The 121896-nt window shown below is 37.1% G+C and overlaps 1 protein-coding gene across 1 annotated transcript; it reads left to right on the forward strand.

Annotated features, from left to right (window-relative positions):
• The first annotated feature begins 22026 nt into the window (after positions 1 to 22026).
• On the forward strand, positions 22027 to 101316 carry pdgfd (platelet derived growth factor d). The gene is made up of 7 exons (XM_038267902.1): positions 22027 to 22598; positions 70108 to 70297; positions 75042 to 75219; positions 83828 to 83866; positions 88897 to 89104; positions 96113 to 96330; positions 100736 to 101316. Exons 1-7 carry the CDS (start codon positions 22481 to 22483, stop codon positions 100871 to 100873), a joined length of 1089 nt encoding a protein of 362 aa, XP_038123830.1. The 5' UTR covers positions 22027 to 22480; the 3' UTR covers positions 100874 to 101316.
• The last annotated feature ends 20580 nt before the right edge of the window (positions 101317 to 121896 follow it).

Raw genomic sequence — 121896 nt, forward strand, 5'->3', positions numbered from 1 at the left:
TAACAAATAACATACATATAATTAATATATTAAATTTATGTCAGTAAATCCCTGTAATTATAACGCACTTTACCTTTAAAGAACATTACGCCTAGAGCCCTGTTATAATTTTTGTCCAGCAATCTCCTCAACTCTTCACAGTTATTTGAATATCTGGAATTTCTGGGGTCTGTTCACTTAATTTTTTTATTCTATCATTAATGGAATGTATTTGGAATATATTTAAGCAGAATAGTGATAATTTTTCCTGTCTGTTGCTCACAGTCTATTCTGTCTTATCTTTATTCAAGGCCTTATATCGTCTTCTTTTGTTCCTCAACACTCTTTCTACAGGTCTATTGTTTTTCAGAGGCTCAAAATGTACACTTTATTTAGCTGTTACTGTTTTAATTATAGTAGTGTATACGTGTCAGTGTTGCAATAACTTGGAAGTGCAATTCTCTTCCTAGCTGCACCTTTGGCAGGGCTCTCCTAAAAAAGTGGAAACAAACTATAACTTAACATGAAGTGGACAGAATAATATTAAGAAAATAAAAAATATAGGAAATTTGTTTATATTTTCCAAGGGCAATTAAAGCTACAGTGTGTAACTTTTAGCGACATCTAGCGGTCACACTGCAGACTGCAGCAACATGAACATCTCACCCCCACCTCTTCTCCCCCCCAACAGTACGGCGAGCGTTACGGGACAAAATGTCTTCCACGACGTCCGCATCACCTACCTTCTCAAGTGATGAGGTTTGTTTACATAGATAATTTTACAGATAGTATTTCATTAGTCTGTGTAGGGTATAGATTTCATGTAGACTTAAGATAATAAATATACCCGTTATTTTTTCTACATCGTTGTGACGTTTTGGCGATCTCGCAATCGCTAGTTTGTTGGCTCTGCGCTGCCGTAGCGCAAAGATGTCTGCCTCCATGGCTGCGAGACCCGCTCCTATGTAATTATAAATAACGGATTCTAAGGCAACGCAAATATTAAGGTTAAGAGGCTGAGCTCGTAGATGATGATAAATAACATAGTTATGTATAATATATTACATTTCTGACTGTATATCCCTGTAATTATTACACACTCTAGCTTAAAAAAAAAAAGCCATATTCTGCTCAGTAGAAATTTCTACAATTAATTATAGATTTTGCATGCTATTGTGTCAGCCTTGTAAATTTTTATAAAAATAATGCTTAGAGTGAAAGAGAGACTGTTTTTTCCCGCTGGAGCTTCACTTTTCTGTCTCTTGAATCACTGTATATACACATGAATAATTTTAATTCTAAATTAAGCATTCAGTTCATCTTACAGACAAAAGAAAAAGGAAAACAATATAAAAAAGTTAATTAAACAGAAAAAAAAACTTTCCTGAAAGAACTGACCACACAGGATTAACTAGAACAGAAAATGAATGATATAGCCGGATAGCTTCTCCACAGTATTTCAGTGTGCATCTTTTATATATCATGTGAGCTTGTTTAGTTCTGCAGTGTTTGTAATGTATCATGATATCAGCACTGATGCCTGGTCTGATAACTCATTTCACTCTCCTGTTTAACTCTGCCCGGTTCTCATCACCACTCCTCCGATCCACCTGTATTAGTCTCTATTTAACCAGCCTTCAGAGCAGTCATAAATGGCAGATTATTTTGACCAAATTGCTGAGAATTATTAGAACATAATTGTATTCTGATTGCCTGATCCTTACCTGTTCTGTTCTCGACCTCAGAACCTGCCTGTCTCCATCTGATCTGTTTGCCTGACCTGTCTATGGACTCCTGCCAGATCTCTGCCTGTTTGTGTACTGTACCTAGAACTGTGACCCAACTCCATCCTGGATTCTCCCTTGGGACCTCACTAGAGCTCTGACAACCGAGCATTTCACCAGCATTGGCTTTGTCCACCTCTGTGACCTCAGCCCTAGTGGGGTCACCTATTAAGCCCTTACTCAATGGAAGAGGTGTTGGTGGGATTAACAAGGTCTTCGAAGTACTCCACCCACCGACACACGACGTCCCGATTTGAGGTCAGCAGCACACCACCCCCACTGTAAATAGTGTTGGTACTGCAATGCTTCCCCCCTCCTGAGACACTGGCTTGTGAACAAGAAGTATCAGAGATGGGATATATCCTGCCAAACTATGATTTTATTAAAATTATTATTATTTCTTATGGATATAAAGATGAAGAAAATTACAGTTGAATATAATCATGTTTTTTTTTTTTTTTGTTACCACAAAGCCTTTCAAGGTTTCAAATGGGAGCAATGCTTTGGAAGTACATAAAAGTGTTGGATTAGAAGTCAAATGTCTTTTCAGCCTAGCTACACTGTGGATTACAAGTGGCTTATTTTCTACCCACATTCTCTTTTTCAAAGATAACAAGCAAGCTGATTTTAGATACCAAAAGATTTCAAGTCTCAGCTGGTGTTATTTGCTGTTTGTGTTATGCCACAAACTGCTCATGAACTAACTCGGCACCCAGGAAAAAAAGAAGCCACAAGTTACAGCTTAGACAGATTTTAAAACATTACAGTCACATCTAACAGATGTAATTTATTCCCAAAATAAACTACATATTTATTCACGCAGGTCAACATGTTCCTGTTTTGTAGCCAGCTACAGTAGTATAGATGCTTTCACTTTAACTGATTTATCCAATAGATACATAGGTCTAAGGCCTTTTCTCTTTTAATTTCCTTTGTCTTTCCTTTATGTATGGATACTGAACTAAAATGCATTCTGGGCTCTGAATAAAAAAATACTGTATGGTCTCTAATAAAAATAGTCTAATGCTATTCAAAAGACTGTTTTCAAAGATGGTGCTACACTGTTTCGTATCTTCTAAGGAATGTTTTCTTGATTGAAAAGGCTTTTGCCAGGGTCCAACTTATGAGGAAATAAAGCAAATTTTAGGATGCCTTCCATTATGAAACTTTTATATTTTTAAACATTCTATGAGTTCCCCCAAGTGTTGAAATAATTATGAGCTAAATTTAAGTAAATATTAGGGTTATATCTCTTGCAACGGTTGGCATGACGAGGTGTGGGAATCTTTCCCAATGTATCCACATTATTTTTACAGCATACCCTGGATTTTTTTGTTTTTGCTTAAGCAATCTACTCTAGTGTTAAGTCAGGATTACACTGTTAAATTTTTTTTTGCCCTTTTCGGGACGACTTTCCAGTTTAGCGACAATTTTTCAATTGGGTTGACTTTCAGCCTGATCGTGCATCGTGTAGTGTACATGGGGTAACCACCGCCTGCCGATCAGGAATTGTGAGGGGAGAAAATAAAACATGTTTGATTTTCAGTCGGCCACCGTGAGAAAATCGCTCAATGGGCATGCACAAGCAAGGATTCTTCTTCTTCTTTTCAGATGAAAACACAAAAGCATGGTGGGAGTGCGAGTGAAATGGAGTTCTTTCTGTAAAATTGACAGGTCATAGTAACCACGTTTGCTCAGCTATGTCTTTGTCAAAATATGTTAACGCCTTTTTTTTTTTTTTTAGGGCTTTCAGCACACAAAATAGCGCAAATTGCCAAGGCAGTGCATTTCACTCTATTGAGCTTCATATTCCTCTTCTACTCATTTGGCTTCCGGACAGACAAGTCTGAGTAGCTCCATCTCACTGTGAGCCAAGTCTGACATGGTTTTTAGATGTTCGGTGTGAGCAGGTAGATCGCATCAGAGCATTGGGCCGCACAGTGTGAGAGCATACATTGTAAGCTGTGAACTCATACTGTAGACGAAACCGCATGGTTTCGTCGTACAGTGTAAGCTGTAGCTGTGGGCAACGGTTGAAAAAAATCGCACAGTGTACAGTAAGCCTGGCTTTATGGATCAGGACTAAAACTTCCTGTTTCAGAGCTAATACTTCCCAACTCTGTACTATAACTCCCATATTAAAGAGAATCAGATTTCAGATGTGTTATGACACATCCTAAACCCTGTCCTGTGGCGCCTTTAAATCTACAGAAAATAAAGCCTTTTTCTCTCTCTTGCCCTGGACCTCAGTCTGGATGCAGCGGAGAGACCTGAAATTCTGGACATCACGTTAGACTTGGTGAAATCTCTGGATCCATAGTCTGTTTTTTCAATTCAATTCAGTTTATTTATATAGCGCCAATTCACAACACATGTAATCTCAAGGCACTTTACAGTTCACCAGATCATCTAGTCAAATTGATTCAAAGTTTTCTATCTAAGGAAAACCAGTTGATTGCATCGACTCATTGACTCGAATGCAATCCCTCACACTAAGCATGCTTGTAGCGAAAGGGGAGAGGAAAAACTCCCTTTTAGCAGGAAGAAACCTCCAGCAGAACCAGACTCTGTGTGAGCGGCCATCTGCCGAGACTGACTGGGGTTCAAGGAGACAGAAGCAGAGATACAAAAAGCAACTGTAATAGGCGGCCCCTTCCAGGACACACAGCCAGGCAGACAAGCTCTGAGCCAGCTCCCATGTCAGAGGATGAAGAGAACACTTCCAGCCAGTCACAGTCAGAGAAACAGGACACTGGAAAAGCAGGCTGATCTCCAACATCTATAAACAAAGGTGTTGATGGCAGCAGCACAGCTGATATTTCTCTCCAGGGTGGTGTCACGGACCAGATGACATGAGAAAAGGCAGAGGGATAAACTAACAGATTCTGCAGAGTGGAAGAATAGAGATAGAATGAAGCAGAATGATGAAATAGGGGTCCCTATGTCCTCCAGCAGTCTAAGCCTATAGCAGCATAACTATAGAGATAGCTCAGGATAACCTGAGCCTCTCTAACTATAAGCTTTATCAAAAAGGAAAGTTTTAAGCCTAGCCTTAAAAGTAGACAGGGTGTCTGCCTCATGGACTAAAACTGGTAGTTGGTTCCACTGGAGATGAGCCTGATAACTAAAAGATCTGCCTATCTTCTACATTTAGAAATTCTACGAATCACTAGTAAACCTGCAGATTGAGAGCAAAGTAATCTGTTAGGGACATAAAGAACAATCATATCTCTGATATAAGATGGAGTTTAGCCATTTAAGGCTTTATATGTGAGAAGGAGGATTTTAATGTAGTCTTGTATTGAAAGAGCTCTGAGCTGAAAATCCTGCACAGCTTGCTGGTGACACCGGTTGATATAACAGATGAGGAGTTTTTACTTTTCTACCATCTCTGAACATTATCAGACTCTACCTAAACTGCTACTTTAGGACTATTTTATGTTTACTGATTCTTTCATGTATTCTGTTAACTCCAATTTCTGAGTAACCACTTGAAAGATCCCTTGTCAAAGTTTACAGTAGTATATTTTGTTCATCCCTTTAAATATAGCACATTCTTAATTTCTGCATTCCAGAAACATATGAAGGTCAGCATGCTACTTTTTAAATATTGGAAAATAGAACATGGTGGTAATTAAATAAAGTCATTTGTTAGACCTTTTTTACACACAGGTTAACTCAAGAGATGATATCTAAGTAAAAATCCATTATTGGTGTATCTTTTCATATTATTTTTAGACACAGTATACACTGAATGATAAAAACAGAAAGATTTACCCAGTCACTCTGGCTAAGTACTCAAGCAGGGAGAAAGATTACTAATGGACAAATCATGTTGCTATTTTGAATACAAGTACATTTGGCTGGGATTCCTCTTACTAATACATCTAATATGTCATAATGAATATCTTGGAAGTAGGGTGTATCAAGAGAGCATAGCATGGTAAAAGCATTTGATGTCTGAGAATGAAATGTATGAGGCAGATGGTACAAAGATTCCAAGGTGACAGCAAAAATGCCGTCCAAGATAAAATGCTACCAAAACCCTTCGTCTGATCCAGCAAGGCTAAATGTAGACTCATTAAAAATCTAAACATTGCAGTGAGGCAGAAGGGGTGTTATGGTGCGCACCAGAGAGTGAGAAAGAAAGTAGAAAATTGGACAGGAGAAATGTATTCAACGGGTAACAAGAATTAGAAAAGGTACAAAGAAGTATAGATTTGTATGTAATAAAAGAGAAATACAGAGGAGGCTATATAGGACATTTCTGTTTTGTGCTACAGCGCCAAGAGGTGAAACATATCTTCATCTCATAGACAGCCACCAGATTACCCTGTGCTTCTTCGGTGCTCTGATCTCATCCAGCATTAAATAGTCTTTGCTGTTAGCCAAGAAATACAGATAAAAGCCTCTTTGTGTTTACCTCCCATTTCATCCTTAATAAAAATGTAAAGTGCAGAAAAGCAAAAGAATGAAAGGATAATTTTATACATCTAAAATTTCAATCATTTGACACAAATAAATGAGTGGCAGGAGAAGAATTGAGAAAGTTTACAAAGTAAGCAGGTCATGTTGATAAATACAAAGAAGAGAAACGAGACAATAAAGAAGATTGTTGATCTTTTCCATCCTGAACCAATGATTTTACAATTTGTTTAAAATATGAATTTGACCACAACTGCAGGCATGTTGCTGCAAAAAACACAACCAGGGGTTAGTAGAGTAACCAAATATTTTACTCAAGTATAATTAGCACTTCTTTGATGAACCAAGATATCATGTATTCACTCAAGTAAAATAGTACTAAATAAAAAGGCTACTCAGGTATTGAGCATTTGCTTTCTCATAACATTTGGTACAATATTTAAAATTATGCAATCAGACATGAATATATCAATGTCCGTGATATACTGAAGAAAAGTTCTATAATATATGTATATATATGAATCCAAAAGCTTAAAATTGATCCTAAATCTTGAATCTAAATGAGTATCCTAAATCTGAATCTTAAATCTAAGACTTAAATTTTAATTTGAAAAAAAAAAAAAAAAAAAAGACAGAATAGCTATTAGACTTCTCCAGGGCTGCATGTATTAATGTATATGGGACTCTTTATAGATTATTCCAAGAACATAAAGGTGCTACCTAGCAAGCAATCTGGAGGTTTTACTAATTTGCTAATAGTCAAAGGGTGCCATTGATTGCTGAACTGCTGGAATAGGGAATAGTTGCAAACACGTTAGAAGAATCTTCAGAGGAAATGAAATAAGCTGTAAGAAAAGAGGAAAGTGAATCAGACATAAACAGTGTCTTCAGAGGAATGGGAGCAGAACACAAGCGAATGCCTTCAAGGAGAGAGCAGCTGTTCAGTGAAAGGGCCACAGGGCAAAATTCAAAATCCATGACAAGTGGAACCTCTGAGGTCTGGATGCATTCACTAGCACACAAACATCTGAAAAGTGTGATGATCCCAGTGGGTTATGTATGCATGTGTACATATACATGCTCCTCTGCCACTCTGGGTAGACATTTGTACAGTATATAAGTAATTGCTACTCAACAGTATGCATTAACGTAGTTATTTATATTATGTACAATGTTTTGGATAAAAACTGAGATACTTCCATAAATGGAATAATTTAATAATGTATAATATTATGAAAGATGAATTTATTTCCATAACTCAGTTTCCAAAGTTAGTTTTACAAAGATGATTTGCAAACACACCAATGTTTGTAAATCATACCAAAGTCTGGAATAAATCTAAATAATAATAACCTGTGTTAATGATAACAATTTATATTTATATTCCTGCATATCATTACACATTTTTCAAAAACAATTTTGATAAAGAGGTATAAAACCTTTCACATTTTTATTTATTTAAGCAAATTTATAATCTGACACACAAGACTCCTTGGAACACATTTATTCATTATGATGCTAAATGTATAACCAGAAGGTTTTGGATAGGACAATTGGAAAAATTCTCCAGCCAATGAAGTACAGACTATTAATAATTATATATTAATATAATTTTGTTCAGTAAAATGCATTTTCTCTCTTTCCACGTTCTTATTTCTTTTGAATATTTTCTATACATGTTTCAGAACATTAAACCTATTTAAATAATAGGCTAGGTCGTAGTTTTAGTCTGTTTTAGCCGACTAAACCTCAAAAAGATTTTAGTCTAGTTTTAGTCAGTTTTATGTTGCAAAAAAAAGTTAACCTTTACAATTTCGAACAACAACCAGATTCTTTATCAGACTGACAGCTCTTACCTAGATACTACAATAGCTGGAGATGCAATGGTGCCATGCAGTTCATCATTGCTGTTAGGCAGAAAACTAATTTCTAGAATTCAAATAAACTTTTTTATGAATGAATGCCCTACTTTAGACAAAAGTAGCAGATCTAGCTCAACACATATTGGTTAATATAGCTGTGAACATTGCAATACTATGAATTATGCATTATGCACAGATAAAAAAAATATATATATATATTCATTACTCCAAAAAAGCAAAGAACCTTCTACTTCTACAATTTTGGCTTTATTTCTTCAATTTGCCTCTCTGTGACTGCTCCTTAGGTGTCAGAGTAGATTTAAATTCACAGCATTTTGAGGAAAAAAATACAGAGAGGACCTACATAATTGCCTTGTAATACCATGGCAATCCAGACCTAAATTGAATGAATGTGCTAACTAAAATGTTGAAATATTAAAAGGAAAGAGAAAATGTTTTAATGACAATTCAATGAAACATTTACATCATATTTTAACAGATAGAAAAGAGAATAATAAGAGAGAAATATCCAAAGAACTATTTACTTTTTCACTTGGCTCTTTATCCAAAAATAAAAAGAATGTAATGAAATATTTTCTTTGGATATAATTTAGGGATTCCTTTTGGTAGAAGTTTAAAAATGTTTAGTATCACCTCTTGTGAGCTGGAAGAAATAAAATCCTGATAGCTAGACAAAGGGATTTTTTATGCTTGGCAGAGAATGATCAGCCACATATTGTTTAAATAGCGAGAGCAGGAAGAGCCAAACTGCTGAGAGCGAACCATCACTGTAGAGCAAGTGCAGACTCTGAGCTAAGCCACGAAAAGACGCATTTCTGCAAAGCACAGCTGGAAAACCAGTTTGTTAGAGTTCAGTGTGCAGTACCAGTGTTCTGTCAGACACCCGGACCATTCTGGATTATTTTCAACGCGCCACTGCTGCCATGATCCATTTGTGTTCATGTAGAACCTGCATGGCAGGTGGGCTTCATGACAAACAGGACGTAGCAGCAAGGTTGGTACTGCTTTGCAGATTACAGCTCAATTATGCATTTTAAATCTCTGATCGAATATCCGGTAATATTTATTTAGTCCCGTTTCACTTTGTTGACTAAAACTCACACCCATAATTCTCAAGTTTTCGTCAAAAAAGATCCATGTTTAGCTTGTCAGTTCTCAATATCGTCATGTAAGAAAAGGAGCATCAATTAAAATAATTTCTTCATCCTCATTGTTGACGAAAACAACACTGGTCTTAGGAGAAAAAGCAGAATGATTAGGATGGAGTTGGCTGATGACAACTCATGACTGATACTGTTAGTTGAGAGATCAAGGGCCGTAGGCATGGATCTGTAGGGGTTTGATTCATTGGGCTTGGCACTGTACCCCAGAGGTCCAGGAGAATGCAAGTGAGATGAGAAAGTGTGCGTACTTTTAAGAGACGTCAATACTGGAGAGCGTTTAGCAGGTGATGAAGACAGAACTGCTGCACAAAGGTAAGAACATTTCCATAAATATCGAAGATTAACTGAATTTCGTTGTATGTCTGGAACAACTACACATTATGAGAGAATTTCTTAAAAGACAAATTTCAACAGGAACGAGATTCCTGGTTTAGGTCTTTGGAATACTATCAGGGGTAATAATCCGGCAAAGACAGATTATCCTTCACTTCCTTATATACACACTAGTCATCTTGAGTGAGAAGTGCTCTCAGGTGTGCAGCAACATGGGTCTACCCAGCCACCAGCAACAATCTCTGTGACAGGAAGCTCACACACACCAGAAAATCAGCAAAACCCTAAAGACCCTAACATTTAACAATGCAATTAAAGTATATATCAATGTAAAGCTCTCTTTACCTGTTTTTAGATCTGACAATTAAACATCACTTTAGTAACATTATGCGTCAATGTAAGCCAAAACTAGGAAAACTAAATGCATTTACAAGCCTCTTGCTCAGGGTCCAAACCCAGAGGAGACAAACAGCATGTACATTCTAAAAAGAAACTTTTTTGGCTCCAAAAGTAAGGTTTAAGAGTAAACTCTCTTTAGCGGAATTGTTTCTGAATAAAAATATTTGTTTTAAAATGTTCTGAATCAGTGGATGTTGCATGTGGGTCTAATATTAGCTGGGTAGAGAGTGTCCTTCTTAATCTGCTTTCTTCTAATTAAAAGCCTGTGACTAAAAGGACCAGTACTGAAGCGGTCTGCCAGAGAAAAAAACCCCCAGATGATTAGGGGACAGTGGAAAGACGGGAGGTGGCATGAAGGGAAAAGAATGAAAGGCACAGAGGATGGGCTGTTGAGAAGTAGAATAAGGAGGTAAGGAATTTTCAGAGGTAGAGAGATGGTGAGAGTCAAATCAGTCAAAGGCAGATAAGAGGAGGCATATAGAGACATAATAGCGAATTAGAAAAAAAAATTATTTTGAAAGTAAGTAAATGGTAAGTACATATAGGGCACATAATTAAGTCACATTCAAAAATTATTAATAGGTTGTGTCTCAAACAACTTTCAGCACCAAACATCTCTTTACAGTATATATTGTACTGAATATACTATAATTTTTAATAATGAACATGTGTCATTTAACAGCCATCTAATCCATACTGCCACATCTTTTTTGGACATGTTAAAGAAATTTACAGCATGGATATCAGAACATGTTCAGAGACAGCATACACTAAGTATTAAAAGAATCCTATAGTCATGTTTTTGGAGAAAGTATTTTTACTTTTGCAGCATGAAAACAACATAGGTTAAAGACCACACTTGTATCTAATACAACATGAAATAAATTAATAAATGAAAGACGTTTGTAATGTGAAGTAACTTTTATAAGTGCTGGGAAGTGCAAGCAACTTTCTACATACCTCTGAGTATTTGACCACTCAGACAACACGTAAAGTTTTTGTATAGGCTAGATAGATAGATATATATTTTACATAGTTATACATATTTTGTTGAATGGAGACAAAATTAGATGAAGAAAAAGATGCCGATTAGTCAGTCCCTCTGGATGGTATTAAATTGATCTTAGATATTAACATGAAAAACCTATGTGTTTTTTTTTAACACCTTTTGTTTCAATTCCATATCAAAGAAGTTTTGAGATTTGTGTTCTTTCATCTCCAAATATTGCAAAAATTAGAAATATCCTGTCAAGGAGTGATATTGAGAAACCAGTCCATGCAAGTGTTACTTCAAGGCTGGATTATTGTAATTCTTTGCTGTCAGGAAGTCCACAAAAATGTAGTTTTAAGCATTCATTTGATTCAAAATGTTGCAGCCAGAGTTTAGATGAAAATTTAAAAAGAGATTATATTTCTCCTATTGTAGTTTCTGTTCATAGGCTTCCTTTTAGACCTAAAATAGAATTTAAAATCTTCTTCTCACATATAAAGCCCTAAATAGCAAAGCTCTATCTTCTATCAGAGATTTGATCATTCATTATGTTCCTAACAGAGCAAATGCTCTCAATCAGGCTGCTGGAGGACATAAGGACCACTTTTCATCATGCTGCTTCATTCTGTTTCTATTATCCTATTCTCCAGTATTGTTTTTGTTTGTTTGTTTAACCCCTAACTTTATTTTCTCTCTGCTTTTCTTATCATAGAAGCTTTATCTGGTCTTTTCCTTTTTGTCTGTGATCACTGATTTCTATTTATCTGCTGGATTGCTGGTAGCCCAAAAAAAAGGGAAGTCACCTGCTGCCATCTTGGTACTCCCCACTCTCAAGGAGACGTGCCATAATAATGCTGTGTGTAGCATTTGACTGCAAAAACAAGACATTGACAAGACAAGACATTGAACGAGTTAGCCATCAACATTGTGTCTAACGTTAAAAAATAGAAATTTGAGTAAATAGAAAGTAATTCACTCTGAAATGTCAATGTAGAAATGTTTGATTAAATGTATGATGATGTTGTTTTTCTAGTGTTTGGTATCATTTGATAATAATATTCAAGGTATTCAATCACTGGATAGTGTATGTGGGTATTTGTGTGTGCATGCATACTTGTATGTGTAATGTATGCAAATTATCAGATTCTTGTAACTATGACCAAAAAGCAAAATATTAATTTGATGTTGCCTGTTATTTTTCCAATTTAGATTATGGTAGTGTAGAACCTGAAGCTCTGTAGAGTTATTAAATTGGTTCATTAATTTAGCTCTGTATGTTAAATCTGTCAGATTTAGAGGCTAATGCAGAGACACAGAATAAAAGTGTAGTTTTATGCATCATACATTAACAATTTGCAAATAGAAAAATCCTACAGCATTAACAGACGTACTTGTAATTCCATCTTGATGTAATATCTTGAAATTATATGTAATATGTAATTACCATAACAATGTAATCAATACATGTATATTACATGTACATAATAAATTTAGCACTTTTGGCACTTCTGTATTGTAATGCTGCATTGAAACATTAATTTTGTTGTGATAGATATGTATAATATGTTATTATTACATGATTTATAGACTTCATTGACTTCATACTGACTATGCAATGTGATGGGCCTATTTATTTCTCATAAATTATGGTATTCCAGTTATGCTATGAAACGGCAAGTGTGTGTCAAAGGGATGAATTTATCTTTATTTTCAAACTCTTAAGCCCCCCTGAAAATGAGAAAATCATCGTTGTTCAATTCTGTTGCGCACGTATTGTTTATTAATGACTGGTCTAACTAGAGAGTACCAATATGGCGGCCGGTGACTTCACCTCAGCCTGTAAAACCAACGGGTTATCAGCAAACCAGTGAATAGAGATCAGTGGCTTTGACACCATTCTGGAGAGAAATATTAGCTGGACTTTGTGCTGTCAACACCTTAGATTATAGAAAAGGCATGTCCAAAATCAGTCCTCGAAGGCCACTGTCCTTTCTTGACTTCAACACAGCTCATTCTGATTATTAGAATTCAGCAATAGCCTGTGCTGAAGCAGTGAAATCTTTAAAACCTGCAGGACAGTGGACCTTGACTTTGGACAGGAAGAGTAGTTGATGTTATTAAACCAGTGACACCCGCAATTCTTCCTTGGACAGCGAAACAACCCACGTCTACATCAAACAGCATCTAATGCTTTTTTTTTCATTGTACCTATAAAACAACCACAAAAACATGGTAGGGTGTAGCAACCTACAAAGAAGAAAGGACAGCATCTAATTTTATTGCTTCCCTAAGGACCCAGAAAGGCAAGCAAGGTGCGTCACAACCAACTACAATTAGAACAACTTGCAGTTCTTAAACAATTTGTTCTTACACTTTTTAAATGGTTAGTTGTAATGCTTAAATGCTTAATGTTTAAGCATTTACCGTATTTTCACAACCATAAGGCGCACCGTACTAAAAGGCGCAGTCTCAGTTATGTGTGCCATTACTGTATTTAACACACACATAAGGCGCACCGGACTATAGGACGTGGGTTTTATATACCGGTACATATCCTCTACTATGTTTAAATACCTCTACTGCGTATTTAAAAATAGAGCGGGAGCAAAACTGAGTATGATTGTGCTTTATTCATTTATTTATTACAAAGTATTAATCAAACCTGGGAGCTGGCCGTGAGACAGACACATCGCTGATGAGACAGAGCGCTGTGATCACTCCTCTGAAACAGTTTATTGACGCATAAATTAACTTAAAATGCAGAAATCTGCCGGCAGAATATGTTCGCTTTTATTATCCTGGTGCCTGCAGTTTAGATTATTTAGATGAAAAACACCTACCAGCTGCTGCGGTGAACCGCAAGGAGGCGACCCGACCAGAGACTGCTGTTGAATGGGATTGCTACTGACAGCGTACAGCTGGTATGTGGGCGTCTGAGCGGCTCCAACAGAAATAATATTGGAAGGTGGGATTGTAATCTGGATGAACTGACTGCAATGATTAAGTTTTCAGGTGGACTTTCTCAATTAAAAACATATTAAAACGACTTTATTCCCACTGATCACAGCAAATATAGCTGCAAGTCAAAGAAAGGGTAGAGTAGCTCCGCCCAACGCGCGTCAGACACACTTTTGCACCACGCAGCCAGAGCAGCAAAGCTGCTTCAGCCGCACGTCAGAACTAACTGGTACAAGCAGCAAAAATGAAGCAGCAGATGCGTGAACGTAGCATTACTTTGAACGGCCGTTCACACCGTTGTCGAGCGGTTGAAGTTCCTTTGTAAGTCCTCCCGGAATAACAGCAAGCACAGCGTTCCTTTGTTTCACTATGTTTTTCACATCGGCTGTGAGATGGGCACGCATGAAGTCACGGATTAACAGCGATGGTGATGCGTGGAAAAAACCGCCTGGTCTCCTTACATACACCTGCCTCAGCCACTCTTTCATCATCTCCTCAATGAGGAGATGGGGAGTTCTGCATAAAGCACATACCTGTTCTTTTATACACAATCCACGCCCACACTTCCCCCTTTAACATTCTCATGGTGGTCTCAACAACGTTCGCAGTAACAACACACATAGGGCGCACCGCAATATAGGGCGTACCACACATTTTGAGGGGGAAAAAAGACCTTTATATGCCCCTTATAGTCGTGAAAATACAGTAAGCATTTGGGGAGTGTTAGCCTAGTGGTTAGAGCAGTGTGCACAAGCACACTGCTCTAACCACTGGGTTAGAAGGTTGCAAGTGCCCGGTCAGATCCCCACAGCCTAAGTTCCTAAGAAAAACCTTGTAACCCCACATTGCGCCCCTGGACGCCACACAATGGCAGCCCCGTGCTCTCCAAGGGGATGGGTTAATAGCATAGAATGAACTTCCTCATTATGGGACAATAAAGGGATTTCCATTTAAATGTTGTAGAATTTTTTGTTTTTTTCATTTAGGCTGGTGTAGAAATTGCCTCTAATGCTAGTCAAAAAGAAATTGAGAGTTTTTCTTCTCTGTTGTTGCTGCATCTATGTTTGGTGGGAGGGATTGTTGCCAAGACAATGAGTCAATGCAATCAACCGATTTTCCTTAGATAGAAAACCTTGAACCTATCTGACTGTATGATCTGATTGAATTGTGTTTGTAAAGTGCCTTGAGATGACATGTATTGTGAATTTGTACTATATAAATCAATCGAACTGAACTGAAGCAAAGTCACCAGCTCTTGTAAAACAAAAGGGTAATTTAGATTAAATGTATTGATTAAAAAAGGTTGAGTGTAACCTCTTGATGGAGGTAGATGAGTTCTTGAATGTGCTTTAGCAGCAGATATCTAGAGGTTGGACACTTTCTGGCAGGTGGTCTACAACTGTGTACTACAAGCAGTGTCCAGTATATGACACACACACAAAAAAAACTCTGGGTAGGTCAGGGATCCTATTAGACAGATTCTGGTTGGAAAGCCATAACACTGTACCACTTCATTTCCTCATGTCTCCATGGTTTTGGGTTAACACATGTAAGCTGGTCATTCAAACAGTGTTTCACTGAATGATAAGAGCAAAACCACTAACTCACTTTTAGAAAGTGATTATCTGCTTTTTGATAACGTTTTTCCTTTCATTGGGATAGTTTCTCTTTGTGTGTTTTTGTTCTTCCCGATATTCAAAGAATTAATTCAGACAGGGAAAAAAATCATTATATTTGTTAAAATGGCAAGATCTTCAAGACAATGGAACCTGTGTTGTGTCAACAAAGGCTGTGGGTGGTGTGTGTGTTTGTGTGGGGGGGTGTGAGTGTATTTTTCCTTCTGCAGGATGTTAAAGGTGCTGCAACATTCAAATGCAGCTTGTTTAAAGGCAATCAGTGGCTGAATAAAAGGGGAGAGATTCCAAGCATCAGATTGCTGATGTTTAACTTACTTATGGTGGTAAACAGGCCTTCAAGTGCTCTCTCTTTCTTTGTTTTGAGTCTTTCCATCATCCTACTATGCTCCTACTATATCTCCAGATTCCTCTAAACCCTGCTGTAGACCACCCTAAATCCGCCACACCTAGGTTGTCACCTTCATTCACCTTGATCTGCTGCTGTAGCAAACCCTGAGCTAAGCCTAAACTCCATCAGCCTTTTCCCCTCTAGTGCTCCACTGCTTCCTGAGGAAAAAGGAGAATAACTCATTGCACCACTACCACCAACATCTGCTTCTAGACGCACTTATGTCCTATTACGGGCTCCTCACGCAAAGTAACAGAACCATCTGCCTAACTACCTTCCATCATCTTTTGAGCAAAAGATAAAAAGAGGAATTAGCATACAGTCCGGATCTCAGTACTCTGGAGGAGCTTGTTACCCAAGCAACAAAAATTGACAAACTGGCTTAGACAAAGGTTTTGACAAATCAGGAGCAGCTCCCCTTTGAACTTCTTTTTGAGTTTCTATTTGAGTTTTCACCTATTTATGTCATTCTGTTTTGTTTGTTGTGGGTTTCTTTTCCATTTCATGTTAGATTTAGGCAGTGTTGCATTTTCTAGTTACTCTCTGTTGCCCCCTTGTGCCAGTCTCCTTTCCCCTAGCTCCCTTCTCGTTACTTCTATCCACACCTGCTCCATATCAGCTGATTAGTCCATTCTTTGTTCTGCCCCCCATATATAAACCTCCAGTGAAGTTCCTCCAGTCCAGTTTTGGACTTTGCATTCCTCACTGATTTTTCTGCTTTTACTTTATAAAATCACTGCTCACAGTTTCTGTGTTTGATTGATTGAATCCAGAAGAAATAAAAAAAAAATTCTACTTTTAAGTATTCGATTTAGTTAGAAATCAAAGTGAATTGACTTTGAAATATCGCATCTGGTCTCAAGGTGTGTGGTAAGTTGTCAGTTCTCTGAAAAAATTTGTAAATCAAGAAGAACTCAACAACTTTATCTTTTAAACTCAGATAAACCCATATTAAATTGGTAAATGCTCAACAAGTGTAAAATAACATGCTAAAACAAACAAACATGCATCATGATTTAAGCTGCCACATTCTGTGGTAGATTTAGAATTTGCCATGAAATTGAAATGTTTATCCAAACTGCCTTGTATTTTTGGTTCAGGCTGATGGTGGTTATAAAGTTATGATGTGTCAGATAATTCATCGGCACACTCCAGGCCCTAATGATAGTCTAAGAACTAACTTTTTTGCTGACCATGTCTGACTTTTTATGACAACAGGAGAATTATCTCCTGAGTTACCTCCAGCTGGATCGTTGCGTTGGACAGCAGTTATGTAAGAAAATATTAACAATGAATAAAGGAGAAATGAAATCCCTGCTTTGTTAAAAGTTTATAGCCATCAAATTATTTTCAAGGGGTATTGATTTACCTGTAACTGCTATAGACGTTCTAGTACAGAAAACCAAGAGTGAAAACTTCCCATTCCTTGGACCACTAAAGCACATCAGATTAATGATGTTCTCTTTATCTCGGACTGAAAAAGCTTTCATATAAACTTGTACAAACAAAGTATTGTTAATCCCTTGATTTGAAATAGTACATAAAATTGTTATTCTTTAAAATCTTGTGCAACATAGCTTTATTTAAGGACACATCATCAATTTCTGCAAATCATTCGGTTAGGTAGGCTGAATGAACACATAGTGAAACAGAAGCTTGTATGCATGCAAACAGACACATTACACATGAGAGAAACAGTATGTCTACACACTGTGTGTTCCCTTTAGGGAAGAGGAGACAAATGCCAGACCATTCAAGCAGACATATGCTGTGGACACATACACACAAACTGAGCAGAGAGGGAGTGGAAAATATGGTAAGCGATAGATTATGTGTATGTCTGCTGCTGGCACTGCACTTTAATCCACTAATAAATGCTCTAAAGCTCTCTATTAAAGAAAATGTTATTTTGAAATACAATAATAGCTTATGTGCATTAAAATGATTGTCTTGTATTTTATATTAATCTTTCAAATAAATCCATTTACATGGTTATGTTTTAGTGGAGTAAAAATTTGCTCTAAGTCATCTGTAAATATGTGTGTGGACATAAATGGTTTGATACTGTGTTGTGCACTTCAGGGATCGTAATGTGCACACGTGATTCTCTCCTTGATTTCATATGCCTTTGAAGCTCAGCAGAGTGGTTTCATAGCCTTTAATTTTAATTAATTTCTTCTCTTTATTAATAACCTATGTAATTCCCTAAGTGGTTCCAACTTTTAGGTGTTGCATTAGTCATTAACCATATGCAGGCTATGTGAAAGGCTTTCTGCTGAATCAGCTGAAAACCACCAGCTGACAAGTTACTCCAATAAAGATGAAATAACTTATGAAATTAAATATGTGTGAGTCAAAAAAACATAAGAAAATTCACCAATTTGAAGCTCCCAAACACTGATAGATTGACAGAGATACAAAACAAAATCAAATTTAAAAGAAATCAAATAATTGCATAAGCTAAAGCTAATGTTGGAGTTACTATAAAAAAAAAAGAATTCCACTATAAGCTGTGGACCTGGATCATCATGTTCAGCCTTCAGAGTTCTTTACAAAGGCATCACACTCTGAAGAATTTGTGAAAGGACAACTTAGAACAATATCTTGGTGTGATAATGGGAACATATGTTATTTAGGGCAACAGTGGCGTTGGATGTAGGAATTTGCCCTGTAATCGAAGGATTGACAGTTCAAGCCCTGGCTTCGACTTTCAGTGTCGTCGTGTCCTTGGGCAAGACAATTCACCTGCATTGTCTACTGATGGTGGTCAGAGGGCCCGGTGGCGCCAGTGTACGGCAGCCCCGCTTCTGTCAGTGAGCCCTAAGGGCAGCTGTTGCTACAATGTAGCTTGCCACCATGAGTGTATGGGTGAATGACTGAATGCAGTGTAAAGCGTCTCCTGGCTTGAAAAAAGGCGCTATATAAGTACAGACCATTTACCATTTAATTCGACAATAATGGTTTTATAAAAGTTTAATTCAGAAAAGCTTATTATAGATTTTAAAATATTTTATTTTAACATGATACGCAAGAAAAGAGTATGATCCTTTTTACACCTCCTCTCAAGAAGGAAAATCTGGCTCAAGAGGTACACATCTGGTTTAAGAAAACAAACATGGCTGGGATGTTGAATCCATGCATCATTTATTCATTTGATTATCAGTGTGAGCCCACAATGAAAATGTTAGAAACAGTATTTTTTGCATTTCATTTTATAAAATAATATAGACAACATGACCAACATTTCAATATTGATATTTATATATACTTTTTTTTTATATATACTTAATAAAATATATTTACAAAACAAATGAATAGGGAATTCATTCATTTCATTTGAAATTTGTTTTGGGCTTAGCAATCTAATCTCTATGAGCCCTATCCCAATTTAACACAAACTGATGGATATTAGACATGTGCAAGCTGGCTTTATTTAGTAAATACAGTCAGCTGTTCTGGTGTATTTGAGCTGCATATGATTTGGAATGTGCTCAGGAGAATGGACTTTCATGGACCTTCTTAACTATACATGGCATCAGTGCGAGCCAACAAATTTGACAAAGGCTCTTGCATTGAGTTGAATTTTTTTCAGAAAAACAGTGCAAAGGTCTGTTTGCCTCCAATTTACAGTAAGCCAGATTTGTGGTTGCCATGACCCAGAGGCCAAAGAATTTATTTAGTTAACTTAAAAGCTCATTTAAATAGGGAGGTCGATATAAAGTGGTGGAAAGTAGCAAAGTGCATTTACTTCATTGCTATACGCATGTTCTTTTTTTACTTGTTTTTACTTTACTTGAATAATTTTTTTTGAGGAGGGGGTACTTATAACTTGCATACCACTACGTTTCAAAGTCAAATATCATTCTTTATATTCCACTAACTTTTAGAAATCTGTTAGTTACTTGTTACTTTTGTCTCAGCTTAGCTTTGTAATTTGCTGTTGCTGTTTTTGTTTCTCAAAATTTAATTTCAATATGCAAGCTAGCAGCCATTAGGACTGAATTGGACACCACTGTTTTAGAGATTTGCATGACGTTCCACAAATATGAGAAACTCAGCAGATATTATTTGGAGTTTATACATTTTATTAAGGTGTTGGTTGTTGCCATTTGGCTAAGTTGTTCAGTAGATGAGTTCTCAAAGCAGAGTTGGAGTTTTTTCTATGGCATCAGATTTAACCTTCAACCTCTATTCCATAACAAAAGTGTGAGAGAGAATTTATATGCTGAGGTGGCTCAGGTTCTTCACATGTGGTGTAAAACTTGTAGTAGAGCAGTTCTATTCATCAATACATCAGAGGGTTCCTGAAAGTTACAGGATTTTTTTGAAATTGTTCTGAAAGTTATACAGCAATGTACCGATATTATAAAACACAATTTCTATTTTCAACACTTGAGTACTTTTAAATCAACATATTTTTCAAAACCTTCTAAACTTAACTAGATTTGACTATGAGTATCACTACTTTTACTCAAGTATTAATGTTGAGTACTTAGTCCACCACTGTCCTTATGCAGCTTTCTAATTTCTGATACCAAAATAGCAGTTTTGAGGATTGACCAAAATTATCTGATTAGATATTAGCACAGATTTTAGGTATTTTTATTACCTTTTTGTAGTGTTCAATATTAGAAAAGGCTTGATCGAGTTATATTAGTCAAACAGAAAATAGTCAACAATGGGTATGAAAACAACTTATCCATGTATTATTAACCTATGTGTTAAATAAACTTTAAGCATAAGTGGAGTGTTTCTACCAACATTACTATAGTTTTTTGGCTAGTTTCGGACTGATTTCCGATATCAATATCAGACCAGGATATTCCTTTTGTTAATTTCACATTAAAACATCTTATACCACAATAATCTGTCACACTCCTATAAATACATAGATACTAAAATGACAACACTAATCTGATCCCTTAAGAGGAAACTTGTTCATCACATGTTGAACATATTTTAAGCAGTATATTGCTAAATTGGAGATTAATGTAAACATTTAATACTTCTTCTACTTAAACCATAGCAGTTGAGCACTGAAATGATCTGTGTCTACAATTACACTAAAGAATATTTAATGATCTTGGAGAATCCGTGTTCTCTTGTCAAACAGTCAGCACCATAGTGGGACCATATTTACAGTTATTTTGTTATGATATATTGTATGTAACTTTTCTCATGTATGCACAACTTCATTTTTTATGTAGTAAAAGCTTTAAATGTGCTTTTATGTTTGTTTTGTCTGTCAATAATAGTTATTTAATAGTATTTTAAATGTTTACTGTTGAGCCATACCCTGTCCAATTGAATATGATGAAATAAACAGTTTTCCAGGGCATTATGCAATATCTGACCATTTAAGTGTGATCTCAGTTTTCATACGGAGATTATTTTATGCAATATGAAACCAATAGCTTTAATTTCACTTGCTGGTATCAAATAAATGTATTTAAAAACAAAATGTTTATTTAAAATGAATCATAAGTCAGGGGAATTGAGTTTGAAATAAATATCCTTTCAAGAAGACAAGAGGTTTGATTCTGATTGGAAATCAGTCAAAAACAATGCAAAAGGAGTGTTTATGGCAAAACATTTCTATTTTTATTCATATTTATTTTACAGGTAAAAATTTGGGTTTCTTTTCCTCAATAAGAATTGTCATTTTCTGACAGCAATCAAACCCTTCTTAAAACAGCTGACTAATGCTTTGCAGCTTTTCTCCAGTATTTTGACAGCTAATCCCAGGTCTATTAAACTGATAATCTTTACCCATCATATATATTTTGAGAGAGAGAGAGAGAGAGAGAGAGAGAGAGAGAGAGAGAGAGAGAGAGAGATGATCTAAATATATAATAATAATAAGAAGAATAAATATATAAAAAGTACCCATAATCTTCTGAGTCATCAAAGATTCTGGATGGACTGTGCCAAAACTCTACTTCAAGTTGGAAGTAAGATAAAAAAAACTGACATATAACTTTAATCAAAATCCAAATCTGAATAGTCTCCTGACCTCTGTACCAACATCTCAAGTAACCGGATTAATACGCACATATCCGCACTCGTCCATGAGTAGGAGAGTAGGAGAAGCGCGTGGCGCTATTTGCAAACTTTGAGGCGCGCCGACTTTTAGTGTGAATGCGTTAGTTAGAAACTATTTGCCGGCGACTGACTTGAATGTTTTTGCTTTCACGGTGATAAGAAGTCCGGCGCCTATAATCTCATGTCTGACCGTGAGCGGGGATATAAATCCTCCACCTGCTCATCCTCGTTTCGGGGTTTGTCCTCGGTTTGTGCAGCAAGGCAACTTCTACTTCTACCACACTTTGTTACTTTGGACATTGTGTCCGCGCATCAGGAGCGTCAGGGAGTCAACACGTTTATTTCCTTCACTTAAACAGGGAACACATTAGCAGATGCGAGTGCTGTAGAAAGGAAAGCGATCTGGACTGTCAGGTTCGCAGGGAATTATTAGTTCGCCGAATCATTAGAAAGTGAAAGAAAAAGTTTGTGAGAAAGGCCAAAAGTTGAAGCAACACCATGAGGAGAGCGCTGATTGTCCAGATGTGGATAGTTTTATTTCTGGGGACTTTTAGCAGAATGGGAAATGCTCAGGTCGCCAATGCCAAGGTGCTGAGAGGCAACAGCATAACCACCGGTGAGATGGCTTTATTTCTTTTCTCTCCAATATCTAAGTTTTAAAAAACGCAGCCTACTTATTTATAGATGTGGTTGTAATATACAACAAAGACATAATGATCTGAGGTAGATATTTTATTTTGTGTAACAAATGAATGATACAGTTTGTAAATGTTCAATGGAGAGGGGAAATGAGCAACAGTTATAACCAAATAAATGTTTAACCATCCAAGCTAGCATTAAGCTGGTGAGTTATAATTGGAGGGAGATGCAATAGATTCTGCTGCAACTTTCCTAATTCACTATACAGTTTATTGGAAATTTGCCAGGATAGTTTTTCAGCACTGTAGCATGACTCTCACAAAGCCCTGGGGTTAGAGTCATGCTACAGTGGCTTTGATTGTGCACCTTCACTCAGCTGTAGGACTGCTTCCAGCTGCAAAACATTAAAATAAGCAAATATATGATATTATGTCAAGGTAGGCACCCCCTCAGGCCTGTTTGAACTATATAACCTTTAGCTGTTTGGGGGGTTCAGGTGGGGACTCTTTAGATGGCATGTTTTTCATACTCCTAAATATAGTGTTTGTAAACATTCTGTGTTGATACAACCACAAACTTTAATGTATTTTAATGGGAAGTACTGTGATAAATCAGCACAAAGTAGTACATCACTATAAAATTTAATTTTACAAGATTTTTACACAAATTCATCAAAGTAATCTGAAAGATGCAATACGCATAGGTATTTTTGCCCCCTTTACATTGATACCCCAGAATAAAATGCAGAACAACCAAATGGCTTTTAGGTATTTGCTGAGTCCAGCTGTGTATGATTGCATAGGTTTTACTGAAACCTATGCAATCATACACAGTGGGTCATCTTAGTGTAAATACAGCTTTAGACTTCAGAGGTTTGTTTGAAAATGCAAGTGAACAAATATTTGAACACATCACATCTCACTCATACTTGAAATGCATGTATGACTGATAGCAGTGCACTGTGTCACATTCTACTTGTGAAAGGATTTTGTGTAAAATAGGGCTGAAACAATTAATCAAATCAGGATTAATTAATTTTTTAAATCATTGTCAACTAATTTAGTAATCAGCTAATCATTAACTTTAGTTTAAAGCCTCTAAAAGGTGCCTTTAGCTGATAGAGGAACCCACTTAAAGCAGTTATAATACCAAAATTGTAAAAAAAAAATGTAAAGATTTTCCATTCAAGATTAAAAAAAACTTTCTAGTCCATTAATATTCTCTATCCAGAAGGCCTTAAATGATTCACTTGCTATAAATTCTAGTATAATCTCCTTCAAGAGGCTTTTTGCCATCTGATTATAAATCGATTAAAAGAAAAAGAAGATTAGACAGATTAATGGATTAGCAAAATAGTAATTAGTTACTAGTGTAAACTATTAAAGATATGGGACAAACAGCTGCACTGCAATTAAACTAAAATTAAAAGCCAACAGATGGGTTATAAAATGTAGATTTAGGAAAAAGACTAACAGTTATTTCTAGATGCAAAGAAGTTAAGTTTAAATAAAGAAAATTAACTTTTTGTAATGCATGCGTCAAAAACAAAGCTTCCTAGTAAAGCTACGGTAGTGAATAATATGAGGGATTTTTTTTATTTCTATTCTATTCATTATTAACACAACAATTTTCTTTGACAGTAACATATCTGAGAATCTTCTTCCTATTTGTTTCATTTGTTTTTGTTCAAATCTGATAAATGAAAAAATTTAACATTTACAGTATGTGAAAAAAGATATATGCACATTCAACAAAACAAAAATGTGCAGACTGTTTTCAAGAAAGTCAGGTTTTATAGATTCAAAAAGGCAAACTTTTAAGAGGAAGTGGTCTAGAATGCCTGTTGATATATATAGTAAGTAATTAGAGTTTTTCCTTACAGCCTTCTGACAGCTACTTACATGTTTACTAAATATTAATGTTTAAAACTAAGGGTCGAGTGAAGCCAGAGTCCTTTACTCTGTTTAGCATTACTATAATATTTTTGTAGAGATTCTTCTTTACCTAAGAAAGCTTTGCTATAATGCCAGCTATGCCTCTAAATATGTTTTGTTTTGTTTCCTTTGAGGTGTTGGTTTGAGTAGGAGGTGGCAAAAGTTGAAGTTAGGAGTGTGAATAGGCTTCACCCTCTCAGGAGGAATCACAAAAAACATCCTTATATTCGTTGTCAAAAGAGCTAGTCTCTTGGGAACGTTTGTGTACACTCTTTAGTTCAGACCAAGAGGTCACTACTTATATTAATTAGTATTATCCAGTAACACTATTGTGCATCTGCTTTGCACTTCAGTGCTGTTGCAGGGTATGCTGCCTCTAGTGAAAAACACTCTGTGTTATACTGCACAATACATAGCTTGAGTGCAGTAGATTTTTTAAAAAGTGACATCACGGCAAAATTAACATATACTTTCCTTATACAGAAGAATACCTTGATTTGACCAAAAAGACAGATACACTTCAATACATATAGACAATTCCATAAGTGATACGATTATGTCTTGTTTATAAACTTGTTAGGATTTAATGTTTTTTTTATATATGTTTTTAGTTAAGCCAAAGTAAATTGCAAGTTAAAAAGATATGAACTTAACTAAGGATTAAAAAATAGGATACAAAATAATTGGTTACTCTACTTGACATCCATAAATGTTGACCTGAGTTAAGATGCACCGTACCATTTTCTTTAAGTCTAACAAAAATGATGTCAAATGACTGTGTAACTTTAGTGCTGTTTTGTGCTAAAAGCATTGTTTATCACTTTAAAAAAAAAAATTTTTAATTCATCAATAAGTAATTTCATCCAGTCTATCCAAATTTGCAAAATCTAACAAAAATGGCTTCAAGAAATTGTGGCATTTCTTTGCTGCCTAATTCGTTTTTTTTTTTTTTTCTCCACTATTTCAAATATAGTATTAGTTTAGGTTTATGCGATCAAGAGGTTGGGCCTCTGTACTGTTAAAAAGTAATGATCGACTGCATAAAATTAGTGGTTTTACATTGATAAACTCTGTCAACTTCTATTACTCTTCTTAGCATAAGAATAATAATAGTATATGTACATGCAGCGGCGTAGGAAGCGGGGGGCAATATAAAAGCCAGGTGGATATGTCCCCCCCAAAAATTGTACCGCAAAATATTAGATTTTGACATTTTTTTTAAGTAGCGTGCTTTTATTTTGAAGGCGCAGCATAGCGTTACGTCACTGTACTCCCCCTCCCCTCTCTGAACTGCTGAGTGTTTGAGCACTCAGTCAGCAGGGAGGGAAACGGCGACACAGAAATCAGAAACTTGTGAAAGAGGTAAAATAGTCTGTCGGGATGCTGCTATGAATATTGCCCATTTATAACGTTTTGTTTTTAGTTCACTTTCATATATAGAAACTGAATCTTTTTGGTTTAGTCATCTTAGTCTTGTATGGAAGAGGATTAGGGCCACTGGAAAAAAAAGTTAACTGATTTTTACATTTTTTTTTAGTTTAACATGGGGAAAAAAGTCAGAATTCTGACTTTTCTCAGAATTCTGACTTTTTTCTTCTGACTTTTTTCTCAGAATTCTGACTTTAATCTCAGAATTCTGACTTTTTTCTCAGAAATCTGACAGATGATTAATATTTCTAATCAATTTACAGTGTTTTTATTTTTTTTCGGGGGGTACTTATACAGATACATAAAAACAAGTAGGTCTAACTAAAAAATAACCAGAATATATGTTTAGAGTAAAGATTGACTACTTGTGTTTACACAAGCACACAATTTCAAATCTGCTGAGCTTGCTGTGCAAGAAAATGTAAAATATACGTATAAAGAAATATAACAGGAAGTACTGCTAATACATAAACTAAATGTTAAATAATGTAGATATTGGTTTAAAAAATTCTTCAGATTTGGAAATTTGGAAGGAATACATAATTTTGAAATTAATCAACAAATCTGGTAAAAAAAAACAACAACAAAAGAAATAAAAAATAAAAGTTGCACTTTTTTACTTGAGGAATTTGTTGAATAACTTCATAATTATGAGTTTAACTAGTTGGAGGTAATGCTACACTTCTCTGCTTCCTGTCCTGCTCATAAAATGTAAACATTATAAACCCACCATCCATTTTCTACATTATTTGGAAAACACAACACAAATGTAATATAACAAAAGTATGTTTAAAAATAAACATGTTAGCATCAAGCCATAGCCATGTCTGTTTTAGAGACTAGCTCTCTTCTGCTCCTCCATTAATGAGGGGACCCCACGGGCACGTAAAAAGTTGCCTAATTCCGTCATTTTCCACCAATGTGTCACTGGCCCTCTCAAGCAACTCACATCTTTGTCAGTGAAGCTGAGTGCTCCACATCTCTTCCTTCATGGTGACCATCTACATTAAGATCCAAAATTCTGAGAAAAAAAGTCAGAATTCTGAGAAAAAAAAGTCAGAATTCTGACCTTTTTCCCGTATTAAACTGAAATGAAATTAAAAAATCACTTAACTTTTTTTTTTTTTTCAGTGGCCCTAATCCTCTTCCGTAGTCTTGGGATGATCACTCATCCAATATTTAACTGCTAACTTTCTCTAGACGTTTGCTACGCTAGCCAAAATGTTTTTTTTTTTTTTATATATCTCATTTCAGTACAATGCCACCACCAACTAAAAGGCTGAAACAGCAGTAGGACTTACTCAGATTTTTTTAAAAAGAGAAACGTCAGTGTGAGTTACAGTCACCTAACACAACTTGTGTTGAAATTAGCCCGGTCTGGGCGTGCGTTTAACAAGGATTTTTTTATTTTTTGCGTGGTTTTGATTCGCCGAAATTGACAGATGTTATACCTGCCGCGCTCCTGATCGTTAGTTAAAACCACAGGGAGAATTAATTTTAATTCTTAGCAGCGGCGGTCGCATTGGTTGTGCAGCAGTCCACTGCACAACCACTAATTAACCAACTAATTAACTTCTGCACCTTTATTTCCTCAAATAAACTGCTGGCTCCTCTTTTTAGACGATAAACAGATTAACACAACATTGACAACTCTGTAGTTTTCTCTGTTCTGTACTGCAAACTGGAATTAAAGGCGCCATTTCTACCAAAGGTCTTGACAGACTGGCGACCTGTCTAGGGTGGACCCCGCACCAGCACCTCCCGACCCCACTAAGGGACAGGGTGTACAGAAAATGGAAGGATGGATGGATTTCTACCAAAGGTTGATAATGCGTTTTTGAACCAGATGCTTCAAAGCGCCCTGTCCATAATTCTTCACCACACTGTCAGCTCCCTCTGTCAGTCAACCTATATAAATTCATTTTTGACCATTATTGCAAGTTTGACAAAATAAAACATATCAAACTTTGCACATGTGTGGTTTAGTGAATTGCTTTTAATCAAACTGAAATATTTGATTTTCTAGTGTGATGCAGACACTAAATATGCTAAGGGTTGAAGCCCTTGAAAGACACCTCCCTTTGCTTAATAAAAGACTCCAGTCATTTTGTTTGGTGATATGCTCACATCTTATGAACAAATGCATTATGTAAATTTTAAATGCATTATTTTTGCAAGACACATTTATAAAGGAATAAAGTAAAAGATTAAATAGCCTTTTTTTATGTAGCATACTTAAGATATGTTTTTGTTGAATATTTACGAATCTCAGATTTCCGACATGTGTCCCCCCCAATAGTAAACATATTCCTACGCCCTTGTGTACATGTATAACACCTTTTTTGTTAGATTTCAAGCATCCACAGGCCAATTGCAGTGAGGTCCAGGTGAGGTTTTGTAGAAAATATTCTTGTATAATTACTGCTCTAAGTGTGTTGCTCTGTTAGCTAAAGGCATGTTTTAGAGTCTCTATACACCATTTAACGATTAATCAATAACTAAATTAGTTGATTATTTCAATAATCGATTATTCATAATTAATTGTTTCAGCCCTATTCACTTGATAAGACCAGAGAGCTATTTAGTGAAAATTCTAATACCATTTGTAGGATTAGATGGTATGAAAAGAGACAAACTTGATTAAAGTTTTTAAACGCCTGATCATCACAGACCTTGAAAGCATGTGATCTCAGTTGTTACAGAAAAGGACTTGTCTGTTTGAAAAGCGCTTTAATCCCCTGCAGTTTAGCACTAATCAAATAATCAAATGTTTTCACATATGTCTATAAGTGTGTGTATTTATGTTCCCTTAGCTGAGGAATTCAAGGGTTCCATTATTTGATTGACTTAATGCATGGGGCTCTCCCAGCATTCACCTATCCTACTGTGGATATGCCTGAGTGTTAGTTTTTTTGGATTTTTCTTACAAAGGTTGTTGTCTGTTTTAAAAACCCACCTGACTAGGGCTCTAGTATCAAGTTTATTTTGCACATCTGTATGCATTTGCTATGTCTTTGTATATAGAGCACATATCTCAGAGTAACATAACAGTATTCATGTAGAAAGATTTTGAGTAGGATGCTGTAATAAAAAAAGATATTTATTTTATTTATTTAACTCAAAAATACTTGGAGGGATAGTTGAAATTGTAATTTTAATTTGCTATCTGTCTGTCTGTTTCTCTTAGCCTTCTCTTGATTAAACTTGTCAAACATACAGGGAATAGCTAGACAAGGCTTTGTTATCATGGATTTCAATGATTGCAAAAGGTGTGTTATGTACATAATGTAGATATTCAGGGGACATTGCAAGCATTTCTCAGTAGCATTTGTTAAAAGGCCTCTTAACCCTCCCCCTTTTTTTTATCAACAGCACTATAATGTTTAGCCTTGTGGTTATTGTGCATCAAGTCTATTTTGGGAGTCCACAAAATCTGTCATTACCTGTCTAAGGTAATGAAAGGGGCTGCTCTGCTTTCCCATTCAGTAACATGAGGAGTGGAGAAGTGCAAAGCAGGAACTTTGCATTTGTGATTTAGAAACATGTCCTTGAGCTCATACTGTGATTAGAACTGTGTAGCATATCCCACTTGACAGAACAAATAGAGACTGCATTAACATTAGTTTTTTGTTGTAACTTGTTTTGTCAAGTATCTCATGACAGAAACTGCTTCAGCAAATTACAGAAATTTGCTGCTTACTTAAGATTTACTGTAACTGCTTCAGTTCTGACCCTAGTCTGGCCAACCAAACTGGCTGTATACATGGCGACTTAGTCAAACAGATGGGTAGAGCCAGTATTAAAGGCAAGCCAAGGGTAAGAACCAATAAAAAAAAGCAAAAACATCTGTTTGAAAAAGAAAGTTTTTACAGTAGTCAATTGTTGCTATTTTGAAGATATATCCAATTCATTCAGCAAATAATAATGGACATAATTAAAACCTTGCACTGATGCAGCTTTAATCATGACTGTTACAGTTAAAGAAAAGTGCTGTTGCCTTATGGGTTAGTCAGTCTGTTTTAGAACACACTGTCTGATCCTCTCCAAACTGATTTACACCTGATGTAAGTTAGTATGACTGGCCAGACTACTGATCACCTGAGTGTAAAACCTCATAGTTAACCTGGTTACTGAAAGGTTCATTTACATACTGACAGTGATTTGGTGTTTACTGGAGGGAAGCAGTGGTTTGCACGGGGGCGGGCAAAGTGTGGAGTAGAGGCCACACGATGAGAGAGGTTCTTCCTTGGACAGACTTTACTCGAGGGGGCAAAGCTCCTCTTACCCTTGCATATAGCCTGCCTCACTTACAACTAATGCCACAGTTAACCTCCCGCATTGAACAGTACTAGTTTAGAGATTCAGTGTCAAGATGCCATTATATAGTTAAAGAGCAACTGTGCTTAACATGGAATATAACCTCTGGCCCTGATCAGTACATAACCACAGCACGGTTTATTAAGAACACTGCCATAGCTGTCTGAATCCTCTTCTTCTAATAATGCTCCTTTTATCTTTTGCCTTTCTCTCTCAGGCCCATCTTATCAGACTGTGCCTCTCTACATATCACTCCATCTCTCCAGTTCCTTCTCTTTTAATCTCTCCCTGTCTTATTTCTGATTTTATCTTCTCATCTTTTTGCCTCCTGTTTGAGCTGTTTTAATCAAAAGCTGTGGCTCTGCGGCTCTGCCAGTATCGCAAAAGAGCATTGCCTGTATAAACTCTAGCATCAGGGAAAAAAATGGTTACATAAGGAAGGTTAGAGCGTCAAAGTTAAATGCAGTTTGGAAACCTGTACACGTTTACGCAAAACAAACCCCTTGAACTCAACTGAAAATGTACGTTTTACAATTCATACTGAGAAACAACTTAAAAAGCAAAGGTTAAGATAAAGTAAACATAAAATGCTTGCACTACTGTAGGAATGGTATTTGCTACACTTGCTCTCAAGTTCTGAATAAACTAGGCTGGTAGGTTGCTACAAACATTTTGGTGAAATAAATACAAATCTTTCGTCTCTTCATTTAATCCCAGATACACTCTATGACGTTAAAATCAAAGCTCTTCAGGGCGACAGTGGCGTTGGATGTAGGAGTTTGCCCTGAAATGGAAGGATTGATGGTTCAAGCCCCGGGTCCGACTTTCAGCGTCGTCGTGTCCTTGGGCAAGACACTTCACCTGCATTGTCTACTGATGGTGGTCAGAGGGCCTGGAGGCGCCAGTGTACGGCAGCCCCGCTTCTGTCAGTGAGCCCCAGGGCAGCTGTGGCTACAGTGTAGCTTGCCACCATCAGTGTGTGCGTGAATGGGTGAATGACTGAATGTAATGTAAAGCGCTTTGGTCAAGTCTCCTGACTTGAACAAAGGTGCTATATAAGTACAGGCCATTTACCATTCTTTGCCATAAGTTTCAGGGCTTTTCCTATTTTATGCTAAACATATCCCTTAATGAACTTGGCTTTATGTTTGGGGTAGTTTAACCTTGCCTGCAATCTAAATTCTAAACCAAACCAAATGCAGGAGAAAATACACATTACTGCTACTATCACATCTAATTTGTCAGAATCATTTATTCTGTCTTTGAAAGAGGAACACCGAGAGTATAAAAGCAGAAGTTGTTCTGGTTTTTCATGCTGTCTACTGCTATAATAGTTGTTACTATGATCAGCTACAGCCAATCGTTGGTAGGCATTGCTTCACCCAGTCAGCTCCAAAGAGTCTGCTGAACATCCCTCCTTTCCCTGAACTTATTCGATGGTAGCGTTCCCAGGTTAATGTGTAGATCTTTTATCAATTTTGCTTTCTAGGTGAGGGTAAATTTTCCTCCTACAGATAAATGTTCAATGAAGTATCTGTGTAATATTAATAGGAAATTAAATTTTTTATGTTATTACAGCCTAGACTGTTTTTGAGGGGGTTGTAATTATCTTAAAACAAGAGAAGAAAAGTAGACCGACAGAAAAAGAGTGAGTCAGAGAGGAAGAAACTAGGAAGATTGATTTGAGAGTAAAGCTAACGGGCTGAGAAGAGCAGAGGACGTTTAGAAAAAAAGGAGAGACAAAAATGGTCTAGGTTGAATGCATGAATGAATGACCCTCCTGTTCCTCTCTCTTTAATACTCTATTACTATTGCCCTTTTGCGATATTCTTGGAAAATGTAAACACCATTAACGAGAGACACATTACTTCTGTTAAACTGAGCTTTGCATTGCTTAAATAGACAAATATGTAAAAACAAACAGAACTTTTACTGTCCTTGGTTATTTATTTTATCTTGAGAACTTCAATTATCATTTTTATGTCTGAGTTGAAAATGTGCCCAACTACAGTATAGCCTCTGAAATCTGGTCACCTTACTTTGATCTTGGATTCTGTGCAGCTGAGATGCAGTTTTTTTTTTCTTCTTGAAGACATTGCTGGGCATAACTTGCAGCCATCCTTCAGAATAAGCCTGCTTTGAACTGTGCCTTCGAAGTTTTCAGAGCAACAGAGCTCTGCTTCTGGAACGGTCTTGGCTTCTCAGCTAACTGAGTGATTCCACTGTATAAGCAGTAGCTGTTTCTTGTGGTTCTCGGCTGATTCTGTTTTAGTCTCTGACTGTATTTCACCTTACATGTTTTTAAAATGTATTTGAATGGTCATATTTAACTATATTTAAAAAAAAGTTACACCTTCCTTGCATGACTTTATAAACTCCAATAAAATACAGCTCTACAGACATGTTATGAGCTCAGGTTATTTTTACTTTTTTATCAACATTTTGGACACATAGAATAAATCTTAGATGTAAGATCCTCTAAATCACATGTGTCAAACTCAAGGCCCGCGGGCCAGATGTGGCCCGCCATGTCATTTTATGTGGCCCGCTAGAACTCCCACAGCCGTCATTTTGATGGTTCTGAGATTTTAAAGGGAAAGAACTATATTTAAAATTAAATTTATTTTGCTCATGTTAACTGACTTTTCCTGTTTCTATATTTCCTTCATTTTCACTTAGTTTTTTTTATAAAATTAAAACGTAAAAAATAAATATGGTTAATTCTACCTCGATCCCCCGCAACCATCATTTTGACAGCTCTATTAGTTGCATTGTAAATTCTTCCCGCGGTTGATTGACGTTTGGTACCGTTGCCTAGAAACCAACATTCTACCTAGAACTTTTTGGCTAATATGGAAAAAGTGGCGTTCAGAAGAAACCTAACAGTGATACAGGCTTTAGAAATGCTTCAAAATATCGATGATAGTGATTCGGTTGGAGGGGGAGTGACCGATGAGGAGGACTGGGTAGGAAGCGGCTGTGTGACACGTGTGTTAGAGCAACAAGCAAGCATATGTTTTCTATGCAACTGTAATTGTCACTTGAATAAGTTATAATAAATAATGAGTTATTTAACATTAAGGAGTAGTTACATTTATTTTACATTACATTCAATTACATTTAGTTACATTTATAAGTTACATCTGGCCCTTTAAGGACAGCAATTACGCTGATGTGGCCCTCAGAGAAAATGAGTTTGACACCCCTGCTCTAAATCATTAGCAAAATGTTGAATTTATTTGACATGAAACTATGGATTCCTTTTTTCACACAAAGGGGTTAATGAGCTTGTTTACCCAATCTTGGGGGGTGCAATTCAGTGAGACTATTTGGAATTCATGACTCACATTCAGTTCAGTCCCAGCGTGCTAAACTGCTTACCCACCTCTGGTCTTGTACATCCAAAGACAATTGCAGGACCTCCCTTTTTGAGGGAATCCCCCAATAAATAGCTGTCATCGTGCCTATATACACTTCCACATTCTGCCTGTGCCAAAGCCACCACACCTCCAAATACTTGGCAGGACCTAATGTGATCCTACGCTCACAAATATTAGGGTGTTGACTGATTAGACATTGTGATGAGGGGAGGGGTAGCCTTTTTTCAGAAATAAAAACAGAACAACAAATAAAATTATTTCTTCCAAAGCGAAGCATAGGTTCATGCTTAAGGTGAAGCTCAGATTTCTACATAAAGTGTGGGCAGATGATGAACAAATGTAGAAAGTAGCTGTAGGGCACAGAAAAGGAGAAGGGAAAAGGTGTTTGGAGAAAGATATGCCTAGTTAAAAGACCGTTCCCTCCACTTTTCTGCCTCGTCAGCTTCCAAAGAGATAGAGAGGACCAATGGCAAGCCAAATGGATGGAGTATAAAAGAGGAGATGGACGAAAGCAGGAATGATTGAGGAGTGGAGAGAGGAGATAAGACATTTCAGGAAGGGGAGAGCAGAGCCAAGTATAGTATCAAACATAAGCAGAGGATCTTATCGGAGCATCTGATCAGTATTGAAGCCAAAAGGGAAGAAAATACAAAATCGTGACTTTCTTAACTTAATCCTTGTGCTCAGGGAAGTCAAAAAGCAATTAATCTCTCTAATCTTATTGGTGTAATGTTAATGAAATAGAGACCACATTTTTACATAGTTGAGCCATAAAGACTAAATAAAAAACAAATTCCATTGATGCTGTTTATAGTGTAGACTACAAAACCTGAGAGAGTATACTTAGAAGGTCAACATACATCTGATTCTTACAGAAGTCCAACTTCTATATTTATATGAGTAACGGGTATATGCTATATATTTTAAAACTGGGGAAGAAATATTTCAGAATAAGATTTATTTTTCTGAAGTACAGAGCTTTATTACACACAACAAAAGATATCTCAAACAAAAAAGCCTCACCAAGCAGCAACTATAGACAAAGGATTGAATTATGTCCATGGTGGGAAAAATGCCAGTTTGTTATGTCTTGCTGCTTTCCTTTTGTTTTGTTTTTTATATTTGTGTTTCTAATGAGTTGTTTCGTGCTGACAAATTACCTGAGGGAAGCAGGATGGAGGTCAAGTATGCAACCAGTCATCTCTGGGTCATAAGAAAATATATTGCAAGAAAATACAACACTCAGTAGGCATATGTTTAAAGTTGTAGCAAAGATTAAATTACTATTACAGCCATTTTAGTGAAATAGTACATTTGTTAAAAGCCCTTTGACAATGATCGTTTCAATTACACAAATGTCTGAGCAGCTTTTAAGTAACACGTTAAATAAAAAAAACATAATTTGGGTGGTTGCTTCAAAACATTGCTATATCTTTATTGCCTATAAATAGCTAAAGTGTTTGCATTTTGTGTAACGTTTGTTATCTTAACGTATAAAATCCTGTAGCATATCCAGTTCTGATAATAAATCAGATTTTATAGCCAGAAGTCACAGAATTCATATTTTCCAAGGCAAACAGTTTGTCTGCAAACTTTTCATGAAATGTGCAGTCATTTATTTCTTCTAATGTGCATTGTCTTCCTTTGGCAATAATAACTCAATTTAACATCCAATAAAGCACTTCTGAAAATTAGCTGAGTTGGGGACACATTGGAAGATAATCAGAGAGCAAGCTAGAGGGTGTTAGAAAGATATTTAGCTTTTGTAGAGCTAAGTGAGCCTTGGCAGCTGAACCATCTGAGATGTAGTGGGTGCTGATGATTAAAAGCATGAAAACGTGAACGAAATGGCAAATGATAAGTAAATAGTACTGGGGTTAGTCAAGAGAAGGACAAACGGAATTAAAACCATATTTAGAAATTAATAAAGAGTGAGCCATAGAATTAAGATAAAAGGAAATCTGAACATGGACAAACTTCTGAGCAGAAGATTAGGATAAGCAGCATGCAGCAAAGAAGAACATTCTAAGGGAAGGAACAGGGAATTCTGTAGTCTGCCCGTATGTGGGTTTCACAGAAAACAGCTGACAAGCACATGAACAAAAGAGCTGATGAAAGATGGAGATGGGAGAAGGGATAAAATGAGACAACAGAAATAGAGCGTGATGGATATGAAAAGAGACACAGTCGAGGTGTGAAAAAAGCAGTGATGCGAGAGAGAGTGCATGGCATCACAAAAGAGAAACATGAGAACCAGGGGTGTGCTGAATAAGCAAACAATGCAACAATTTTTCACCAGATTGTGGAATAAGACGAGCACAGAGGGGGATAGTTTGAGTAGGGATTCAGAGGCTTCCCAAAACTTAAATAAAACACTAATGAATAAGAAATGAAAGATAATAGATGGGAGTAAAACAGCATCCAGAAGGGAGCATGTGCTTTGAAAAGATGAAGATTAAGTGCATAGTCATCTTCTCTTAGCTTTGGCTCTGTCGCAGTCCTTGACAAACAAAGCTTATGTGTATAAACAGCAAAGAGATGAAAACCCTGCTGATATACTGATGGGAGTTTGTTAGAAATTTGAAGATGAGGGTAAAGCTTGTTCATGTGTTTGAGAATGGATTTTTGGTTGATGTTTCTCCCAAGTTATGGATTGTAGATCGCTGAAATATATCATGTGTTTGATATGAAATGTATACGTTGCTTAAAGCTACAGTGTGTAATTTTCAGCGACATCTAACGGTCAGACTACAGCAACATAAACAACCATATGTATGGCAAACAAATGTATGAACAACAAATATAGATTTGTTCGTTAAAGAAGATTTTTTTTCCAAAACCAATCAGGAAAAACTGAAAGGTTTCCACTTGAGGAGTTCTGGATAGTGCATATTGAGAGTCAGCATTTTGAATTTTAATTTTAAATGCAAAATGTTTATTTTTATTTTTTTTCACAATTTTGACATTACTGCTCAAGGTGGGTTGCTCTGTCAGCTAAAGGCATGTTTTACAGTTTCTATATACCATTTAACGACTAACCGATTACTAGATTAGTTTGATTAACGTTGATTAGTACAATTAATCCAGTTAATTGTTTCAGCCCTAAAATATATATATATATATATATATATATATATATATATATATATATATATATATATATATAAACCTATGAACATTAATGTAAATCTTATGATCTTTGTTACACTTAACAGATGGATGTTTCTTGTTTAAACCTCATTAAATGTATTTTTATGTATCCAGTTTCTGATGCTGCAGCTACTTTAGCGATTTGGACAATTTTATTATTTAATTTTATTATTTACTTTGCCTGGTTCTAACTGTGGTAAGGTGCTTGGCTGGTGATTGGAGCTGGAGGAAAATGCAGCGAGCAGGAAGGTAACCTGACCGAGTGTAATTCCTAAGATTTTTAATAGTCTGTTGGATCTGGATTAAAGTGCTTATTTATGATATTCCAGAAAGCTTAGTTAAAGACACAGGTAACTGTAAAGATGTAAAGCAGGGGGAAGAAAGTAAAGAAAATGCTTGGCTCCCCCTGCGGAAGATGCGCCACGATTAAGAGGGAGTACAATTTCCTTTAAAGAACCTAAACAACAATGGTTCAGCCAGTCAAAGACAGGGCTGTTAGCCTGAGTTTGGCAGTGTTAAATGGAGTTGGCAGAATGCTGTCCTTTGCATCATATAATATAATCACCAGCATTGTAGGTAGCTGAATAGTTATTTCTTTCCTAAACTTTAAGATACTTTTTTTCAAATATCGCATTCAAAGAGATACAGTGAATGATTCTTCTTCGACTATTTCAGGCAGCTTGTATTTCTGTTTGGCGGATTTTGCATTGATACTAGGAATTGAAATTAGAAAATGTTAAGGATTCAGGGAGAATTGAAAGGTAAAAAGGGTTACGATCAATTCTCATTTTCCCACCCTTCTCTCCTTTGAGTAGTAGCTATACTCCTCTAACTCTGTATTAAACTATAGAAAAATAGCCGGGGCTAGTTCCGCCACTTATGAGCAGGTTAGCAGTTATCGCTTTAACATGCCTGGCAACATTTCTTGGGAAACACTTTACTCCTCAAAGCCCAAAACTGACGTAGTTATTCTTTGGATCTATGTTTATAAACTGCTGAAATAAACTTAAGCAACCTCACTTGCAAAGCTTTATACACGCATATTCAATGACCTATTTATAAATAGAAATATTATTATAATATAGCCATTCAAGCTGTGCATACATATAAACTCCCTTATAAATCATACCTACTTTATGCTTTAGCTGCACAGATGGTTGGTTTGACCTGCAGGTTTGTCCTCCTAGGCTTCAGTCTTTTTGTGTTTATCTCCCCTTTGCAGTGTGTTTATGTAATAAGCTGGAGCTAGCTCTACCGTTATAGAAGAGGCTGCTTAAAAAAACGCTCTCATCCAATGACAAAGTTGTCAGTTATTATGAGAATATACCAAGGGTGGCCCTCTTTGCATCATACCGTAAATGTGCAGTAGGGAAGGATTATTAACCTGAACGGCATGGCAGATGTTTTTCACTTTGTGAGGCTGTTATTCTGGCAGATAGTCTTCATAGAGACACTTAATGAGCTGACTGGAGCATATAGTATCTTCCTTTTGAGAGATTTTTTAAAGATGGTAACACAGTGTGTGTATATGTATATATATATATATATATATATATATATATATATATATATATATATATATATATATATATATAAAGCCTTTTATTAAACTGAAGATCTGAATAATATATTTCAAAACCTAATCATGAGTATGGCCACCACATTATATGTTTTTTCCATTATTTGATTAAATCGTCATTTGAAAATTGCTTCTATTTATTTTTTATATATTTGTGTGGCTGTAACAGACTGTAAAGCTACACAGATAATTAATTCTACATTAACAGCTTTAGTTGTGCATGCAGTGAGGTAGAGGAGGCATGGGTTGTTTTATTCTGTTTCAGGTTGGAGGATCCTAAATTTAGCACTGTCTTTATGTTTTTAACAAATTGTTTTTAAAAATTTTTTTTGAGATTGTTTGTTTTAGTATTGGTTTAATGTATTTATTTATAGATACAGATAAGTGCTATGTGTGCCAATGCAGTAAAACCTTTAGAGCAAAGCAAATTTCTCCTAAGGGAGACATTAGGCTTTGTACCAAAATGTTTGTAATCTCTTCCTAACTTTCTCTTACTTTTCCTCCCACCGTGGATGAGTGCTCCACATCAGATTCAACAAACGTTCTTAACTGCAGAAAATTTTGAAACTGACACTCATAAGTGTGATGCATTCCACCTGTGCGTAGGTGAGTTCATGAGAATTGCAAATCTCCATAATTACCGTCCCAAAAATTCCATGTTAGTCTATGACTCCCAGCCCTCGTTAGACATTGTTCATTCACTGAAATGTCATTGAAGACGAAGAAGAGAGAGTTTAACGGTTCTGAAACCGACATTCTATGAGCTTAGCGGTAGAATTAAAGGACCAGTAAAAGCTAAGCAGTCAGCAATAAATCCTACAAACTGCAAATGTCGTGTTGCCTTTTGGTTGCATTGTTAGAGAAGTAAAAATAAAAATTACTAATCCCCAAAAATTGTAAAAGAACATGCCTCGCAAAAGCAAGATAGTTAATGAAAGCTACTGGTAGAGGCAAGAGGTGCAACATACTGTATGATGTTAATGCTTAATATGAGTTAGACAACAAACCAAACACTTACACAAGTCTGCCAAATCTCGTTTTAATACACACTCACACATGTCCTGTACATCTCCAGGGCATAGTACATGTACAGGGCTAAGTTGGTGAATTCAGACAGACCTAAACATTCACATTTGGTGTAATAACAAAACCCAGGCGGCACCATGAAGTGAAATGAATGCTTTTCTTTTCGTTAGTAGAGTTTCAGGTAGAAACATGTTGCTGACCCTCCTTTCTGAACGTTCTATTATTTTTCTGTTGCAGATTTTATACCAATAGTAGCTTGATCCCACATAGAGCCCATTGACTGTTCTTTGTTTTAACGAAATGACAAAAAAAAAAAAACACTGTGCCCTGGATACTGACATGCTAGCTGCAAGTGTAGTGACTGGCAGTTCTGTCATCAGTGGGGAAAAAAAATTAATTGAAAATTGCAGAGATGCAAAATGCATCAGGTAGCCTAATTTATACCTGGTTTGGAAATTGACTCTTAAGTTACAACAAATGTATACATTTAGTGAAAAACTACATTTGGTTAACAACTGACCGATTGTGCAAGACTCCTACATGAACTCTTTAGCACTTGTAAAATTTGCTCTTGTCTGAGAGATTAGAAATAGGAGAAAAAGGTGAATATGTCATTTTCTCCTAAGTCATTCATAAGAACAAGATTGTTTGCACGAAGGCTTCTTGCATGAGGCCTTAAGGGGACATTGTCACGAGGTCAAGTACCTTGCTGACTGGCCCATGATACACTCTGCCTTTCCCACAATAGTCACTGAAAATAAGCAATAGCTTGTCCGCAACCCTGAAGAAAAACCAGACATGATGGATGATTGGATGGAGTGTGTGAGTGTGTGCGTGAATGGGTGAATGACTGAATGTAGTATAAAGCATTTTGGTCAAGTCTCCTGACTTGAAAAAGTGCTATATAAGTACAGGCCATTTACCATGGATGTTCTTCTCATACTAGAATTTGTTTGGTAATCTCAAATTCTGCAAAAAAAAAGTGTGTAAGGGGGGAAATGTATTTATAGTGCTCTGAGTATAAAACACTTTGTAAATCTAAATTGGCCAACATGAAAATCAATAAGTCAGACCTAAAAGATAAAGAAAATAATTTTTTTAGTCATTAAAGACCCTTATGCATCTTTTGTGCGTTGCAGCACAAAATTCCTTGTTTTAATTTTCTTTGTGGTGTTTTGCATTTTTCTCTGTGCGAATAATTGGGATGTTTTGGGCAATTTTGGATTCTTCTGTTGAAATACATTAATGTTTGGGTAATTGGCTTGTCTAATATCTTCTGCCTCTTGGTATGATTGCATGTTTATGTCCAGTTCTACGATATACCCTGCAACCCTACAGGGACTAAGAGGTTGCACAAATCGGAGAGATGACTCTGAGCACATTTAGTAAAAAGATTACATCATGCTTGTGTTAGACTATATTGGCTCCGATTTGGCAGAGAAGACTAGTGCTAAAGGTTGGCATTTTATCAAGAATAAAATCAGAAAGGACTCGACCGTTTTAAATGTTTTGACTTCCTCCTTAAACCATTGAGGCACATATCCCTCTGCACCGTAAGAGCCAGGATATGTGCAAGATCCTGTTTGCAGGACTATATAAGAGTAAGAACATGACAAGTGTCAAAAGTGACACTGCAGAAAGATGAGAGCAGGAGCTACTTTCACCCCCAGGAGAGACATCCCAGCTGAAGGAAAGAGATAAACACTGTATGTTTTATACTGTGTTTGTGTGTGTGTTGGAGAAAGACTGTGTTTGAGACATCCTCTAGTGCACTCTGAGAGCTACGTCTTTGTTACCCTGACAATGGTGTCCTGACACATTTGAAAAAGACTCTTTTTTTTCCTCCTCTGTCAAACACTTTTATCTTTCCTTCTCCAACTGTCAGCGTTTCTTCCCCCTCCTCCTCTCTGATTCTTCATTTGTACATCTCAGCATTTCTTCTGCTACCCCCCAACCCCACTCTCTGACTTGTCTTCATTAGTTTTCTCTTCTGGTTTCATTTCATCGTCAACTCTCTAAGGCTTTGGTATCTTCGAAGCGCAGAGTGATGAAGAGGTAGATGCAAGTGGGGAGAGAAAAACAGAGAATATACACAGCAGAGAAGGAGGATTGGGGATAGGGGACACTGGCAGAAAGGGGGAGAAGGCGTTGTTAGAGGGCTATTACAGTAAAGAAATGGGACGCAGTGGTAATGACAGAAAAGTTGAGGCAATAAAGGAAATAAAAGGCTAAAGAGAGGAGGAAAAATGGCAGGAAGAAGGAGTTACGTCCTACTGCAGTGCCTGCAGCAGGATAAGTGATCCCTGCGGTAGACAGAAGGTCAGACACACACTTAACAGTCAGAACACTGCTTAACCCTGCATCATAACTAAACACATACACACAAAAAGGCAATGCTGTGCTTGGGCACATGCTCTCTGACACAAATGTATATGAATGCACACTCACGGACACATCCAGCTGATGCAAGGCAGACGGACTGGGAGCAGGATGGCTGTCAAAACAACAGCATCTGCTGAGCATCAAACACAACGCTCCAAGCAAACACACCCAAGCATACATCCAGCAAACAGTGCCCAAGCCGTCCTTAGAGGGATCAAGTCTGATTTTTGATAAACTAGCGTAAACCCAGCTGGGGCTTGGCAAATATACACACAATCACACTCACATAGACACACACACTTTCCAAACCCGTGGTGCACATAGCTCCGCACTTTTTTTGCTGTATTTTATTTCCAATTTGAATGTACATTTGTTTACATTTTGAATTTAGCTTAAAAAATGTAAATACATTTTTAAGTGTAGCCTTTTATCTGCTGTTCTATTATTTATGGATTCTTTTTGGCAATTTCACCTTTTCACAAGTTACAGCCAGGAGGTTTATGTGATAGAGCATTGCAAAAAAGGGCTTAAATTATGGTATATATTTGTAGTTAGCATTGACCAGCACTTTGCTGCAGGCACAACTGCAAGGCTTTTAGTCTAGGTCTCTACCTTTTTTTATAACCCAGGTTTCTATCCCTTTTTATTTGTAAAAAAAAAAAAAAATCAAGCTTAGTCAGATTCCAATTAGTGCATCAGTGAGCATACTTTTCGATTCACAGTAGATCAATTCCTAATCAGTCTCATAAATGTTTTTTCATAAACCATTTCGTTGTTCCATAGCTGTACTTTGACAGTCTAAAATGTTTTGCACCTTGTTAAAGGTTTTCTTTTAAGACTGCATCCCTATAGAAAACTACACAGCATGATGGTGCCATCCCCATGTATCATTATAGGAAATATTCTTTTAGCTTGATATGTAGTGTTACTTGTTCTCCACAATATATGAATAATTCTTCGCAGAACAAGCCACTAAAATACATTAAAGATTTCAGTTATAATGTTGAAAAAAAAATGTAAGAAACTTTAAAGTGGTATGAATTCTTTTCATCACACTTTGACTACCTAAGGTGGGCCTACTAAGTATCATCAATAAATGTAGATGAAAATAAGCCAGATAAATGAAACTGAGACTTTTTCTTCATTATCTTCTGAAAACACGGCACCAATATGGTTGATGTACCATTAGCAAGAGTAAACTCAAACAATAGTTAAAAAAGTATTCATTTTGCTACTTAGTTACATGCATACTTTAATTAGATACATCAAAGAGTCAATCAGAAAACTGCCATCACTAAGTTCTCATTGATATTTTTTACAACTGGTTTATAATAGAGATGCATTGATTTGAGCATCAGAACGGATATCGGCTCTGAAACTGACTAATTAGCTAGATATCAGATGAGTGTTTCAAACCAGTCAGTTCTATTTGTTTTATTTCATACACATCAATACACTTGTAGCAATCGAGTGAGTTCAGTTTTGTGATTTTTTTTTTTTGTGACAGCTGGTGATTTATATCTGTGTTCATTTAATTACATTTTTCGAACAATGTTTATGTCAATCACAGCACAAGGTCATTCATTGAACAGTAGTATCTGATCAGTACTTGATATCGGCCGATACGCCTAGCACATGTACAGTATCAATGTTGGATTGGCTCAGAGAAGAAGGATCACTAGTTTAAAATATAAAGTGCTTTTACTAAAACTTGATGAATCAGTGTTCTTTGTTTCCATTTTCTTTCCTGCAAACTAAATAGATATTCCTTTTTTTTCTTGTTCTTTTTTTTTTTGCTATTTGGAGAGCAGCACCTTGTGCCTTAGGCCAGATTAGTCACTAAATTCTTTAGAAATCCACAAAGTCAGGAAGCAAACCACAGAGGGAAGACACAGTTTGTCAGAAGGTCCTGTGGTTTGCTCACAGAGGAAGTTAGGGGTGCAGGGTCAGTGACTAGATGAACAAATGACACAAATCTATAGATTTATAACAGATCATTTAACCTTAAAATGTACTTATTAATTTTACAATAAGGTAGATTAATTTAAAAAAATGCTAAAAAAAAAAGACGTAATGAAAATATACAGACATTGAGCAACTAAATTATAAAATATAAGAATTGAAAACCGTTCATACCCTTTGATGCAGTAAAAGGTCAGTTAAGGATGAGACCAAAAGCAAAGAACGGTGGTCTAAAAAAAAACAAAGATAGAATTATTGCTTAAAAAGTAATAACATTAAGGGTTGAATGTTAAGAAAAAGTAATTAAAAGATGATTGAATGAGAGCATTCGCGTACATTTTAATGACAAAAAGACTATTTTTAGAATGTGAGAAAAAATTAGATGAAAAATGATGCACTGCAGTCTTGTATTTTTTTAATCTTTAAAAACACAATTGCTTGCTTGTATTAATTTTCATGATTACGAGAATCAAACAATAATGTATCTGATTGTAATTGTTGTTTCAATACTGGACAATCAATTCAAAATTATTTATACCCTGTTATTAATTTTTTTGTTACAACATACCAGGCTCATATATCGAAGCAGTGATCCCTTTGCAGATTTTAGGTCAGACAGACCAGTGCATGAAGCACATCCTTGACGAGTAATTTACATGGCTTCCAATATATTATCTTTTATTTATGTCTGCACTTTGATGAATATGAGACCAAGAGCAACATAGAGTGAATATTAAGGCCCATTGTCTGCGATGTCTAAGAAGTGTCTCTGCTCTACACTGTTTACAATTGATTGCATTTAGTTATCTACTTCTTGATGTCAGTGTAGGAGATACAATCCCAATGAAATAAAAGTGAGGAATTACAATGTGATAAAATGTGATACATTCGATAGATTATAATGATCTCATCAAAAAGAAGTATATGTAACTGAACATCTTTTTGCAAAGTGACTATTGTAACCAGATATTTCAATTAATTAATGTGTGAGTAATAATTACTAATAAGTTTTGATTTATTTGGGGGCAATGGAAAAAAAGCAATGGTAGCTGACATAAAGCACAAAAAAAACAGTCTGATTAAATGTCAGAAAACATGTTTGTCTTTTTATCCAGTTTGTCTGTTACATCTTATTTTATTTGTACTTTTGTTTCAAAGGTTTGTTTACATGCCGTTCCCCCTGTTGCTCAGAAATCCCGCATTAGGGTTCACATACACAAAACTTGGCACAATAAGATATTATGTACCACAAAGTCATATATACAGTATACAGAAGGAGAGAAGGTAAACCTGTGTGTTAAATTTGATTATATGCTTTGCAAGTGGTCAATGTGTATTTTTAGTATTAGATAACATTGATTTGAGGTCAATGAACATTCACCCAATTGTCAACTCATTAGCTAAAAGACCTGACTCTGGTTTCACCTTCCTTTTAATGGCCAGAACTGGAGCACAGATAAACAGTGTACAGCTGAATAGGAAAATATGTTTGTTTTTCCTTTTGATTAATATAGTAAATCATTTTCAAAAAATCTAACCTTTTAGTTTAAATAGGTAGTGTAAAGGTATCAAGTACCTTTGATAAAAAGCTTACTTTTACGAGCAACATCAGTGAAATCTACAGCAGTAGGAGTGTTAGTCTGTCTCTTTAAGAGCAAATCAGGGCTAATTGATTGTCCTCTTCAGCCCCGCTGTTCAGACTGCAGTAGATGTCAGCAGGGACCAAGTGGTCCTCTAACAAGCTGCATAAACATACACATACAGCCTCACAAGCTCACACATTATTACATTTACTCCTAATGTTGGCATGGGATCAGTCAAATTAAGCCACAGACCTTCAGAGGAGCACATATTCACAAGAACCAGAAGCTAGAGAAGTCATTAGAACGCAGGTGGGGTGAGTGTGATTTCTATGACATTTACCGGTTTGAATGACAGTCTTTGGAAAAATCAAAGGAGAGTCACTCTGCCTGTCTTGACATGATTATAACACAGTCCGACTTCAGGCAAAAACTATTCATTAGAAAAATCACAGTGAGATTATTTCGCAGAAACTGAAAGTTACACTTTAAGTAGAATAGGTACGTAAATGTCATAGCCTACTATTCAGTGCAAAGATGTACATTTTTTCTCAAGGCAGGGATATTGTTGATCAGGTGTTGGAAAGTTACTCCATCACTTTGTAGGAGGCTACAAAGGGTAGATAACTTCTCATCCCTCATCCTTTCCTTCTTTCTCTCCAGCCCTTCCTTCAATCTAAACTGTCTTCCCACACCTGCAAACATCCCCCTCTTGCTTTCGCTGCTCCTTGCAGTGATAGATTTCTGCCTTATCCATCATTCTGTGCTTCCTTTGCTCTCTCTTTCTCCTTCTATTTTCTGCATGTCTTCTTCCCTTTAACTCTCTATTTGTCTCCCAGTTTCTTCTCTTTTTTTCATGGTAATGCTTTTCTTCTTGCCCACCTAACTGGATGCACACTGACTATCAAGGTCTCCACACCCCTGTTATATTTCCATATTTTTGTGACATGAAAGGCCGCGATAAATACTTAGACAACCTTGTGTGTATATATATACATATATACTTATAATTTTTTTTTTTTTTTATTTCATTTATTCTGTACTGGAAAAAAACATTAAAATAGCAGGTCTGTATAATGCAATATGTAAACACCTTTAAACTAAGTAATTATGAATTCAATTTGAGCATGTCTACTTACTTTAAAGGAGTCTAATAAATGATGAGTTCATATAATTTTTTCACTCTACCTTGCTAGTCTCAAAACGTGTCTGACAAAGCAAACTCTTACTTACTGCTCAGTATTTGTGTTCCTCTGTGACCACAGAGAGACTATTAGATTTGATTCTAAAATCTTTCACAATTTCTTAAACTAAGATGCTCTGGTGTTTTGGACACTAATCCCCACTACAGAATTAAAGAGGATGCAGGAGATTATTTTCACATGGAACACAAGCAGCACTTTTGAGAAATACCTGCATCTCTTTTAGTATCTCCAATTAATGGTACCTACCTTTTCTGTCACTGTCTTCATGTATATTGCAGTGATATTAAAGCATGGGGAAATTATGTTCAATTAGGTTCAACAGATTCCCAGGTGTGAAGTCAAGAAAACTCTCAAAAGAGGATTTAAAGTGTGCACTGTTGTTGTCTAAGCTATTTTTTAATAAGCATCAGGCCCTCTTTCTCTTTTCTTTAGCTGTTTAGGAAAGATCTTACATTTTATGCGGAAAAAGCTTAAATTATTTAACATTGTCTCGTACACTTAATTGCTTTAACCCGGCACCTTATGTACACTTTTGTTTTCATTTAGAATGTCACTTTTACAGGCCTGCTTTTTCTGCTGGAAGTTTTTTTTTTTTTTGTCTTATAGATTTTTCTATATGTAAAAAGTATATGTTTCACCATAGCTCTGCTATTTGCTAAATTTGGGACACATTTTGTAGATTATCAGGTTTAAAAGTTATTAGATGAGGTTGAAAGTTACTGCCATAATTTACAGCCTGCTGTAGCCAACTGGTCAGTAATAATGTATTCAAGGGAAGCGTGTTGACCCTGAAACAAGCTTTAATCCATACTTATTATGCGTTCCAACACGGTGTGTCTGGCTTGCACAGATATGCATTCTGCTAACTTTGTTTATGGGAAACAACATCATGCACCCATTCATTGATGTTTGTGTGTGTGTGAAGCGTGTGTTTGAAGTGTGTGTGCACATTCTGCATTCAAGTGTCAATGCTGCCAGAGTCGTTTGAAAGCAGTGTCTCCACTGACCTGTCCACAGTGCTGACTCAGCCAGTGCTGCTCCTCCCTGCATTATTCAGCAAGCTTAGCCAAGGTGTTAAACAGGAGCGCATCACAGCAGAGGATGGTTTCCTGCTAAGTGGGAGCTACTGTAGGAGACAAGCGGGATTGAGACATGTTTGCTTAGTGCACTGCATAGGTTAGGGAAAGGTGCATAATTTTACTTAAACTACAGCTCATCTTTGTTTTAGAAACAAATAAACTAATAGGAAATCTGATTTATATAAAATTTTAGTGAATGCAAACACCCAACAAAACCAGCTATCACAGAGTGTTCATTAAACTGTCAGAAAACAAATTTGTAACTTAATACCTAAACTACACATTGATGTCATTCTTATTTTGTCTTACTCTGACATTATTAGGAACTTGAACATTTCAGGGTAGTGCAGCAGTACAGTTTAATAAAAAAAAACACAAATTGCCTTTTGCTGATGGTAAATCAAAAACACAAACAATTTATCATTGCTGTTGTTGTTTTTTATTTGGAGAAGTTGAAGTACATCTTATTCTTTGGTTGCATTAGTGTCTAGAAGGGAATATTAACTATGTTAAAGGAATAGTACACCCAAAACATGATTAGCCTTCATTTTCTACTCACCCCCATACTGAACAACACTCTGGAGTACTTTTTTGATATCTCAAATGCATCTGGAGATCTGGGAGGCTTCTTGCTGTCTGCTGACATTCAAATAATGGAGGTCTATGGCGCCCGAGGCAGAAAGGTCCATAAAAGTCCACAAAAAACGTGTCAATATTCCTCCATACTGCTCGTCCAATGTATTCCAAGTGTCCTGAGTGGGTAGCATCCAGAATTTACTCGAAACGAAGTCATTTAGAATGTTTTTAGAGCATAAACAGTAGTGTATAGGATTTCCTGAGAGCGCGCACATGCGCACTCCCGACGCTACGGAAGCCGGCAGACCAAACCAGCGCATTCAGCTCAGAAAAGAACTCATGCTCTTCCTCAACACTGAAGTCCTCAGACATTTTTCTTTCGTTGTTTCTTTCTTTGCACAGGTAAACAGCACATTTCTTCTTCTACGCTTGCATTATTGGCATAGCAGACGCTTTCATCTGGCTTAGTCTGCCGGCTTCCGTAGCGTCATGAACGCGCCGGCGCGCGCTTTCAGGAAATCCTATACACTACTGTTTATGCTCTAAAAACATTCTAAATGACTTCGTTTCGAGTAAATTCTGGATGCTACCCACTCAGGAAACTTGGAATACATTGGACGAGCAGTATGGAGGAATATTGACACGTTTTTTGTGGACTTTTATGGACCTTTCTGCCTCGGGCGCCATAGACCTCCATTATTTGAATGTCAGCAGACAGCAAGAAGCCTCCCAGATCTCCAGATGCATTTGAGATATCAAAAAAGTACTCCAGAGTGTTGTTCAGCATGGGGGTGAGTAGAAAATGAAGGCTAATCATGTTTTGGGTGTACTATTCCTTTAAGCTTTCTAAAAATAAGAGATAAGTTTTATAAAAAAGTATGAAAGTACTTTTAGAGTATTTTCTATGTTGACGATGTTACATGAGTATAAAATAGTTATGGGGCTTATCTTATAAGCCCCATGATACATGCTAAAACAATGCACACTGGTTTTCCAACATTTTATGTAAAGATAAGGCTTAAACTGAGCCTTAAAGTTATTTTAATGGTTGTTCCATAAACTTTGTTACATATTTAGTCTAGTTTTATGAGTTTTCCTAAAGCTCAACCTACTGACAGAGTGTTTTGAAATCAGGAAGTTAAAAACAGACCTTTTTTTGTATTTTTTTTTAATACAGATACAGTGGTGGAAGCTATTTCAAATTTTTTGAAAAAACAAAAACGGTGAAAAATCTACAGAAGAGACAATTGAGTTTAGCAGACAACAGAGAAGCTTACACAGAATGTCAAGGATTTGGAAAGGTTGAAAAACTGTTGGGAAACTTTCAAAGAAAATAATGAAAGGAAAATTTCCTAAAGAGTACCAATGCAGGTGGTAATGCTTACTGTACTTATTCCAAATGAAAGATGCTAAAAGAGCAAGTCTTGCCACCTTTCATAAATGTAAAAAATGAAATACATCACATTTTTTCACTTCTGTCTCAGTACCCCAAAAATCAAAACAATTTACCACTTTTGATTGGCACAGATAAGGAGAAGTTAAAGAATAACAGTTTTCCTGTGCGATTAACAGATTTTATTTTCTATTTTCCCTCCAAGCAGATGTGTTTTTGCATAGTCTGTCTAAAATGGACCTTTGGTCTATCTCATTTTGACCTATGCAAGCCCCTTGGCAGAAAATCATGTCAGATGTGATCATCCTCATTGACTGTAAAGGAGCGCTAAATGTCATGGCCTCGTCTGACATGATTTTCTGTTAGATCAGACGCATAATCGGATTTGCTATGTTCAGGGCTTAAAGCTCAAAATCCTTTATTAGCAATGGACAGTTCGTTGTAAAATATCGCTGTATATTTATGATACAGCTAACAGTGAGTTAAATATAATAAAGTGCCCTATGTACACAGCAGTTTTTGCACAGCTACTGATGTCTACTGTATAATCTACCGCATGGGACTAGCAACTAAAGGTGGTCAGTTTGTTTGAACTGTGTAATTAAGTAACTATTTTGATATATAACAATTATTGTCTTCACTAAATGCTCATAAAATTACTATGAAACCTCAAATTCATTAGCATGCCAGTTAACATGACATAAAACTTCTGTCCTCACAGTAAAAAACAATGCACAAAATCTAGCAAATATGTTTGTCATGATGCGTGGTTGGTTTGCTAGCCCAAGGATGCAGAACTCCACAGACTCAGAGGCAGGATCAAAGTTCAATATTTATTTGGATCAACACAGGGTTCTGCCCTGGAAGGCAGAGGAGACAGAGCACAGGTTAAACTCAGGGAAACATAAACAAACTGAAACTCACAGGTTAGCAGACTCAGACAGGCAGGATTAAACAGGCAAAGAGGCTCTGGTTGCTTCCATGGCAAGGACAAGGACAATGACCACGATCCGGCTCAGAGTGAAGCTTTCAAACAGTTTAAATAGTGAGGTTAATCAGCAGAGCTGATTGGAATCAGCTGAGTGCTGAGAACCAGCTCCCAGGAGGATCCACAGCGCCCTCTGGTGGGCAACCTCTGGATCCCAACAGGAAAAGAGGCCCACAGGAAGGGATCCAAACAGCCCTCTGGAGGGCAAACCTTTGGATCCCAACAGTACCCCCCCCTCAAGGGCGGATACCAGACGCCCAAAAACAAAAAAACCAGAAACAAAAACAACCCACCTAGGACGAACAGAGGGGGAAACAGGCATGAAGGGCCAGACACGAAAACAAAAACAGGGTCCAGAACTCAAAACAACCCACCTAGGGTGGGCGAGGACAGGGAAAGTCTCAGGGGACCGGCCGAGGGACCGGCAGCAAGGCAAAGTCTCAGGTGGCCTGCCGTGGGGCCGGCAGCAGGATAGAGTCTCGGGTGGCCGGCCGTGGGGCCGGGGACAAGGCAGAGTCTCAAACAACCGGCCGTGGGGCCGGCAGCAGAGCAAAGTCTCAGGAGGCCGGCCGAGGGACCGGCGTCTCAGAAGCTGCAGGGGCCTTGGAGGAGGACACCGTCTCTGCTTCACCAGGAAACACAGAGGAAGAACCCGACTCAGCTGCTGCAGGAAGCGCCGAGGAGGACGCCGTCTCTGCTGCTGCGGGGAGCAACGAGGAAGACGCCGTCTCTGCAGCTGCGAGGAGCTCCGAAGAGGTCGCCGTCTCTGCTTCCGCGACACAGCAACAGGCTCTGCAGCAACCGACGACTGTGGCTCAGGAGGAGGCTCAGAGGAAGCCGTCGGCTGTAGCTCAGAAGGAGGCTCAGGGGAAGCCCCCGACTGCAGCTCCACCCCTGGAGCAGGGGAGACCACCGACTGTGGCTCCACAGGAACCCAGGAGGCTGCAGATTTCGGCTCCGGATCAGGAACAGAAGAGGCCGCCTATTGCGGCTTCACATCAGGAACAGGGGAGCCCGCTGGTTGCGGCCCCCGGTCAGGAACAGAGGAGCCCGCCGATTGCGGCTCCCGGTCAGGAACAGAGGAGCCCGCCGATTGCGGCTCCCGGTCAGGAACAGAGGAGCCCGCCGATTGCGGCTCCCGGTCAGGAACAGAGGAGCCCGCCGATTGCGGCTCCCGGTCAGGAACAGGGGAGGCCGCCCATTGCGGCTCCCGGTCAGGAACAGAAGAAGCCGCCCATTGCGGCTTCACATCAGGAACAGATGAGGCCGCCCATTGCGGCTTCGCATCAGGAGGAGAGGAAACCACCGATTGTGGCTCCACAGGGTCACAGGAGGCTGTTGATTGCGGCTCCGGATCTGGGGCAGAGGAGTTTACCGGCTGAGGCTCCACTGGAACACAGGAGGCTGTCGATTGCGGCTCCGGATCAGGGGCAGAGGGCCTTGGACGGCTCCAGATCTCCTGCATTCGACGATCCCATTCCTCATCTCGTAGACGCCGCTCCATCTCCATTTTACGATCCAGCTCCTCATTTCGTCGACGCTGCTCAAGCTCCAACTCCTCAATACGTCGACGCCGCTCCAGCTCCAACCCTTGATCCAAAAAACGCCGGCACAACCTCTCCCTCACGACCTGCTCAGAGGTCTCTGGACGGCTCGGGGCTAACTCAGGGGCGAAGGCAGCCACCAGCTCATCATAGTGACGACGCAGCGCCTCCCACCCGGGAGGGAGCGGACGGCGCTGAGCGGGCCTCACCAGGTGAGCGTGCTGGGAGTCTGCTGGGCTAGTCTGTTGGCCGGATCGTTCTGTCATGATGCGTGGTTGGTTTGCTAGCCCAAGGATGCAGAACTCCACAGACTCAGAGGCAGGATCAAAGTTCAATATTTATTTGGATCAACACAGGGTTCTGCCCTGGAAGGCAGAGGAGACAGAGCACAGGTTAAACTCAGGGAAACATAAACAAACTGAAACTCACAGGTTAGCAGACTCAGACAGGCAGGATTAAACAGGCAAAGAGGCTCTGGTTGCTTCCATGGCAAGGACAAGGACAATGACCACGATCCGGCTCAGAGTGAAGCTTTCAAACAGTTTAAATAGTGAGGTTAATCAGCAGAGCTGATTGGAATCAGCTGAGTGCTGAGAACCAGCTCCCAGGAGGATCCACAGCGCCCTCTGGTGGGCAACCTCTGGATCCCAACAGGAAAAGAGGCCCACAGGAAGGGATCCAAACAGCCCTCTGGAGGGCAAACCTTTGGATCCCAACAATTTTAGCATGTTTTTTTTTTGCTTATGTCACATTTCTATTCTATAGATAGGATTTACTCTTTAAATAGCGGCTTATATTAACTAACATTTAGATTTACATTTACATTTATTATTAACGCCACATAAATAATATACTGAACCACAATGATGTGACGCAATTCCGTGTCATATAAATCTCAGGAAATTAAGAGCTGATGCCCGGAATTTTGTTTTCTTATGGGTCTGTCCTGTTTTTGTCCTGATGAATTCTGAGCAATGTATGATTCGCTGTGCACCTCTGAAAACGTTTTCTAAAAAGGCTGACGTATCATATTTTATGACTTCCTCATCCTCACTGACACATTTCAGGCTTAAATTTGATTATTCCCCTTACATAGAAAGTTTTTCCTTCTGAGGAAGTGGTTGAGTATTGTGTGTAAACATGGGTGACTAGTGTAGAGAGTAGTGCAGCTGGTTTAAAGTTGAGGAAGTGCAGTTTAGAACTCGCCAGGAAAATTTAGCTGACTTTTTTAGTTCCTGTGATTCATTTTGTTAATTTTTTATTAGATGTAATGTTGACGTGAGTTTGATTGATATGTGTATCAGACATTTGTGAAAATATGGGACACATTGTGTCCCTTTTTGGTTCAATATGGAATGCAATGTTTAACTGCCAAATAAAGTTCAATTCTGTATTTTAAGGGATGGGTGGCAACTCTAATTTAGGCATAAACAAACAAAACTTTTATGGTATTTGACTCTTATGTTAACTCTCCACATCTCTCATGCTCAAAAATTGTTGGATATCTGCTCTTAAATAATAAGTTATTAATGATTGGTCATAGCCAGAAAATGTTTGCCAGTAGTTGTAGTTCTTAGACTTTAACCAACATTAACACCTCAAAAAAATCTAAATAGTTGATAAAACAAACTTCCCCTAATAAGTTTTACAAAAATTCACCCTTTTTAGCTTTATGACCATCACTCTGTAGCAAAGAGCTGATTTTTTTGTGCCCATTAGGCTAATTTGCCCCTTCAGAAGGTGTTGAGTCACAGATGTCTTAGGGGCCCTTGTGAAAGATAAGTGGATGCTAATGTTAATCAGCAGCCCAAAAGGACCATTGAAACCTGCTTGCAAATGTGTAAGAATTTTTTTGCGAGTTGTTGATATCTTGTTGTCTTTTGCATTATTCAACAGTTTGAAAAAAAAAAATATCCAGATTAATTTGGACACATAGCAACTGAGCGGGTGACTAGACAAACATAGATGATACTTTGAGAATATACATTCAGTATGAGTCAGCCTTAGACATGCTCTTTGGTGTAGCCTTCAAAGCATTTGAAGTGTTGAGACCCCTTGAGGTCTGCCTTGTACCTTCCCTTGCCTTTACTCCCTTCATTTCTCCATGCTACATGCATTTTCATTTTTTTTCTTCATCTTTGTCCTTCTCTCTCTGATTCAATCATCATCTACCTTTGATTTTTTTCTCAAGTAGGTGACTGCCATTAATCATTGCAAAGCTTTGGTCTTGTTCGCAACCCTCTCTCTAACTTCGTTTTGTAATTCTGACTTTGTTAAATGCAATGTTTCCATCCTGTGAGGATGTCTGCTCTGTCGTATTTAGTCCTTATGCTGAGTAAACATGGCTTTGGTCATGCCTACATTTGTTTGTCTAACCTTTCCTGCTGCTGTCACAGGGCATGCCTTTGTTTCAGCTTCAAAGGAATATTTAGACGTTCTCACAGATTCACACACCAAGCTGCTCTTAGACAAAAATCTTTTAAATCTTTGCTCAGAAGTATGTAGTCACAGCAAAACCCTTTCGCATGCTGATGCTGTCAGTCTGAAAACATCCACCCACACAGATGCACATGCAGGGTGTTACCCCCTTTTATGAGGAGAGAATTTAGAGACAAACACCTTACATTGTTTCTTACTGAGCTAAAATTGTCCTCAGGCAGAGGGACTCTCAGGACATCTGCTAGGTCAGGACCTTTTTATTTTGCAAAGCCTCAAAAAAAGACAGGCTGAGTTTAAGAAATCATAATAGTGATTATTGAAGTGAACATCTTGCAGATATGTGCATTATTATGCAAAGTTGGTTTGTTAGACTGTTGTACTTTTTAGTTATTTAGGCTAATACCAACCTTAAAATAAGAATAATCAGAAGTTAATGTTTTATGTGAGATAGCCAGTAAATTACATTTTATAACTGTATCAGAATCACCATTAATAGCTAAGTTTGTGCACAACAGGAAGGAACAAGTAGGGGTTTGGCCATATTGTTTGGGCATTTACAGTGTTACTGATGCGGTTCATGATTGTGGGGAAATAAACAAGCAGAATTGCAATTTTATCAGTTTGGTCATTTTTGTAATGTAAAAAGGCTTGGGAAGTGTACATGAAAAGTTCTTGCCCTCTTCCTAATTCTTTTTTTTTTGTCACACGTGCTTCAGAACTTTAAGTAAATTAAATATTAGTAAAAGACAACACAATTGAATATAACATGCAGTGTTAAATTGATTTTTCAGTTATTTAGGGAGAAAAAAACCAATACTAAATTCTCTTTTGTGAAACATTGCAGTTTTAAAACAAAGTAAAAGGCTGTTGTCAACCTCGTTTTTGCAGAATTACTGTAATTCAGCAACATTGGGGGATTTTTGAGTATGAACAGTGATTTTAAGATATTCTTCAGCATTTGAATAGAAAAAAGGTTAAGACTTTTGGAAGGACAATCATAGGCTTTAATTTTATTTTTCTTCTGATATTTAGATGTTGATGTTGTGGCTTGTTTAAGATCATTGTCCAGTTTCATAACTGTTCATTTTAGCTTGATCTTACAATTACATTGCGCAACATTCCCCTTCATTTTTCTGGTAGATGGTAAAATCAATAGTTCTTCATTGTTTTCCTGGCCCTGAAAAACCAAACAACCCCTGACCATCTCACTGCCACCACCATATTGTATTGTTGGTGGAAGTTTGCTTCCCTTAATGTAGTGTTACTTTTACAGTGGACGCAGTGGAACTTACACCTGCCTTCCATTGTCCTTAGTCAGTCCAGAGAATTTTTCTCAAAAGTCTTGGGGATCATCAGGATTTGTTCTGAAAAAAAAAGGAGACAAGCCGTATCGTTCTTTTTGCAAAGCAGAAGCCTTTGTCTTAGAGCTGTCATTCTAGCATTTGTTGCCCAACCTCTTTTTCTACAGTGGACGCATTAGCACTCAGGACAGTAATGCCTGCAGTTCTTTGGGTTTTGTTCGGGCTCTTTTGTGACCCCTTGGAGGACTTGTTGTTTTGTTCTTGGGTTCGTTTTGTTTGTCAGGCCACTCCTAGAAAGGTTCACCACTATATGAATGTTTCACACTGTGGTTTACAAGAGTCCTAAAACTTTGTGAACAGGTTTGTACCCTTTCCAGATTGATAAATCTCAGTTACTCTCTTTTTGATTTGATTCTCAATTTCTTTAGATTTCAGCATGATGTCCGGATTTTAAGGATTTTTGGTGCATTTTAGGTTGTCAGGCAGGTGGTATTTAAGTGAATTCTTTATTGGCAGTAAAGAAATCAGTAATCAGGCCAGGGTGTTGCTAAAGAAGGTAAACTCAGGTGTAATAAACCACTGTTGAAACTAGGAAACAATCCCTTTTTGCACAAGGCCCCAGAGGATTGGATATTCGTCCCCTTAAGGAAAAGAATCACGCATATAAAAACTGCATTATGTGTTCACTTGTGTTGTCTTTGACTTGTATGTTACACAGATTAGTGTAACAAATGAAGGTTGATTAATGGCAGTGCTGAATGTAGCAGGCATAAGACATGTAGGTGTAATCTACTGGACATTCCAATCTCTGTAATTCATGAACATGTAATCTCCAGCTGTCTGCAGCATGACGTTAATTCAATGCTCGGGCTTCATTTTTTCTTGGTCACATTTAAAGGCATACTATGCAACATTTTTCATTTAATTAATGTGTTCCATAACGTTTTGGATGATTAAATGAGTCATTTCAGTTTGAACAAAGGTTTTCTCGGCCGCCCTGGTGGTCTGTAGGGGAAATACAGTACTTGCAATTGCAGGAGCCCTCGGCCCGCACCCACAGGCTCAGAAGTCTCGTGCATCGCGAGAGTCGGTCTTGCTTTACGGCGAGAACTGCTACACGCCCTCAGTGAAAGGCATGCTCGTTGTCAGCGCAGTGGCGATATTTGTGCAGTTATCATGGTTAGTTAACATGCTAAATTTTCAAACTCGAAAATTGGAACAAAATAGTCACTTACCGCAGTAGACATGGTGATTCGTTGCGCTCGCCTGTCTGCTAAGCTCAAAACAACCGCGCCTGGCTTGACGGAGAAACCAGGAGAACAGCTGAGCATATTTACGACAGTGCACTTCTACTTTCGCCCTCTGGGAGGAGCCTCGCTGAAAAATCAACACCGGTTGCATAGTATACCTTTAAAGCAACACGGTTTAATTTTTAGTCTGTATGACCATTAGATGTGTGACTTACAAGTTTTGCCACCCCGAAGTCTACTGGATTCACCGCACTGTTGCAAATTAAGCATTAAGCAATTAAGGTATTATGGGATCTGATAGCAGAACTGTTGGACCAGTAGCATAAGAAGTCGAAGAGTTTACTTGTAAAGAGAAGGCCACATTTAACCCCCTAGATTATATCCCAATTTAGAGAATCAAAAAATAAGTCTGATAAAGTGTCATCAGTCTCTGATGTTTAAGGATACATTCTTGGTCATATGACTCATTCACAGGCTGATCCAACATAGGCCATTTTTTGAGTAGGGCAGCATCAATAGGTGGCAAGTGCTTTGCAATAATTTGACAAATCATTAAATACATCTTGAATTATGCTAATACTTGGAATTAAAGTTATGGATTGTTGCTTTACAGTTTTTATTTACTGTGTCAAATCGTTCAACATTCCTTCTTATAAACATTTATAACATAGTCCTTTTATACTGTAGATTTACTGCAGAAACACATTGTATCTTGGCATCAAGAATCATGGCCAATGTTAATATGGTGTAGCTTTAAGGATAGGCTTCATGTTGATAATAGAAACAAAACAAACAAAAAAGTAAAATAAATAACGGTACATCAGCATACTGTATGGAGTAATTTTTCAGTTTAGTAATGAGAGATATTGAAAATGGCAATGTCAGACTGCTCTTCAGTAAACTACAGGAAAAAATATAGAAAAGATGTTGCTGGATTGAAAGATTGAAGAATCAAAGCAAAAGAGGTAGTTAGTAGATGTGGAGCAATAGTAGATAATGACCAAAGCTGACATCCCTCTGCATGCAGAGTGCATACAATCCTGAGTTCTGTGCATGTGTTTGTGTGTGAACTTTTGTGTCTTCTCTCCCTTTTTAAATGCCTCTATGCTTGTGTGAGCATGACTGAAAAACAGGCGAGAAAATCTAAAGCTGATTTGTCATGAAAGAGTGACAAAACGGCAGAGCCAGCATCAGCTCTGATAAGCAGCACAGTGATGCACATGGACACACTAAAATACACTCACAAATGCATTGAGCTAAAATTTAGCCAGATGGAAAGAGCTTTGGTTATTCCTTATGGGTAGAAATTATCTGCGGGAGTAAGTACGGCCTCTCTCATCTACAGCCAATGCACATTTATGACACGGAGTATATATTGTGCTGAAAGGATGTTTCTGAAAGTGTTTTGCTGCTACTTGGATACTTCTTACTTTGTCATCAAAAGCCAAAACATCGACATGCTGTAATTAGCCGGGGAGAATATGAGCTATATTATGTATATGTGACTGTAAAGTCCTTTGAGCACAGTAAAGTAGTCTATGAAAGTTAAAGTCTTTCACCCCACACTCAATGTTCCCTCTAAGCTTAGGGCTTGGGCGGTTGCACACTGCTGGCACATTCTTAGCGCACACGAAAATCTATGCAGGGCATAAAATTAAATCCAACATAAACAGTAAATTAATTAGACAAATAACGTTTTTTTCTGTACCATGAACTGTCATCCTCAACGAATTGGGGGACATAATATGGAGAAATGGGAAACAGTTTTTGCTTGCTATATGATAACAGTAGTAAAAAAAATGAACAGGGAATAGATTCATCTTTATTTTATTTTGTCTGGGCTCTTATAGCATCTCAGCCTGCTGGACGCTCGATGTGCAAGCTGGCTTTATTAAATAAACCAAATCTAGCTGTTCTGGGGCATGATCTAGCTACTCTTCAATGCCAGTTTCAATATATCATTATCAAATCCGTTTTATAATAAAATAAATTCATTTAAGATTTGAATTTTGATTAATGTGTTTAAGAAAACGTCCTTTAAAAAACATTCTGCGAATGATTTATTCAAGCCATCAAAAAACCACTAGAGGTGCATAAATAAATAATCCACCAGGAAGAAGAATATGTGGCGGCCCAAATTATTTACCAGTCATGACTTCCTAAACAATAAAACTCACTGGTTAGTAGTAGCCCTGCAATCCAACATGCACACATTTTAAGACATACCTGTTCCCCGTGCAGCGTGATGCTCAATGTGATTTTTTTGTTGTTGCTTAAATTCAAGTATATAATGCAGGAAAAACGTAAACAGTGGCCAATCTGCACATTCTCAGAATATGGTTGCTTAGCTTTGATGAGCTAGGGGAACTCTCATGGCTTGTGAATATTTGTGCTCATCACTCCAGAGAAGGCATCTCCACTGCTCTGGAATCCAGTGGCTGCATGCGTTGCACCCCTACATCCAACACCTTTCCAAGCCTTACATCTCACTTGTATATGTATTGTTTGAATGCAGTTGCTAGACCATGGAAATCCATTCCATGGAGCTCTCTGTGTGCTGTTCTTGGTATAATCTGAAGTCAACCTGAAGTTTTGAAGTGTTCAGTGTAGGGTTGTCAGGATACTAAACTTTTCAACTCGATACCGATACTAAGGAAAATATTTGATACTCTGTCATTTTTGATACCACAAGAATAAAAACAAAGACTCCAAAATTCTACAGAAATATTTTCATTAATAAATAAATACAATAAACAATAAGAACAATATTTGAGGTTGTATGCTGTGCACAATATTAAGCAAGCTTGATAACTGACTGCTTAGGTGCCACTGGTGGTGGCACTGTGTCGATACTTTTAAAACGAGTATTGTATCCGGATACAACGTTCAAAAGTATCGATACTCAAAAAAGTATCGATACTTTTGACAACCCTAGTTTATTGATTGGCTCTATTGAATGCTAGTGACCTCTTGACACTTTGTGCTTCAACCTCCGTGGCTGCATTAGTTTATGTTGCCTACCACTTTGTGGCTGAAATTCCGTTGCTCTCAATCACTTCCATTTTTATTCCAAATACAATTTATAATTTGAATCAGAGGGCTATTTATATCTCTATGGTTCAGTATTTCCTCAAGTAGCAACTTTAACTGTTATACTTTCCTGTCTTAAAAGGCAGAACTCTATTAGTCTAAAAAAAATGAATTTGTTGAAATGGGGGGGGGGGGCTGTTGTTTGAACCCCTTAGGGGCTTTTAAAAAAAAAATTGTCTTTTTTTGCACTTTATGAAACAAAGTAGCCTATATTTTGTGGATGTACAGCTACATTTCTCATGTAAGTTTGCGTAGTTTTAACACAAACATTTATTTTTCATATTGCACCAGTACAGTTGATGAGCAACCTGTACTTGTGTGCTTGTTTGTTCTGTCTAAAATGTTTATTTTGGAATAAAGAGTATAAAATATAAAAAATATTTTTTGTCCGATTCATCGATTAATGGAAAAAATAATCGGCCGATTAATTGATTTTTAAAATAATCGTTAGTTCCAGCCCTACTCATTGACTCAACAGCAAACCCTCACACCGAGCATGCATTCAGCAACAGTGGAGAGGAAAACTCCCTTTTAACAGGAAGAAACCTCCAGCCGAGCCAGGTTCAGTGTGAGCAGCCATCTTTCGAGGAAAAACTGGGATTTAATAAGATAGAAGCAAATATACAAAAAGAAGCAGAAGTACAGTACAAAAGGTTAGTGTCAGCCAGCTCCACAGGCGGCCCCGTCCATGAAACACACAGCCAGGCAGACAGGCTTCGAGCCAGCTCCCATGTTAAAGGATGTAAAAGAGCATATACAGTTAGTCACCATAAAGGAAACAGGAATACACTGAAAAACAGGGCAAGCTTCAACATCTATAAACAAAGGTGTTGAAGGCAACAGTATAGCTGATATTCTCTTAAGGATGGTGTTACAGCCAAACAGAAACAGACCAGATGAAGCTACAATGATGAGAAAAAGCAGAGAGAGTATACAGTTTGAGGTTGAACTAACAATTATTGTATAATAGGAGAATAGAGATAGAATGAAGCAGAATGATAACAAGGGATCCTTATTTCCTCCAGCAGTCTTAAGCCTTTAGCAGCACTATAGCTCAGGATACTATAGTATTCTGAGCTATACTATAGTTCAGGATAACCTGAGCCACTCTAACCATAAGCTTTGTAGAAAAGAAAAGTTTTAAGCCTAAGCGACAGGGTGTCTGCCTCATGGACTAAAACTGGTTGTTGGTTCCAATGAACAGGTGCCTGAAACCTAAAAGGTCTACGTCCCATTCTACTTTTAGAAATTCTAGCAACCATTGAGAGCAAAGTGTTCTGTTAGGAACATAAGGAACGATCAGATCCCTGATACAAGATGGAGCTTGGTTATTTAGGGCTATATATGTGAGAAGGAGATATTTTATTATGTTCTGGACTTAAAATCATAACCTGACAACAGCCAGATGCATGTCTCGCTCCGCCCAGCTCCACTCACATACATCTGGGAACCCGCTCATTGAAAGTGATTTCCCCAACCAAATTTATGGTCTGTCCAATCAGGACGCAGGGCGGGTGTGTCCTGGAGTGGAGAAGCGACCGTGAGATTCCAACAACAATGGCGGCTCGCATTGAGGAAGCAAGCATTAGCATCGATGCTGCTATTTCTTCTGTGTTGTCCAATCTATCTGATATTGTTTAATTAAAAGAACATCAGAGAACGGCTTTGAAGGCTTTTGTTGGTGGAAACGATGTTTTCGCCCTTCTCCCGACCGGATTTGGCAAGAGCTTGATCTACCAAATGGCTCCTCTTCTCACAGCGTCACGGGTTAGCTTCGGTGTGAGTGGTTGAAATAGCACGTCAATAAAGATGACAGACAAGTGGCTTATCCAATCATATGCAAGGAGTTTTGATAAGGCCCAGCCTTCAGTAAAGGCAATTCCTATGGCGGGTTCCCAGATGTATGTGAGCGGAGCTAGGCGGAGTGAGACATGCATCTGGCTGTTGTCAGGTTATTAAAATCAAGCCAGTGAGGAGAAGCTAACACAGGAAAAATAGGATCTCTGTAATTTTTTACCAGAACTTGGGGTATGATATAATGTTTAAGAAAGTAAATTTGTGAATCGTTAAAATAAGGCCATCAAGTGGGTCTAGTGAATCTTATTAAATGCGATGTGTTATGTGCAAGTCTGCAAAATTTAAGAAAGACAGCAAAAACCATCAAGTTTTAAGTAAAGGAGAAATATTTGTTTTTCCTTTTTCTTTTTGCTACGGTGTAACACTGTAGCCTTCCAACACAAAGGTCCTGGGCTCGATTTCCAGGGTCTTTCCACATACAGTTTGCATGTTCTACTCGTGCATGCATGGGAGAAAATGCCTTGGATAGAGTATTGACCTGTCCAGGGTATATCCAGCCTTTTGCCCATCAACTGCCAGAGATAGGCACCAGCCTATTTTACTTACTAAATAACTTCTTATAATTATTGTTTTAAAAAAAAAAGATGCAATAATCAAGGGGACAAATTAAGGAAAAAAAAAACATTTATTGATTTTGCACTACTAATTGTACCTCCACACAAGACCATTTTAATCTGAATCTACGAAAAGTTTGAAGAGTGATTTCTTCTGGTATTATGTGGGAGAGGGCAAGCTTTTAAATTGTCAAGTCTTTTCCAATTTCCACAAGTTTGACATCATCGGAAAGCTTAGTCTCCTCTTTTTTATGATCTCTAAATAACTCAAAACAACTGTGGTAGACTTGTTTATGATTTTGCTACTGCCTATCAAAAATCCACATGCTGTGATTGTTTAGTTTCCTATTAATGTGATGTGATTTCTGTAGATTTTCCGCAGTCTGGCTCAAGTCTCCCACAAAAGTATAATCAAGGTTGGATTCTTCCTGCTCACTGTCAACTCATTGCATTTCCCTTGTCACTGCCCTAGATTGTCAGAGACAGTCAAATGCTCTCTGTGATATTTGCTGAAAATTTAGTTGCACACATTTCAATTTGGGGATTAAAGCTGGGCTTTTAAACACAATAGAATTGCTACACCCTTAAACAATTGTGATCAGCCCAGATAATTATGTAATAACTTTGTAAGGTTCTGAAAGGTTTAATAATATCATCTGAGTTATAGATGTGTTAAGATTTAGAGCAACATCTGAAATATACTCCAGCCTTCTGTGATATAATGGAAAAAATTCAAACAAATTCAGTCAGCAGTATAATATACTGGGAAGAGACTTATGGACCTAAACAAACCTGATTTATCTTTGAGTATAACTTTCTAGCGGTGCTGATGTTTGACTTTACTTTTCAACAGTTTATTGATTTCACTGCTCTCTATTTGTCAAAACATTGTATGACCCAAAACCTATTTTGCCCAATTAATCTGCTTCACGTTTAGAATGGAATGCCCCAAAGTATGCAAGCAACATCCTGTTTCTCCATGTATTTTTTTTTGTGTGTTCTGTTGGCTTTTGTTTGGTTAGGAGAATTAATTTAAGAAGATGAAAGGAAGTCTGGATATGTTCAGAGATGGCAGATGGAAGAAATTGGGTTGCCTTGTTTTAGGTATTATCCTGTGGGAGTTTATTCCTTAGTGAAGATGTATCAACTGTCAGTCAGGAAAAAAGGTGTTAGGTTTGCAGAGAACAGACATTTTTATTAAAAATGGCGGATGTTTAATATTAGGTAACTGCATGCCTGTGACTTGATCAAGTTCACCTTTCAAGTTTGACTGAATCCAAAAGTTGAAGATTTAATTCCTTTGTTATCAAGTCCTTTCGTTTGACTTGCAGTACTTCAGCGTGAAAGCTATTTTTCAGCCTCTGATGCACCATGTTGCTGGGTGATTAAAGTGTGATTGGCACTTGGATCAGAAATAGATCTTGAAAGCACGAAGAACATCACACCCTGGCACTGGGAGTGGGAGGGCCACGTTTAATGAGTGAGAATATACCCACATAAAGCAAACCTGACATTCATGCAGATCCACACAAAGTTTAAAGAAATATTCTCTTGAAACCTGGCACATCCACCCTCCCATCTGCCCACCATACACACAGATGCAAAACGCAGTCACACCGCATCATTGTCAAGGTTACTTAAGTGTCAGATCAGGAGTCTTAAAGTCTAATTGCCGAAGTCAGACTATACATGCTGGTGAATGTGGAAAAAACAAGGGAGTTAGCAAGTCTATATTTATCTAAAGTGTGAGTCAGATTCTTAGGGAGATAATAAAAGCATCACCAGATTTTCTGTAACTGCTAACAATTAACCTTTAGGTAAGTTATGAGGACTCTTTATGCATTTGAAGTACTGAAATCTGGTAATTTGTGTTTTAACTAAACTGATTTTCAAGTTGAGTTTCCTACTAGCATCTTTGAAACCTATTGCACTCTTACATTTTGTCAATTTACAAACACAAACTTCAATGTACCTTTAGTGTGGAGTTGGGAAGTGGAAGAAAAACTATACATTTCAAAGTTTTTATTATAATGAAATTTGCACCACCTTCAACAGCTATTCCTACATTCAGGGGCGGATTTAGGAAATTTGGGGCCCTAGGCAAAGACAGGCAGGGGGCCCTTTGAATTTAGAAGACAACACATAAAACAGACCCATTCTACAGATAGAGAAATGTTAATAGAATAGACATCCATTATTTTTTCTAGGTTTTGTCCCTCTCTTCTTGTCCCTTTCCTCGTTGTTTTCCTCTCTATGTTTTGTACTCAGCTGACTTTTTATGCTGTCTCTAAAGGAATGAAATATTTTTTCCAAGCACTAAGCTCACTTAGCTGATTGCTCCTTCCTGTGTTTCCAAAAAGGCAAAAGTAAATAACCCAGTCCTTCTTTTTACTGTAGACAAGCCATGGTCTGCTTATCTGTTCTCCATTGTTCATTTGGATGAAATAATAGCTGCATGAATCATGACAGCAGACAAGATAGAGGAGAGCAGGAGGCGGGGTTACCAATCTACTTGCTCTGGAGAGCAGAGTTCGCTGCTTTTAGATGTTGTCTCCAAAGTCTCCGGTAGCAGGAAAAAGTCGCTAGATTTGGCATTAGGCGCTTTTTTCAATCAAAGTGCTAGAGAGGTCTGAAAAGTGGCTAAATATAGCGACTAAAGTGCTAAGTTGGAAACACTGCTCTTTGCATCGTTTGTTTTCAAATGGTTTGCTGCTGTCTGTTTGGACCTTTCTGAACCTGTGCAGCAAATGGACTGATCCAATATGGTGGACACTGAAGGGGGGGGGCTGAGACACATTAAATATTATCAGCATTCTGATGGCATTTTAGTGAAAGAATTTTTTATCAAAAACATTATTAATGTGCACAAATAAAGAATATTTGTATTAGCCATACATTTAAGCAAAGTTTTAAGGGGCCCCCAGGAGCTTGGGGCCCTAGGCAACTGCCTAGTATTGCCTAATGGTAAATTCCCCCCCTGCCTACATTGAAGCATGGCTGTGGCAGCATCATGGGGAGACCTATATCTAGGAGAGACAGTTGATCAGCATTAATGGGAAGATGGATGGAGTTAAAGACAGGGGCAGTTGCTAATGAAAACCGGTGAGTGTCTGCCAAAGTGAAACAAGACTCCTATAGAAGCCGGACTGGAGGCTTCTAACCCTAACCCATATAGGAGGAGCTATAAAGGTGCAGTTTAGATCAAAGCGTATTTGTGTGTTATAATCCTTCAGCTGATGTCCAAATCGAAACCCATTCAATTGCATTCGTGACAAGGGATGAAAATTAATGTTTTCAAAACTTTTGATATTTTCTTTTAAATCGCATATTGACTTCATTCCTTCCAAAACTAACTAAAATATTTTAAATTTCCTGAAAATTAAAATTTTTTTTAATTATTATTAATTTGAATCATACAAATGTATCCTTTACAATTTCTCACACTTATTATTTGAGTAAGTGTCTTAAATACATTTTTAAACAAATTCTAGACTCTGCTTCTTTCTATTTTATATAGATTAGTGATGATAATACACACGTCTTAACATCTATTACATTTATACTAAAACAAAGTTATTTACTTCTTTTGCAGCATTCCTCAAAAAATTTTATTTTTGAACTTGCCGGAAAGGTTAACAGCTATTACTTCAAACAAAATTCTAGGCCTTCAGATCTGCATTCAGATTCTGCTAAATCACCTTTGACCCAATAAACTTCAGTCTAACTTTTTTCTATGAAGATGAGTCCTTTCAGCTGCTCCATTATTCAGAGGTCGCCACTGAAACCGTTACTACTGCTTACAGACTTACAGAATTTGCAGAGTTTTTACACTTGATACCCTCCCTGATGTTAACAGGATTCAAACCTGCATTAGCCTGCAATCAATAACCTAAACTACTATTTGCCCCCATCGGAGGCAAATATAACTTTCCCTTATAAGTAGTGTAATTTATCTCCTTTGATTATGCACACAGATGCACTTTCAAATCATTATTTAATTTGCATAAATTTGAAAAACTGTCACTGATATCACTGCATGAATTATATTTAAGCCAATTATGTAACTATGCAGCAGTGTCCAAAAGGGGCCAGTGCCATATGGAAAGTATTGCACAATTTCTCTGGAAAAGTGTTTTGTTTTTTTTAACATGTCACAGGCAGTCACAAGGAGCCCACGCACAGACATTTTAAAAACGGTATTTGTAGATTTACAAGTTTTTTTTTTTTTATCATGCTTTCCATGTAGGGCTAAAAGTAACATTATTGTCATTCAAAGAGTGAATGCATGAAACCTATGGCTGTGCTAGTAAATACACATTTCCAGTTTGATTGCAGTATAGTTTATTACATAACTCTAACCCCAGGCTCACACCGACTCCGGTCTTACTGTTGCGGTGCGGTGGGTGCGGCGCCGCAGTGATTCCAAGTCATTAAAAAGACGTAAACCTCTCTCACCGGCTGCTGAGCTGTCTGCGGTTACCGAGACACACTTCCGCTAGAAAGCTATCCTTGCGGCGTGCCGGAGCCCTCCGCAACAAGCTCTCGCAAATATCCTTATTTGGGCCGTGTTATCGCGTGAAGTCACGTGAACTCAAGTGAACTTCTGTTCTCGCGAGTTAAATCTCCGGACCTGTTGCCGGAGCCGCAGAGCCGCACCGCACCGTAGTCAAAAGGGCGGTGTGAGAGGGGGTGTGCGGGAGTTGCGGTCTCGGTCGGCTCGGTAACCGCACCGGAGCCAGTGTGAGCAAGGCGTTACTCTGCGCATAATCTAGAATACTTTGACTCCAATTTAGATAAATTATTGTTATAACTGTTATATCTACATAAATAAATCAACTCATTCATTCATTACATAATTAGATGCTAGGGCAAAATGGATTAATAGGAGTTGTAAATATTTTTCCACTTGTAATCACATTTTTTTTTAAATCGAAAGCTCTTTTTAAGTCATGCTGAGTTCCCTATTGACTTGAATTGGAGGACATTCCTTGATGCAATTACTTCAGAGCCTCACAGTGAGGCTTCAATAAACATGGTACAAGGATTCTACACAAACAAATCGTCTTCATCATCACGCATGCCTTGCATTGCTATGCATTGACATATTTACCAAAGCAAAAATCTGAACAAAAATATGACAGGTTTCTAATTTCAAAAAGACCTTTAGGTTGTTGTGTTTGGATGAGAATCGGGATAACACCAAAATGGTAAATTACAGTTAGGGAGGAAACCGAGAGGTGGGTAAGGCTAAAAATTAGATGAAGTTTAAAGAAAAGAGGTGGATGAGAAGGCTGGAGCTTCATCATCATCTCTCAGGGGTGCATACTGCAGCACCTTGATTACGGATTCAGCTCTATTGCAGAAAAAAACCACATAGCACTTAGAAAATATCGCCCTGTCAGCCCTGTTCAGCACAAATCCTGACCTTCTGACGTTGTGTGTTTCTCTCTGTTTGTGAAGATGTGTGTGAGACTTTGTGTGTAATTATAAGAAGGTCAACAACACAGTTTTGTTTGGCAGTTGATATACGAGTAATATCAAGAAGGAAGGATGCGTTTATAGTTATTAGAAGAAATCATCTTCTTATAGCTTATATAGTCTTTTTACAACATACAGAATTCAACCATGCAGACAATCAATGTTTTTAATGCTTATTGTCATTTATCATTACATATTTTCAGTAGATGTTTTATTTTATTTTATTTTTTACTCCAATCGGATTTGCTTGTTCACACATTTAGTTTACGCAAAATTGGTCTTGATGTTCAGTTCAATTCCTGGTGATTTTACTGAGTATCTACTTCTCTCCATGTATATACTTGCAGCTTTCAGCTCCATCCATTTCTAGTTATTGTTGCCATGGAGCAAGATTTTAAAGTGTTTGTCCCTAACACCACAGCTTTAACAGAGATGCAGGTATTCTAGAGTCAAAGTATTTAATGCATTTTATTAATCAGTAATGTTTACTAACCTTGGGCTGCTAATAGTTTTAATAACTTTTTCATGTTTATTTTGAACCCTTTTCGTGCTTCAAAAATAATTATCTTGCCTTTGTATGTAAAAATTCTGTTCTATTCTGTTTCATCCACTTTTCGTTGGACCTTTTTATTATTTAAGTATTAAGGTTTTTTTTTTACAATTAATTCTAAAGTCTTTAATTGATCAGTGACAACTTATATCTGCTTTAAAAAAAGTCAATATTTATATTGATAAATACTATGCCATATTTGTTTATGTGATGTCAGTAGACTAAATGGTATTTATGTATCAGGTGTCAAAAAAGGCAAATACTTTTTGTAATGTGTAAAATTTTGAGACTTGAGACAATATTTTATAGTATTGTAAGAGATTAAAAGTAACATGTTTAGAAATGAAGTGAAGTGTTTATTATTTTTTAAAACTTTGTTTTTATACAAAATGTACAACATATTGCCAAAATTATTCACTGACTTGCCTTGATCCACACATGAACCTAACATGCAGTTTTTTTCCATATGGGTCAATGTGCCATTCATCCACTCTTTGGTGCTAGAACACCTTTAGCTCTTCTGGGAAGGCTGTCCACCATGTTTAGAAGTATGTTTTTATGGTTTGTTTCAACCTTTTTTTCCATAACACATTTGTTAGCCCACAAACTGATGTTTGATTAGAAAGACTGGCTCTCAGATTCGACTTTTAATCTATCCCAAAGTTTTTCTGTTAAGGTAGAGGCCATGATTCTTTTCAAGCCAGTGAAGCTCATCCTCGCCAAACTTTCTTATTCATGTTGTTATGGACCTTGCTTTGGTAACTGATGCAGTCATGTTGAAAGAGGAAGTATCCATCTCCAAACAAGTCTTACTAATTTGGGGGTATGGAATTGTCCAAAATCTCCTATAGTTTCTTTCACTGGGAATGAGTAGCCAAGCCCAGATCCTGAAAAATAACTCCCCACTCTATATTTATCCTCAATACCATTCCACGTGATGCTTTGCTTCTACACAGCATCTTCAGTTAAGATATTGCTACAGGGGTAAAAAAAAAAACTGCACTGACAATGAAAATGGCATTAAATGCTAGAGGATGGCCAAGTTGAGTTATTTAACACATTTTAAACTTGGTTCCAGCTTAAGGATAATTAGCACACCAGCCATCTTTGTGGCTGTTGATGCTTATTAGCTCTACACCTCAGTTAATGCAATTAACATTTGAGTATAAAGGCCCATGTACCCCAGTTTGAGAACCAAAGGCCCTGAGGCATAACTGCTTACTAACCAATACATAACGATGAAATACAATTAAACTGTATTTTGTCAAAAACATGTATCATAAATTTCATTTTGCATATTTCAGTCTTCTCATGTTTGCTAACATCTCTTTTTTTATCCCCTTTTTTGTGAATAATTTTTTTTTACTTCAGCTGTGTCTGTGAAGTGCATGACCTCACAACTATTTGTTGAAATCAATAACATACCTCATTCACCCCACCACAGACTTGTACCGCAGTGACGAAAACATCACGGTGACTTCAGCGGGCGGTTTCATCTCCAGCCCAAACTACCCCAAAGCCTATCCCCGAAACCTGTGTCTGTCATGGAAACTGCTGTCACCACCTGGGACCGTCATCCACCTTGAGTTTGATGAACAGTTCAACATAGAGGAGCCTGTGAAAGGAAAGTGCAGGTAAAAGACAAGCTTAAGGAAGATGGAGAGAACAGATCGAAGTGGCGGGGATGGGATTCAGATTGCATGATTACGGGAGATGATATGGGAAGACAAAGAGGAAGACATAAAATACCCTTAGAGAGACAAAAGGAGAGAAAGACAAAGGAAGATTGAGATACAGAGGACAAACAGGAGGGATCAGTGATGCATCACGGGCATGTATAATAGAGAAAAGTTGTCTGAAAGACAAAAGTGATTAAAAAGTTTGCAACTCAGTAGTTGAGAGAATGACTTAAATCAAGGACATTTTATGCAGAGTAAATGAAATTATGACAAGAAGTAAAAACTAATGTTAAATAATTTACCGTTGTATATAAAGTACATACTCAAGAAAAGAGTTCTGTGATGCCTCAAATGTTGACAGGGGAAGTCTTCTTTCTTGGCAAAAACTTAAGAAGTTTGTTCTTGGGGGTTTAACAACACAAAAATATTATTTAATTCTAAAATGCAACTCCGTTGTCTGTGTGAGCATAATTTTAAAAGAAAAGTGCACTGAAAAAAAAATAGAGGTTGACAGAACTTACATTTTCTAGGCAACGTGATGCATTTGGTTTTTTGAGTTTTCCTTACTTAAATTCACTGTGGTTGAGTTTACAAAGATTTTTGAGTTCTGCCAACTTAGGTTTTTGGAGTGTTACATAGAAATTTTGAGTTCTACCAACTTAGGTTTTTGAGTTTCACCTTTAAGTTCTGAGTTCTATCAACTTTGTTTTATGAGTTTGACATATAGATTTTGAGTTCTACAAACTCAGATTTTGTAGTGTTATCTGCAAGTTGAGTTCTATCAACTCAGTTTTTTTAGTCCTACCAATCGTCTTCACTACCAATCATTCAACACACAAAAAATTATGTTAATACAACATTTTTATTGCTTCAAGCCAAACATTGCATAGATACAGTATAAAACCATGTTCAACAACATAATCTTAACTGCACAGATCAAAGTAACATGACACTGGACCAGAATGTTCTAGATTCGTATGAGTGATGATGAGGGAAAAAACAGTAAGACACCATTTTAGTAAGAGGAAAACACACAGGTAATTTTTTGTGAAGTAAGTGTATTAACATATATGAAAAAATAACAGTTTTACAAATTTGGACGGCCTTCAGTTTGTTTTTTTCAATTGTAGTCTCTTTAAATTGGGTGCACCCTTTTAAAAAAAATAAAATGAAATAAAATGTCTTGTTTCCCAACGGAAAAAGAAAAAGGTTTTCCCTTTTTATCTCTGAGTTTTTCTTTTTAGTCCTACCACTCCGACAGGACGATGAATGCAAAAAAAGAAAGTCCTCTTCAGTCCAAATCCTTCTCTTCAATCCAAATCCAGATGTTCACACGGTTGGCTCACCATCTCCATTTAAGGAGAGAATCCAGAATCCAGGGTATCCAAAAAAACAAATTAGAAATTTAATAAGTTATTACACTCAACTTAATGTCTCTTTTCATTTGTACAATGAAAATAACAGGCACACTCTTTTCTCTATGCATAAACACTCACCCGCACATGCGCGGCATAAACACGCACGCGCACACGCGCATTATACACGTGCACGTGCGCTGCTTTTCCTTTCATCAGAACGTGAAAAACATGTGAACTCATGCTTCAACTCGGTGGCAATACACCACAAGGGAATGCTAACTCACGGAGCTAACCGCTAACTGTCTGTACTTTGCAGCACTCACCGGGAAAACTGGTAAGGTCCCAGGGTCGTTCCTCCGTGGTTCTCCAGATGCATAAAATCACAATGTCCGCCAATCTTCTCAAACACGAGGGAAAAAGGCTGTGCCCTTGAAGAAAGGGATAGGAAACCCCGTACCGTAGTGGGCGTGTCCATGAACATAAGCAGTGCGCATGCCCATGAGTTTACAGTTGAGGGAACTCAAAAAATCTTGTATAGGCGATTTAAAACTCCTTGTTAAACCAACTTCTGAGAATTTGAGTTGGGCAAACGTGTATTTATTTGTTAGATGTCAAATTTATATTTCTGAGTCGGATTACAATACAATTGTGTGTTAGAACAACAATTGCCATTTACTTTTTTAACAGTGTGGAGTTTGCGAAATAGAGAAAAGAAACATTTTTCAAGGATGGGAAAATCCAAAGAAGTTTTGATTTTCAAAATAATCATTGGTTGCAGCCCTAGTTTTAATGCAAAAGAAGACAAAAATAAAATATGAAGCAGTTGTCCAATGTAGGAGACAGGAAATATAGGTCCAAATTAGTAAAGTGGCAATTTAAATATTTGAACTTCTCTGTGAATTAACCACAGTGGCGTTACTGGAACAAAAACAATGCCAGTATTTAAATCCTTAGATACTAAACTTGTTAAATATCCTAATGCACTGTTTGGAGTAGGTCTTTTAAACTTATTCATTTTCACTTTCAGCATAATAACCAAATCCAGATCAAAGTCAGATATTAATGTAAACTGAGATGAACAGATCCATTAAAACGTTAACAACAACTGCCTAATTGTGTATTTGATGGCTGAACGGCCTTACCTGAAATGCTTGGACTGCGCTTGACCCCTGAAGTTTAGCAATAGCATTTGGTCCTGAAAGTTCTGCTTTGGGCCATCCATAGATAGGACCTGGGCAGCACTTATGCCGAATTGGAATGTAGTGGAATTTTGAGACCAATTTAACTCCTCTAATTTGTTCTGCTGCTTAAAAACTATTTCTGATCGAATTTTAATATGTTTAAGACCACATTATCCTACTTGAAGAGGCTAGAGTTATTTTGGAATAAAGTTTACACAAAAAAGGGCATATTCTGCAGCGGTGCTTCGGTAGGGTCTATGTGTCAAGGTAATATCCACATGAATTGGATGACATAAGGTTTCCTGGCAGAACATTGCCCAAGGCATCACTCTGCCTCTTGCTTTCTTCACATAGAAAATCTTGGCGCCATTTGTTCTCCAGGTAGGCAATGCACGACCCTCCGGCCATCCATGTGACGTAAAAGAAACAGTGATTCATCATGCCAGGCCCCCCTGCTCCATTGCTTCAGGCCTCAACTCTGTCACGCAGATTCTGATGCACTTTTATACCAGAATCTCTTACTTTCTCAGGAATTTTAGCCCACACCACAAAGAGCTGGAGTTTCGGAGGTCCTCTAGCCAGTCATCTTTGCATCACAATTTTGCTCTGAAAATACTTTAACAAAGCCATCATGCTTGTCCATTGTCAAAGCTTCAAACACATCAGTGTTATGGACAAACTGTGATCTTACAGCCTAAAATATTCCACCTATAAAAATATTGTTAATGAGAGATTATTAATGTTTGGGAATTAACCTTAAGTGGCAGAATGTTTTGGCAGACAGGTGTAGGTATAATTATAGATTTTTTTACTTAACACTAGAACTCTCAAGGCTGTCATTTTGATGGTTCTGAGATTTTAATGGGAAAGAACTTTATTTACATCAATAATATGTTGCTCATGTTAATTGACTTTTCCTGTGTCTATATTTCCTTCATAGTCACATAGTTTTTTTTTTATAAAATAAAAACGTAAAAAATAAATATGGTTAATTTTACCTCAATCACCCATAGCCATCATTTTGACGGCTCTATTAGATGCATTGTAAATTCTTCTCACACTTGATTGACGTCCAGTAATGTTGCCTAGCAACCAAAATCCTACCTTGAATTCTTTGGCTAATACCAAAAAATGTCTTTCAGAAAGAAATCTAACAGCAAAACAGGCTTTAGAAATGCTTCAAAATATTTATGATAGCGATTTGGTCGGAGAGGGACCGATGAAGAGAAGATGAAGAGGACTGGGTAGGAAGTGGTTCAGAAGTCCGAGGATGTTCGCCCAAAATGCAGTTGTATCAGTGACCCATCAGTCAAAAGTGAAACTTTTGTTCAAGTTTTAGATAGCACTGCCCACACCTTAGCCGGTACACTTAGTGACCCAAAAGCACATGGTCTACAATAATTACACACAGGTTGGCGTGGCTGTGTTGGATTAGATCATTTGAAAGTATTTTGTACAAGCTTCAACGCAAACGTGGCCTGTGGCTGTCTGTATATATACTGGATATAGCAGCTATAAACGCATTGGTTTTGTTCAGGAGCTGCTTGAATATCTCTGTCTCACCCAGAGACTTTATCCTTGAACTGGTAAAACAGTTGCGTGCAAACCGCATGCGCTCCAGAGAGCTGTAGGTTACCAACCCCTACCCCGCAGAAGAGTCAGCTTTGGCGAGGCAAAAAAAAAAGTGCCAGGTGCATCAGCACTGAACAAAAAACCCATGATATTTGTCATAAATATGAAAAGTGCTGGGTGGAAAATGTTCGGGGGTAATCAATCAATTTCAGTAAATAAAATTGTAATTTTAAACTTTGAAACTATGTAGTAAAACAGTCTTATTTATTTTACTGATTTATTTTGAATACAAATTTAGACCACAAATAATAATAGTATAAAATATAGCCTCTAAGAAATATATACAGCACAAGACCTGTTTTAAGGTTTACATATCCACCTTGGGTTTTCGTGGCACACCATTTCAGTTGTTGACATCATCAATACTAATGCATTCCATTGGGAAAAATATCACCCGTCAAATTGACGGCGAGTGGGAGCCAGTAGTATCAGAATTCTGGGAGTTAAAGATGTGCAAGATGTGAGAGTTAATTAAACTTAAAGCTAAATTTGGCCTGTTTAAAAAATTACCTTTCTCTGTCATTCCAGTTATGACTATGTTGAGGTGGAGGAAAAATCCCAGAGCAGCACCATAAAGTGGGGACGTTGGTGTGGACAGAAGGCACCCTCTAGTCTAACCTCTAAATCCAACACACTCAGAATCACCTTTAAGTCGGACGATTACTTTGTCGCAAAGCCGGGATTCAAAATCCACTACTCACTTGTGGTAAGTTAGCCTCACACACTGGAGCTGCAGTAATTAGAGATGTTTTTTATTTAACATTCTGTGTGTCTATCTGAGTGTTAGCACAGTTTAAATCTTCTTAAACAGCTTTTGTTGTAATGGGAAATGAAGAGAAAGATAAAACCAGCTGTATTGAAGAATGGTGCAGCAGTGGTCATAGCAAAGCTTTCTGAAAATGCCAAGCTTTCACACCCAAACAAGCCTTACTCATCCATCCATTTGACAAAGGAGGAGAAATGGAGAGATATAGGACAGGACGTTGGGAGGATGCAAAGCTTTTTTCTTCCAGGCTGTCAACTGAATGGATAAGGAGATTTGCTTTGTCATTTTGTCAGGAAGCTCAAAGAACAAAGAGAGGGACTTTAAATTTAAGATGTTACTCTGCTCTATAATCGACGGGTTAAAGAAAGGAAAGTAGAAAGTCAAAAAGGCATTAAAAAGGTTCCTCCTAAGAGTAAAAAGAGGAAGAGATGAAGAGCTCTTGGCACTGCCTATTATCTGAGAAGAAAAGAGTCATGAGATAAAATAAAAGCAAAGACAAAATGAAATGAAAGAGACAGCATGTGTATTTATTTATGAACTAGCGTTTTATAGTGTCATCTTTGTATTTTACTGAGTGAATTCAAACTGGAAAACATTTACTATTCCTCTTCTAACAATTTTTCCTTCTAGGAAACAGATGTAAGATAAATGTTTAGGTTTAATGCACCCACAGCTGTTGTACCATAACTAAAACCACTATACACAGTCCCTAACTGAAGGTAAAATGTCTGGAAATAAAATTAATGAAGAAAATACACTAGATTAATGTTTTTCTATGTGTCTTTCTTTATGATAGTGTTTATGCAGGACCTGTCCTGTAAATCGACAAAAGTAAAAAATACTATCCCCTTTTTTACTCTAGATCAAAGGTTTATTTATTTTACGGTACTTAAATTTTACTTTTCCAGGTTAAAATTGGGTTTTAATTACTATTTTTGCTTAACAAAGGTAACATTCATGTAAAACTGCCTAGAGTTTCAAGAAATGTGGTTTTAACTGTTCATATTTGCCCATTTATTTTATTATTCATGTATTCAAATCAGCAATCAATACTTTAAGCTGTACTTCTTCAAGATCCCATGCGCTGCTGTGTGACATATCCTTCTGCTCGTGCAGGTCGCTTTGATGTTCTGAAACATTCAAACTGAAGTCCTCTGGGGGTCCGCATTTAATTAGTAGTATAAAAGACCTCACCAAAAATTGGATTTCAGCAAAATATCGAAACCAAGCCTCAGGATCTGCTGTGTGAATGTAGTCTTAGATGTTTTTAGCATTTGTCTTGGGATTACTGATGATTAGCTCTTGAACCATTTCTGGCATATTTACATTGAAGAGTTTTTAGATTCACTCTTGCTTCCTCCCACAGTTTAAAAAAACAACTTTAAGGTTTACAGATGTCTCTAGGCTGCTCTAAAATGTGAGTGTTCATCCACCTCACAACATCTCTATTGGCTCTCTTTTCCCAGCTTTCTAATAAATACCTTGGAATTTATTGGATGTTTATCGAAATAAACAGTTTTTCAATCTCTGAATGGTGGAATAGATGCATGAGGATATCTTTATACAGCCATGTCCCTAGCCTGTCCCTTTTTGCTGGGATTGAGAAGCAGTTTACATGCTGGAAACTAGCTATTGCATGACAGCACTAATACTGTGAGAAATAAAAACAATTCCTGCTCACTCTTTTTAATCTTCATTCGTCAATTAATCTCATGGTTTATGAATCTGGATCGTGGGAAGGACCACCTGGAGAAAACCACCAGGAGAAATGCACACTAGAAATAGACTCCAGCCAACCAGCTGGTTAAAACCCACAACCGTCTTCCACGGAGTCCCCCGTTCAGGCTGTAATGATCTCAGAAATATGTGAGAAACACCCCATTATAAAGTTCTTACTTAAATATACCTACTTACTTACTCTACCACTGTGTAAACCACAAATTACTTTCTTATCTTTTCCAGTTCAGAAGCTTATAGCATTTTTCCCTTCTCTACTCAATTTTTGTAATCTCTTCTCTGGTCAAATAATCCCAACCCTTTGCATTACCGCTAGTAATCAACTCTTGAGGCCCTTCTCATTAGATCAGTTTCACCAGATTTTCAAAGAGCACCAGTATTTGAGTGTGAGTGTTGTATCTTTCCATCTTTAACAGACATGTAGACACTCACACACGTACTTCTCCCCAAAGCTAGGCTCGAGCTCTGTGTGTGGCTTAATTTAGCAGGTCTAATTTGTTCTCTCCAGACCTGTCGGAAAGATAAGGAGACGGAGAGAAGGGAAAATAAAAAGTGGGAAAAAAGAAGAGTTAGAGGGACGGAATGAGGAGAAGCAGCACTGGAAGGGCAGAACAGGTGTCTGAGACATTATCAGGATGTCAGCTAATGACTAAAACAAGCCAGACTACGAGAGACAAAGAGAGAACCAGAGAGTAAGGCAGCTGTGAGGTACCGAGCTACGTGGACTGGATGAAAGTAGAGCTTTTAATGAGAAGAGAAGCAGAGTGGAGGTAAGAATGGAAAGAAACAAAAAATAAGATGATGTAAGTCCTACTGTTCACTTCCTGAGCTGCTTAGGCCGAAGTTTCCCTCAAACTTTTGTCCGTCCTGCTCTCTGTTGTTTGGCCCTTTATTTTAGCTTATCGCCTAAGAATTAGGCTGCATTGGACAAGCTGAATTAGACTGACTTTGATTTATTAATGTCCTTGGAAATCAGAGCCAAACACGGAGAAGCAGCTTTTAGTTCTTATGCTCCATGATCTGGAACAACTTTTCAGATTACTGTGTAAGTGCTGAAACCCTAAATTGCTTTAAGTTAAGGTTAAAAACCTATTTATTTGGACTGGCCTTTGATTGTTTTTTTAACTTTTAGATTAAATAACATTGGTTTAAGTTTGTATTCTCTATTTTATTTCCTTGTGTCTTGATGATCTACAGCATGTTTTATAGTCTTGTTACTGAAATGTGCTATATAGATAAACATCCATTGCTCTAGGGACCAGCTTTATTAGAGATACAACCTTTCCCTTGCACTAAGCTATACAAAGGTATTAAAAAGTAGGAATTCTAAATATCACAAATATATGTTGTTCTGTTTTATGCATAAAATCCCAGATTGTGCTTTGCCTTTACCTATGGTGGTCACTGTTGCTTCCTCAATCATTGCTCCACACACAGAATTTTAGTCCTCTATCAGCTGGCTGACAGAACTCTATAGCACTTTATCACTTTCTAGAAAGACACATTTTTCCCATACAGTGTCTCTGGTCTCTAAATACATGAACAGCTATGAATCAGAAGCAGCACTGTTTTAAAACTGAAGCTGACAAGCTACAAGCACCATATTTGGTCAAGCAACAAACTACATGTTCAAACCGAGTAAATAGCTTGACAAATTAACCAGCTAGTAATAACTTGTGAATGGCAAGTAGGTATACAAAATAATTATCGGGGGATGTTTGTTTTTCTTTACATTATTTAATTAGAATTGCAATAAAAAATATAAAATTATTATAATTTTAAGGAAATTTGGGGAAGTCTTAACCAAAATTAAAGGCAAATTCATTTCTGCGTCAAATCAAGGTTTAATTTTACAATAAAGGCATCACTTCCAAAAAAGCAAAATATGCCTAAAATAAAAATAGAGGATAGTTATTTAATATTTATTGATTTTGTTCTTTAATTTAAAAATATCTAAATTGTGAATTAGCAGATGGGTGTATGGACTGGTATTACATTTCTATAACAACGTTTGCTAAAGATCTGGATCATTTGGACCTTTATAGAAGGCTCAAATCAGGGAATTTTGGAAATATTGTCATAGGGAGAATTTTTATCTGTCACATGTAAGTCAAATTTGACCTCACAGCAACAAAAAGAAATGAGCCATACAATTTCACTAAACCACAAACTTCAGCCTCACTTAAACCAATATTCTTGTTTTTTTATGATTCTGTAATATTGATAGGAAACTGCCCTAGTAGCAATCATTTGCATTAAATATGTCACATTTCGTATAGTTGTTCACTGCTGCTGCAACTCCATGATACATATATAGCATTTCTTCATGTAAGTGTCTAGGGAAAAACTATTGAAATTGTTAACTTTAGGTAATTAAATTATGGAGGAAATAAGTATAACACTGAATGCAAAGGAAGGATTTATTGCTGGATTAGAAGTAATATTTAGGTTGTAACCTAAGAATAAGCTTTAGCTCAAGCATAGAGGGAACAGCAGAAATGTGGCTGGTGTAATTTATCCTTTAACTTCAGTGTCCTTCCAGCTACTCATGCGTTTTAAAAGCTGATGGAGAAGCATTTGCTCTTTCCTCACTGTCTACCACACACTTGATTCTCTGCTGCTTGAGTGTCCGATTGTTCAAAATGGAGTTGAAAGGGGCAGCTCCCTGATGTCTTTTCCACTAGGTTGCTACAGTAAATAAGAATCCAATCCCCTACCACCAGTGGATATGTCAAGCTTGCCTGAATTATTGCATTCTTCTTTCAGTGAACAGAAGTATTAAAAGAAAAAAAAATGAAGGGCCTCTATAACTCCTAACCAAACTAAAAAATCAAATAAAACAAAGGCTTGTTAAAAATAACACTGGCTTAAGTTTTGCTTTATTAGTGTTGAGTTTTTTTGTCTGGAGACAAGTCTACTTAATGATCTAATATTGTTGTAATTGCTAGACAGAATCTGGAGACCAGAAACAGTTAAGCCTACAAAAGTAGTGAGCGTTCAAATAATTTGGTTAAAAGTAAATTAGTTTTGCAGAAACAGAAATGGAATGGAACTGGAATCATAGTGACTAATTTTAGATGATTTGGACCACTGATTGACTGATAAAAATCTTGACTGGGCTAAGGCTTGTGCGGGATTCATCCAGGGGTCATGTACAGAAGAGCAGTCCATGGGGCAGAGGTTTCCAGAAGGTCTATACAAGAGGGGATTCTGGGATCCAGGTGAGAGAATTGATTGGCAGAACAATCCAGACAGGGGGCAGGGTCAAAGGGCCTCGGTAAAGAGGCAGGGCAGTATATCAGTGTCCAGACATCAGATTTCAACAGGAGTATTCAGGGGTAAGGTAGGCAGGAGAGAAACGGCAAAGAGGCAAGTCAAAATTAGGAGGTCAAAACAAGGATTTCTGCAACATTCTACTCACACAATTTGCTTTCAAGAATCTGGCAGTTACCCACTGTAAGAGCAAGGAATATATATAGTGCTCCTTCTAGGTGCAGCAATTCTTTGTAAGTGTAGATGTCGCAGGTGTAACCACTTAGACCTGATCGCCAGTGCAGTAGAGGGAACAGGGAATGATGTAATGGGATTGCTTATCTGGCAAGAACAGACAAGAAACATTGGGTCTACATTGTTTTCCTTATTTTAAAATTATATATAGTATCTGATGAACTTTTTTTTATGAGGGTTGTTCTGTTTTTTAAGTAAAAAATGTTGATATTTCTATAGAAATCCAGCTGAAACTTTTAACTGAGCAAAGTCTCCCACTTTAACTTTATAATAATAGTGTACTGTTAACTGTATTCATAAAAAAATAATAATAATTTGTATAAGTATAAAAAAATCCAACTAAGGAAATACAGTCTGATAAAAGATTTTCAGACATTTTTCCCTAAAACAAAAGAACTACGTTACAGTACTGTATCTGCATGATTTGCTCAGTAAACTCTCTTTATTGCTAACATTTCAAAAAGGTGATCAATAGACTGCAGTCATGTCTAATGTGTGATATTGAAAAATCTCTCATACTTTAACACATTTTTGCTTTAACCAGACTAGTGCCAAAAAAAAAGAAATATTCTTTATTGACGGTTTGGTTGTTTGAGCCAGAAGAGTGATTCAGAGGTAGTACACAGCATTGGGTGTTTAAAGTAAGTTGGACAAGAAGACTAAAAACATCCTTTTGTTAAATAGATCAGGTTTCCCCTCATAGTTCTTTCATTGACTCACATCCTAAATAACATCCTCTAGTTGGTCCAGCCTTACTCTCATGCCAGCTTAAGCTCTGCTTTATTGTACCATTTAATAAGGTTTGTACCATTAATTTAGAGATGCAAGTCACTGCAGCGTGAGTAATAGAAGTGCTCACAATCTTACAGGAAAGACTGACCTCAGTTGCAGCTGCTTTGTACATCTACGTTTATGAGAGCATTTTAGGCCACAATCAAGAGTATTTTAAGAGGTTTCCACCTTTGATGTCAACCCTATTAAATTTACAGATGCACACAAAACACATACACCACAAGAAAGTAATAGCACAATTTTCAATGAACTGTGGTTAGAGAGGTTGCTATTGCACTGTGAAAAGTAAAGGGATTTGGGACTCTTCAAGTACACTGATTCAATTCCCAGAAAGGCATGTTTGTGAAAAGGATGTGATCCCTTACAAGATGTGTGTAGATGCTGAATAGTATACAAATAGTATGCCCGCAGGGTATACAAAATAAATATCTGGACAATTGTGTTAGCATAGCAACATACATTTACATGATTGTGATTTGTTTCTTCAACAAGTACATGCCTGTAAAAATATAAACTCTGAACAATCTCTTTGGAACCATTTTACCAAAAGACTGACAGCCTTTCAGGAACACAACTAGAGGTTAAGTATGTAACAAGAGAGACAAACAGAGGATACTGAGCTGTAAGTTGAGAGGTTACTGTTTAAAATATCTGACCTTTCATCCTGTCTGATGTGGAAGATCGTTTTATACATTTAAGAATGTTTCCTAGATTACTGTCAACCTAAATTTGGTAATGAATACTTGGATTAAAATTTCAGTCCTCAATCAAACCTAGACATATAATTACTCTGTATTTGAAGACACATCTTTCTCATTGTAATAAATGAGCATTGTGTAGGTTAATTAGATTAGGTTAAGTAAAGACAAGAACATGAAGAGAAAGACAATTAGGAGAAATGTATTGATACAATTACTTGTCTTTGGCGCTCAGACCTCGGCAGGAAACATGGCGCTTAATTTTGATAGATATGCATGAAAAGGAGAAAAGAATAGGGCTGTTGCCCCCCAGGCCTGAAACTGGTGGTGGAGTGGAGATAGATAAAGTTGGTCAGTCTGTAGACTGCTGGTTAGAGAGACGGTATGCTGAGCTTTTTGGGGAGATCCAGTGGATTGCGTGAGCTGATACTAGAGCTTCACTCAGGGACCTGGAAGATGGAAGTCCAGTTGGATAATACAGGTTGAGAGAACCTGTACATAATGAGCAAGCATGAAGCGACAGTGGAGAGGAAAAACACCCAGTTGGAAAGCAACCTCTGGCAGAACCACGCTCAACATAGCGGTCTTCTGCCGGACCGGTTGAGATGAGACAGGGAATGCAGTAAGAGTCCGGGAGGAATGACACTCAGATGAAGTTTTAGCTACAATGGTGGAGGAGGGGCTGGAGGTGGGTTGAAACGGTGTCATCTGAATGAAGTCACACAGCGCATCACCCCAGTTCTAAAGTCCTTACACTGGCTCCTTGTATCTCAGAGAATAGACTTTAAAATACTTCTGTTAGTCTATAAATCTCTGAATGGCTTACAGTAGCACCTAAATACATCACAGACTTGCTATCAGTGTATCAACCCTCTCTGCATACCTAAAACCAGAAGTAAACATGGAGAAGCAGCATTTAGTTCCTATGCTCCACTTATCTGGAACAAACTTCCAGAAAACTGTAAAAGTGCGGAAAGCCTGAGTTCCTTTAAATCAAGACTAAAAACACATTTGTTTAGGATTGCTGTTCTAGTTAAACAGTTCAACTAAAACATCATTAGTTCAACTTTTTTCTTTTCTTTCGTCCAACCATTTTTAAAGTTCTTTTTTGTTTCTGCATTTTTTTTATTTTTTTTTCCCTACTTCCTTTGATTCTGTTTTATTTTCCTACATTTTAATCATGTAAAGCCCTTTGCATTGTCTTTGTAATGAATTGTGCTATACAAATAAATTTGCCTTGCCTTCCCATTAAATCCACTCATCCTCATCACAAAAACTAAACATCACAGCAGTTAGATCTTGTTTACCCATGATAATTTTGTCTATTATTTTTTGCTCCATCTTCATATGTCACTCAAAATCCCAATTGCTCCCCGATGGTGAACTTTAGGTTGAAGGGCACTTCCTCTGGCTTCTTTTTTTATATCAACAGTATTGGTACTTGTATGCATACCATTAAAACCTTACTGTGTAATATTCCCAGATGATGATGTACTGTATATTCTTCTATAAATTCCCCATTGGGTAAATTATGGAAGTACATCATTTATTCTATTCAATTCTTTTTTTTTTTTTCAAATTTTAGAGCTGTCTGTTTTCTTTATGATAAAAAAAAAAAAGTTCAGTACCAAAGGAATCCTAAATATAACAAGTCTTGCTTGGTCCATGGTTGAGAAACAGGGTAATGTCATACTGAAGCCTTAAAACACACAAATAATAAAATGTACTAAATATGTCAGTTCTTGATAAATAGTCTCTATTCTTTTTAATAACTTTTTATTGAGGGTGTTCTGATTTGCTTTATATTGTTCTAGGGTGACACCAACTTGGAGGCAGCTCCAGAACTCTTGTCGGTGAGTTGTCACACCAACTAATATACTGTACAGAAAAGAAGAACAGAAAATGCCTGTTTTTGTTTTGATTATTTCTGTAACTAACTGGTTTCTTCTATATTTGTAATCTTAGAAAGAAATGGAAAGTTAGAAGCTTATGAGATGTATTTTCAATTTGAAAAGCTAATGTGCATATAATGGTTTTGTATTTCATACAGCAAATGTATAAAGCTCACCTGAATTCTTTCCATGCCACTCTGTGGACAACGTATATAATTTATAAGGGTTGAAATACACTATATTGCCAAAAGTATTTGCTCACCTGCCTTGACTCACATATGAGCTTAAGTGACATCCCGTTCCTAATCCATAGGGTTCAATATGACGTCGGTCCACCCTTTGCAGCTAGAACAGCTTCAACTCTTCTGGGAAGGCTGTCCACAAGGTTTAGGAGTGTGTTTATGGGAATTTTTGACCATTCTTCCAGAAGCGCATTTGTGAGGTTGCACACTGATGTTGGACGAGAAGGCCTGGCTCTCAGTCTCCGCTCTAATTCATCCCAAAGGTGTTCTATCGGGTTGAGGTCAGGACTCTGTGCAGGCCAGTCAAGTTCATCCACACCAGACTCTGTCATCCATGTCTTTATGGACCTTGCTTTGTGCACTGGTGCACAGTCATGTTGGAAGAGGAAGGGGCCAGCTCCAAACTGTTCCCACAAAGTTGGGAGCATGGAATTGTCCAAAATGTCTTGGTATGCTGAAGCATTCAGAGTTCCTTTCACTGGAACTAAGGGGCCAAGCCCAGCTCCTGAAAAACAACCCCACACCATAATCCCCCCTCCACCAAACTTTACACTTGGCACAATGCAGTCAGACAAGTACCGTTCTCCTGGCAACCGCCAAACCCAGACCCGTCCATCAGATTGCCAGATGGAGAAGCGCGATTCGTCACTCCAGAGAACGCGTCTCCACTGCTCTAGAGTCCAGTGGCGGCGTGCTTTACACCACCGCATCCGACGCTTTGCATTGCACTTGGTGATGTATGGCTTGGATGCAGCTGCTCGACCATGGAAACCCATTCCATGAAGCTCTCTGCGCACTGTTCTTGAGCTAATCTGAAGGCCACATTAAGTTTGGAGGTCTGTAGTGATTGACTCTGCAGAAAGTTGGCGACCTCTTCGCACTATGCGCGTCAGCATCCGCTGACCCCGCTCCGTCAGTTTACGTGGCCTACCACTTCGTGGCTGAGTTGCTGTCGTTCCCAAACACTTCCATTTTCTTATAATACAGCTGACAGTTGACTGTGGAATATTTAGGAGCGAGGAAATTTCACGACTGGATTTGTTGCACAGGTGGCATCCTATCACAGTTCCACGCTGGAATTCACTGAGCTCCTGAGAGCGACCCATTCTTTCACAAATGTTTGTAAAAACAGTCTGCATGCCTAGGTGCTTGAATTTATACACCTGTGGCCATGGAAGTGATTGGAACACCTGATTCCAATAATTTGGATGGGTGAGCAAATACTTTTGGCAATATAGTGTATAAGGTGGTGCATAGTTACCATTAGGGCTGGGCGATAATTCAATAACAGAGTCGATAAAAGTTCGATAAGTAACGCAGTTTTCCTTCCTTCTCATTGTAGCCTATCATGTAGGTTTATGCTAGTCACTGCTTCCTCCCAACCAATCACAATCGCGGACCCAGGCACTCCGTCACAAAGCCCCGCCCTCTCAAACCACAACACAGAGCACATGAAGATGTCGCAGCAAGGAGAGGCGGAGGAAATTGTTCCAAAGAAGGGTTTTTGTAGTTTGCCAGTTTGGCAGTATTTCGGTCATGGCAAGTCGGACAAAAAACAAACCACAGTCATCTGTAAAATGTGTAGGGAACCAGTGAAAACGAAGTCTGATAACACAACCAACTTCTTTTTTTTTTATCATCTCAGCTGCTCACACCCGCAGGAGTACGAGCTGTGTAGGCCCCGGTGCGGCTCTCCTACGAGGAATATATATATATATATATATATATATTCAGTTCGGGGCACGTAGTTTTAAAGCAGGAAACTCAGCTGAACCATAACGAGGTGCCAGCAGCACCTCTAGAAGAATAGGGGTGAGAAAAAATACCCCATAGAAATGCTAGGCTAAAGGGTGAGTTGATTTGGCTTTTTGTTTTTGTTGAGTGGAGTTTACATGGTAGCCTAGTCCTACACTCTTTTAATTCACCACAAGCTGGTGGTGTACTATTCCCACCCAAATAGGGTATTCTATTTATGTATTTGTTATATTTATTTTGGTCACTTTTCTGGTCACTTTAGTTTATTTTTGTCAGTATTTAATAACATAACTTAGGTCTCTTAAGTTATTTTTCTTTAAAACAATTGTTATGTTTAAAAAAGTTGGTTAAATAAATATTTAAATGGAAGTCTGTGTTTGTGTTCTTTATTAAAATTAAATCATTTAGCAATATCTTAAAAAGTCCAGCTAGAACTGCACATAAAATATGGTTTCAAATCTTTTCAATAATTATCGATATCGATCAATATGCTTTTTTTTTTGTCGATAAGCTTTTTTCTATATCGCCCAGCCCTAGTTACCATGACATATCAAACATGAATATGTGTCTACTTTAAACTTAATTTAAATGCTTTTAGTTACTTCTGCCAATGGGTTTGTGTGCTTAGTAGTCTTTGAATCCAAAGATACCAAGTATTCACTTCAATGATGAAGTCATACTAAAATTATTCTTTACTCTCATTTAGTGTTCTGATTTTATATCAAAATCAAAACACATGTCTGACACATTTTTTTCTTTCTAGCCCTCTTCTGACATCTGCTCTCTGTTATATTCCTCTAAGTAGATTTTTCTTCCTTCTCCTCAACCGTTCTTTCCTTCAGTGCTCCTATTTTCCTCTGCTCTCATTCAATCAGTCTTCCAATCTCTTTCCTATCTCCTCTTCTCTCAATCGTACACTATTCTAAAATAGTGAAATAATATAATCAAAAACTCTTCCAAAAACATTAGATTGCACAACATGAAAACTTACAATTTAATAGTTAATAGTATTTTGTTTCATACACCTAAAGGAAGTTGGTTATTAATAGATGAAATACTGGGGTTATTCTAATATAATCTCATCATAGATATTATTATCTCACCTGATAAAATACAAAAAATGCTAATTACCACCAAAAAAAAAAACAGTGAATGAATATTTATCCAGGTGGTTATCGCTTCCCCCATCATTCTCACCTCATTCAGTTTCCCTGTTACTGAGTCCTATTTTTTTTTTTTTTTTATGAGGAACTTTTATATATCCGAACTGAGTAACAGTGTACCAAGTTGGTATACATACACTCATTCTTCTTTATGCCCATTTTGCCAGGGCTCGTTTCAAAATTTTCCCTAACAAAATCTTAAACACACCCACTCCTAATGCTTTATTTCTGTAAGTATTTTACTCTATGCCTGTCTCTTGGTGATCTTTTTTCTCTATCTGTGATACCATTGCAAAGAGGGTAACTTTCCCCTTACATTGATGTCTCAAAATGTCTTTGTACCCATCTGTCTCTCAGTGTGCTTCTTCAGTTTCATCTCTGTCCTTCTGTCTCTCTCTTCCCATGTCTTTGCCTTCCCCGTGGGTGGTTCTAGATGGGCCAACAGGGGCCCCTGCCCCTGTAGAACTGGCCCTGGCCCCTGTTATGGACATATAAGGAACAGTCATGGTGACTGATAGGTCCCTTAGATTCACTTCATTCTTTTTTCTTTACAGGTCTGTTTTAATTAGGATTTGAAAAGTAAGATTATAGATCAATTTGTATTGAGATCATAGTTTTTATCTGCTGAATGTTACATTGAACCCAATACTCAAATACTCTTAATTTGTCAAAGCTGAATGTATCAGTTTTATTCAACTTTCAATATTTATTTGAATAAAACCAGTAATCTTTTATTCAAACTAGGTCAAAAATATGTAATATCCCTGAAATATGAATGTATAGTAACCAAATATTCCAAAGAATAGCTTATTTATCTATAAGTTGATGTTTATTTAGCAACTAGTACATGAAATAATATCCAATACAAACCATAAATCAGTTAGATCAATAATTTATTTTTGGTACCATTTTGTATCCGTGTTTCATTCATTTATCCGCTTTCCAACAAAAAATCCACAATAAATAGAGAACAGCTCCTTTTTTTTTTTTTTTTTTGACGTACAAAATAAAATAGTCTATATCAAAAAATTAATGATTAGGGAATACATTTATTTTCATTTTCTTTTGTGTTCTTACAGCATTTCAATTTAGTTTGTTTATATAGCAGCATTCACAACACGTGTCATCTCAAGGCACTTTTCAAACCAGTTCATTCTATTGACTCACAGGTAATCCCTCACACTAAGCATGCTTGTAGCGACAGTGGAGAGGAGAAACTCCCTTTTAACAGGAAGAAACCTCCAGCAGAACCAGGCTCAGTGTGAAGACTAGGCTACTCTTCAATCCAACTTTAAAAATGACCAGTATTATAAATCCACTGATTTTTATTTTATTTTTTTTAATCTTACTTTTTATATCAGCAACAGCTTGTGTCTTATTGGTTATTGGTTACCATATATGGATAGAACCACGTAGGTCCCTTGGATTATTTTAGTCATGTATTTATCTGCAGCATGTTTTAAATGGATGTATCTGTTGTTAAAAACAAACACCCGTATTTTTGTGTACTCTACAGATATAAATGGGTGTTTTTAAAACGACCCCCCGGCTTTCACTGCTAAGATCCGGCAACCAGGCAGTGTACCTTTAAAATAAATACATAATTTTTTGTCAATCAGTTTCGCTTTACAACAATAGTAACAGGGTAACCATCTCATTAAGGCATTTAACAACAACATACATTGAAATGGGTTTAAAAATATGTATTTTCTACAGATTAGATTTTTTTGCAGAAAATATTAAAAAAAAGCAATGGGAAATTTATTTTAGATTAATTTTACTTTTCAAGTTCTTCTGTTTTTTTTTTGTTGTTTTTTTTTTTTTTTTGCAGGACATGGGAACAAATGAGATGCCACCCACAGAGTTTCCTCAGACCCTGGAGGACCTGGACAAAACCATAGCTACTTTTGACACAATAGAAGAACTTCTTAAATCTTTGAGCCCAGCTACTTGGAGGCAAGACCTGGAAAGCATCTACACTCAAACTTACATATATTACAGATCCAAGTCCTACCACCTGGCAAGTAGACAAAACAAAGGTAAGTGTAACAAATCTGTTTGTTTACTATTATGTTAGAAGTTCATCTTTAAATCAGGAATATAGAAAATGCAGGGGAGCAAATATGCCCATAATATTAAGTAAAAATAGAATATTTACTTATGCAACACAGTCGATACAAGATATGTGCTTTCATTTTTTTTGTATTTTTATATTTTATCTGGAAGAATCTCATAAAAAGCTGTTATTTTTGTTAACTAACTTCAAAGACTCAGACAAGGAATTAATAATTTGCATGTATTGTAAACCCATGCACAACTCAACAGCGACCTGAAACCTATTAGCCTGATGTGATGCAGGTCCTTATTTTGTAAAAACAAAATAGAAAACAACTAAACAGATCAAGAGAGTTAAAGGCATTGACATGGATTCCCTGTTAGCTCCACCCATACTAAATTAAAGTGTGTAAAGTTAATGTGTGTCAAATCAAAAGCTTTTAACCTTAGAGATTGATAAAAAACAAAAAAAATTGGCACTGGGGCTTTCAAAGTTATTATGTAAATGCATCTTTATGCAGTTCCATTTAATGAGAATTAACTCCTACAAAGCGACCTTGTCTGCTTTGTAGCTCTCTTATCAAGTCATGGTGTCAGCTCCACTTTGTCCACCTCGGCTAGTCAGAGCAGCTCCAGGTGCCCCTCAGTAGAGGCTGTGAGGAAGACAAACAGGACAAAACATTGGTGTTTTACTGCAAAGCATCTTATCATGTGCAGATATTAACTACAGAAGCAACTCTAAAATCGTTTTGAACAAATCCAACTAATTAAAAATAAAAGCAGATGCAACAAAGACATTAGAAATGATTGCATGCTCCACTTGTTACATTATGCGTAATTCAAAATTGGTTTACTCTGAACAGCAGTGTTAGTTTGTTAATTTTAAATATGTTCTACAGATTTTGAGGTTTTTTGAGTTTTAAAAAGCTCCTCTGAACGACTACTCAGAGAAATATAACTTGACATTCTCATATCGGTTAGTTTCGTCTGTGAATTCAGAATTTTTAAAAACGTACTGTTAGGGTTTTAGTAAGTGTTTGCATCACACAAATGCAACATGTGAAAAGCGCACAAGAACAGCACTTACAGGGTGAGTCATAGTTCTGCATTGCCTTCTCTATTTTCCATTGTACTTTTAAGTGTACCTTTTCCGTATGACTCTGCCTTATGTTTTTTTGGAAAATTTAATATGATTATTTCTGCGCACATTTACAGCAAAGCGTTTATGTGAAGATATAATCTTGTAACCAAAGTGCTTTAGACTTCATTGCCTCTGCCTTTATACTGTGTATCACTCAGCACTCTGTTTCAGTATGTCTCATTGAGTGATGTTCCATTCCTAAGTAAACATTTGAGCTTGACAGCAAATTTATTTGTATTTATTGGGAATGTGTTTGCTCTGCTGGTATGAGAAAGCCCTCTATCCAAGGAGCTTGTGGCTTTTACAATGATGCTTTAAGCTGGGTCTGCACTATGGGTTCTTAATACGCCGATGTCGAACTCTCTAATTGGAAGTTCCACATGTGCAGCAGCACAAAAAATCTGCTGCAGTCAGCAGCTTAACTTTGTTTTCATTAAGGCACACGATTGCAGACCTGTGGTTGTTTCCACAGAAAAAGAATGAATGATCACATTAAATGGTATTTATTATAACCACAATATTACCTGTTTATAATCTTAAACCATAAGGCATAACAAGTGTATGATACTTTGTGGACTTAAGTTGCACTTTGCAGCATCATTAAAAAAAACTTCTAATTCCTACACACTAATAAAGGGGTACAGCACATGCTTCATGTTGCTGCCTTCATGAGTCAAAGTCTTCCATGAAAAATTTCATTGTTTCTTTTTTTTTGGTTCTTTCTCCCTCCTACATTTTCTGACAGAGTTCCACACCACTGCTCTTCTGAGATTGCACTACTTTAAACAGGCTCAGCTCTGCAAGCAAGGAATCATACATGCCCAGGAAACACTCACATATGGGCAACCATGTAATACCAGAATACATTTTTCCTGTATACATGTCCACTCTGAAATAACAACTAATTGAGCCTAAGAATAATAATAATCACCCACAGAAGCCTTAGTTACATCAAAATGTGATAGAAATGTTTAACAGCTATCCTCATCTCAAAAACACGCTATAGCTTATTTAATAAATCAAAATAAATTATACATAAAAAAAAAAATTTTTAATTTTCACAGGAACACAGTAGACACAAACTAAGTTAGGCATTCAAATTCAGATTTCAATATGACATAGGCCCAACAGAACGAAGGCTGTGGCCTGAAGTCCAGATGCCCTTGTTTATTCTTCACACTCCCCTCTAATCGATTTCTACATATTATTATAATAAATATAACACATATTTCACTAGATTATATGATATTAAGTATTGAAAGTGAAAAGGTAATGGTTTAATTATTTATCAAAAAGGGCTGGGTCGATAATTAATTATTAATTAATTATTAAATCACACTCTTACAAACTTTTGAAAATAATTTTTTTGCCAGTTTTATAAAACTTCTCGAATAAAACATTTTAGGAATAATCTCTTTTTTTTTTTAAACACTCTAATAATAAGCTATATATGTCATTTTTATTATTGAATAAAATTATACAGCAATATATATTGATTAAGGCTTCATGTCAACAAATAGCTTTTTTTCCCCACAAAAACGTAATTTACAAAAAAGCACTGCAGCAATTATCTTGTTCAGGGTAAAATTTTACTGTGCAAAAAAATAACAGCAACTGAATCAGTATCACACACATATTACACACATAAATTCTATTCTATTTAAATAGGATTTGAAAATCTTTACAGAGAGATGTTATTGTCACTGTATACATTTTTATATCTCTAGATGTTTTTGATGTCTTAAATTTGCATGATGACTGCAACTTTTTCTAAAATTAAGATGTTGCAATCATAACTCAAAATGTAAAACATGGCAATTTCCTACATTAGCTGTGATTTCAAGCAATGATTGGTTAATTTAAATTTTCAACTTTTGCTACGAAAGTAAAATAATTTCCTCAGACTTTGATGTTTCTTGCCTTTTTTCTCAAGAATGATTTGGGCTAGTGTCAGAATTTGGTCTAAAAGGTATTAAAACATTTCTCTTTGAATTTTATAGAATAGTACTGAACCAGTAGCAATTGTACTTAATGTCATATTAAATATGTAGATCCTCTGTCTACATTCATGAAGAGTCCCTCTTCTCAAAAGCTAAATGTTTGGATTCATTCCCAACACTAAGGCAGCCCCTCACTATTACTTAATTATCCAGAATTTTAACAAATTGATCACTTTGGGCTCTTGATGACTGTATATAGAGTATTAAAGATGCATCCCCCAAAAATCAGTGTTTAACGAATGAGCTTCCCTTCAAAAGTTTAAACCCATGTAAAATATATTTGTATATATATCAGTACATATGGCAAGATGGCAAGGCAAGAAAAGACATAATGGCAGTTTTTTAACCATTCGGTTTTCTAAAGTCATTATCTTCAGACTTTTTTTTTCTCAGAGAATCAAAAGGTCAAGCCCATTTGTCATTGTTACTCAGACTGGTCTAATTTAGTAGCACAAAAAAACAAAAAATACTATGATCACTTGAGTTGGATGCATCTCAGAGAAACAAAGATACATTGCTACTATTCACTGGAAATATTGATGTTTAAAAGTCTGTCTCTTGTATTGAATTGGAGAAAATGGTTGTACTGAACAAAAAAAGCTTAGATATTCCCAGCAAAATGTTTGAAATGCTTAAATATTCAGTTTTTTTAATTGGTGAGGTCATTATGAGGAACAAAGAACAATCTTAGCTTCGTCTTACAGAGACTACAGACAAGGTTGATGAATACAAACATGCCTTCAACTTTGTTTTAGTCAGCTTATAGTGTAATGGATTTTTGCTTGGTCAATGGAGAGTTAGAATTTCACGATGGCGGCAGAAGAATAAAGAACAAAGTCATGATACACACATAATAATCGATTTTGTAACAGAGCAGAGAGCAGATGCCTGCATTCAGTTAACCACTCAAGGTTTGATTCCTGAACAGCATAAGAGTCTTGATTGTTCCTCCCTGTGGTGCAGAAGGTTCCATTTGAAAAGATTCAGTCAATCACTGACGGCTTAATGGTTAGACGCAAAGGGCCTAGGCTGTTTAGTCATTTTACTTTCTCTTGTCTAGTTCTTTTTGCTGAATCCTAAAAAGTTAGATTCTACCACAGAGTAAACTGCATCAGTATTTTTTCTTCTCACTTTTCTCATTACGCTATTAAGTTCCCTTTTTACTGGTCAGCCTAACTCTCAGTTGCTGCCATGGTTAGATTTTAAAGATAACACATTGGAATATGAAGGATCTTACTTAGTAATAATCATTTTGAGCACTTTTCCTCTTAGAATGAATTCCTGAAAGCAGGTTATTTTCATTCTTTCTACGTGAGATTTCACATGCTGTCATCAGCTTTAGTCTTTTTTTTTACACAATTATTATGATTCTTCTTTATTAAACCCACAAAAATAATTTAAAAAATGACTTTTGCACTGCATATTCATTTCAAAAAGGGCTTTGATTACTTACCTTTCTTGTGATATCAGGGATTCTCTTCGAGCAATAATCAAAGCTAAAAACATGTTAAACTTTAGCTTAGAAAAAGCAGCTGCAGTGATTGGTGAAACAAAGATCCAAACATTAAAATTATTTTTTGCAGTTTCTTATGGTCTTGTACTCTAAAGTGCAATAGTGCTGCAATCTTCGACAATAGTTTCTATACCTTTCATATTTAGTCCAGTCTTTTTGTGTTAATATACTCCCGATATGGATTTGACATATCTGCTGATCACAAAGACTGCTCAAAATTTTTTCAATTGAAATAATTTACTTAGACTTCTTACAATTGTTAAAATTGTAATTTGATACCATGATTTATGTTAATTGATAAACAAAGATTCATCATATGAAGACTGTTCTTTACATAATTAATCTGACTGTAGATAATGCACATCAGGAGAATGCACATCAGGAGGGCTGTAGAGCATCCAGTTCAGAGGCTTCTGTTTTCTGTTTGTGTGTTTAAAAGTCACAATTCACTTCTTGCTTCAAAGTTGAACTCTTGAAAAGTCAAGAGTACAGAGCAACGAAATTCACACTTTGCATTTAATCTATCCCCTTGGGGAGCAGTGGGCTGCCATCGTGCGGCACCCATGGAGCAGTGTGGGGTTAAGGGTCTTTGCTCAGGGACCCAGAGTGGCACTCTGTGGGAGTGGGGCTCGAACTTACTATACTATACTATACTATACTATACTATACTATACTATACTATACTATACTATACTATACTATACTATACTATACTATACTATATTTGAAAATTACCTTATTGGAGAGAACTGCACTCAATTTCTTTTAATTTGGACCAAGCCATATTCTTTTTAATTAAATAGAAATTTGATCTCATTTTCTTGCAGTTATTAAGGTAGACTTTGTAAGTGAATTGATTTAATGACTCCACAACCCTGAGGTCTTCAGTGTGTTTGATGCACTGCAGCTTTAAACTAAAAGTTAGATTATAAATTCTTCTGAATTTATTTTATGTTGAAAGTATCAAACACAATCTTGATTGCTGAGTATTTTACAAGCTTATAGTCCTGCTATTTAGTTTGTTCTTTATACTGAAGTTTATTTTGACAAAACTGCCAACATCAGGGTCAAGAGTGACTTTTGATGTAATTGCTGCCTTTGCTATGAAGAGTGTTGATTATTACCCTACTCTCCCAGTTCTCCACTGATTGTTGCTTTCATTAGGCTGTCTGCTCCTCATCTTCCTTTTTGTTTTCTGTTCCATCTGTCCTTCAAACTTACAGTTAGTCTCCATTATCTTTATAGTATGTTAAAGCACTCACATTCTTTGCAAGAAATGTGTTATTTGAGGGGAAGGGAATAAACGGATGCAGTTTGCTAATGTTACGAGTGATCACTGTGAGTCGCATACAATGCTTTATATCTATGTTGCAATTTGTGATTCGTCCTTTTTTAATCCTATCCTGTCAAAACAATTTCCATCATTTTGTCCGTTCACTTTCACCTCCCTAAAATGACTCATAATCCGTGGCTGAGGGTCTTATATGGGCAAATGAGGCAATTTTCCTTCAGACTGATGACAAGAAGAAAGACCAGAATCCTTAGAATGATTTTTGATGAATTAGAGCCTCTCTGCTCTGCTTCTTTTTCAGGCCTATAGTGTCTTGTCTTTCATCTTCTCATCTTCACCATCTTTGTCATCAGCGGTTATTGTAGTCCTCCTAACAAATAGAAGGGCTTTACACCTCCTGCATAATTTAATCTGATCGATTCCTTCACAATGTTGCCAGAGCAAGGATCTGCTTGTAATTGTTATATCAGGTATGAGATACAAAAAAAAAATGTTGATTGGTTCTTGGTGATCATGTGTATTTATTTCAGCTGCAATGAAAACTGAAAGGGAAAAATGTTGAAAAAAAGGGGATGTGCAAACAAACAGTCTAGGTAAATACTATTCCTTCTCTTTACAGACTAAATATGTTTATTTCTTCTTTTTTTTTTTTGCATTCTCTCTGGGTATTCATGCTTCCTTACACATTCCAAGAAAAAAAAATAAAACATGCATTAAGTTGATTGGTAACGTTAAATTTTCCCTATAAATTGACGGAGTGATGGATATTTTTTCAACATTTAATGAAGTAACATAAGGGTATCTGATGTAATAAAAGGCAATAACCAAAGCAATTGTTTTTTAATCTTTGCTATTTGTATAGAATGTGTGTTATTTGTGTGAATGAGAACAGTCAGCTCTATTTTGCTTGTATATCGTATTTAAAAAATTATATAACTCTAGTTTCTCTTACTGAATTTATTTGTGTTAGTGCTTTGAATAGATGAGACTCAAACGTTTACATATAAAATTATTATTATTTATTCTTTTTTTTTTCCTAATATCCAGTTGATTTGAATCGACTTCATGATGATGTCAAGCGATTTAGCTGCACACCGCGCAACTACTCTGTGAATCTGCGAGAAGAGCTGAAGACCACCAATGCCGTCTTCTTCCCTCGATGTCTTTTGGTGAAACGGTGTGGAGGCAACTGTGGCTGTGGAACTAATAACTGGAACACTGGCTGTTCCTGTCAGCCTTTGAAAACCACGACAAAGCTTCATGAGGTAGGTCTAGCCCAGACCACCTGATTGTTTAAACAAGGACACAATTTAAAAAATCAAAACAGGACAGTGATCCACAATACAACACAAAACTGGATTTTGGATGTTAAGACAGACTAAAGATTGTTTTTGCAATGGCCCCAAACCTTGATCCCATTGAAATCTGTGGGTTATGTTTAAAAGCTGGTTCTGTGCCTAAAATTCAAGAAATTAATTGAAACTGAAATTCATTCTTAATGTTTTTTGTTATTAATTTGTTCTACCACAAACTTTTTGATGACTGATAAAAATATTAGATGCACTGTATTTAAGCCTGTATTTAAATTTAGTGGGAATAGACTAGAGAAAACCCTTTTAATTTATTTATATGTGTATGTTAACTTCATCAAATGAGATTGTTTAAATAGTTTGTTTGAATCCGCAAGTCAAGAAGACATTAATGCATTTTATCAATGCATGTAAACGTGTAATGGAAGCCATAAAACAGGCTGAGATTGGAAGGAAACTGGACTTTCCCTCTTTCCAGGTGTCTTTGTCAATTCTTTTGGCTCGCACCTGTAATGTGGTTTCCGCAATCCCAATGAATGAGAATTTACACTGGCATCTAATAGAAACTTTAAGATACTGATCAGACATGCCAAATTCTCAATGCAATGGATTTGCCTGTGAGTGTTGTTTGTTGAGGTCTGATAGTTTTAGTAGTATTATAGTCAAGACCAAACCAACCAAGATTAAGCAGTACTGAGACAAAGAAAAGACCTTTAGAGGACAAGACCATGATCATATAATGTCTTGGTCTTGTCTCGGTCTCTGTACTTTGGTCTCGGATGGTGTAGTCTTTACTACAATACTGATTTTTAGCCTGCTCTCAAAAGTGTGCAGAATAAATTGGTATGTAATCTCAGCAGTGGGTCTTAAAGAGAAGTTTGGACAAGGTCAAAGAGAATCCCATCGAGACTCTTCTGTTTTGAAGTAAAGTTTTCCCTGCTCCTTCAAAGACTGACTGAATATATCTTTTAACAACCTAAAAGGTTTATTTTCTGATGAAAGAAAGGTTTCAATTAAAAAAAAGTAATTAATAAAGAGTCAGATAATCCAGATCATTTTCTTAATAGCACATTACCTTAAAGTACTGAATATATGCTTTTTTATTTTTTAGTTTTCAGGCATTACTGTACTGCACTAAAATCGAACATAGCTCTGTGGTAGAAAAAAACCATGATGGTCTAGGAACGCTTCTGAAAATCATTGTTAACAAGCACTATGCATATGGAGCCAATCCCAGGCAGGGGAACGGGTTGGACATTGGACAGGTCAGCAAGGGAGAATTTAAAATTATTTTTGAAATCGAGAATGCATGATGTTTGCTAATGAGCAAAGGGAATAATGATCCTTTTATCACAGTGAACATCTGTTGTGGTTTATATATGAGGCTGCAACAGTCCATGTGGCTTGGCTAACTTTGACATCTCTATTAACAATGAATGAATGAGTCTTCTAGCAACATATATTGTAATCAACACGGTTGTTGTTTCAGAAAGGACACTGCTGATTTAGTAAGATGGACCTTTAAATCGTAATTTGTACACATTTCGGATTTAATGGATTTCTCTCATCATTATGTATTAAAGAATATCAGGAATAAAGGTTTATCTATTAAACCTAGCACTTAAAATGGTTCAGGAATTACAGTATAAATTAATTTTAATACCCGAAATGTCACTGCTCTATTTGCACATACCCATACTGTTCGTTAAAAAATAAGAGAAAATATAATTTATTTCAGTAATTTAGTTTAAAAAAAAGTAATACATTTTAAGTATTTATTCTGTGGCACTCACTGATTTTGGCTTGAAGCCACAAAAGATTGTTGAAGTAGCTAGCTGTTCACAAACGGCAATTTGTCTGTGCTTCTCTGTGCTCCAAGGACTTGTACGGGAACCAAGATCCCAGAGTATAGATGTGAACTGAAGAGGCACACAATGCATGTTGTTTAAGGTTGAATGGGAAACCTTACTGATTATTAGTTGATAAAATGTTGCATCTGCTGTTGTTTGTACAGTGTGTTTACCAAATCCCAAGTTAGTTCCAAAGTAATATTTCCCTGTTGGCAAGCTTAAAGGAGATGTTGATTTAATTTGGTTCAAAACGTCAAAAGAACGAACACAAGGTTCATTGACCATGGGATCTCTGCCAGAAAACTGGTCTGGCCTAAACAACATAGAAAGTATATGGGGTATGTCAAGGTACAAGATTCAACAATGCAGATGAGCGTAATGCCATGTTTATTGGAACAGAAGGTTGATAACCTCTAAACCACATTGTTTTAATGCAGTAATTCATGTAAACAGAGCCATGGCCAAAAAAAGTGATTTTGTTTGTATTATGATAGTGAAAATATATTCAAATCCTTTCATATTGGCCTCTTATTTGATTTGGTCATTTTATTTTTAACTGAATTTTAGTTTATGATTTATTGCTGAAAGGAATACATTTTTTAGTGGTATTCTGACTTGTTAAGATGTGTTTGCAATAATAATTGTTGGCTCTTTAATGCAAGAGTATGTGCAGACAAATGATAAAATATGGCAATATGTGTAAATGTTTTAAGAAGTTGTTTTATTAATGGATAGAGCTACTTGATCATATACAAACTCAATAGCTGTAAATGTTTCATTGCTCATAAGAAACCTAGACCAGATTTTTAGAGAGATATGTCTTCCCTGAGATTTACCAGTTTGTAACAATATTCATCAAGATTTTAAAACATGTGACATGTTTAGCTTCTATATACAACAAATGAGTTGACCTTAATAGCCTAAAAAGACTGTGAGTGTAAAGTGGCAGGTAAAAAAAAAAATATAGCCATATAGTAAATGTAGGAGAAGAAGGAAGAAGAAGATGAGAGTGTTGAGGCCGGCGCTGCACCAGTAGCAAAAGCAACAGTGTAGAAGTCTGCCACATTCTCTCTTTTTCTCATTTCCCTCCAGTTGCTCTGTCTCTCAAGCATTCTATCTCCCATTCTCTCCTCTCTCTGGGCTTTCATCATCCTTTCATTCTTCCCAATTCCCATTTTCAATTTGTCCCTTTGCGATGCACCATTCTTGCACTTTAAGCCTGTCATTCATTTCTCTTCTCTTGCTTCCCTCCATCTCTTTGTGCCTTTGTTCTGGTATAGCTTCATTATTGAAACGTGGTCCATAGGGCTCTTTTTTCTGCCTCAGGCTCTTCTTAGAGTTAAAAATTGCACAATAGGAATTGAGACAAAAGTAGGATTTGGATTGTAATTCTTCTCTGTCTCTGAGTGTGTTTGTATGTAAATGTGTAGACCACAGTCACTAAATGTGCAACCATGAAACAAGAGCATTTCCCTGCTTGAACAGAGATATTTTTTCTCCTTGTGAATATTTTTCTGCTGTGAGTTTGTTTGTGGGAGATTGGCAGCTTCCTCTTGATTCTTCGATGCTATCACAGATATCTTAAGTTCTTCCTTCAGTGATTGAACTCCTAAAGAGACACAAATATTACAGATACTGCAGCTTTGATCCTTGGAAGTCCCGACCTTAATCACAGTGTTTCCTTCATCCAGATGTTGTAAACAAATCTGCTGCATCATTTATGAAAATTCGTGTGCCACCTTGGAACTGTTGTGATTTGTCCCTCCTGTTTCCTGCCAAACAGTACTGGATTCAACCCTCTGGATAGAACTATTCCTCTCTAGTTTGCATGTTCTCCCTGAGCATTCACGGTCTTTGTTTTGTGGATTTTATAGCTTTCTCCCTCCTATTTAAAAACCTGCTATTTTAAATCTTCGTGACATGTTTGCATGAATGATGGCCTGTATGCTTGTCCCTGAGTTTACCCTGGATGCAGCAGCATCTGGCCAACTGTCATATGGTAGAGAAGATATTTGCAATCTAAGCACTCTTGTTTTCTGGTAAGGCCTTACCAGAAAACAATGCCTTGCATTTTTGGGAGATGTTTGTTTTCATTGAACCTATGTTTGGATTGTTTTGAACCACCTTCAGCTTTCCCCTTGTTTTTCATGGGCCTAACCATCCAGTCCCTCCAACCATAGCAGTATCAAACAGGTGCACCTAGCAGAAGGACTGTGAAGACTCCAGGGCAGGCAGCCAGCCAGTCACTTCATTATTATCTGTCTCACATAAATACTAGCATGACCCTATGTGGAAATTAAGACAATAAAGCACTTAAATTTCAGCATTTTTGCTGTTTTTTTGTGTTCTTTTTTGCCTGCAGAATGTAAAGGGATGTTTTATGGTTAAACTGCAAACCTCACATGCAGTTATTTTCAATTAATAAATAATGTTTTTGCTGTGTTGCTATTTCTTTTGGATAACATTGTGAAGTTTTCATCTGTCTCTACTTCCTTCTTTGTCTCCTTTAGGTGCTCAAGTATTCCCCAGAGACTAGTCCATACAAGCAGCAGCAGCAGAAACAGCGGGTGCGCTGGGTTATTGGGGAAATTTTCCTTTCCCATCATGAAACATGCGAGTGTGCGTGTCCTCTTCAGCCCCCTCGCTGAGATGTTGATCCTGGCCATAGAACTGATGGATTACATTTTTTTTCCTGGTTTGCATCGGACTCTATATACCAAACAGCACCGCTGACAAACACGCAGCAGAGAAGAAGGCTTGCATCGTACAAAATGCGATTAGCTTTAGGATAATAACTTTCTCTGAGCACAGCTTGCTTTTTTTTTCTTTTTTCAAAAATGCACTAAATGTTCCTGTCAAACATGTTTTTGATGTTTGTTTTTATCTACTCAAACTACACCTAATGTAGTTGGGTCTGACTGGAGTACTAACACCTTTTATACTTTGTCACGTTTTGTAATGTTGGAACTACAGTAGTGTTGCGCCGATGCCATTCTTTGGCCCCGATACCGATACCCGATACCCGGCTGTGCCGTATCGGCCGATACCGATACCATAATAATGTAAAATAATTGCTATCATGGCTTTGTCAAGCTGCTGCCTACCTTTGTGAAGCAGGAAAAAATCTAATACAAAGTGAATCCAGTAGAACTTTTTATTGCCTACCAGGAGTGGGTGACAATAGTTGAATAAACTTATGGCTCTCAAAATGATATAGGTGCCCTATTTGTTGGTACTCGCCGATACCGATACCACCATTTTAGGGCAGTATCGGGGCCCCGTCCGATACTGGTATCGGTATCGGTGCAACACTAGTTGGAACCATGAATTTCAAAGGCTTTTTCTGAGATTTGTTATAGATCAAAGTAAAGTTCCATGTAACTCTGAAGTGTAAAGTGAAGACAAATGGATTTGAATTTTTTGGACTAAAAAAGCTGAATATTTTGGAGAAAAAAAAAATTCACAGATTTTTTTCTTAACAATTTTTGAGGTATCGAATAGTACCTGGATTTATAGTGAGTTTAAAATTAAACAGAAGCAGAACATATAAACTACTTTGGTAACATCTAAAAAGACGTTGCAGTGGATTTCTAATTAGGGGTATGACCAAAAAGGGGATTAACTAAGGCATGTGATAAAATGTATCTCCTTCCTTTTTTCATCCTATTTCTACTTCTTCACAGTTATGCAGCACTTTGTCTTAAAATATCATAATATATCAATCAAACCTTAAAATGTCTGTTTTTGTGAGATTGAATGTGTCAAAAGATTAAAAGATGTGAATACTTATGCTTAAATCAAATCCAGTCTGGGCTGGAATCAAAGTACACAGCAAAGATCACATTTCAAAGAAAGAAAACAAGTTGTGTTAAAAGTAACTTTATGATCTGAGAATATGGAAACCCAAACTCTGATTAGGAATTTCTGTGTTTAGCTCATGTTTAATGTGCATACATTTGCAGTTTTTTGTGTTTAATGACTGTTTCTAGAAACTTCAGGCAAATCCTCTGCTCGGAGGATGCAGAGATGAGTGAGCGAGAGGCAGAATGGGGTTGGGAGAAAGGTTTCAGGAAGTCTACACCAACATAACACATTCCTAGTTTTGAAATCAGGCTAACCAGGACCCCTCAGGTCTGAATTTTATGGAATTCACAAAACTGTATATATAACATCCAAAAACTGTTATATATCTGCCAAATGTGAATTTATTTTTGCTTAAATGTAAATACACTTTGACTTTGTGCATCTCAATGCTCACTATTTGAAATATACCCTTCATCATTCACCTTCTAAGACATCAAAGAAGTCGTCAGATCGTGCTGCAGCACTATGCCCATTTTCTTTCCTGGCATTCCGGTCTGCTAAGCGGAATTCTGCTGTGGCGGATAAAACCGTGAACCGCAGACCCCAAACACATTACAGAGGAAAGCGAGCTGGAAACTCAGGAAGAGCCACACAGAGGAAGTTTTTAAGAAAAGGTGTCTGAATAGCCAGGACGTCTATTTGTAGATTAGCATTATTTCAGGGTGAGACGCTTTCTGCATGACTAAGAGCAACTTTCCTGGTGAAAATACAACCCATACTTCAATGTGTGTGGGTGTGTTTCTCTAAAAGCTCAGGAAGAGATGCTTTTGTTAAGAGGTTGAGGGTTACGAACAGTCTGTGAGAGTTGGCAGCAGCTACAGACATGTGAATGGTCTGCCTGTGCATGGTGCGTGTATATAGACACATATCAAACCCTTCAGCAGCGGCAAAACAGAAGGGCAGCAATTCATATGTATTTTGCTGAAAAGCGTTCAAAGCTCATAGCTTCTCTTTAAACCTTTTAACTTTTAAACACACAGACTCATTCACCGACTGGATTTCAGCAGAAAATGTTACTTTCAGATGCTACTTTACTTTTTATTGCCAAAAAAAGCTACAAAATAGTTGGACTTCTAAATGGTTATTCTGTAACACTGTAACCCAGTCAATGCAGTAGTTTTACAAACATTCCTGTGCTGTTAGTCTGAGTTGTTAGGTTCATAAATATTTTATTCTCTAGTGCTGAAAATTGGTTCTAAGTCACGTTTCAGGTCATTGCTCTACCGGGCAAGACTGACACACAAAAAGGGATGCATTATATTGAGTCCCCTTATAGAGATGTGTGTAAGGGCTTTTTTAAATATTTGTTGTTGATTTTTGTTAAATTATTTACTAATTCCAAGAGTGTTTTGGAAAATACAACTTTTAAAGTCAGTTTTGTTTTACTTCGGAAAAAAATCCTAGGTTTAAAAAAATGTTTTAAAGAACCCCATGTCATTAATCTATAGCATCCCTAATTTTTGTTTCTTTTTTTTTTGTCAATTGCTTTGTATTTAGTCCTAAAGTGCAGTGCTCAGCCTGTTTGCAGTTCTAGGAATAGTTTTGTGTTATCCACTGTTGCAATAGTCCTTTTTTCTGTCTACATTAAAGTTACATCAGCGCTTGAAGCAAAAGATGGCAAGATAAGAATATGGTTCCAAGTACATCTTTATGCCAAGTGGCTTGAAAAAAACTCTCCTTCAGCTTCACATTTTAACTGGATGAAAACAGTGAAGACTTTGAATTTAAAACTTAAAAGTTGTGGCTATATAAATGCACACGTTAATGGAACTTTAAGAGGTACAAATTTAAAAAAGTTGTTTTTTTCCTGAATTATTTGTTTACATAGACTTATTTCCACCACTAAATAGCCCAATTCAAATTAAACTTTATATGCTTATAGTTTATGTTGATGTTGCTATAATACTCTTAATCTTTACAAGCTCATATCCAAATAAATTCATTTTTCTTTATTGTAAGTACACATCTGTAAACCTGCTGGTTTGGGTTAATTTATGGGTGTTGTATTTAAAATGTAAAGGAAAAACCTAAGATTTTATGAAAAGGGGTTAAACATTACTCTAAGATTAGAAGAAAAGATATTAGAAAAAAATATATAGACTACCTGGGGTTTTTAATTTGTTCCGTCAGATTTATTAACATTTAAAAAAACTTGCAATCAACTTGCAAAATTTAAACAGTAAAATAATTAAATCAACTGCAAATGTATGCATTGTAAAATGTGTGGATGTGTGTGTGCATCCTGTGTCTGTCACTCTGTTAGTGTTATAGCACATTCTATTGTTGGCTCCAAAGTTACTCTTTTGTTTTAACACATAAAGGTTTTGTTTTATTACACGGTTCCTTACGAAAACCCTCAAACAATAATGTGGTTTATTTATAATGAGGGAGGGTATCAGTCTAACTTTATTAACAGATTTCTTCCAATGTTTCTTCTCCTAATTCTGTGCATTCAGCTAGCTGTGCTCTTTTCAGTCAGAGAAAGTTCCTGATGTTGGATTAGCAAAAACAAAAAAAAGACAAACTGCTTTACTGAATAAAAAAAATTATATATATATATATATATATATATATATATATATATATATATATATATATATATATATATATATATATATATATATTTATATATATATATATATATATATATATATTAATGACCAAACTCTATGCTTCATTGAATAATTTATTGTTTTTTTCTGTGTTGTTTTGCTAAAATGCTAGCTGGTTTGTTTTGATAAATAAAATTTTTGAGGCATAACTGCATCCAGTTCTTTTAATGTTTGTCTCCCTAAAAACAGTTTTTGTGCGCTTCTGTTTGCAGGATTATCATTAAATACTGACCTTTTGTTATAATGTAAGCTCATAGCAAGAAAACATGAAGAGTTGAAACAAGCGAATTTGAACATGAATTATGAATATCAGTGCAAGGAGAATGAAAAATGTGAACAATGACACTGAGACTGTTGAGCTGTTTAGCACTGAAAGTTATCATCTGCTTCTGGTTTTATGTCTAATCTACCAACATCGGGTTCAGGAGAGGTGAAGTTATGAAGTGATTTTACTTTATATAATCTGACAGAGGGAGTTTATTGCAAACGCTATGACTGATCTGATCCTGAGCTGCAATCACTCTAGCCACATAGATCAGGTTCAGATGACAACACGGTAAAGATATTATATTTTTGTTTAATCTGACTTCCTCTGTAGTACATCTATGTTTCTGAATAGTGTTTTTTGGTAAATAGCTGGAGCTACAATAGGAGTGTTTAATGGAAGCACAACACTAGTTTTAAAAGAGCATCAAAAAGAGGAGAAAAAACATTTAAAGGCATTAACTTCAGTGGATAATGGTTTGTGCTTGATCAATTCCACTATCATGACCAGTCTAGTAATGTCTTATCACATCAAATGGATTATAAAGTAACTTGCGGACACAAGATAACGGCAAATAAGAGATTCTGAATCTATCCTATATTCAAACATCAGGCTACGTCTAAAACAAAACTACAGAACAAACAAAATCGTGCATTTCCTGATATCTTAAAACCTTTTTATGCATGTATTTCAAGGAAAATACACTTTCAAAATACACAGTCATTTCACTGTGAAAACTTGCCAGAAACCACGTTCTTAAAACACTATTTCTTTCAGGGAAAGAATAAAAACAATTTTATTAAGAAGAATGTGTCCATTTGAACAATGCAAGCTGAGAAATTTGCACTGTTGCAAAATTAGCTAATTTTTAAAGTAATCAATGCAGAGCTTATTCCAGTTTATGCAAACTATATTCACTGGGTTAGGCGTCGCCGTCACTGGCAACCAATTTGTAAAAGCACACTGAGTTGAAGCATTTTGAGAGCTTAGAAAAACCTGCAAGTGACTGATACAACAAACTATTATAAACGTGTATCTTGGCAAAGCAGCTATGACATTAATTCTGAATTACAGTACGGTATATTAAACACGTGTTGAATAGGAGGCCTCTATTTATGAAGAAAACTGCATGTTTATTGTGAACTCCGGCTTAAAAACACAGGAGGATATAAGATAAAAGGATCAAAGCACTGAAAAAAAAAACATCTCTAGTTTCATCATCCTTTATTTCTAGTGAGGATTTCTTTTAACATTTTAAAGAGGTGATAAACAACAGTTTTCTCTGGATTGCTGAAAGAATCTTAACGGTAAAGTGGGCAATCGTTTTTCAGCTTTGAGCACAGAGCTACCCTTACCCTTAAGGAGCAGACGAGCAGATAGGAAGTTCTTGCACATGCAAAGTTAATCATAAAAGTGACCAATTCACAACATATGTTATCTCAAGGTGCTTTACAGACACAATTCAACCAGATCATACAGTCACATTGGTTTAAAATGTTCTATATAAAGAAAGACATCTGATCACATTCACTCTTCAGAAATCCCTTACACCAAGCATGCACGCAGCAACAGTGGAGAGGAAAACTGCCTTTTAACAGAAGCAAACATTTAGCAGAACCAGGCTCAGTGTGAGAGACCATCTGCCAAAGCCGACTGGGGTTGAAGGAGACAGAAGGAGAAATACATAGGCAACTATAAACCTATTCCACAGGCTGCCCTGTCTAAGAAACACACAGCCATGCAGAAGAGCTCTAGAGTCAGCTCCCATGTCAGAGGATGAAAGAGACCACCTAAAGTTAGAAACAGTAAGAGATAAGAGAAACAGTACTACACTGAAAAACAAACCAAGCTCCAACATCTATAAATAAAGGTGCTGATGACAGCTGATATTTATCTCCAGGATGGTGTCTCAGCCAAAAAGGAACAGATCAGATAAAGGTTTCATGAAAAAGAAAAACAGAATATAGCGAACAAAAATAGAGGACAAAGAATTCAGCGAGACAAGATCAGATAGCAAAAAACTGTTTATTGAGATGTACAGCCCCGGATATAGAGGCCTTATTCCAGCCAGGGCTCAATATCTAACTTGGGACAGTTGCTGCATGCCATAACCCCCCACCCCCCCGCGGCCCTCCCCACTGGACCACCGTCACAACCACCCCCTTCTCTCTTTCCCCATTTCCTTGCAAATAAAAGCCATCAGGCCACAAAATCTTTGACAAAGAAAGAGTATATAATTAATGTATGTTTTGGAAGAGTTTTTGCATTATCAATGTTTATTGTATAAGTGTGTTGTTGTTTTTATAATTATTTGGGCCAATACAGGTGAAATTTTAATATATTATTTAGCCTAAATCTACCATTTATAATCATACACCTGGCAGAGACAGCAAATATTAAACCCAGGATTTTAAAGATGGTGGGTACAATCATAGCAGCTCTCACTTTTTCAAATGCCAACACTGCAAGCCTCAGTATTTTAGCCATGTATTTTTCTGCATCTCTCAAGGCTGTTTCCTGTCTCCTTTGTTGCTGTGGCAACGCTTCCTGTGCTGTTATCGTTACGTAGCAGTCTCTCACACACGGCCAGACAGCCACATCCCACAGTCTACTAACAAGCTAGACATTTGTCCATCTGACACCCATCACTGAGTAGTCTCTTTTTCTCTTCACAGACAGAAAATTCAACAAACCAACAAGTAGACTCTTTAGCCCAGAGGGAGAAGAGCAATTCTGAATATAAAATACGCTTTGAGACAAACAGCAGTGACCAGCATGAAGACTGAAGTTAAAAAGTGAACCAAAGAAAGAATAGTGGAGAAAGAGAAAGTCAGGGGAAGAAAATACGAGAAAAAGATGGGGTGCGTCGCTTAATTTAGGTCATCATCCAGACAGGACTTTTTTTTGGCAGATTCTTATCTTTTCTTAGAAGGGCATCAAATATAAGCTAAATGCCTCTCACTTTGTCTTGTAGAATAGACTGGCCTCAGGTCAGAATTTCATTCCTCTTAAACAACAACCTCATTGAGATCTTCTCAGTTTCAACTTGATTAATTTCAAAGCTCAACTTTCCCCTGCATCTAATGCTGCTATTTACATCTATAATCAAAGTGACTACTTGAAATTTTCCCACTCATGCTGTATTTTCATGATAACACAAGCTTTTCTATCAAAATTGGTAGCCTGAGGTTACCTGGGCGACATGAAAAAACACTAAGAGTGTGAGCATAACCTGCTTTCTTTCAGCCTCAGCCAGCATTTATCGTTTTAAATGTTCTCTAGTTATTCCCTTCAAATCTGTGCCTTTGATAGTTTGTGAAGTTTTTGGCTTCTAATAATTACAATAATCTATTTTTGGCTGGGTGATAAATGGGAAGTTAAAAATGGTTAATGTGGCCCTAATTTCAAAATTTCCACCATGTGATAACAGACTATGAACCTATGGTGAAGATAAAACACAGACAAACCAGCACACATTTTTAAAGCTACACAGATTACTTTTGTGAGAATAGAAAAGAATAGAATAGAATATCGCTTTATTGTCCCACAATGGACAATTTGTGATGTTACAGCAGCAAAAGATTATAGCAAAAGTGGACTAATGTGGACCTTAAAAAGTATATGAAAATAACAGAATAAGTGAAAGAGTAAAAAGAAAAGAAAACTAATGAAATACTGCACTCTGCAGTATTTTTATAGTGTAAATACTGTGCATCTGAAGAATAAATATTATACAGCTGTGGACATTTTGCAGAAGGGGATATCTGGATATACAGGTGCTGGTCATAAAATTAGAATATCATGAAAAAGTAGATTGATTTCAGTAATTCCATTTAAAAAGTGAAACTTGTATATTATATTCATACATTACATACAAACTCATATATTTCAGATGTTTATTTTGTTTAATTTTGATGATTACAAATGACAACAAATGAAAATCTCAAATTCATCATATCAGAAAATTAGAATATTACTGAAGACCAATAAAAACAAAGGATTTATAGAAATGTTGGCCAACTGAAAAGTATGAACATGAAAAGTATGAGCATGTACAGCACTCAGTATTTAGTTGGGCCTCCTTTGGCCTGTATTACTGCAGCAATGCGGCGTGGCATGGAGTCGATCAGTCTGTGGCACTGCTCAGGTGTTATGATAGCCCAGGTTGCTCTAATAGTGGCTTTTAGCTCTTCTGAATTGTTGGGTCTGGTGTATTGCATCTTCTTCTTCACAATACCCCATAGATTTTCTATGGGGTTAAGGTCAGGAGAGTTTGCTGGCCAATTAAGAACAGGGATACCATGGTCCTTCAACCAGGTACTGGTAGCTTTGGCACTGTGTGCAGGTGCCAAGTCCTGTTGGAAAATGAGATCTGCATCTCCAAAAAGTTGGTCAGCTGCAGGAAGCATGAAGTGCTCTAAAACTTCCTGGTATGTGGCTGCGTTGACCCTGGACCTCAGAAAACACAATGGACCAACACCAGCAGATGACATGGCACCCCAAACCATCACTGACTGTGGAAACTTTACACTGGACTTCAAGCAACGTGGATGAAGTGCCTCTCTTCTTTTCCTCCAGACTCTGGGACCTTGATTTCCAAAGGAAATGCAAAATTTACTTTCATCAGAGAACATGACTTTGGACCACTCACCAGCAGTCCAGTCCTGTTTCTCTTTAGCCCAGGCAAGACGCTTCTGACGCTGTCTGTGGTTCATAGTGGCTTGACACAAGGAATGTGACAGCAGAAACCCATGTCTTTCATACGTCTGTGTGTGGTGGTTCTTGAAGCACTCACTCCAGCTGCAGTCCACTCTTTGTGAATCTCCCCCACATTTTTGAAGGGGTTTTGTTTCACAATCCTCTCCAGGGTGCGGTTATCTCTCTTGCTTGTACACTTTTTTCGACCACATCTTTTCCTTCCCTTCGCCTCTCTATTAATGTGCTTGGACACTGAGCTCTGTGAACAGCCAGCCTCTTTAGCGATGACCTTTTGTGTCTTGCCCTCCTTGTGCAAGGTGTCGATGGTCGTCTTTTGGACAACTGTCAAGTCAGCAGTCTTCCCCATGATTGTGTAGCCTATAGAACTAGACTGAAAGACCATTTAAAGGCTTTTGCAGGTGGTTTGAGTTAATTAGCTGATTAGAGTGTGGCACCAGGGGCCATCAATTTTGAACCTTTTAACAATATTCTAATTTTCTGATATGATGAATTTGAGATTTTCATTTGTTGTCATTTGTAATCATCAAAATTAAACAAAATAAACATCTGAAATATATGAGTTTGTATGTAATGTATGAATATAATATACAAGTTTCACTTTTTAAATGGAATTACTGAAATCAATCTACTTTTTCATGATATTCTAATTTTATGACCAGCACCTGTATATACATGTAAAATTGTGGAAGCATTTGATGTTAAAGAATGGATCTTTTTTCCGGTCTGGCAATTAACTGGGGCTGTATGTTTTAAACTGGATAAAGATTTCCAAAATTCATCTTTATATCCATCCATCTTTTCCTGCTAAGTCCTGTCAGGGTTGCAGTGAGGTTGGTGCCTATTTCCAGCAGTCTACATGCGAGAGGCGGGGTACACCCTGGAGAGGTCACCAGTCTGTTGCAGGGCAAGGCAGAAACACACAATTACACCTAAGGACAATTTAGAGGAGTCAGTTAACTTAACAGTCATATTTTTGGACTTTGGGAGGAAGCCAGAGTACACAGACAGAGCCCACGCATGCTCAAGGAGAACATGCAAATTACATGCAGAAAGACCCCGGTCCGGGAATCGAACCTAGAACCTTCTTGCTGCAAGGCAAGAGTGCTACACATTGCACTCACCATGCAGCCCTGTTTATCTTTAGATGTGTGACTAAAATAAAGGCTGAGCTTTTGTGGTTTGCGGCAAAGTAGTTTGTAGTTTGTGCAAACTAGTGCATGAAGAAATTTTAATCTTACAGTGACACCCCCACCCCCTCCAAAAAAAACAAAAAAAAAAAACAGGTGTTTTGTATTGGCCTGTAGAAAAATGCACATACCAAATGGCTCACAAGAAGTGACTGTGGATAAGATGACTGCGCGCATCCCCGCAGCATTGGCAGGTCGGGATTCTCCGATAGGGCGTCAGGGCGACATGGCATTTAGAACGTCGGACAGCACTTCTGAAAAACGAGATTGGGAGATCCCAGCTCTCGCTGCAACCGTACACTGGAATGACCCAGATGCAAAAAAGTGCAATGTTGCAAGGAGTTTTGTGATATCTGGTATTGCGTGGGTCCTCCTTGTGGCTGGCTCCAAATCCCTTCAGAGTTCCCCCAACAGCTCCAAAATGGCAATGCTGGATAAACGATATGTTTTGATGATCGTTTCCTCGTTCATTCCAAAAATATTCACACGGAGTGAAAAAATGCGTTTTCTGCGTCTCCTTGCTTCATTTCGATGTCTCCTTCTTGCGACAATAACCGCTGCCATGTGTGCGCAATTACGCATATAGACCATTTGCACCTTCTTTTGAAACGTGTTAAATATAGAGTCAGATACCGTTAGCAAAATTGCTTTCAGGTTTAATAAATCACTTTGCGAGTGCTAAATTAATAGTTACATGTTCTCCTCCCACAAGACGCACTTTTGCGTGTAAATGCCCCATATTGCATATTCATTGCAGAAAAAGTACTAAATGGATAAGAGGTGCTATTTAGCACGTTTTAAAGACCAAATCCTTTTAGCACGCTGTTGATAGATCAGTTTGTACATTTTTTAGCGTGCTCAGTGAAATAGCTCACGTTTTTATACACGCAAACCTTTGATAGATCCGGCCCTTAGTGTGCATTGTGTGTGAAATAGACTGAGCTATTATGAATAATGTGTTTAAAGAGAAGACAAATCATGCTCAGAGACATACCTAAGTTGCCTATTTAAAAGGAAAAATTTGTTTCACATGTCGAGAAATTTAGATGAAAATCATCAGGATTGTAAAAAAGCAAAGGGGAGCAAGGCTCAAGAGACAACCAAAGAATCATGCCAGTGTGAGTGTCAAAGCTCCCCTCTAACTTGGAAAAGGGGAGGCTAATTGCAAACTTCATTCTTGCTTCAATTGCAAAGTATTTTTAACTGTTGACAGTGATTGAGGACGGGGGCTTTCAAGCTATGGTGCATTCTTTGGATTTAAAATCTAACCTCAAAGATATTTCACTGACTCAGTGACTCCCCAGACTTTGACATGATACTTAAACAGAGTGTTAGAATGACAGGCAGGTAGGATAGCTCCAACATGTGATGCATGACAGCTACTGACATTGTGTGGTTGTGAACTTTATCTGTCAGCCAGAGAGTTTTGTGCTCCAAATCAAAAACCGTAAATTGGATTCAGTCCAGCAACAATTTAAATGAGCTGATAAATTAACAGTTAAATTCAAGATCTCTTAGAAGGATTCAGTTTTAATCTAATTTTTGTATTTAGTACATTATTTTCAGTATTGAAGGCTTTCCATTTCCAAAGCCGGTGGCAAAGATTGTATGTTTCCTGTTGTTTTAATCTTGAGATTTTAATTATTTGTTTCCAAAGGGCTCAGTCTTGAACTTTTAAATGTTTACATGATGTTCCATCATCAATCAATTTTAAATAATTTTTTTTATATCAAATTGTAAAATGTTCCCATGCTTATTTACTATTTTCAGGGGCAGTTGTGACTAATTAAGTTCACTTGTGTTACCATTTATTTTCACTTCCTGCTTTATTTTGTATTAATTTCTTATCTCATTTAAGGCAACTTCACTCCCTGAGTTCCTTCTTGCAATTAGGATCTGCCCCACATTACCCCGAAATCCCACATACTCCGTCTGCGCTCCGCTCCGCTCCGCCCCGCTGCGCTCCAGACCGCCTGCACAAAGCAAAGCCTACAGCCGCCGCTGTTGCTCCGTCCCCTCCGCTCTGAGTCCCTTGGAGATCGTAGAGGGCATGCGCCAGATGAACCAGGGTTTCCGCGGATCATTAAAAATAATTACAATTCATAATTCTTTTTTTAATCAAGGCCTTAATTGGCACTAAAATTAATTAAATATGTTTATCGTTGCATTTATGATTCTTTAATAAAAATGCTTCTAAAAACAATTTCGTCAGATATATTATATCGCTATTAATTTGCGTGGAACTGTTTATAAAGCCGTATGTTCGGAAAGGAAGCTCGAGGCGGAGAAAAAGCTAGAGAATATATATACGTATATATATGTGTGTGTGTGTGTGTTTACATACATACAGGAGTCACGGAACTCTGCTTACAGCTCCTTCATATTTCATGTACACTAATAACTTGTGTACATGGTTCTTGTTGATGGTATTAAAATAATTTCTAATAGCATTAAAATAGCATTAAATTAGAGTCACTCATTCCTGTATGAACCCTGTGAGCGCTTAATTTAATATGACATATTAAAAAAATCCCACCATCATCCAGCATATGTTCAGTTTCTGCCCAAATATATATATATATATATTTTTGTAGATTTTTGTAACAGAGATAAGGATAATTCAATACTGCTTTTTTTTTTTTTATAAACTTGTTCTCTACAACTCAGCATCTCTTTTCATTCCTGTAATAAGAAGTTTCTTTTGAATGGATTTGATTAAACTTTAAGTCCCTCGGTATAAAATAAATATTTTGATGGAGATGAGAAATCTGCTTCCTCGTTGGTGAATAACCAATAGTTTGGATCCAATCATTTAAATAAACGGTGTTAGTTTTTTTCTTTTTTTTTTTAGATATTTATAAGAATTGTGCTATAATTTCTAGTCACCAATCTGTTGCTACTATATTTTAATTTGACGAACCGGAATTTGTCGATGTTCTTTTTCCTGTTTGGTGCGATTGCAATTGCGGATCTTGACCTGGCCGGACCGGAGCGGAGCAAAAAATAGCTCGGCTCCGTAATTTGTCGGTGACGGACGGAGAAGACGTACGTGGACGGAGACGTGCGGAGGAGTAGCGGTGGATGTGGAACAGCTCTCATTGATTTCCATGAAAGACAAGCGCTCCGCACGACGTACGTCAGCGGGGCGGAGGGGAGCGGAGCGCTGACGGAGTATGTGGAATCTGGGGGTTAATGTCATTCACCTGCAGCTGGTGATCCTCCTTTCTTTGTTGGCCTATTTATTTCTCAGTCCTGTAGCTTCCTTTGCCAGATCGTCTTTCTTCTTTGAGACAAGCATTCCAGCCTTTATTTGAATTTGAATCTATCTTTCTAGTACTTTTTTGACCCTGCTTGTTTTTGGGCCCCAGTGAATTAAAGAACCTTGAACTCCACTGTGTTAGGTCTTACAATTGAGTCCACACTTGCTGAGCCCTACGACAACTACAACAACATACGGCAACCTTTGATTAAAGAACCTGCAGCTGCACCACTCCATGTTTCACTGCAACAAAATCTCCCTCCAAGCTCACCTCAAACGTTGGCAACCCTAAGTGTGTCACCTACTGAAAGCCTCATTCAGTCTGACTTGTTACCATTCTAGTATGCTCTTAATCAATTATAAAAGGGACCTTATATTTTTTTTATTTAGACTTGCTTTCTTGTTTTCCAGTTCTTTAAATATAGTTTTTTGTTGTCTAGAGAAGGAAAATGTATTTATATAGCACATTACAGTAACATGACCATTTAAAGTGCAGTACATAAAAAGAAAAACAAAAGTACATTGTGGTGGCATAACAGCAACACAAATAATTAAACAGAATAAAACTGAATAATTAAAATAAGATGAAAAAAGATGAAATGATTGAAACAAAATGAAAGAAAACAACTCTCCAGCATTTTGACAGTTTTATGGAAGTTTAATCTGGATTAGTGAAACATTAGAACTAAAAGTCCTGAAAGGTCTGGGCAGTTGAAACACTGACAAGTTCGTAATATATTTTGGTGCAAAATCATTCAGTAATTTAAAGGGTAACAAAAGTAAGGTTTTAGCACAGGGGTGATGTGCTCTACTTTCTGGATTAACTGCAGCTGACTGATCAAATTGTTGCAAAAAATTTATTTTACTGATGATAAAAGCAATAATTAGTTAATTAAGGTCCTGTTAAAACATCAGTCCTTTAATCCTTGATATGTTCTTTAGTTGATAGGAAGCAGACTTTTATGTGACTTTGAAGATTCAGGTCTCAGTTTACTGTCATTTTGTATAAATAACGAAATTTCGTTTTGTAATATACTCTCATGACATTTCCATTTCTTACAGTGCTGCAGTGATCAAATGTAAACATTGAGGGAGGAAAAAAATACATGGTAAAAAAAACGCATTGATATGGTCAGTTTGATGCACAGTCTGTGACATGATTTAGAGTTTTTGCTGTTATTGAATCTGCTGGAACTGCATTGAGTGCTGCACAGCCTCTGACCACAGGCCAGCAGAGAGATCAGTGCATGGTGGCGGTGTGAGGGGATATTGATAATGTTATGGGCTCGAGACACGCTGCGCTGGGATAAATGTCTTTTATGGAGGTTAGGAGAGCCCCGATGATCCTCTCTGCAGTTCTCACTACTCACCACACTTTCTTCCAGTCTGAGGCGCTGCAGCCTCCACACCATATAGTGAGACAGCTAGTCAGAACGCTCTCTATGGTGCTTCTGTAGAAGGTGGTGAGGATGGGTGGGGGCATGTGGGCTCTCCTCATCCTCTTCTGGATGAGGATGTGCTTTTGTGCCCTTTTGACCAGTGAGGTGGTGTTTACAGTCCAGGTGATGGTGTCTGTGATTTGCACCCCTAGGAACCTGGTGCTGCTGACTCTACAGCTGAGCTGTTGATAAGCTGTGGAGTGTGTCGGCTGATTCTTCCTGAAGTCAACAATGATATCCTTTGTTTTCTCCACATTCAGGATCAGGTTGTTGTCCCTGCACCAGTCCACCAGCTGCTCCACCTCCTCTCTGTAGTTCTGTTCTTTGTCATCTCTGATGAGGCCCACAACCATGGTGTCGTCTGCAAACTTCACATTTTGACGGTGGACCTGGGGATGCAGGCATGTGTCATCAGGTTGAACAGCAGGGGGCTCAGGGCGCAGCCCTGAGGGGAGCCTGTGCTTAGGGTGATGACATCAGAGGTGTTCTGTCTTACCTGGACTGACTGAGGTCTGTTTGTCTAAAAGTCTAAAAGCCAATTGCAGAGTGGTGTATTAAAGCCCAGCTGTTATAGTCTTCCTATCAGATGTTGTGGGATGATGGTGGTTCTTTAACCAGCCTTTTGAAGCACATAATATACCCACCCAGGTATATTATCAGTCCCTGGGGCGTTTCTTGAGTTGACTCTCCTCAGAGTTTTTCTCACTTCAGCTCAAGGTTGAGTGCTTCCTCCCCCTGGGGTGGAACAGCTTTCACAAATATGGAAGACTTTGTAAAACATTTTGCTTCATCTCACCAAAACCGAAGAATTTTGCTGCTCTGATAATTTTTGTGAACTTTGTGTTGTCATATCACTGGGCAGTGGTCAACTACAGCATACTCAGTGTTATAGGGCTGTACGTTTTTGTTTTTTTTTGTTGTTCTATTATTATTATTCTTGGGACACACATTTAAATGTGCACCGCTGCTTGTCCTGCCTTGTTTTAACAGGTCGAAATTTACTTCAGGTTTTTGTTTACTACTGGATTGGATTAGTCCAAGGAGCACATTGAGAACTTGTTTATTTCAATTTTTGCTGTATACTTAGTTTATACCAGTGTTGTTTTCGTCAACGATGAAGATGACAAAATAATTTTGTTGACGCTCCTTTTTTTCATGACGATAACGAGAACTGATTAGCTAAACATAGATCTTTGATGACCAACACATGACTAGGCTTAGGTGTGAGTCGGGCAGATGTTTTAAAATGCATAATTGTGCTGTAATCTGCTAAGCAGTATCAGCCATGCAGCTGCGTCCTGTTTGATCCTGCCACACAGCATTGCACATAGTGCAGGATTTATGCCCAAAATTGGGCATAAATCAAAGATATCTGTGACAAACTCACTGCGACACACTGTTGCAGGAGTATAAGCAGCCCTTAAGAAAGAAACATTTAAGCAGACAAGCACTGAGCAAGTTAAATTGTCAAAGGGATGAAAGAGGGCACAGAAAGCTTTATCGTCCCTCTAAATGTGTTATACCTACATTTTGGGGTAGGTCGTCTACTTATTTGGCCTCCTGTTGACTAATCTACTAATTGAATTTGAAAAATAGCTCATGCTCCCTACATCGACCTTACTTTCTGAACTTTAAGACGAGCAGATATTGATTTTAATTCAGTTTATTTATACAGCTTTAGTTCACAGCATATGGCATTTCAAGGCACTATTCCCTATCTTTTTTTTTTCTTTTTTTTTAACTAAATGCTTACAGATGCCAAATAATTCCCATTAAATATCTTAATAAACAGTAAATTAAAAGAAACCCCTGGGGACAGTACTTTTTAATTTTGTTTTTATTTTGCACAGCCTCAACAGCAAGTACAAATTAATTGAATTTCATAAAATTAAGTAGTATTCATTGAAACTACAATAATTTGGTCTGACTTGGCCCAATGTCACTTAGAATGGAAATCTTTTAATATTGAAAACAGATTGGGATAAAAAGTAATACCAGAAGCGTTAATTAATATAAGACGGATGGTTTTGTGTTTAATTAGCGCTGACAGCACTTCAGATGAACAGAAAAAAAAAAAAATCATCCAAATGAATGATGGATCCAATCAGAGGTAGTTATTCCTGAGAGGCAGTATACTTGACAAGATGCGTTAAAGAAAAGAAAGTAGAAAGTTTTTGGAGAGGAGTAGACTTAGACAGAAAAAAGACTCAGAGATAAGACATTTCAGACACACAGAGAGAAAAGGCGACACATGGACAGATGATGAGGAGGTGGAGGAGAGCCGATGAAGTCACTGAGGCGTGTAGAAAAGAGTGGTGAGAATATGACCCTCAACTGAGACACGATGTAGCAAGACAGCAATGGCCTACATCACCAACATGGGAGGGTTGCTGTCAATCTGGCATCTCTCTTTTTTCATCAGAGGCTTATTTCCATGATGAGAAATAGAATTTTTCTCCATGGCAGTTTAATATTGCACCAGTTTCCACAAAACAAACAGAACTAGCAACAAGATTTTTTTTTTTACCCTTTTATGAGGATGAACCCATACAGTAGACCAGAGGGAACAAAATTTCACCTAGATAACTCTTTGAACTCACCTCTGACAGAACCACTCTACATGACTGAATCTTTTAACATTTAAAGCAACACTTTATGCTTTGACTGAAGTATTATATTTTAGATCAATTAAATTCTTTGTTTATAATTCAATATATAGCACTTGGTGTGTATCAATGCTCCATGCAGGCTGCCTTTCTCAAAAACGTCACTTTGAAACTTGAGAGTTGGAGCTGTCACATAATGAGTCATCTGATCAAGAGCATCTGAGCTCCACTTAACACTTAAGAGCTAACTCTAAAAGGTTTCATATATGCAACACTTGCTGCTATTAGACTCCAAAGTGGAGTTTTAATTTTGCAATGACATAGTGTTGGAGCTTCGCTTTTAGGGGCCCTAGACCAGGAAGTTACAGCTCCAACGCCCCTTGGTGCTAGAACTTAACAAGTGTTAACTGTTGCTTTAAATCCTCTTCCAAAAGCAATGGTACAGTTTGAACTTGCCTGAATTCTGCCACTTTACAAAGCAAACAACAATGCAAATTGTAAGGATTTTATATGGCAGCAAGGCTAATAATTCACATTTACAAAAAGGAAGAAAAAGATGTACGTTTTTTAAGACTTTTTAGAAAAAAAGAATACATAAAGTCATGTGCATTTCTTTTTTTGCTTGATGCAACCTAACATTGCAATTCTCCCATCCTTGACTTTTATTCAAATTACGAATGCATGTCACATTTTTCAAATATCTTCTTAAATTTTTGTTATTACACTGATATATCCTTCTATTTCACAGTTATGTAACATAAAAATCAGAATTAGACGTACTGATAATTCAGGTTGAAATATGACAAAATATAAAGAAGTTCAAGGAAACCAAAATCTCAAGCCACAATTATAAAATCACTCAACCACACACAGATTAAAGCAGTCACCCATCCACAACACCCACACAATCATCCTTGTGTTCACCATAAGCCTTGGGTCCTTTATCCTTGTCCCTAGTTCCATTCCTACCCTTCTTTCACCCTACATTATAGAAAAGCTTTCATTTTGGTATGAATATTAGATATTTCTCTTGAATTATAGAGAACAACTGTATGTGAGGAATATGCAGACATAGTGAGAAAAAGGAGCACCGCACTTGTCGGTCTTCACCAGCACATTCAAAATAGTATAAAATGACATTCTTGGATGCAAACTGTTCCACTGAATAAATTATTAATATAAAGTACATCTAAAGAGGTGAGATATGTTGAGCTGTTTTGCATCAAAGGCAGGAAAGCTGCAGGATTTCTTCATATTTTCTTTTTTAGACTGATAGTCTGCGGAGGCGGGTTAAAGTGCACTCTGAGAGATGATATGTTACAGCTGTTTTCTTGTGTGGGATATTTCACACTTCAAGGATTTGGGATGCATTCAGTGATGAGTTACACGAAGATGGAGACAAGGAACAATTTTCTATTTCTTGAAAGTGCCCGGTGCTAGAAACTAAACCTATAGCAGCATCATATTGGCAACTGAACAGGGCAGGGAGACCTCTGAACGACATTGAGGAGAAGAGTCCAAGAAGAAACAAACAACAAAGGCCCAGGGGCACTAGAGTTACTTTAATTTGATGAAAGTGGTTCGGCTTGGTGTGTAAGTGTGTGAGCGTGTGTGTTTGCCAAAGCTTTACTTATAAAAGGAGTTCATTCTGGCTGCAACCTCGTGGCACTCGTTATCCTTAAAGACTGTTCAATTACCCAAATTAACCAGTGCAAAAGCTGCAAGAGCCTTCCTCCCTACACTTGCTTTTTCTTAATCAAGCCTTGCCTCTTAATTTGAATTAATTTTACAATCAAAAAAATAAATTCACCAAAAAAGCAATACAAAATCTTTTCAATAATAAGCATAGTGATAAGTAATAGATATACTGCCAGTTAATCAGGCTATTTAAATTGCCATGCATGGTTTTATACTGCCGGTATGTCAGAATGAGGCAATGGATACTTGAATTAAGAGATTGTTTCTCAAAAGGGGGGTCGATGAGGGAGTAACATATTATAGGTGAGTAACAGGACACTATATTGAAAAGAATTATCTACAGCATACAGTAGATAATGCCCAGATTAAACCAACAGTTCCTGCATGATTCTGTATTTGCCAGTTGAGATATTAATGAGTGTAAGAGCATATTTGTTTTAACATACATGAACATTTTCAACATTGCAGCTATAAAAAATAAAACGTTTCCTTATACACATTCTAAAGTAATCATTAATTCCTAGGTTTCAGAGTTTTAGTTCAGGGGAAAGTTTAACTCAACATGAACTAAGTTTTTCTTTTATTTTTTGAGCATTAAAGTGTACCTCCTATTTTTCATTTTTGCAAAGCGGTCAATCACTAGACTCTGATTCAGCTTAGAAATTTCTTCCTTTTCAACTGATAAAATAGCAAGATGATGGAGCCTGTCTTGTCCCATTGTGCACCTCAGCCAAGTGTGGATCCTTCTCAACACACTGAATGACCTTTCACAACTCCAGCTGTTGACTGGGATTGTGAGGAGATCTGGATGACCTGCGTTAGTGTTGGGAACATGATGTTATCAAGCAAGTTGAAAACACACTGCATATCCTTGATGACAAGGCTTTCTTTTTTAACCAGGAAAAGCTTTCAAATCATTTTGAATTAAATGAAAGTTTTTTTTTACTCCAAATTTGTCCTGGGGATGGTGGGACAACTTCACTTGTTTAGGACCATCATGCTTTCCCCCTAAGTCACTAATGTCCCCTTCTTGTTTGTGGACGCTGGTTGTTGCTCCCTCATCACCTTCATGGTCCTGTCTCTCCTCTGTCTCTTGCCTGTCTGTCTCACCTCCTCCTCCCTTTCCTACTCCAGCACCTTCATTCTCATCCTCTACAGCAAAAAACGTAAATTTATATTTATGTAAATATCTATCATATTGCTTATAACGTTCCTAATGTAACTAGTTTGCTTAAATCACTAATTCATTACGGGACCTTACCTCCCTCTCTCTCATCTTGTTTTACTGCTTCCCTGTCTCTGCTTCGTGTGAGGAATTTCCTGATATCCATCTACAAACCAATGCAGTCATTTTCAGTTAGTAGCCTATAAATCATGTGGTTTCACTGGGAAAATAATAAAATTGACAGGTAAGAACCGTTACCAGAACTAAAAATGTGTCGCGGCCGCACAGTGTCCCATCCAACTCAGCTGAGAGCAGCGCGTTAGTTTACCTGCAGTTCATGCAGTGACATGCGCTGACGTGGGGGCGCTAATTCATCCTCAATTTGGAGTTAACGACACACTTGCTGCGCATTTGAGTAGAAATATACGTCTCCTCCTGTTGGAATTATCTAAATTGATGCATTAAAAAAATGTATCACTGTTGTAAATATTCCTGAGATTTATACTGGGGCACAGCTCATTTATACTGGGGCACGTGCCCCAGTAAATGGGGTCTGGCGACGCCGATGGTTGTACGGTGAGCAAATATTGCTATTTTATCGCCTCAAACCAGTCTGCTAACCACTGACAACACAAAGGATTTTAGAGCCGCTTTTCAGTTGATATATTATTTTTTTTACCCACCACTCTGTTAGACTGTTCATGTAAAATCATCTCTCAATTCCTAAATTAGGAATAATAAAATAGGAATAATAAAATAGGTATAATAAAATAGGTATAATAAAATTAGGAATTGAACTGAATTGAACAAATGTTGTAAAGCAGCATTTGTTCAATTCAGTTCAATTCAGTTTATTT

Source organism: Cyprinodon tularosa, unplaced genomic scaffold (assembly GCF_016077235.1).
Source record: "Cyprinodon tularosa strain WSP-4 unplaced genomic scaffold, ASM1607723v1 ctg69, whole genome shotgun sequence".
Classification (NCBI taxonomy): Eukaryota; Metazoa; Chordata; class Actinopteri; order Cyprinodontiformes; family Cyprinodontidae; genus Cyprinodon; species Cyprinodon tularosa.

Bases quoted from the DNA above. Each gene is read 5' to 3' on its own strand.
- pdgfd (XM_038267902.1), top strand. From the start codon at position 22,481: ATGAGGAGAGCGCTGATTGTCCAGATGTGGATAGTTTTATTTCTGGGG. The intron at 75,220-83,827 runs GTAAGTTAGCCT...ATATTGTTCTAG, and splicing joins AAATCCACTACTCACTTGTG to GGTGACACCAACTTGGAGGC. The intron at 83,867-88,896 runs GTGAGTTGTCAC...TTTTTTTTGCAG, and splicing joins CAGCTCCAGAACTCTTGTCG to GACATGGGAACAAATGAGAT.